The following is a 144,179-nucleotide window of genomic DNA, read 5'->3' on the forward strand; positions in this document are numbered from 1 at the left end:
TGTTGTTTTAACTGTCACTGTTGATTTCTCCACTGGCGTAAAAGCCCCATGACAAATTCATGCACTACAACTATTTTCTCACGTCACTGGATTCTCATAAACATGTACATTTGCCAAATAATGGGAAATACATGCTTGTTTTTTCGTTCTCTTTGCTTTATGGAACCCTGCTCAGGATACCAAGTTAGGTAGCATATACGGAAACCAAACAGCGTGCAAAAGAATTAACATTCTAATTAAAATCTAATTAGACTTTGATTTGCCAGATAATTATACTCGTGTGTCGCTGTTCTCTGGACTATTCAGATTTGATGAGGTGTGTTAGTGGTAATTACCTCACTGATATGGAGTTGTGTGACAGCGCAGTTTTAACACTGAGGCAAAACAAAAGAAAATAGATTTAGTTCCTTTGTATCATCCATGCTTCAGTCGAAGCTGTGGTCTGAGTAATTGCCTTTTACCCCTAATAAGGTGAGATTACTTCCTGAGAGCAGAGCAAAATAAGAGCTTCAAGCATTTAAATGCAGTTCTAGAGGCAGAGGTGGATATCAGTGTTGTTGTTAACATTGTCTGTAGTCAGTTTTCAATATTCAGTGTTCAGATTCTCAAAAATGTGCAAGTACGTTACGCCCATACATGACAGCTCTCCAGTGAAATACCTGAAATTCATATATGAAGTTTATTAAGATTTAATAATATTGTTGAGCAATTAGATTCATTATTGGAGACGATGGATTCTTGACCATATCTATGGTTGACAGCCCTGTCTGATACCTAATGTGTTTTAGTGCAATAGCCAGACATTTGCCTGAAAGTATAAATTATTTTTATGGTAATATTCAGATTATAAACACACAATACTTTAAATTTTACTTTTGATAGTGTCTACAGCTGTGTACGGCGCTCCAGGCAGGGTGCACAGTGCATAATGAGCTGTAAACTCATCCAATTAGAAACTTGATAATAAACTTTAAAAATACTGGGATGTCACATTCCCAGATTCATCTTGAGACCATCTTTGGCTCATAACTGTCTCCTGCACTTTTAGAGGAGTGATGTGCAGGAGGAGGCCAAGTTCACTGCCAAAGCAGGCAAGCAGGCCGAAGTGAGGACTCTAGTCACAAGAATTTAATAACTTCAGGCAAAATTTAAAGACTTGCAGCCTGACTTTGACTTAAAAACGAATGTGTCCTGACTTCACCTGGACTTTAGCCTTTTGGCGCAGAATGTTTAAAATGAAGTTGTAAAACTAAAAATGTAGCAAATCTTATTTTTTCTGCCAATACAGTCGAATCAGTCTCATGACAACCAGTCATGGTGTAGGAAAGCTTTTTGTGCAGACAAAAGGCTCAGCTGAAAAATGACAATTGCTTGTCATTTTATCACAGGAAAAACATCTCCAGATAAATATAGACTTCTTTACATGGATTTCAGTGCTGGTACCAGCTGCTGCCACCATCTTATTTGCTGTGTATGGTTAGACAGTGACATGCGTTGTAAAACCAGCAAACAAATACGCCTACATGAATTACAGAACTTGCAATAAATATATAAAACCCTTTAACTCTACCTTTATTGAGAACATGTGTCGCAGCATGTGCAGGTAAACCAGGTAAAGCTCAACAACAGCTGTGCCTGTCAGTGTTTTAACTAATTCCATAGCCTGAAGTCACATCTTCTACCAGCTACACATACCTTGTTCAAACAACAGGCACAAGGGATCAGATAAGAGCAAACCTGGAATTTCCAGTATGTCGTGGAAAATACCACTCCAGGAAAGGTGTCATTAACATTTATTATAACCTGAGGTGGTGTTAGTCAGATACACGGGACTTACGAAACAGAATTACTCATCTAGAATCAGTAGATACAACTGTGAGAACATTTGCATCATCCGTCTTGGCATTCCCTTGAAGATTTTTGGTTTTAGAATGGCCACATGTTCATATTGCATTTGGTTAAATGGTGCTGTGGAGCCCAGTGGGTGGAGCATGGCAGCGATAAGATGATGAAGGCTTCAGTCTTATGCATACAGGTCCGTGGTACACTGCCAGGTTTGGAGGTTCAGCTCCCTGTGTAGCTCAATGAGTAGAGAAATGCATTAAGTCTGCCAGGTTTAGGGATTTAAATCACACAATGAGCCATCCATGCTGAAGATGGAAGCACCTGCACTTTCCATAGTGTGCCTGGAATAAAAAGGCAAATTTAATTGAATGTCACACAGAAAATTCGCCATTGATCTTGTGCTCTCACATATCATATAATATAGAAGTTATTTTGTGTACCATGGCGAAAATATGTGTTTCTAATTAGAATATCAGCAGTGAAAATGTACATCAAGCCAAAATTGATCAATTGCTCCATATCACTGCAAGGAACTGCCAGTAACCATATTCACGATACGCTTAATACTATGTAACCAGTCACTTTTTAGGGATGTTTTCTCAACAGTTTTTGTGTGCTGGGGTCTGTTTCTGCTGCGTGTTATTGAAGGAGCACAGGCCAAAGTTATTCTTGGGTGCGTATGAGGGTCATAACCCTCTTTTCTGATGTGTTATGAAAGCTTAAAAAGAAGGACGCATGAAACACAAACTGGATGAGAAAGGAAACACAAAGAGGCTTACACAAACACATCACACCCTCCAAAAAATATTTATAAGGAATACTGCACTTCAGAACTTTTGCTTATGCAACATCTTTTCTGAAACATCTCTGATTTCACAGAGCTCACATCTGCAGCCTCTTCCTGTGCTCATTGTGCCAGCAGACTTTTCTGTTTCCTCCAGAGTGAATCTCTCTGTATTGGGAAAAGACTTTTGGATGCTATGTTTGCCACGTGTGTTGTTCATACTGTTTGAATGAAGTGTGTCATGCCAAGCTGTTATCAGTGGTTCATCTGGAGGCTCTCAACCTGGATGTCAAAAGAATATTTAGGGAACTTGTGAAACTATGAGGAAAAGAGGAGATACCTATTCCTATGGCTGTACAGCTTGTGTGGTTCCTCCAAAATGTAACCAATCATAATAGCTTGAAAAATGGGAAATGGACATCTTCTTTTAATGACAAAAGCCTGATTTTTGTGTTAGTCTGCAGGCCAGAACTTAACAAGAACCTTGTGGTTCTACAGGCAACACAAATACTAAAGTGTTTCATTTGCCAAAGGCATCAATATACTTGAACCAAATTGATAGAAATATAACATAATTCTTTTGTCAGTGCATAGAGATAAAATTGGAGCAAAATGTTGTGTACAACTTAGCAAAAAATGGAATGTCAGCCAGAACTGTTATCGAATAGTTCATCAACATGTATGCCCACTAGAAAGCAAACCCTTCATTGCAGAGACCCCTTTTATATCTGCACAGTCTGAAGGAAACTACCTATGGCATGTAGCATCTGACTGCAGCTCTGACTTGTGTAAACATTGTTAACGTAACGTTATTAAGTAGTCTTGTACAAAAGATGATACAGATGTTGTTGTTGGGTGTGTGCACTGGGACCTCCAGCTCTGCTGAAGTGCAGCAGCTGGATTCACCTCGGTCATGCGCACTGGATTGGAAACAGATGAGGCCTTTAAGTGCTATCGGTACGATTTGCGTGAAACAAGTTTAAAAGATACATGACTATACTTGATGTGCAACTTATACACAAATATCAATCTTCATATCAAACTTTTAGAGCACTACATTAATCTGGTGTCAGTTATTACAAAAGTACTAAAAGATACAAAATCTAACCCCATAAAATGTTGCAATAGATTAAATTACCTTGACTTATATGAAATGCAATGCAACGATTTAACCATCAGCTCCATTGATTCACCAAAATATTTCTTGCAAATGCGGTACTCCTGTTTAAATTCAACTACAAAACCGCTATTAAAAACCTTTACTCCCTTTTCACTGTTTCTACCACTTAATAACGTATTAAGCTGCACACTTAATGAAAATCTCCTCTTCATTTGAGGTTACTTTTAAATGCAGTCACATTCAGCCCTTATGTCAGTGCATTTATAAAACAAAACATAAACCATCAGCATTATGACTCATATCCCAGTCATTTTATAACCGTTTACAACCGCGATAAAAGTAGCGCTCAGAAGTACGAGCTTTCTAGCTGCACTTGAATGCATCCAAACTTTTCTCCGTGTATGTGCCTTAACGCGGTGAAGTTTACTGTTAGCAGTGATTTCAGTTATCTTCGAAACAGTCAGGGTGAGCTCAGGTGGCGGGTCGGTTTTATTGAGGATGTGAGTCAAGAAGATGAAGAAACTTCACAGCTGGTGACGTCGCGCAGTGATTTCCTTTATTTCGCAGGTCCCTTCGTTAACTTGGTTGTTTTGGAGGAACTTTGACATGTAGCTGCTCACTCTGAGGGCATGTGCACGTCGTCTTCAGCTGAAACTGCTTAAACGTTATTTATTGTTGTTTTTCAACACGAGACTCGACCCTTCTTTGAGTTTTTCGAGGTCAAAATGTTGGAGAAGTTGTCACGTTACTTCACCGCGGTGAGTGAACTTTTTCACGGAAAGAGTCGGTGGACTTCGGCGGCGGTTGCTGTGATCTTCCTGGGGCTGTTTGCTTCGTCCTGCCTGGCAGAGGAAGCGTCCTGTCACGGAGCCTACGACCTATACTTTGTTTTAGACAAGTAAGTAGGAAGAGAGCATGTCAGCCTTTGTTTCAGACCGCTGTTTATGACGCTAACCGTGGAGATAATGATGTGACCGCTGAGCTGAAGTTTCTTTGATGCTGGAGGGAGAGGAGAGGGGATGGGAGCTGGGAGCTGGGGCTGAGGTGGGGGTGGGGGTTGTCGCAGGTGTGACACAGTTTTCTGTGACCTGGTTTGGAGTTTATTGCATTTTAATGGCTGCCACCAAAAATGGTGACTCCGCTGTATTAGGTTGGGTAACAGATGTGACCAAAAATATGTGGACGCTCTGTCTCATGTGGCAGCCATGTGTAATGAAGGGAAATGTGAGCACTGCAGTGCACCCAGAAGACAGTGATGGCAGTTGTTTGCGGAAGGCCCTTTCCTGTTATATAACCAGAACACAAAGCTAGGCCCGTTAAGAAATGGTTTGCTAATCTGGTGTGGAACTTAAATTGACCTCAGTCCCATCCAGCACCTTTGGGATGAGCTGGAACTGTGAGGCAGAGCCCATCACCCAACGTCAGTGCTGGCTGGATGGGAGCAGATCTCTGCAGCCAGGTTCAAAGTCTTGTGGAAAACAACCTGAAACCAGAAGAGTGGAGGTGGATTTGGATGCCCCTGGATTTGGAATAACATGTTGGCAGTATCATTCTGCTGCCCACATGCTTTTTCCTTATTGCAGTGATAGTAGGAACTCATGCCCTGAACACTTCACCTGTCAATATTTGGTCACCTCTCACATCACAGAGGTGCTCATCGTGAGAAGGCAGCTGGGAGCTCCACTTTGCTTCAGTGGAGCTGCTGAGAGCCCGTCAACATACTGTGGTTGTACTGGGCAGCTGCCAGTGGCAAACGTTTTACTGAAAAGAGCAAAGCACTGAGTTTGCATGTGTAGCCCATTTGCTAGTTGAAGTTACTGTGCACTTTACTGCTGACCAGTTAGGTGTGATTTATTAAGACATTTGCAAAAATACACACAATTTACAAATCATAAAGGATGGATGCAACACACTAACAGTTATATACACAAAGGCAACCCACAAAACAATAAAAAAGCAATGAATAGCATGAAACACAGCATAGCAAAATATAATGTAGTACAAACACAGTCAGCTTAGTTCTGTAATGGTTCCACCACAGTGTTCTAGGTTTATGAATAACCAGGCACCCACTGCTTTCAGTTGATTTCATTTTGTGAAAGTCATGTTATCATTGCGTTGTAATTCAGTACAGATCTTTTAAATCTATCTGCAGCTACAGCAGCTTTGGCTAAACAAAGACAGACATTTTTTTTTTCATCTTTTATGAAGATGCATTACCAAACTCAGTTAAAGTTTTGATGTTTTTGATGATTTCTGGCGATTAGTTTGAACCAGTTCCTGCCTGGAAAGTTGAAAAAAAATATTCAGAAGTTTGACATTACAGCATGCTTTTGAAAACAGTCAGCAGTGATGTCAAATGTATGTAGTGTGTTGACTATGACTTGAAAGAAACACCTGTACAGGCCTTCAAATTTCAAACTATTTGAAACTGGTCAAGATGAACCTGGAGAGTCGCGTGATGTTCACTGGTTACTTTGGAGGAAGAGACGACTCTGACAAACATCAAGGAACCACAGAAGTGTAACCATGACCACACTTCCCCAAACAATAACCATGTAGTTTTATCCAGCTAAGGTTAACCCATGCTGCCTTTAAGGAACATACCCCACAGTGTCATGAGTGTCTATATGTTGTTTCCCTTTCATGAGACATGCTGCCAGTGTTGGTAGTGACCATGACAAAGGAAGAATGGAGGTTTGGCATCTGCCTCACAATAAAAACAGAAATGCTTCCTACTTTAAAATACTTTTTGTGATCTGAAGGCTCCATCATTTCTACACTCACAGAGATCTGTCTAATAGGATCAACTGGCAGGAATTTCACCACTGTCACGTTAACTTATGACCGTTTTTGAGTCTTTGAATGTCACCAGAAAGAAGACCTTAAACGTCTTCGAGAAGTCCTTGAAAGTTGTGTGTTAATCGCGCAAGCTAGCAAGAATGTACCACTTCCTGTGTCTCTAATGCACTCAAAGCTCTGCGTCAGACATCAAATGCACAAATGCTCCACGGCCACATTCAGTCAGTTCAGCAAACCTTTGCAGTGCTGCAGTAGCGTCATGCAAAAAGCGCTCCAATATATTATGGGGAGTTTACGGCTTTGACAACAACTGTTTTTAATCCTGTCCTCCCCCGGCTTGGACATGGGCCATTACTCAGGGCTGTTGAGTTGAAACACTGCTCCCCTGACCCATTTTCAAACAACCCCACCCTCATCTAAATTGCAGTATTAGAGGCTGATGGCTGAGATTATTGGCACAAGTTTCACCAAGTGCATAGATCTTAGTTTGCTCTGCATTTTGTATATCTTTGCAGGTTGGGGATCTGTTTGATTTACACATGCACATGAATGTTTCTGAAATATGAAAGCTTAGTCTGCAGTGATTGCACAGTGTCAGATAGTTGCATGTCTCTTTGCAGGAAGTTTACTTTGTTCCTGCAGATAAACTGTTAGATTTCCTGATGGGACTGATGGGATGCAGCAGTTTGTTGCAGCAACCCGCAACGTTTCTGGACAAAGAAATATCTATTTTCGTGTTCTAATGCCATGTGATGATGTTTCAGTGTGGAGCCAGTTTATGAAAGCTTTTCTGTTTCCTAAACACTCAGGTCGCTCTTTCCAAGGAAACATCCTGTGAAGTGCTGCCTTTAGTGTAACTAAACCTTTTTATTCAGGGAGTTTCAGTGAGAGCCAAGCTCACACTGTGACACACATTCACACCTGGAAGATGACCAGTACATCTCCAGTCTGATGTGGCTTTATTCCAGGGCACCTCAGTGGTGGTAATGAGGGAGGGTCTCTTGCACTTTTCACACCCAGATTGATCCTGCCGGTCCAAGGGTCTCACTGGCAGCTGATCTGTCACAGTAGTATCTTTTATACTGGAATTCTACATTTTCTTGAAAGTCAGCTGAGAAACTGGTATAGATCAAATAATCAGATGGAATTCAGCACGAGGCGATGTTGACAAACCCCAATATTGTTATATCTGTTATACTATTGTTGACTTTGGAAACATGTTCAGAAGAATTATTATACTCTGATTGATCAGACAAAGCAGTTAGTAAAATCAGTGAAGTTCTTCAGATAAGTTAAAAAAACAGAAACCCTAGAAAGCCTCAGTTGATCACCTGCACCATCAACATGACAAAGATGTGTGTGAAGTGTAACTACTTCACATGACATGTAACCACAGTAAACCACTGCTAATTACCTGCTGACACTCCAAATCGTCAAAGTGCAGAGGAACTTTACCTCTCCCTCAGAGTCGTCTCTTCCCTCCTCTGTGTGACCTTGTCTTTGGGCAGCAGGGAGGAGAAAGAGGTGGCATGAAAGATGAGCCTCCTAATGGTCAAACTCTTCTGTTTTATGTTCTTCGCACATACATTGAATTGTAATTATTGGTTTAATTACCTCTTTGTCGTTACATCAAGGGCACATTTTACACACCACGTTCATTGTGGTGAGATTGACTTATCGAGGGGTGAGAAGGGCCAAGGGCTACAGGTTGACACCCACCTAACATTGGTTTGTCCTTGGTCACAGCCAGAAATTTATGCATCTTTTTCGACAATGACCAAGTCTTAATCAGTTTAAATGAGACGGTGGTGGAAGAAGTCACCAGTGCTTTTACTTGAGTAAAGATGGCAGTGCCTCAAAGGAAAACCTGCCATCTCCAGTTTCATAGGAGAGGAAGGAAAGATGAATTGAAGGAAGAACACATGGAAGGACAGAACAAAGGAAGACAAACACACAAAAAGGGACAAAGGAAAGTTATAAAGACAAATGAATGAAGGAAAGGAACCAAGCCTCACAATCTGAGCACCTGTGTGTTTATTAATGAATCCTTTCTACTGGATGCCCAATGGAGTCTTTCTTGGTCTTTTCTCTTTGACCTATTTGGGATGCCTTATATTAGATTTAGTACATAGAAGTGCAGATATTTAATCTGATGTGTTGCTGCGTGTGTTGTTCAGTTTTTTTCTATGTTACACATTTCCTGTTCATCCTTTGTCTTCTCTTCCAGCCCGTGGCTGCTATTGCACACTTGGCCATCATTTTTCCTTGTCTTCTTAATGAGCTTGGCGGGGTCAGCAGCCACCGCTAATGTTGGCCTGTAATCCCCTCAAGAACTTAACACGTGTTACTGAACTGTACAAATGAGCTTTGATTGACTTGAATTTCTTAAACCTGTGCTAGAAGTACTGTACTTAAGTACCTTCACCTCTGTCTAATGAACTCCTGTTCATTAGATCTAGTTATTTTGGTGATTTTTCCACCTTTGTTATGGGAGATAAATTTTAACTGTACCAGCCAGCTAGATTTGTAGAAAGACAAAGCTCCTGTGAACATTTGAGGATTGTAACAGCTGAAGTGGCTGCTATAGAACACAGACTTATCAGCACAATTATCCAGCATGTGGCTGGTGTTAATGTCCAACTGTGGTTGTGGTACAAAGCACAAATACAGTACAGTATTTTACTCCCCAGCACACAATCTGCTGCCACTGACGAGCTGCAAAGTGACTGTTGTTTTCTTGTTTCAGGTCTGGAAGTGTCTCTGCTGACTGGTTCGAGATTTACTCCTTTGTGAAGAACCTTACTGACAGATTTGTGAGGTCAGTACAAAGTCTCCAGTGTCAGTATCATACATTTTGTTTGGACTCTCCTAAAAAGTATAGTTATATAATTACATTATATAAGTGAACATGAAGTGAAATTCAGCTCCCCAGACTTAGACTTGCAGATACTGCATGGAGCAAACGCAAGCAATGATTCAATGGCGATAGCAGCATGGAGCGATACCCAAATAAATGTAATAAAGCAATAAATATAAGAAGGAATGTTTTTCCGGACAGAGTATTCACCATTTCTTAAAAATGATATCCACACTGACAGGATTATTTGGGCAAGTAGTACAGTAGTTTTGACAAAATGCCTTTATTTCACATTCGTTGGCTGTTTTATTCGGTAAATGTCCACAATGACAGAGCGTACGATGTTAGCCGCAGCCTGTTGCACAGATTTAAGGCGCTTCCCACCTGTTTTACAAACTATCAAAATTGCAAAATCAATGACATCCTCTTTGCACATAATTCATTAAAAAGACGAAACCAGAGAAACCGGCTTGAAACGTTCAGCTTGCATAACGTTTGAGTCAAACGGCGCCTGCCAGCACAGTACAGACGGTAGCGACCCAGCCAGAATGAAGTGGTTGGTTGAAGAAAATAGCAAAGGCACCAGGTGGGAGTGGGTGGCAGAGAGGAGCAGTCTTCTGGGCTGTGAGAATGGCCATTTGCACCGGGGGGGTCCGGCTCCACACATATCCCCTGCTTCCACCACAGAACGGCTGACAGGCAGACAATGTACAGTAAAGCAAAAGAACACTGGAAGGCGACGAGGACAATCTGCTAAACAATGCTCGCTCACCAAGAGCTCTTCTGTTCCGCCATGTGGAGCAAACTGGACTATTTCACCAAACCCCCCCCACCACCACCACCCTCTGAAGAAAAAAAATCCCACCACCACCCTCCGATATGTCCTTGGCATCGCTGCCGCTTTATCTGTAGTCTTTCTTAGAAACAGAAAATATCTCAACACTGCTTAAGAGGTAATATACACAATCATGAGCTCCACTCAAAGCTTAAAGTTCGACGTTAAGTCGCCACCCACGATTTGTCATCAGTGACTTGAGCGTGGTTAGTTTTTAGTCCACATATGACTCTGAAACTTGCAGACAGGATGTGGATGTATACGGCTGCTACCGCTCCCTGCCAAATCTGGCCGTGTGGCTTAAAGATTGTGCTATGTTTGCGGGGGAGGATCGCGACTGGGCCATGTGTCATGTGGGTGAGAAATATCAGCACCTCTCCTTATGCTCCGAAGGCTTTGGATCTCTGAAGGAAACACTTGTGCGCTTAATTATCTGAAGTTTAACTCGCTCTGTGGGATGGCATCCGTGTGCTTTGTGTTTGTAACTGAAGTGGGAAGTAACTGAGTACATTTACTTAAGTATTTCCATTTTGGGAGACTACATTTTCCCCTCTATGTTTCTATTGCATTGTACTATTTTCTCACATTTGTAAGATGTCTGGAGTTACTGGTCACTTAAACACTCAGGTGCGACTTTTTCTCTCCGTACATCAATTGTGACACCAGAGCTGTTTTTTCTGTTTCAGTTTCAAAATGCGCAAACCTCACCGTGTAGAAGTGGTTGGTATTCTTCTTCTTCTGTGTGTAAGATAACAGGAAGCTCGAACAGTGCATCACTTCTTCACCGTAGCGGGAGACGTACGCTCGTACACTGACTTTCTTGCCTCGTGCAAATGTTAGTTATATTGTTGCAGCAGGTTTATCACATCGCGTGTTATAGACTGACAAAGAAAGTAATGAGTATTTAATATGTTTTGGCTACTAAATCTGTTTTACAAAGTTAGTGTCCGCACTGGAATTTCATTCATCCGTAGAGGAGCATTTACTCCATCCAGCCCACAATTGCAAATTACTAATTTGCTTTAAAGAGTTTTAGATTCCTGAGGAAACCTCTGGAGGAGACAGACATGAGCTCTGTTGGTAACAGAGTAGACTGACATGACAAGAGGAGATTTCCAATGAGGAGAAGCAGGATTACAATATCTGGGAGACCGACTGTAAGCTTACATGAAGAATTAAAAAAAAAAAAAAAAAAAAATCTAATTCCAACTTTTTGAGTGCTGATCGAGACGTGTCAGTAGCACAGAGTACTGAAAAGTATGATTAGTTCAGCTTGTGCTGCTCCTTCACTTGTTTCTCAGTCATTTAGATTTAATTTAGAATTCTGCTCATTTCAGTCTGTATCTGAAATGAGCACCGGTGTTGTCCAGCTGCTTTGTGTAGGAACAATTAAAGGCATGTATTTAAGAAGTTTTGTTAAATTAAAAAAAAACAAAACACTATTTTTTACCCTTTTCTTTATTTTGTAGTATCCAGCTCTGGGTATTGTATGCCTACCTTTGACTTCTTTTACTTCTAATACTTTAATGCATTTATAATTACTGATGCTTTGCTTTTACAGCAAAGTCACTGGACTTTTTCCGTTATCAGATAATTTTTCCTTTGTGGTGTTACAGCTCTTACTTGCGTAAATTTGACTGGTTTGTAACTGTTTTTGCACTATTCTCAACACGAGGAGGTGAAGTCTTCAAGTTGAACACTTTCCTCATCTCTGTGTGATTTAGTTTTCACAAATTTTGGCTGGATATTAACTCGGAAACCAGCTGTGTTTACAAAACAATCTGTTGATATTCCTGAGACAGCGACAGGGACACTGAATGTGAACAGCACAGGTTGTGCAGAGGAGACTCAGTGTCCAGTATCAGTTCACACCCTTTTAAAGTCACAGGTACAGATTATATATTTGTGTAACAGGATCTGTGTGTGTTTATGTGTGACTCAACACCACAACATGTTTCCTGTCTGTGAATTGATTAATCACTTCCTTCAGTCCCACAGAAGCTGCTTTAAGTCACACACTAATATTAGTTGACATTCAGAGAGGCCCTTCTGTTTGCTTCATTATTTATGCTTCTTTCAGTCTCCTTAACTGAACCAAGCTCATGGGAAAGCTTTATATAAAACTGTCAATCACGCTGACTCATTTATAGCCATTCTGAGTATTTTTCATGTCATGCTGTGTGGGTGGTTGATAAAGAGGAGCAAGAACGGAAGTGATGATTTTATGCAACAGGGAAGGAGAAAACCCTGTTGCAGTATCGTAGCATGTGTCTAAGCTCATGGCCGGTCACTGGCTCATGAGCTACTTTGAAAAAAAAAAAATAAAATAAATAAATAAATATATATATATATATATATATATATTTCTGATTCCTAATTTTTGATTTTTGTTTTCTCCTCAGCCCCAGAATGAGAGTCTCATTCATCGTTTTCTCAGCCAAAGCAACGGTCCTGCTGCCCCTGACTGGAGACAGGTACAGGACCCTGAGACACTCTGTGGAGCAGATTCATGACACTGTTGTCTTGTGTCTGGATTTTTATCTTGTGCCGGTTGAACAATTCTCAGCAGCAATCTTGAAGAACAGCGCTCTGTTCATGCTGACTGTACCTCAGAAGTTTTAAGAAGTCTCATGGTCTAAAAATGTCTTTATATGTCATATTGAATTATGTCAGTAAAGGAAATGACGATTATATATATACACACACACACACACACACACACACACACACACACACACATATATATATATATATATATATATATATGCATCTATATATATAGATGAGACCACATTTACATTATACTGTAGATTTTACTTTGTTGTAGTTACTCGAAAGCATTTAGGTGACATCATTCGGTTGAGGTTAGGGGTTCAATTCCCACTGGGCCTCTAAATGCCTAAAAAGACTCTGAGACATTCTGTATAAATAGTGTCTTCTGTATTACAAGAACAGCTTGTTAACGTCTCCTTTTAGACCCTGTGGTTATCTACACAACCATAACTGCAGATTTCCACTACACCATGTGGAAACTGAACAGTAGTAAATTATTATTATTATTTCTAGTGGTCGTATAGAAACATTCACCCATGGTGTAGAAAAATAAGCATGCCTGGAATTATGATGTGACTCAGTGCAGTCGAGCACATGTGGATCAACCATGTATGTTCTGTGTGTTTTAAGATACGAGATAGAGGAGGGTCTGAAGCGCTTGCGGGACGTGAAACCAGCAGGTGAAACATATATGCATGAGGGAATAAAGCAGGTCAGTTCACTCTCACATAGATCCATTTACAGCTCAGCAGCTTTTTACAAACATTCAGATTGTCATGAAATTGAGATCTGATGAAACGTTTGTCATTCGCTTTGAACCTGAAGGCCTCAGCTCAGATACAGACGCAAAAGACCAAATCATCGAGCATCATCTTGGCTCTGACAGACGGGAAACTTGAGGTTTACGTTCACGAGCTCACAGTGAAAGAGGTGAGGGTCTCATTGTGTTTGTTTGAGTGTCAAAATGTTGAATTTCTGCTGTCAACACAATCATGTGACACTTCAGTTTTACTTCAGTTTGATTTGACTGCAAATATAAATTCAAAGGACAAATGTAATTTTTTCTATTATTTCTTCTTTTATTTAATTAGTGAAATATTTATTCATGTCTTGTTTCCTGAATGGGATTTGGTGGCTTGATTTCCTGCATACATTCAGTGTTTTTACGTTCAACATGTTGCACTTCATCTACACACTTGTTTGATCTGCAGGCCGATGAGGCGAGGAAATATGGTGCTCGTGTTTACTGTGTGGGTATCAAGGACTTTGACGAGCAGCAGGTAAGAGAGCTTTAGTCTTAATCTGCCTCAGTGAAACACCAGTGAAGTCTGTCACTGAATGTGTACTGAACGATTACATTTTATAACAAGAGACACCATGTTGGAAAGGTGTCAAGAAATTTAAACACATGTATTGTGGGTGCTGTTACCTGCACGGAAAATCCATCTCTTAAAGTGATATTCCACCTAACAATCAAACAGTTAATCCCGTGTGGATTTAGAAGATGTCCAAGGAAGTTTGTAGGTTGCTCTGTAAGAGATATCAGAAGCCTTGGTCATCTTGAATCCACGTCAGTAGCTCTGGATTAAAAAGACTAATTCTCATAGAAGTAAAACATCAATGAATTAAAAACTCCTGCAGCATCACATGTTCATTTACATGTTCAGTGTGCCCCAAATAGTCATTTGTCAAAATAAAATAAATAGTGTTGCTTTGAGAACAGCAATATCTGTGTATTTGGATATCTTCTTTTTTTTAGTTTTAGTTTCCCATTAGCTACAGTGATTATTATTATTATTATTATTATTATTATTATTATTATTTAAAGGAATTCTTTGGCTTTATTGGAAAGTAAATTGTAAAATGTGCTTTAACCATTTGGCTACTGGGCCACTCTATGGTTAGTGGTTGTATTTGTATTGTATTTCACTGTCAGAGCCAATGACACAGTGATAAATAGTGAATGCAGTAAGTAAAAACAAAATCTAAACTAAAACACAGTATTTCATCAATGGGGTAAAAACAAATGACAGTTAGTGAGGTAAGTTACTTGCATCGCACAGACAAATACCTAATAAACTGAAACAAAATTAAACAGTGGGTGGGTCCTTTGGAAAAAAAAAATATTAGTGTAGTCTGTCATATAGTTTTGCTTTCAGTGCATTTAGATCAGTTAATGATATGAGGAGTGCACTCTGTAAATGACTCTTCTACAACCCTGATTCCAAAAAAGCTGGGCCACTGTGTAAAACATAAGTAAAACAGTGTGATGATTCGCTAATCCTTTTTGACATATAATCAACTGAAAAAGACAATATAATTAATGTTTAACCTCATCATTGATTTTTGTAAATATATGGGACTGGGATAGTTGTGGAATGCTCCAAGAACAGCTGTTTGGAACATTCCACAGGTAAACAGGCTGATTGGTAACAGGTGATAGTATCATGATTGGGAATGAAAGGGGCATCCTGGAAAGGCTCAGTTTCACCACTTTGTGAACACATGATTGTATAAAGGATGTTACTACATGGGCTCAGGAACACTTTGTAAATCTGTTGTCTGTGAACACAGTTCATTAGCAAATGATCACATTCTGTTTTTATTCATGTTTCACACGGTGTCTTTTTTGCAATCGAGGTTGCAAAAAGATGGTTTGAGCCTCGGAAGTTCTGAATAAGAAGCTAGATGAGTGATGTTTTAAGTGTCAGCACATCTTAATCAGACAATTCTTCACACGTTTTCTGACAAAAATCACAATCTTGCTTTATCTCCAGCACACATTTGGAGTGTAGTTTCTGTCTTGATATTATTTACGCGAGGACAGGCCAGCAGAGTCATTTAACCAAGAATCTGTTCAACACTGACGTCCAGGGGAGTGTGACTACTAAAGCTTACCGTGAGCATTTTCACTGCATGCTTTTTTGAATAGACATTGTAGATTAAGGACATCATTTACGCTGGCTGGTAAATCTGAACGACCACAGAAAAATCTGATCCCAGCTTTATTTATTATTTGTCTCCACATCAGATCATCTTCACTCCAGCTTCTGTGCTCGTTGCACAAAATGATGTCAGACCGTCTGAGCTGCAGCGAAGTCACAATCTTTCCGTCTTATGTCAGTGGTGTCTGTAGTTTTTCTGCCTCTCCTCCAGCATGGTGGCCTGTCTCTTGTAACCATTGGTAACCACCCTGTGATGAGCTCTTATCAAGTCAAAAACAAAAGGCAATATTGCTCCCAGTTTGTGCTGCAATGATTTTTTTTTTTTATGGTTGAGCAAAGTGTTTGCCACAGTCATGCCATCTGCTATGTCTCCTCCTGCCCATGATATGAAAGGAAAGACAGTGCTCAGTCATAAAGAGGAAAACAGAAAAAGAAGAAAGCAGCATTAAATCAGCCGTACTCCTTGTTTACTCAACTCCTTTATGATACCAACAGCTTGCTGTTATTGCGGACACCAAGGACCAAGTGTTTCCTGTCAAAGATGGCTTCCACGCACTCAAAGGCATTGTCAATTCTGTAAGTTTGCCTCCTCTGTGCTGGCATGTGAGTGTGTGTGTGCGTGTGTGTTGTTGGACTTTCAGTAGGCTCAGGTTCGTGTTTGATGCGTGAGATGAATAAGTGGAATTCATGCACAAAACTGCTGTTAATTCAAAGGTTTTTTCCTTGTTTAAGAAAGATTGAAGGAGGTAGCATGGTACAGATTGTTGGTAAATTTGTGAAATCAGGTGGATAAATTGGCAAAATTGTTTCCTGCCTTGCCTTCATTGAAGTTTGTCACAAATTAGAGCAAACCTCAGTGAACTTCCTGCTAAGCTGCATGGAAAATGTCTGTGGAAATAACTGCTCGCTGCAGCCCTCAGTCCGTAGACAGAGAAGGAAATGTCTTAGCCACTCTGTAGCAAATTAGACGCTGTAATGGGAGCAGCTTGACAGTTAGTCACTGTCCATATGACATCCTCTTCACAGTGTTTTCATTGTGCTGAGTGGCAAAAGTCTGCAAGTCTAACACAATTAGTGCCTTTTATTTTTTATTATCGGTGCGAAATATAGAATTAAAGCCTGCAAAGCGCATCAAACTCATCTTGTCAGTGCAATGCTGTAATCAGTGAATAGCTGTCAGAGTATAAGAGTCCCTTAAACAGTGTTTATATGAAGTTTCCCATGCAGCCTCCTCATCCTCTGCCAGCCAATTAGTGATACTTTCCATTTGCTGCAGCTTTTAGGCTAAATGCTGTCAGCCAAGGCGGGGGTTTGTATGGCAACATTCTTACATGAATGTGAGCCCGGAGCTCACTGACCTGACTGGACTTACATCTGCGTCGGAGCCGACAGGGCCAGCAGTGTTTAGAGAAAGAGCAGAGGTAGACATGTAGACGTGCAGCTGGAAGGGCACAAAAGCCAAAGGGTGTGTCTTGTTTCTGTTGTGTGATGCAAAGTACACCAACTGGGACTGATTATGTTGCTTCTTAACATGACTGTCAAGTAAAGGAAGGTGTAAAACTGCGGCTCTCAATCTGTTGTCTCACAAAATGTGAAAGTGGAACGATGCCTGGGTGCAAACAATAATGTGCAGAATGGCTTGGACGCCAAATATGCCTTTCAAATCTCTCTTCCTCTGATTTATCGTAAATCATTTAAATAAATTATCACTGATTAAAACACGAGTGTAAATTTATGCAATGTCATTTTTGAAAATTTACTGACCCCTAGATGTCATCTAGGGTGCTCTGAATTGAGTCAAAGTGATGCATCTTTCATTTATTTTGCAGTAAAATAATAAAAGGTTATTCAAAGCAAATGCAGCCGCGATTCATTCAAAACAGGTGTAATAGTTGTTGGATCAGTATAAAGTATGACTAACCCTGAAAAATGAAGAAGGAAAGAATGACTACAATATTATCTCCTCTAATGAGCCTGTGAACCCAGCTTGTAATAATTAACATTGAAATGCGCTTAAAGTCTCTGAAAGAGTGGGTTTGATTATTGATGATTGGAAGAAATCAAGCTTCTAACGTGTTTGTGCTGAAGAAAGAAAATCTTTTATCCAGAGAAAAGCATTCGCACAGCCTTGTTTGTACGCTCATTCTTCACTTTAAACTCATCTATATATTTTTATACTACAACACTTTCTAGAATGTTTTAAAGCCCCCACAAGAAAGTCCAGCAGAACAACAGAAAAGCTCATCCCCTCGGTCCTCGGAGGCGCCGAGCCCAGTGACGCTTCCAGCATCCAAATGAAACGCTGAGCATTCTTCTCTGATTAGTAATACTGGATTCCTGACTAGTTGGCCTCCTCGCTCCTCTGTTGGATTTTGAGGATTTGAGATCATCTGTGCAGCCTTTTGCTGCAGGATCCACGCTGCTTCTGTGACCAGCATGACAAAACTCACAGAAACAGCTCGGCAAAGTTGGGTTTCTGCACCATTAGGCCATTTTTTTTCTCTTTTCTTTTCTTTTTTTTTTTTTTTTTAACTACACTGGACCTTTGTTGTCCCAGCTGCGGGTGTTTTGGGAAAACCCTATTTGCAATGTAGCCACATCGTTAGTGTTAACTTCCTTTTGCCACTGAATACATTCAGCTGAGCTTAGCTAACCCTGTACAGTGTTGCACTCTAATGTTGTAACGCACTGCTGTTAAATAATGACGAACAGAAATGCCCTCATGAACCCTTTCACCTAATTATTCCCACAAAATGAGTAAACCGGCCTTATCCTCTCAGAAACCCCTCCACTTAGAACACTGGCTGAGATATTTGGATGACTTTGGATATTTGGACGACTGCCTTCTTTTCCCCCTGCAGCCTGTAAATAATATTTGTCACAAGATCCCATAGAAATGAATTGCTGCTGTTTGAGTTCAGGCATTCAAAGCTTATATTTTAATATCTCCAAAACACTGAGGATCCAGCTTGTACATCTTCCAAACCCCAACAAATCACTTCATTTACCAGCATTTCTTAAAACAGTTCTGTGTTTTGTGGTATTTGAGCATAGATGCTACTTTTCCAAAGGGCATTTTGGAGCACAAGTGTTCACATTTCTACAATTAATGGGAAAACAATGTTATTCCTCGGGTCTCTCTATCATTTTAAGCAATCTTTGTTTTTGTTTTTTTTTCCTTTTTTCTCGGGCACTGCCAGGGAAGTAATTAGATGGGGAAAATAGTGGCACAGAGGAACAGCAGCAGATCCTTTTCCTCCCAGCTGTCATCTACAACCCTCTCCCCTTTAACGATTCCATATCAAACCATCGTATTTAATAAGGCCGCTGTAAACACTTCCTCTTCCTCTCCTCAGATTGAAGTTTCACTCAACATCAAATGAAAGGTTCAAGTGTCCTATATTGCAGTTAATATGCTTCTTTTTACCGACTGTGTACTGGGATTTGCATAGTTTGTCCTTTGTTGATTTATTGAATCATAGCGGATAGTGCAGCTCCGTGACAGTAGGCTCACACAGGCCTCTTTATATGATAATGCAGGATCCCGGAGGTTTTTAATAGAACTGAGAAATGTAATAGTCTTGCATAATTTTCCCATAAAGGCTGACACAGCTGCTGTTTCTCCCTCCTGTTCTCCTCGCCGCTGATATTCAGCGCTCTCCTTTAGCCGCCAGGGCCCGATCAGGAGTGAGACATTTCTCAGGTGTTGCACCCTAATCTGTTTTCTAAACTTGACAGAGCCGATAACGGCCAGGACTTGATGTATTTATTCTTGGCCCTCAAGCGATAATGTACTCATTTCATTTTTTTTCTAATCCTCCAGATATTAAAGCGATCATGCACAGAGATCCTGAGTGTGGAGCCCTCCAGTGTCTGTGTGAACGGTGAGTGGACCCTCCTGCTGCAGGCAGATTCATTCTCTGCTGGAATCCTTCTTTTTACTGCTTGCTTGCTGAATTTATGACATCTTTCCAAGAGGAGTTGGAAAGATGTCTCAGTGTCAAGCAATGGAGAGGTAGCAAGTCTGCTTAGAGACAAGGGGCTGATCAGTGTGGGTCATTGAAACTCACCTGACTGAACTTTGGCCATCACAGGACACTCAAACTCCCTGCAGAACCTCAGAAAACGTGAATAATTTCAGACTTTGGTTGGTTTGCAACCTTTTTGGCTTGTGCCATCACTTGACCTGAAAAGCTGAAACATGAGTTATGAGCATTGAACGGGTGAACTTATCCCTCTCAGACTTTTTTACTTGAAGGGATTTTAGAGGCCTAAAGACATTAAAGTACCCAGAATTTCACAAAAAGCAAAAGTCAGAAAATCTAAACATTTTGTGCAGCAGCAATGGGGGGGTTTCGACCCCCAGGTTTAGAGCCATTGGTGTAAATTACATGTCCAAATATATCATAAAACTGCAACTATGAAAAGAGACTCTTTCAAGTGAGTCTTGATCTGGTTTGGTCCAGATCTGATAAAATAAGCATAAAATACAGTGGTTAGTACATGATTTCTTCCATATTCATCTAATTTTCCTTACTTACTGGCAGTATAATGCAACTTTCCTGAACAGTGGGTGATAAAAGGTTAATGTATGGAGGCCATTTGGAACTAGTCTGTACAGTCTTGTTTGCAGAAGCCCTAAAACTCCAGATAAATAGAAGAAGAAACTGTCTAACTACATGTAGCTTCCTCCTTCCAGTCTTATCTCCCATTTGTTTACATTCCACAGAGTCCTTTAACATCGTCCTCAGAGGGAACGGCTTCACTCTGGGCCGCAGCAACGAAGGCGTCGTCTGCAGCTTCATAGTGGACCAGCAAACCTTCAGTAAGTGGTGGAGTTGTAACTGTAGTGTGTACTTTGCATTCAGCCTCAAACTGCAGCTTCTGCATTTAGCACAGCTGATATTTTCTAATCACTATGAACACAAAAAAAAGCCAAATGTTGAGTCGCATAATAATTCCTGTCTGGCCCTCGCTGATATGTGCTCGCTAAATCGCTATCTCAAAGCACGAATGCAGTATCACAAATTGAACTAGCCAAGCTGGAATTTGTGGGTGTTGTTTTGACAATAAACAAGTCAGGCGAGGTGAGTGTTAGCATGCAGGACAGCAAGAGGCACTAAAGAAATAAAAATGGGCAAATTATTTGTGGAGATGCCTAATTTTAGTCAAAACCCGGGAGCCATGTTGTGTTTTTGTAAAAGCAGGAGATTTGTTAATACAACGATGAATCATTTACATTGTATACAATATCTGTTCAACACTGCTGTCACTTTATCACGTACGAGCAGAGATTTGACTGGATGATAAACTGCTGCGTCAGCTGAATTCAGACCATAAGTTTATGATTTTTGTGCCAGTCAATTTAGTGAAAGACCCACATCTTCCACTGTGCCACACATTACTTACACTACAGTTCACCTGCAGTCATGAAGGGCTTCACAAACACACCTGATGTGATTGATTCAGCTTTTTCTGAGGCTTTCAACCACATTCACACCCGAACCTTCACACACAAGCATTAGCTTTTAGCCATTTGTTGCATCACAGCGGTAAATGCAGCGAATCTGAACCCTTTCCACACACACAGCTCAAAAAATGCTTCTGCATCGAAGCCCTCAACACTGTCTGACAGGACTGAGTCTGAGCTGACCGACAGAAACAAAAATCAGACAGAGGACAGATATCCATCATTGTCTGATGCACACTGACTGTCGGCATCATATATGTGTGATTTAGCTCTCTGATTCTTATGACACATGAGAACAGGAAGAGAAACGTTGGGTCAGTGGAGTCGGACCTGCAGGTCGCGCTCTCTCTTCTCTCTGTCGCGTCCCATTGAAATGCCTGCGACCCTTTTCTTTTTTCTTTTACACCTTAAATGTGATCTTATTTTAATTTGGAGAAAAATGGGAAAAAAAATAAATAAATAACACATTAGCACATCAGCCTAATTTTGTTCATTTTTTAACTTCAATATTTATCTGTAAATGCACAACAACCATATAATATGATATAATAGACTCGCCAACTTGCTGACTTGCAGTAACACAGCCTCCACCTTCTGAATGTGTTGCACATGTTGATTTACATGAAGGAACTGTGAGGATTCATTGTGTTTTATTTCATTTCATGTCTGTTGTGCGGACGTCCGCACAAATCTTAGAACTCAACTCATCTTCTTATCCAGCTCGCTGCGACGTGAATTGATGGTGGGTGTTCACAGGAAGGACACGGCAAAACAAGCCCCTGTCCCGACAGATCTGTTATCTCATCGCTTATCTATATGATCTAAATGCAACAGAAGAAAGGGGGGTATGTAGGTCACTGTGCTCCTTATTTTGAGCTCACGGTCTGTTCTGTTGAGAAATCCATTTTCAGGAAGCAAACAGGATTTGGCACCGAAAGCCAATCTCTTCAAGCTCTTATTTGGCCGTGGGATCTGTGGGATCGACGACTGCCAATGACAACACTTCCCTCCTTGACAAGTTATTTTTGATTTTCAACATTTCAACTCGACCAAAACACTTGAGCATATTTTTTTTTCTTTTAAAAAAGAACTTCATCCGAATCAGGAAGTGGCCATTAGCAGATGTCTGCCTGTTAGTCCTTTCTCAGTTTAGGCAGTCTCACATTCGCCCACTTGGGGCTATTTATTCCCTTATTGGCTTTTGCATGTGTTCAGCCCAGACCTTTTTAACAGTGGGGCACCTTATAATTATGGACAGGCATCATGGCAACTATGGAACACACACCACATATGTGGAACAGATGCTACAGTCTTCCCCATCACCAGACCAGTTGGAACCCCGAGCAGACAAATAGGAAAGAAATATCAATAATCTGAACGACCTCCATGTCTGAAGATGGTTCAGGCTCCATCGGCGTGCTGATGAACACACACACACACACACACACACACACACACACACACACACACACACACACACACACACACACTATAATCCACTATGCGATGTCTTTCTTTGTCTTTTCTCTTGCAGCTCCAAGCAATAGAAGAGTGCAGAAATATTAAACATGCACCACAATACATGTTACTTTCCTGACTGCAAAATGAAGAAATTCAGTTTTCACTATAACTGATATGTAGTTTTGAAAGAAGTTCATATTATCCCTCTCATACGGAGGGCCAGAGAGGTCAAACAGAGCTCATACAGTTTGAGGATTGTTGGCTCGTTGTGCTCCGGATGTTAAAAGGCTCTTCCCCCCAAAAAACTGACAAAACTGGGTAGATGATGATCTTGGAATATGGCTCATAAAAACTTTTTTGACATAAAAAGATATTTAACATCTTTACTGCTGGGACTACAAATATGTGATGCCGAGTATCTCAGAACTGAACCCTTTTTATGTTGTTTTTGTAGCTCACAAATTGTTAATGAAAATAAAGCTAGATCATGTTTTTTGAAAATTGTTTAGTAAGCAGGTTTAATGCTGATGTCATTTACTGTATATTTGGCCTTTTCCTGATGCAGTGCTTATTGAGAACCAATTCTGACTGGAGAATCATGGGAAACGCCTGCATGTCCTTACCACTTTTGACCACGGGGCCACCTTTTTGCAAATGGTTATATAGGCTCATTTTACATAACAGCTAATTGCATGAAGATTAAGTCATATACAGACAAATAATACTGATGCACCCCAACAGCAACAAGGGTAAACATGACCTTTTATTGACTATGTTTTCTCTTCCTTTCTGTTTTTTTACAGACCATAAGCCAAGTACTGTGCGTAATGATTATATGCTGTGTCCTGCACCGAAGCTCTATGAAGTCGGACAGTAAGTAGCCTGTGAAATTTTTTATTATATTTTCTTTATTCCTTTAATCAAGTTAATTCAATTTCCCATTATCGTTTTTTCTATTTAAAACCCAGTATTGCAGTTTCTCCACCATTGAATATGAGGTTGTAAGGAGTCTGAGAAAATGTCATGATTATGTTTTTGTCATGGGTGTGGGAAGAAAGGGTGGGAAGACTCCCAAAATAGAGATTTTTCAGTTTTCATACAGAAATAAGACGTCAATGACATCAACGATATACCAGTCACAGTGAAAATACGACAGCAAATGTCCCAACTTTACTTGATTCCCCTTTAGCCGAAGAAATATTGCTCCTAAGTATGCATAAACAACAATGAAATTACTTTTTAAGCAAGTATTAGTCAGATAAAGGACTTGAGTTATGTGAGGCATGCTTGGAAAACAGCAATATTCTCATGAGTTTTCCAAAATAACTGATTTGTAGCTCATGTGAGGGCAGTGAGTCTGTAGATGTATTTAAGTTTTGATGTTGGCATGTTGACGCATGCCAACGTGTGAAGTTTTAATGACCGGCATCTCTGTGAAAACTTCTAGGAATCCGACATCTATAAATTGAGACTGAGTATGTTCTCCTACAAGTTACTATGTTGACATAGAGCAGTGAAGGAAAGGAAGCAGTGTTTTGTTTGGTAAAAGTCAGGTGTTTGATTCTCAGCTGCATCTCGAAATCAAGAAGCGTATCTCTGTAGAAATCGGAGGAATGAGTCACACATGTCTTCCTGTGAAGCCACACACACACACACACACACGCACACACACACACACACACACACACACACACACACACACACACACACACACACACACACACACACACACAGATACTTCCTCTCTCTTACTTTACCAACATAAGGACTCTTTCTAAACCATTTCCCCTTCCTCAGGCGTTGTGTTGTTCTCGTGCTGCTCTCCTCTGTGTTCAGTTTTAGAGTTCAGTTTTCTATGTCAGTCACCCGTATCGCTCTTATCTGCAGCGAAGTTGTTTCAATCCTCTTGGTGTCTCTTCGTCTTACACGCAGTCTTTATTTTTTCTGCTTCTTTTTTTTTTTACGTGCAAATAAACAACTCCTAAATCTATAAATCAGCTGTATGTTAAAACAGTAGATGAAGGGATGAAGAGTTTGGCGTCGCATAAAGACGCAGTAAACATTGTCGACGGAGCCTGACAGAAAAACACCCCATACATACAACCCAAAGATTTAAGTGAAAACAGTGTAAATATGGATTTATTCCCGGCTGCACAGCTATTGTTTGATTTTAACGTCATCTCTTATAATCCCAAACCATAACAGATGATCGCTAAGACATTCTAGATGGAACAACAGATTTTAATGTCCTCATGACTGCAATCCAATCAAAAATGTATGATTATGAGTGCCGCTGGCTCCTGAAGGTTTCCAGCTCTAAAACAGATTATGTATCATATGATAACAGCGACGCTGTAACTACTCCAAATCAATGTGAACCTCACCTCAGATAATCCCCTCATGTCCCCTCAACTTCCAAACTGCTCATGATAACATGTTTTTCTGCCAGAAGCTGACAGACGGTGCTGAAAGAGGAATATGAGTTTTTGAAGAGATATGAAACATGAACTTAGACCTGTGTGCATGTTTTCACATCTAGTTTTGAAACACACATGAAATAATGGCTTGAACAACAACAAATATATTACACTTACACAAAGACTCACATACATGTACGTACAAACAACCGTACACTTACACAGAAAAAAACACTTTTGCACCTATAGGAAGCAAGGCCAACATATTACAAGACCATCAGAATGACCCAAATAATCCACTGAGAGTAAATACTATATTTTGTTAAAAAATAAAAAAAAATACTTAGAGTAATGGCATCCTTGTTCTGTATAGTTGTCTAGGGCATACTCTCATATAATGTATATGTTAGGTGAAATCTATATAAGGAATCCACAAACACCAGAAACCACTGTAATGAACACAAGACACAAAATCTTTAGTGGATAAAACATGATATTTATTTAGGATTTATTTTGTTAATCTTATGACATTTTGTGCAAAAATCAGACTTGTGTCCCATTGGTGCCAGTCACTTTCGTATTTGGATGGAGATTTGCATCCAGATGAAAGTAATAAAGTCACAAATGTAAGATTGTGCAGCCTTGGTGGAGGGATGTACTCTCACGGTTCTTTCTTTTTCTCTACAGCAGGCCTGGTGTAAAAAAAAAAAAAAAAAAAAAGATTTGGTTCACTCCTTCTCCAGCTGCTAGCAAAACTTTATTTTACACTTTTTCCAGCTGGTGTCTCTTTCCCTAATATAGGAAATTCACACGATGCAATGGGATTGAAGTTGATTTTCCTCACTTATCAGTGTGAAGAAAAGGCAACATTTTAAATACAACTGGTCTTACAGTAGGAGCTGCTCCATCTATCCAGATTTTCTCCCTTGACGAGAAATCAGAGCAGAGCAAAGCAGAATCTCTTTTTACCAACTCACCACGGATGCAGTAAAAAGATGCACCTGAGCGACTACATCTGTAAACCACAGGCCTACAGCGCCTGCAACGACCTGATAGGACCTGAGCTGGTGCTGCTGCTACGTGCCCGCCATTTGCAAAAGGCCTGCTTAATTAACTCTTGGCTGCCGATGGTGACCCATTAAGTAGTTAGCTGGTACGGGTGGTGAGTAAACACATCTGCTGGAGGGGCTTTAAAAGGATGTGCGACAGATGCAGCCATTCCCTTTTCCACGCTCCCCATTTAAATAATTCACCATGCACTGACAATCCCTGCACCCAGGACCACCTGCATGGAACGGCAGAGCCTGGAAACTTCGTCTCCGTCCATCTGTCTGCTTCTGCTCCATCACCGCTCCCGGCACACAGGGTGCTCCGTTAACACGGCTCTACTCAGCCGAAGAAGAATCGCCTTTTCGTTGCACGTTCCTTTTCCCTGATTCCCTTTGTAACTATGTTTTGCTACACGCTACGCCTTCTCCTTAGTGAGCGCAGCTTGGATTGCCTGGGAACATATTTCAGATACAGCAGTCACCCAAGTTGGGGTGCTCAGCTGCAGCTTCCTCCAGCCCCATTGGGAACAAGGAGCAGGCGGCTCCACATCCAGCCTCGATGTCCAGGAAGCGCAGTGTCCTCAGTTGGTCACCGGGCTGTGTAGGAGCACTCACAGCGGAGGCATCATCTGTGCTGACAGCTGCAGCATCATGCTTGAAACACAGGCATCTGCTGACGTCCCCCCCCCATCCATCCCCCCCCCGGTATATCCCCATTAGGGGACCCAGCACACCCTGCTGGGGGCCGATCAAGAGGTTAAGTGGTTGCGCTCTTGCAGCAGCATGTCCTCACCTGGTGTTTTCACAATAACGGTGGAGAGCAAAAAATAACTGAGGGGGGACTTGACACCTACTTTACAAAGCAGGTACAGTAGCTAATGCTAACGCCTGTCAATAATTAAAACAGGCTGTCCCAGGGTTGGGACAACATCACTCCATCTGCTCCAGTGGGGACATAAAGATGTTTACGATAGAGCTGTCCTGTTGTTTGAATGTCCTTGTGGCACAGAGATAAGGAGCCTTTTCTTGGGGCTGGAAAACAAAAATAAGAAACAATCCGATCAGTAAAATTTTCTTTCTAGGGCTAAGAATCAATTTTAGTTGATAACTATCATAATATGACTCCTATTTTGTGACATTTCTCAATGGACAGGATCCAGCCTGTAAAACTGATGTTGGTAGTTTTGCTTGTTTGTTGATGACAGCTTTACTGTACGCAACGTTTTCTGCTTGTGAAAATGATGCGATGTCTACCTTTGACCTCTCATCACAGGTTGCACCTTTAATGTGGATATGAGGCCTAAGCTCTTTCAACCAAAAAGTGTTTCTCTTTTCTCAAGATTTTATCATCAGCCCACTCTGATCTGATCTTGCTTGAGTTGTGTCATCTTTGGCATCAAACATTTAATGTGATCATCTAATTTTTCTCCTTACATTATCACATTTTTCACATAAATAATTGTTTTTTCACAACAAAAATACTAAAGACTCAGTGTTCACTGTGATGAATAGCAGAACAGAAATGAATAGAAATAAATGGCTACCGGGATTGGGAAGAAAAATAAACCCAAAAATCAAAAACTTTACGCTATGTATTGTTATTTCTACAATGTTTAGATTTGTAATGAAGGAGTTGTGTCGTGCAGCGTGCTGGTCTTGTCCTTAAAGTTACAAGCTGCCATACCGGAAAACCGTCACTTCACTTTCATTTAGTAGCGCCAGTCAGTTTTTTAGAGTGCATGTCAGTGTTTCCAAATGGTGGATGTCTCACTCTGGAGCACAACTTCTCATCTGGTCCCCAGGCTTCACGAGGCGATCCCTCCCTTCAGTCGAGTTTCCTCCCCTCCGTCAGAACTTCTGCCACACAAGCTCGCGCAGAGTGATGACTCCTGGATGCTGAGCGACAGGCCTCGCATATGCTCTGCTGTGAATTATTCAGCCCGCTCAATTTTCACATCTTTAAGGGAAGTTTGAAAGCCATTAGCGTCACCATTGTCAGCCACTCCAGCTGTATTGCATCACCAAAGCTTAGTGTCACGGCGGGCTTATTTTGTGACAGATTACAGCGAGCCCAGGGACAAAGTTTTACCAACGTGGAGCTGGAGATCTGCAGCAGGAAGAAGCCTTCTGCCATTCAGCTGGTGTCCCTGGGAGCCTGTGTCACTTTCTACCCAAATTTTGACTGATCCCTGGGCCCCGTGACAATCTTCCCTCTCATCTCGCATTTATTCAAACATAGCCATCGACCCACCAAGCAGCTGCAGCTCTCTCCTCAGTGTCACTCACTGGCTTTCACTGTGGAAAAGTTCAATGACACTGCGCATTGTTTTCAATTATTCATCTAAAGTCACTCACTTTTTTTTTTTTTTTTTTTTTTAAATCTTTTTACCCCTTTTTGTTTCTTCTTTATTTTATGTTTGGCTTGGAGTAATGGCCATCACCAGGGTTTTGTAAAAAAAAAAAAAAAAAGCATAAATGCTTTGATGCGCCTTCACCAGATATGCACAGTGTTGTTTATAGGCCTTTACAGGAAAAAAAAAAAAAAACTGCAACAGTTTTCATTACCCATTATCTGTCTCTGTTTTTAAATCAATTAAGCAATGAATCCATTTGTGAATAAAATGTCAGGAGTTAATGAAAAACACAAAGCACAAGATGACATCGTGCTGTTTCCTGTTCTGTCTGACCAACAGTCCAAATCCAAAGATATTTAATTTACAGTGATGTAAAAAAGAGAAGACAAATCCTCACATTTGTGGAAACATTACATTTTTGGATTTTTTTTAATTGACAAATGACTTAAACAATGTGTTGATTAAGAAAAGTGCACTGTAACTGTAATACACAGAATAACCGCTTTAACAGATGTTGTCACCCGATTGCTCATCGTTCTTCTGCTAATATTCCTGGAAATGAGAGGGTAAAAATAAGGCGAGCATGTTTGACTTATGCCTCTGTGGCAGAGCAGATTCTGCCTACTCAACAGTAACTGGGTAAATTAGCAGTCAGTGTCTCAGGGAGGAAGAAAAAAGGCCTCGCTGACTATGGTTGGGTTGTGGTGCATTAAGGATGTCCAGCGATGTCAGGGGAGCGGGGGGCGTTTGTCAGTGTAACTCGCTTGGGAGCTTTCCTCCTTCACTCGCCGAGCTCCACACCTCCAGCTTGATTAACAACGTGCCCACCATTATCACGGATTGAGGGTGTCAGCTAAATTAGCCTCTCCCCTCACCCATTCAGCACAAGCACTTAGTTAACATACAAGGACCTGGAACAGCTTCGCTGAGCTGCAGAGGCGAGCAGTGTTTCACTAATCCACGATGGACACAAAGAAATGCTTTCTGATAGAAGCAAACTGGCGCACACTCAAAATCAGGAGTTTTCAAATCATTAAGAGTGCACAGTGTACAATCATGATTAAAAGGAGACAGGAGAAGGAACGTGGCTTCTCTGGTGCGCATGCCCAGTGATGGTTACAGCCCACTCTCCTCTAAACAGGTACCGTAGGTAGGATCAGGTGCATAAGTTTTAAACCAACCGAGTACCTGGGATAGAAATAGAGCACATAGAGCGGATCAAAGGAAAGTGTTTGACTCTTAAAAGTTTTTGTGAGTTCTTTGTCGCTTGACTGACTGTTGATTGTCTGACCTTGCTTCTGTTGTCTTGTGTGCTGGCTGTACAGTTGTCACATTCTGAATTTCTGTTAGTGCTTTAGGCTCCTGTGCCAGAATTGAACTAGAACAGACTTTGCTGTAAGTGCAGCAGACTGTTAGTGCTCATGGAGTAATCTGCAGTGTCACCTAAAAATCAAAACGCTGCCATTTCTCTGTAACTTCAAAACTGAATATTTATCCTCTACCCCTCTCTTACCGCTTTAAGTGAGCCTGTACTTTATGTGTATACTTCTGCTCAGCTAAACCATCCCTTACAAATATAGATAAATTGATCTTGGAGATCTTACTTAAATATGGAGGATCAGCATCACGTGTCAAATGAGAAAATATAACATAGATTAAACAAATAAAAAGCAGTAAAAAACAAGAGGGGCTATCAACAAGTTGAGTGTCGTGTCAAAGTGCATCTGGTTTTAAAGTTCCATGAATTGTGTTTTAAATATTTAGCGTGGGTAAATTAGAAAAGGTGCAAAGGAGTCAGTTCAGAAAATTTAGAATACAGTGCATAGTAATGGACACATGGCCTGGTTGCTCATCTGTTCTGAACCACAGGAGAATTGGTGGCCCAAGGCACTGCCTCAGGCAACATCCAAAGCAAAGCAAAGAGCTCTCTTGTTATTATTCCACAGCACCAGTTTTTATGCAGGCCTCCCCTGTACGCTACCACACACTCACAGCTGGCCCCTCACACACACAATGCCACTCTGCGTGCTTCTTTCTCTCTCCCCCTTTTTGTGTTGAAGGGAGGATTTCAGGCGTTTCACTCGTTCCATATCCTGAATTCTCATTAAACCTGCGGTAATTGGATTGGGCGTAATAGACATATGGAAATTGCGGTGCCGTTCATCATTAGGGTTTTAATTGCGCCCATTTTGGCTTCGCATTTTTTCTTCTAAATAAGTCATACGAGTTCACGAGCCTTGTTACCGCTAGTCAGGTTACTTCATCCACACACACTGACGGATGTGATAATGAGAGGATTTCCTCCCTCTGAGTCTGACCATTCAGTTTGTGCCCATTGTGTTCATTACTGAGCATCGTGCCACTGTGAGCGCTGGACTTGTGACTCCTTTTTAAACAGGATTTGCTTGTGAAATAATAGAATCAAGTATTGTATCACTGGAAGTCAATAAGGGGTGTTTTGTAGAGCCCTACTGATGATTTCCCTTTTGTAACTCTGGCAGTATGTGTAGGTGGTTTACTGTACCAACCAGTGTACCAACACTTCTATGTGGGAATCGAACAAACAACCCTTTGATTGGACAACCTGCTCTGCTTCCTTAGCCACATTTGCACCTTTTCTAGTCGAAAATACATACAAATGCTACATAGATGATATCAGCCTGCGGGTAGATCAGCTAATGCTTTCTAATGTTACGTTGGACACTTGGAGGACTCTTCAGCAGTGGTGTCCTCTCTGATGTCCATTTAGTTCACTTTGTATGCATCAGATATGGTCAATTGAACGTATGACTGTGACACTAAAAAAACTCCTTTCTTTGCAGGACAATGGATGTTCTTATCAGCCTAAACAATGGCAAGTCCTTCATCTCCAGCGCCTACACCATCACTGCCTCCACATGTGTGAGTCTGAATTACGTTCATGTTTGAAACCAAATGAAACCGTCTGAAACGATCTTCCCTGTATTTTTCACCTGTGCATGTTATATAACACACACTTCTGACATGAACTGAAGCTCTCCTCAACTTTCCCTCACGCCTCACTTTCATCTTTTGAGCCTGATTTCGTCAGTTCATTTTTCAGTTGGTGTTGCTCGTATTGTGGTTTGAGTACGTGCTTGTTGCAGATTTCCTGTCCTGATAAGCAGAACTCCCTCTGCCATGTTCATCATGTGTTACAGTTTTGTTTCTCCAGCAGTGCTCAGTTTTTCCCAAGTTTCTCTCTGTGGTTTTTGCACACAGCAATAGAAGCATGAGAATTTTTTTTGAGTGTTGTTTTTTTTAATAGTTTTTTTAATGATAATAAAACATATGTGATATGTCCCATTTTTGGGTCTAGTCAGCTTCCACTTCACATCCCTAAACTAAAAGCATGAGATTGCAGGGGTCTAGTTGTTTTATTTATTATTTATCTTCGTCTGCATTTCAGCTTTTCATTCTAAAAAAATTGTGATATTTGTCCACCAGTTAAAAGACACTTTGTTTGCTATCCAGAAGCAAAAAATAGCCACAATTTGATCACTGATATCCATTTTTTGAATGAATAAACTGATTAATGGCTGTCCTTTCCCCCTCTAGTCAGATGGTTTGGTGGTGGCCATCGTCTTCCTGGTGCTGCTGATCCTCTTAGCTCTGGCCCTCATGTGGTGGTTCTGGCCTCTTTGCTGCACAGTGGTGAGTGTTGCTACTCTGCTCAGAACCAACTCTGAACATATTTAACTTTGGGCAGCCAGAGCTGATGATTCATTCACTCTGGGTTTGCACGCAGACAACAACAGCAGGTTCTGTGCTGGCAAAACATGCCAAATAGCTCATATGCTCCCTGTTTACTGCTACCTTCTTTTAATCTGATGACAATAACATGACTTTGAATGTCTCATTTTAATAAAATCAGTTGCATTGAGAGCAAAAGTCAGGAGTGGGAACACTAAATATCTTCTGTGGATGACAGTTGTAGACATCCTGTAACCATAAATCTGTGATAACCAGCAGCTCAGTGCCAGGTTTAAGTGTGTGCGAGGCTGTGTGTATACAGCATGCTCACCATTGTTCACAGCCAGCTCTGAAGGGAAGTACTGTCGAACATCTGTTCAACCCCTTCACCTCTCATTTACCTCCTTGATCCGCGGTGGCTTAGCAACACCACAGAGGAAGAACCTCAAACAGGAAGTGAAAAACCCACATCCTGCAGAGCAGTGGCTGGTGGCTTCATGTGATCATACACACGATCAGAGAGGAGATGAAGTGAACAAACTGTGTTTTAAGCAAGACAACAGGTAGATTAGCAGGAGAAGAATGTGAGTGACAGATTGTGTGAAACTTAACGAAATCTCTGCTTGCACAAGACTAACAATAGGCCTACCTGGGGACTGAAATGATTAATAATAATCACAGAGATTGTTTATGGTTTAATCACAGTTGAATCTGTCATGGCCATGCTGCAGCTTAAAATGCTTACTTTGTTTTGGTAAACACTGAATTCTTCTTTTACTAATCCTGTCACTGACTGTTTCATGTAGCTACACTTTGGTTTGGCCCTTGGTGTGTTTTTCCTCTTACTCCTCTTATCATCATTATTATTACGAGTCTTATTGAAAAGCGCTCACCAATCAGAGAACACCGACAGCACCTTCTGGCATCCATACAAAACAGTCAAAGTTTAAGGTTGGAGAAAATAATGTCCTAACTTTTTACTCAAAAACAGATAATCTGCATCACTGGGACTGTGTGGGTGTGGTTTGATTTGATTGATTGCGCCAGAACAATAAGCAAACAACCCGCCAACTGTCATAACACTTTGTCCATTTGTTGTGAAACTCTCATTGGTCCACGCAGGTAAATGACATCATGTTTTTCCAACTAACCTCTGCCCACTTCAAAGCGGTGAGAAAAGCACAGAGGAAAGCAGCACATACAGACATGTCCCAGGTGAAATCACCAAAACTGTTGTAATTTCAGCAAAAACTTTGTGTTTGTGTAGGATCCCATTAGTTATTATAAGACACTGATAGAGAGAAGATGTTCTCAGGGCCCTTAAGTTCTAAAAAGACAGTAAGAACAGGCTGATGTTGGCTACACGTGTCATCAGCAGCCTTAATTGACCTTGATTGTATGAATGCAGGGAGGTGCCGTTGCTGTTTGACTAAACATGTTCTGCCTCACAAACAGTCATGGGTGCTGTGGTCCAGTGTTAAACTGGATCAGAACTGAAATCCTGGTAAGCTCTGGGGCTCAGAGCCGCTGTCAGTTGTTACATTTTATTCCTTCGTTAATTTAACTTTCAACAGCATTTTCATTTCGCCTGCTTTTCACTCATGCTCAGCCCTCTGCTCACAGTGCGTTCATTAGTGATGCATGACTCCATAGTCATACTTTACATTCTGTTAACTGTGGTTGTATTGGACTGTTTGAAATCTCTGAAGAGCAGAACCACTAGATTTATGGAGGTGCATGGATAAGAGTGCCGATAAGTATCGGTACCATTAAGCCGTATCAGTATTGATATTGATGACATCTCTATAATACCATCACTGGTCATGACGGATCTGAGGCCGAGTCATGGTTAATACCAAGTGCAAGTAAATGACAGTGTGCAGGAATCTTGGAAGGACAAAATATAAACTCTTGACTCATGCAGCTGCAAGTTCAGAGGCTCTGGTGATTAAAGAGAAATTCATTAGTAAGTGCAAATGTGTTTCTCTGAATGTGGAGGTTGGAAGGTTATTCATTAACTCCACAGATCGCCACATGTTACTGGTCCCATGTGAACGGGCTGTTTGTTCAGATGAAACTTGAGGCTGCATTTAATTAACGACTCTTGAATCTGCAATTCAATTCTGAGCTCTCCTTTATCGTTTCCCTTTGAACACCTTCATTGTACTTGATGGAAGGTATTTTTGTCTTTACTCTTTTAACTTTTCTTTAGTCCCCGATATTTATGTAAACTACTGTTATAAACTCCTCCTGCCCTCGTCCCCTTTGGAAAAACACTCTTGCCCACTTAACCATTTACAAAAATCCATAACAGATTATTGTTTGGGGCTATGAGAGAGGGGCTACAGATGGTGCACCCTGGTCCTTTTCTGTTTCTCTGCTTTTTTCTACTGAGATCTGATAAAGGCAAATTTACCCTCCACTACTGCCAACCACCCTCCCCACTGCACCTCCGCTCCTGCTCACCCGCACCGCCCCTTAAATGATAGACGTCACCTGGCTTTGTGGACCTGAAGGGAGCCCATCCAGGATGAGATGGAAGCATATTTTGGAAAACCAACAAAGGCATTAAAATGTAAACCCCCTGCAGCATGTCTGGCCGTGGACGTGTTTGTCTTGGTGGAGAGAGCTGCTGTTGCCTTCCATCGAGGGACGCGGCAGAAGAGGAGGGCCATGTGTGGCTTGTTAATATTTAAACCCCCAGTCTGCCAGGTTTCAGCAATCGGGATGAGGCCATGCACACATGCACACACACACACGCACACACACACGCACGCTCAACCTCTTTCCCACAATCCCTCTCTCTGTCTCTCTCCCACATGGACTGATGCCAGGAGAGAGGTCATACAAGCTGTGGAGTGGTAATTTCTTTGTTTATGATTTGTTTGGAAATTAAACTCAGAATGGCATAGCCTTTAGTTCAAATTACAGGATTCAGGATTAGAAATGCAGTTTTGAATTAACATCACCAGTTTAACCAAATTGCAAATGCTTCACTGCTAAATTGGATGCACTTTTGGACACATTTTCCACTCATTTGGTGCTTAATATGTTAATAATCTCTGATTATTTCATGTTATTTCATGTTAGAAGTTGTCAGCGTTGCTCTCCGATGCAGAACTTTTATCTTCTCTTGCTTCTTTTCCTCCTAGGAATCATTTTTCAACAAAACAGCTTCATTTGTCCATAGTTAAAAGCACAAATCATTTTTAAATGTCCAAATATGCTACCTGCCACTGATCCATCACGATAAGCCTCTCGAAACAGCTTGACACAACACGGTTTGAGCTTGAGGTTGGGAACGAACGGATTATCAAGTCCAGTTGGACAGTTAGGGAAACAGCCATATGGGGACGATGCCCTGAACGCCTCTGATTGGTCCCATTCCCCCCGGTGTCGTGGTTGCAGTGGCGAGCTGCTGGGCCTGATGTCAGGCGGCTAAGTATCCTGTGGTTTAGTTTTTAATTACGTCGCTGTGTGCTCCATTCACATCTGTCCATCAGGTAGCTGGGAAAGAGCAGCAGAGCCCTGTCATTTGTATAATGCTTTATTTATCCCACAATATGTCCAGAAAATCTGCTGCATAATTACTTAATAAAAAGAGATAATCCTGTCAACGTAAGGTGTGGCTGAAATGATGTTAATCAGCGTATGGAGAGGCTACCAGTGGACCTTTACTGGATTTGCTTACAGCCAGTTCTGTGTCAATGAGCAATTAATTAACCCTAATTGATTATTTTTCATTATTCTAATGGCAACAGTATGTGGAGGGTGTGATGGTATCCCTGAGCTTTAACGGTGAATGAAACAGCTGTTAGGATGTATGATATGCTATAATTACATTGCTCTTTTTTCCCTCCAAAACCAATTTAGCAAATGCATAACCAGCGATGACAGTGACGTATCTGTCTTTGATGAGTAATGGACAAAGGTCTGCCTTCCACTTTGCCGCACACCTCAAGTTGAGATATGTCCTCATTGTAATTATATGTACAGTATTCATAGGCGTCTACTGTACTGTGTGTGTAGTGCTAATGTCGGCTGTCGCCTAAGAAGAGGACCGTGAACTGAGGCCTTCTCTCAAACCAACACTGGGAAAGTCTGGGATGAAGAAGTTAACAGGAAGCTCCCATTCTGTTGGTGTCAGCTGATGGGCCTTTGAGCAGAATGCTAAACCTCATTATCGTTAAACATTGAATAACTGTTGTCAGTAAATGTGACAACAGTCCAAAACCTGAACATGATAAGTTTACGTGATATAAAAAAGGAGAAAGGAGCAAACAATCCTCACATTTTTAACATTTTTATCACATTTTTTCAAGTAATTTCAGCATGGGGCATCTTCGTAAGGTCACATAATCCTCACAATTTTCAAAAACCAGAAAGGACCTCTGTGTTTTGGGAGCTTCAGGCCTGCTCTCTGTAGTGACTATTTAAAGGAAGATGACTCACAAGTCCTCAGACCTGAATACGCAGAAGAATAAACTCCACCTTTCATGTGTGATCCCTCTCACAGATGGCGTGAGTGGCGGTGGTGTGTTCAGCAATCCTGCAGTAAAAAGTTGGACATCAGTATGTAAAGCGTCTGACTGACACCTGACAAATGTCACTGTCAGGCTGCTCTTTGCTTTGCGATGCACATCTGAAAAACCCAGCAGAGGCATCTTGTCGCTGAGTGGAATCACATTGTGGACAACCTGCTCCTCAGGTGCCATGTCATCCAGTGTTGTCATGAACAGTGCCGCTGGGCTGGTCACTCTGCTGTGGGAGAGGTTTGTCGCGGTTATGTGTGTGTGTTTTTTCTTTCTGTTCTGTTTTGTTTTTTTTTTGTGCATGTACACCGCCACTCATCTTCCACGCAGACGGGTCTTGGAGCTGAGCCCATGCCTCCTCCTCTGTATCTCATTGGAGCTAATTAACTCCTTAGGACTTTATGATTGGGAGGATTGCTTGGGAGCACTGAACCCCATCCAATTAATTAAGAGCTAAACGGGCAGCGGCGCTCGCCCCAAAGACTCCCCTGTCAACAAGTTGATTTTCAGCTTTTCTTTATTTTGCACGGGGGGCCCCTGATGTTGGTTTACAAGCAGAATCCTTGTAATCAGTAGTCAGCGGGGTGATGGGGTGCCAGTTGCAGTTACAAAGCAGCCTGGCAGCGGCAGCGTCTCCGCCGTGTGATGAGCTGAGGGACGTCTCTGTTTGACTCAGTCACCTGTCACGAATCACCTCCGTCAGCCTCGTCTGTGCTTGTCTTGACAAGGTTTGAGTCTGTGTTTGTGTGTGTTTGTGTACGTCCCGTGGTGGAAAGAGCTGACGCTCTTTTGCTTTTTCTGTTTATCCAGGTCATCAAAGACCCACCACCACCGCCTCCACCTTCCCGTCCTCCACCACCTGTGAGTACATCACTCAGTCCCAGAATGTTTAAATTGGTGATACCTTACAGCATTATCGATGAAAATTAAAAGGAGAGTCACAGAAGAAATACTGCACTTCATTATACCACATTGAAAATTACTCGGACCAGAATATCAACAAAAAACAAAAAAAAATTGCTTAAAGAGAATATTTCCACATTTTGGGAAAATGGTTTATTGGTCTTCTTTCCAAGAGTTTGATGAGAGCATTGATACCACTTCCCTGTCTTATCTCTCCAGTATGAGGCTTAAGTTAAGAGGTGGTTAGCCTAGCTTAGCATAAAGACTGCTAAAGATGTAACTCGCACTTGAACAGCGTGTCACTTTTTTTCTGTTCGATTAAACAAAAGATATTATGCACTAATAATTGAGCTTTAGAGCCAAATTAGACGTTGCTCCACGCTTTCAGCCTCAATGCTAAGCGAGGCTAATTGCCTCCTGGCCCAAGCGTCGCACATACTGCACAGAAAAGAGAATGTTGGAGATCTTCTCCCTTTCTGAAAGCGAATGATATATGACGTGAATATTCCCCAAAATGTTGAAGTATTTATTTAGAAACTTTTGAGAAGTTGCTGCTGGTATTACAGAAAATTTAAGCTGATTTGTTGTTTTTTAATGTTGAATAAGCCATTTCTGGAAAAGGATATCATAGAAATCTGACTCATATCTTTGTCATCACAATATGCACAAACAGTTTTTGGTCTTCAACAGGCACTTTCTGCAAGGCTGCAGTAATGTGCAGCTGATTAGAAGTATTGAAGGAAATAATTTGAGGAAATCTACTAATTATTCAGTTGATCAAACCTGAAGTTCATTCAACCATATAGAAAGGGTTAATGGCTATAGCACATGTAAGGATATAAATATCTCTTCCTTCCTTCCTTGACCAAATGACGGAAATGACTCTTTCCTGTTTAGAGGAAATGCACTTGAATAGTGATAAATGGTATTGAAAGAAAATGGAACAATAGCAAGTCCTGCACTACCTTCTTTTTGTCCATGCAGCAGCAGATAGATGCAGTTGTTTACAAGAAAAAGTTTGCATATGGCTCCAACTATAATAAACACATCTATACTGTTCATGAGTGTGAGTCCTTTAATTTCTCTGTGTTTTTAAGGAGCCAGAGCCGCTGCCCAAGAAGAAGTGGCCGACCGTGGATGCCTCCTACTACGGAGGAAGAGGAGCTGGAGGGATCAAACGTATGGAGGTCAGAGCCTAACTATCATCCCCCAACATATTGCTTTCAGGAGCATCAAACACTTTCATCACAATCACAACGTCACTTCACTTTTATCAGGTTTGACAAGAGGCTCTCTTTGAAGTTGTCTCGATGTGAAATGATTAGAGCAGCACATTTTAAAACAAAACAATATTGAGCACTAAAAATAACTGAAATCCTATAAAGATAAAATCCCAGACAGCAGGAAGTGACTCATTTGTGACAGCTGTTATGCTGTGAACCAGCATCATGTTTTGAGAAAACTGCTGACATGCAGTCTTCTCTCGAAAGCTACAAGTTTGTCGAGTTACACGAGCTGCAGGAGGAGGGACTGACTGACTGACTGACTGACTGACTGACTGACTGACTGACTGACTGACTGACTGACCGGCCGGGCCGCTGTCCTCATCAGTCCACTGATTCCTCCGACATGACAGGCCCTGCCATCTCGTCCTTGGCCGTCCGGCCCTGATTGGATCAAGTCATTGCCAGGATGAAGGATTGAGTGCTGCTGTCAACTTGACATATCCACCTCACCCACTTCTCCTCTCCACCTCCCCCTTTCTCAACTCCCAATCCTTGGCAGCCCCTTTGTTGTCCGCCTCCTCTGATGGGAATCCAGGTTTAAAGGCGAGCCCCCCATCTCCCCCCTCATTGTTGTACCCCCCACTGCTTCTCAGCCCCGAGGAAGTTAGTGGCATTGCAGGGATTTCCAAGCATCCCCAGGGAGCTCCTACCTCTTGACTTTTCCCCACGAGTGTTGGCGAGCTGCAAGCCCGGCTGTCCCGTCCCTCTCTTCTTCCTGTGGCAGGTTGATTCCCACCGACAGGCCCGTCTCCACTTCTGAAGCTTCCCCCCCTGCGGATTGAGAACAAGGTGCTTGTTAAGATCAACCTGCCCTCTCTTCTGCATCCACATTTAAGACGCCATGCTGAGAAAAGCACCTCCACCTCCACACTTTGCCACTGCCAATATTTCAAACGCGTATTGAGCCGGCTGAGGTGAGGACGTATCTTTTATTCATCGCAGCCCTCTCTTTTCTTGATGCGGCAGGCCAGGGATGGATCCCAGAGATGATTCTGAAAAGCTGTTCTATATTGTCACGGCTTAACCTACAGCTTGAAAACTGTGTCGCTAATTAATCACCTCTCCCCATTCATGTGACGGTGGATTTTTTATCTCCTCCTTGCAACAGATGTGATGAATTCAATTAAAAAGCAGGACAGCTTAACTAACACACAGGCCTGCATTCACACACTCACACAAACACACACAATAACACATTATACCACATGTAAATGTGCTTATTAATAAACACAAAAACAGGTTTTCAGGTCATTTCGTTCTCTTATGGATGTATAGTGATAGCAGTTGTCGAACTCCCTTCTTATTATCATCATGTTTTTTCTTCCCGGTCTAGTTAGATTAGTGGCTGGAGGTGTGTTAGGCCTCCCCCTGCCTCCTTACCGGCTGTTGTCAGGATTTAGTTTGTAAATATTACGACTGATTTTTAATTAAGGTTGCAGCTAATTATTATTTACATCTTTGATTCAATTTAAGAGCCAGAATAACAACTACTCAGTGTGTGAAATACTTGTATAATGTCTTCTGTGGCTTTGAAGGAGGTTTGTTGAGTCTGAGAAAACCACCTTCATGATGTCATAGTGATGTCATCAAGTTTTTCTTGGGCTTGGAGACAAATTTACAACAGCTCAGGTTGTGGAGTGTAAAGACATGGCTTGTCAGTAGGGGTCTAGTGAAAATACACTGTCAAGTTGCATTATGGGAACTGTAGGATCCTGTGTTTTTTGGGTTTCAGGTAATAAAAGTCAGTGCTTCAGTTTGTTTTTAAGCTTAATTGTCTTTTCAGGACTACCGTCAAAACTTTCAAGTGATGCACAGACCTTTGTACAATCAACCAATCAAGGACTTGGATAATAACTTCAGGACTAATGTAGTTTCTGTCAGTAATGAATGAAAACACCAGAAGGCGTTCTTTTGTCTTAAACTGGTGCTGTGTGTGGTTTTACCTGTCCAGGTACGCTGGGGTGAGAAGGGCTCAACAGAGGAGGGGGCCAGACTGGAGAAAGCCAAGAACGCCATAGTGTCCATACCAGAGGAGGATGCAGAGGAGCCAATGATCAAACGTCCCACCCCGAAGGCTGGCCCCACCTACCATCGAAACCAGAACAAGTGGTACACTCCCATCAAGGTGAGCTCTCGATCATGTTCCTGATACTGACGTGACTCAATGCGTTACGGCTTTTGTTCCTCTTCCTTTTAATTAACGATGTTTGTCATTTGGTTTATTATACAAGAAAATCATCTGAGGTGTGCATTCTACCTCTTGAAAGGTTTTAACAGCATCTCACGGTCTTCAGGACTCGACATTTCATGTCTTGTTTTTGTGTTTTCTTGATTTTGTTTTTCCGTCCACATACATTTTTTCTTGTAACTTCTGCAAATAAGGTGACCGAACAGATGAACTAAGCCCATTTTTATGTTTAATCAGGGTCGTCTCGATGCTCTGTGGGCTCTGCTGGGGCGGCAGTATGACAGAGTTTCCCTCATGCGACCAACATCTGCAGACAAGGTAAGTCAGTGAAAAGAACTTTAACATTCTCCAACTCTTGACACTTTTGTTCCCGGTGGAAGGTTTCTATGCAGGCAGGCCTAAAATACAAACCATACTCATGATGAAGAAAATGCACAGACACGCAAGATTGAATAAACAGTGATGTGTACGTGGGAGTTTATCTGTAGGGTGTGTGTGGGATACAGCAAATCGGCATCAGAGTGTTGTGTTGGGTTTTTAGGTGCACAAACCTACAGCCCGAAGGGAGTGAGTCAATGTCTCATCAGCACAGTTTATTGTATTCAGGGATATAAATAGAGAATTTCCTGCATCAGTCAGCAGTGAGCATGTGCCTCTTCTTTTTTTGACTGTTATTAAAGCCCAAATTCCCAGTATTACTTAATTTAAGCGTTTCTATCTTGAATCTTTTGAGTCACCACAGTCACAGTTAAGAGCTCATTCTTTTATTGCAGCATTGAATTAAAGCCATTGAGGTACAATAATCTGTCAGCAGAGGAAAGCTGCTGGCACGACTTCAGCATTGTGTTGTTGTTACCTAACTGGGCTGATGTGAGTTGCAGCTGCAAATGCTCACTGAAGGGAGCATGACAGGGACATCCTAATATGGTCACACTTTTCTCAACCTCCGTCAGAGCACAGGACGCATATCGTCTCCACAAACCAACACACTGACACCCGACACCCCTCGGGCGGTTAGGAGAGCACGCTGCTCACAAACCACCACCAAGTCAGAGTTAACCAGATGTTATGATATGTTCTTAGCTTTCTAAGGCAGCAGTCAATCCAACAAACCACCCCATCTGCTGTTGACACTGAGATATATGCCTAATCTCAAAATGAACAGCATAGATCAGAGTCAGTTTGCAGACCGGTGTAGAGCAATGGAGCATTTAGATTTCATTTCTTGATTTCAGATTTTGGGCACAGAAACAGGTTTTCATTGCCCTCTTTTTATGAAACCATCCCTACCTCCTTTGTACGGTGGAAACCCTCCACCCGTCCCACATTAATGCTGCACACAGCTCTTTCTTGAATGTTAAAAGGTAGAACAGCATTGGTTAATTTGCATATAGTCATATAAAAGAATAAATAGCATTTGAAGCTGAAGCTCTGTGAGTGGGCCCTGAGTTTTTTTTAATGGTTAAGAGAATGATGTCAGACAGCAAACGTCTTAAGTGGAATAAAGTTTGCTTCTCTGGAGAACATGGAACAAACTGAGCCGGTGGGCCAGCTGTGAGCCTGCCAGCGGCGACTCAGGGCGTCACAGTGTTGTGGAATATATAAAACACATCAGCGTCTTTTGACCTATCATCTGTATGTCCACATATCACCGTTAAAACTATGCTTTTGACATCTAGGTCACATATAATCATTGTTTGACAATCTTTTCAGTGACTTTGCTACACATGAAACAGCAGTTACATGTAACCTAAACGTCTTCTGTCCTACAAATCAGTGCAGGCCAGTCCTTACTGCCTGTTTTCTTTAGCAGTTGTGCATGCTGTCGAGGTATCTTTGTGCAAGAAATTACTCTGTAAGGACAAGAAGGACTCAAGTATGATGTGAGTTATGTCATTGGCATGATAAATTGTTGAGGATTTGTTAAATGGGCGGCTGCTGTTTGTGTTGTGTTATGAGGTTTAATGTTGAGGCCAGGGTTTTCATTAGATGACCAAACAGGCATATTTTCCTGCACTGCGCTCGTTGGACAGGCTGCTGTTTTCATGTTGAAATGACAACAATTCCCCTGCCCAATATTCATCCAACTGTCTGAGTTTTAAGCAGAAAAAGGCAGAATGTGGAAACATCATGGCTGCGGCCCCCACTGTGTAAAAGATGATAGATGTTACCTCACAAGAGGTCACCTCAGTTGCTCCGAGCAAACAGAGTAGAAAATAGAGAGTGAAGCCCACTGGTGAGTAAACCGCTTCTGTCAAAGCTCATAGGATAGAGGAGGACATGGAAGAAGGGCTGCCAGCGGAGTCCCCGGCACCGCTGGCTCACTTCATTCACATGCTGATCACTGCGCCAAACTCCACTTTAAGTCTTTGATCAAGAGTCTACGCAGCAGACACAGGAGAGAATCAAACAGGAGGCCACGAGGGCTGCATGTGTTTGAAGTTATGTCTTAACAGAGCGGTAGTCAACGGTTAATGGAAACTGGATATTGGTGAAAACAGAAATCATTTATTTTTAAGGCAGCTATGATGTTTTTAAATCCTGCACTGGCTCACGGTTTAATTCCTAGCGTCATGATGAGCAATACAATACTTTTATTTAAATGATTTCTCTACTTTCAAGAAGAGCACCTCTTTAGCATTTAAGACATTTTAGACATTTAATTTTGAAGCAGCTTTTTAACAACTGCATCAACGAGTTAACTCAAAGTCCACCAGTGGAAACTAGAACATTTACTTATGCTTATTCTCTATGAGAGTGCATTAGTGTGTAGGTTGACAAAACATTTCAGCTCAGTGTCCATTCAGTGGCTCTTCTGGAGCTGGAGTAGTTTTTACCTGGATCTATTCCCATAGTTCAATTCAATTCAATTCAATTCAATTTTATTTTTATAGTGCCAAATCACAACAGAAGTTGTCTCAGGACACTTTCCATGTAGAGCTGGTACAGACCAAGCTCTTTTATCTACAAAGAAACCAACAAGAACAACCAACAAGTCCACTTTTTACTGACAATTTTATTCATACAGTCTTTTCATAAATTTCAAAAATGTTATTGTTCCTTGTCTTCGTATAGAGTTCATGTTGAGTCGGTATCTGCTCCTGTTGGCCCTCTTCAGCCCTGTACGAGACCTGCGCAGGATACTGGGCTGAACAGATAAACTTGACTTGATCAAAGTGAGAGGAGTCTGAACTGTCCGGTGGGAGGTTAGGTGTAGATGGCAGAGCGGGCAGCGGTGGCGTGGAGAAGAGAGAGGAGAGGAGCAGCAGAGGGAGGGGAGGCAGCGAGGGAAAAGAGGAGGGAGGGCGGCAGTCTTTGATGGCGGACAGGAAACCTCCAGGGTCATGAATTTTTCAGCGAGCTGCATCCGCGGGGTTACAAGGACTCGTACAGGTGTAAGGAAGCAGGTTGTCGCAGACATCTGTTCAGCACGGGGACCCGGGTGTCCATGCCAAACCCTCACCCCCTTCACCTCCCCTTCTCCTTGCAGAGCTACCATCCTCACCCCTCTTCCCTCCCTCAGCAGCCTCCTTTCCTCACACCCCCACCAATACATCCCTCCCTCAGTGCTGCCGCCCGGAGCCAGACTGCTGGATTGTCAGCAGATGCAGAAGAGAGACAGAAAATGAGAGTGAAACAGTTTTTTTCTCTCTTTTTTTTTCTTTTTTTTGTGGTCTCACATTTAGCGCCGGAGGGCCTTCAACACCAAAGGTAGAGCGGGGGTGGACACAGCTGCAGTGCCGAACTTGCCCCAGGCACAAATAAAGAGATCTGATGTGGTTTGACTGTGTTGTCGGTGAGACAGGGGAGCCGGGGAGGCACTTCAGAGCCAACTTAGCACAGCAACATCTGCCGCCAAGTTTTGCCGGGGATCGACTGGGGACAGCAGGTAGAGGAAGAGAGGAAGGTGGCAGTGAGAGACAGGGAGGTTGGCCTTATTCTCGTGTTGACTAGGGCTCTTTTTGCAGAGACGGTGGTGTGCGTGCATTTTTATTTCTTTATTTTTTTCAGTAAAAAAATACCCCCCCCCCCCCAGGTATTGTTTTCTAAAAGCAGCTGTCCACAAAATGTCCAAACAAGGTATGCAATGAATGATGCATCACCATACATTAAACCCTCTGTGTCCACCTACGGAAAAAAGACACACAATAGTAGGCAAGCCAGAAATGGAGGACAGGCGCTAGAGTTCCTCTGAGTCTGCGTGGAGTTCCATTTGTTCCTCTTCTTCTCATCTGTTCCTCACCAGGGGGACGTGTGGGCTGATTATGCTGCAGTGTGTGGAGGTTAATGGAATTATCTGATGGACCTTTATACTACTGCTAGAGCATATTTGCCATTGAGTTAATCATATTTTTGCCAGGGGGGCGGCAAAAAAGTAGTAATGAGGTGATAAGTACTGATCATTCATAGCAAAACAACGCGTCCTCATACCTAAATGACTGAATAGGTCGACTGCCAATGATTCCCAAAACATTGTAATGGTATTTAGGATCACTGGAGAATACCAGCAGCTGGCATACCAGGCATTTGTCATGACATGGTTAACATTTTGAAACTGTTGCATTTTGGTGGGGCACCAAAACTACTTGGTTAGTTTTGGGAAAAGATCATAGTTTGGATTAAATTAAGTCAATGTTGACTTTTGGTTTCACAGTAGTCTCCTGGATTTGTTTAAACCATCCATCCATCCAGCCCACCTCCTCCATATGCGGACTTTCTTGCTGTTTATACTACGTAATCAGACTTCCAACCACAGCCACTAGAGGTCACCACCGAACAATAAACATAAAATATGGGTTGTAATAAATTACTTGCACAGACGATCTATACAGCCATGTTTCTGGTGAGGATGGGCTGGAGTAAAAACACAGAGTGAAAACAGAAGCATGTGTCTCCAGCAAGCATCTTGAATATAGTTCAAGATGTCAAAACATCTTCACAGCACAACCTCTGCAATCATCTAACCAAACAGATGTCTTGCCCCAGCTTGTCTCTATTGCATCTAACAGAAAAAGTGAGGCAGACTGGATTTAGAAATAAGACAGTAGAGATTCCCCCTAAAATGCCTCAAAGAAACCATACAGATGAAGAACACGTGAATGGTGGAGGCAGCCTCCCACTCCTCTGTGTCTCTTCTTCCTCCTCCCTTCTCTCAGCTGGTTTATCTTTCCTTCACCCTGCCAGTGCTCAGTGCCCTGGCTGCGACAGCGTCTTAATTTAACAGCCGTTGGTCACGTTGTCGACGGTGCTGTGGGAGCGTTTAATTAAGTGACTGTGAGCAGAGGGACTCCACCGACCTGCTCTGGAAGAGTCCTGTCAGATGGAGGGAGGAGAGAGAGAGAGAAAGGAATGGATGTAAAAGGGAGGTGTAAAAAAAAGGGGGGGGGGATGAGGCTGGCATAAGCCGAGGGCCACGGAGGGTAGAGGTGACAGTCTGCTTGCCTGGCATACCCTGGCATGGCACGGTGTGGCATGGCATGGCCGAGCTGCCCTTGGAGGTCACAGAAATACATGCTTGGGTTTATTTTCTCCTTCCTCAGCAGCCCGGCGTAGTGCCTGTCAGTTTCTCAGGGCTCAATTAGGATGCTGCAAGGTGCTGCGAGGTGACTGTTTGCATGGAAATAGAGCCAAGTGAAACATTAGACTGGAAATTGGACGAAGATATTTGCTTTTCATTTTCAGTATTTGACTGGCACGAAGGTGCTACATGTAGCATTTTAACATCAGTAACTCATCAGTAATTACCACATTCATTATGAGACATGATTATAATTGCTGTAAACAAACAAGACCATGTCTGAGAGGATTGGCAGCCTTTCTCTGGCCTCTACACAGCATTTTTACATTGTGTGCTGCCGGGTCACATTTTGTGGGAAATGTTCTTCCAGAGCAAATGGAGCTCAAGTTTCTTTCAGAGTTCCTCTCATTGACAGATGGTAGACGAGTGAACGGCTGATTGGGGGGGGGGGATTATTCCAATATGTTTATCGTCTTCAGAAAAGCTAGAGAGAAACGCTTTGATCTGAATATCGTTGTAATAGCAATTGAGAGGGATTATGTGAAATTTAGTCTTTTAGAAGCAATACTACAGGTTTTGTACCATTAAACTGATGTGTGTGAGTTACTCTCCATTTTTCCAAAGCAAGGTATAATTTCAGACTGATGTCCTCCCTTTGAGGCATCTCTTGATTTCTATTCATTCATTCGTTTAGATTTACAGATTACTAATCTGTCACCAAAGCAGTCGCGTTAATGGGTTGTCTAAATTATGTTGCCTTGAATGCATTTGTGAAGGTAGACCATATCGAAACACTTCCCTTCACTTCACTTTTATTTATTGTGGTCTGACTGTACTGAACACTGCAACACTGGTATTTACTTTGGAGAAATGCCAATAATACCAGAACTGTGAGATAGAACATGGTGTCGTCTGTCAATTGAAATTTCGCAAAGATATCCCATTTCAAAAGATGCTCAAATTATTCTACAGCAAAAGCAGAAACATATACCATTAACAATTACAAAGGTGATATAAATTGTAAATGATTGGGGCTTAAAAAGGGAACATTAAGTCCTTTTGAGAAGCAAAATTTCACTGATCTGTTGAAAGAGAAATATGCTGCGTGAGTAATTACAATATCACCAGCAGCAGACTAGATAAACCCAACTTTCTCCACCACTGAATCAGATTTAAGTACAGATTTAAATTGGACTTCAGCCATGCCATAGAATCAGCAGTAAACTGGCTGCCATACTGGTTGTACTGGTGTATCAGTATGTACTGGGCAGGCTGGCCACATGGAAAAGATCCAAGAGAGGAAATGGCTGCCTCACAGGAAATCGTGCCGGCTGCTTGTGGCCTGAGAGATACACAATGACCCATTTATTAGATAGGAGAGGTGATAGCTGTGATGGCCACAAAATCTTAGAGGACAGTGAGAATGGATGATGAACATTTTATGCTCTTCACAGCAGTTGGATTCATACAACAGACTGTTTATTCAGTCTCATACATACTGTAAAGGATGCATTTAGCAGCTTCTTTCTTTGCATCTTTTGTCACTTGATCTCAGCATGTAAAGTGGAGCAAACATTTGCTCGGCATTGTTCAAAAAAACGTAAACAGATGTACACATTCTCATCTTTTCACGCTTCCCGTTTGTTGCTTTTATCTTGTTGCATTACAATGCCACACTGAATATGGTGAGAACATCTTTCTTGAAGCTAATAAAAGCCGTCAAACTGTATTGTTCAGTGTTAAAATAAATGCCTGAGAAGAGCCAAGCGATGACACATCCTTGAAGGTTTTCGGGATTGCAGAAGGCCCACGTTTTGCTCTCTCCACAGCCGTTGAATGGAATAATTTGTTACCTAAACGTCTGAGAAGACAATATGCTAATGTGGCACCAAGATATGCCTAAAGAAAGAGTTGACAGCAGCACTAATGCAGAATAAACAGGGTAATGCATGCGGGAGGATTTCTACATGTTGACATCAGTCAGGATGTTTACCATCACACAAATAAATACCTCGTTGAAACAAATGTAACACTTAATTTCACAATAAAAGGCTTTAATCGAAGCTAAACAACCTGGCAAATGACATTAAGTTGAAACGAAGCCCTGGATCAGAGAGCATGAGATTTCCTAATTAACAGAGGTAATTGGAATTAAACCAGAGCGTCACAAATAATGAAGTGTTGGGAGAAGAGACGAGGCTTCGTTGGAAAAGGCTGGAGTTGACTCAGAAAAACAAAGCTGAAATCAAAATAACAATCAGATCAGTTACTCATGCTTGACATTTAACCCCCAACCGCCAACACCACGTTTATCTCCGTGCCGAAGGGGGAAGACATTTATTTAGTGTTTCTTAGCTTCTTTGTTGCGCTGCGTGTCGTATGTGGGAGACGGACAAACAGGACTGGTAGCTGGCCGCCACTGTAAAATACAACAGTTCTGGAAAGGCTGCAGGGGTTCGTCACTCCTTAAGATTTATCACTTAGTCAAGAGTTTTGAAGTTGAGAGTACATGAGTTTATCTCTGCCTTAAGTGCTTGAAGTATCTTTTCAGTTAAACAGTGTGGTCATTCGACCTCTGGATTTTCTGATGACATTTAAGATGTTAAATTGCTAATAACATAACCTACATCAAATTGTATAATCGAGCATAGTTTAGTCCTTAAAAAGACGTATCAACTCTGGGTATTTAGAAGCATGAATATACAGCAAAACCATTCATGTTCAGGCCTCATGCAGATATCTAACATTGTAAGAATGTAGCACAAAAATAATTTGTTTGAAAAAAACTGAATATTTTCTTTGCAGTGGTAATAATACAGTGTTTCGTGCTCAAGAAAGTATTTTTAAAAGTTGCTCATCAGTGCCATGAAACTGTTTTTATCTAAACTGTGTAAAAAACAAGAAGTTTAAAGTCATGTGTTGCAGTTTTTTTTCTTGTGCACTGCAAAACATAATGTTCTTAACTAATTTAGTCTACAGTATTTTTAAAATAACTCTTAAACAAGGCTCTATCTCCACTTTTGCTAATAAAAATAAAAACTCAAACATCAACTGTCATTTATCTCAATTTTTACTTGGGAGATATTTTACCCAAGTAAGATTCTTTTCTTGTCGAGATGAGACCAAAAGACTTCAGACGGATGTTTCTGTTGTGCGTTTTGTTTTGTTTTCTTCATTTGTCGCTAATAATCACACCTCAGAGCTCTTTATGCATTACATAGCACATAATACAGCAGCAGCCTTAGTGGTGGTGGTGGGCTGTGCGGGGTAGCGGCGAGCCCTGGGCCTCATTAGTCCTATCAGTGGACGGCCTTGTTAGCCCTAACAAGTAGCCAGCTGACAGCTCTATTCAGCCGCCGCTCCCCCACAAGAGAAGTGACAGCTTTAACTATGGCGGAGAGCGCCGCCGATTTATGAGCTGCGCCCGTGCTCTCTTAACCAGATTAGTTCTTTTTACATTAACCGAGGAAAAGTAGGGCAGATGTCTGTATGACTGGTTGTAAATTTGATAATGACCGCCATGTTAATCCCCCCTCTCCCTTCCCCTCCTCATCCGTGCTCCAGCACGGCAAGTCCAGGCTGGGACCTGGCTGGTAACAGGATTACCAATGAAGAGACCCTCCCTGTGTGTGTGTGTGTGTGTGTGTGTGTGTGTGTGTGTGTGTGTGTGTGTGTGTGTGTGTGTGTGTGTGTGTGTGTGTGTGTGTGTGTGTGTGTGTGTGTGTGTGTGTGTGTGTGTGTGTGTGTGCGCGTGCGTGTGTGTGCGCGCGCGTGCATGTGTGTCTTGGACCAGGAAGAAGGAAGCTAATTGTTGTTGGTGGCGGCTGGTTGGAGGAGTAAAGTGAAAAGTAATTTAATGTGGGAAAAAGAGAAATAAAGAAAAAATGATTAGTGGGACATCAAGACAAATCCCTGCTAGGTCTCCCCAAATTACTCAGAATCTGAGTCTTGGATTTGTGGCATCAAAGATCTTTTTTGCTTAAGAAAACCTCCTTCAACAACCATTTTAAACATTTTAATTTCACAGTGAATTCAAATCTATGTAACTTGAAATCTTCAGGTTTTGTGGAACAGCTATATTTTCATGAAAAGCCTCATTGAAACTGTATTTGTCAAACACATGCACAGAATGTCATTCAGAGATCTTCCACGTGTTATGTATCTGTACAAATACACACATATTTTCTGCAGCCCAGACTTTGAGGTCATTAAATGAGAGACAAATAAGAAAAAACAGATTTTTCTTCCCAAGGTTTTACCTTGTTTTTATATTACTATTATTATTATTATTACAGAGATGGATTTTGAACAATAAAAAAAACAACAACAAAGCAAAACAGTTTCTCAAGCAGCATGTCACCCAAAAAAGAAAAAAAAAAAATTAAACCACAACAAGCTGTTTGTTAGATATTTTAATATCCCTCCAGATTTAATGTCATTTGTCTTCATGTGAGACTCTGATCTCTCCTCGGTCAGTTTTGGATTAGCTCTTGTTTTTCTCTTCCTTTAAATCTCATTCTGCAGTCAAATCCACTTAGCACAGCCTCATACACTGGACTGCAAAAGTATTTTTTAACTCGGTCAAGTATTTTCCAGCATTGTTGTCCTTGGTGTTGTTTTTGGGACTGTCCAGCCCCCCTGTTGGAGGTCTCCTCTTTTCCTCTCCATTAGCTGATCGGTGTTGTTGTATTTGGGTGGCCGGGGCTGGTACCTGCACCCACTATCCTACCCCCTCACGCCCCCTCTGCCTGATACAATCTAAACTGATGTCCTGCCGGTGCCTTTTTTCCCAGAACCCCTCAGACTGGTTGGCGCGGTGGCGGTGTCGCCGTGTGCCGAGCCTTTTCTTCATCACCTATTAAAATCAAAGCCCGTCGTTTGGCGAGGACCGCTGGGATCTTGGCTTTAATTAAATTACATTATTGTTAACGTCAGCTTTGCCGAGGCCGGCGCTGTCGCGTGCACTTTGCCCTCCTCCTCCTCCTCCTCCTCCTCGGCTCACCTCCTGACAGACATATAGAGGAGGAAGGAGAAGGAGGCGGGGGGGGGAGGATCACACATACATGCAGTAATGTATTCTAATGCTCCCCTCCTCTCCTCCTATCCATTTGAATTTTTAAAAAGATGGAAGCGGGGAGTAATGTTATGTAGGGAATATGTTCACAGTGAATATTCAATTAGCCGGCTCGTATTTTGTACACATGAATGTAACGGTGTGACGGTGCCGGCTAATATGTAGTGAAGGGCCCTCGTATGAAGCTGCATGTTATATGATCTAAAATGTTTGCGTTTGATAACAGACGTACGTTATGAATAAACATGTAAACATGTGCCACTGAAGCTCAGATGGTAATTCTCATATTGAATCTACAACATGACAGTTTTGAAGTTTTTTTTGTTTTTTTCCAGACTTGTTTAATCCTCAGGCTTTACCGTTGTTGATGATGTTGTATTTGTTGTAGCTAGTTATTACCCTGTCAATGAGTCTCTGTAATTCTTCTGAACATAAGATTATCTTTTCTTGTAAAAATCTGATATCACTGGCAAAACACAGTCATGCAGGCTTACTGTGAATAATATATTTTTGATGTGTTTTGGTCAAAAATTGAACGGGAAACACCCTGAACATCTCGCCACTGAGCCCCTCTCCATTGTGAATCGAGCAGTGAAGTGTCACTAATGTGTCTCTATTCACTGGTTTGCAGTCTGGTCTTCATGACCGTCCCGCACTCACACACACACACACACGCATGCACCTCCTCCTCCCCCTCTATGCTCCTCTGTCCCTCTCCCTCTGCTGTTGTCCTGTTGCTGCACTAAAGATGAAGGAACTCCTACAGGTCACTGACCTTCTGAAAGGCGAATCAGTCTTTGAAGATCCATAAGTTCAGATGGCAGAAGGCCTGGTCTAAATGACTTTTGCATTACATTTGTAATTTGCATATTTTAACCATATTGATACATCAATGAATGCCAAATAAAACACGCAGTAGCCAAAGTAATACAACCAGTGCTGCAGGTCTCCATTATTATGTTTTATAGCTGGCAAAAGTCCAAATATATAATATGGAAAATAGAAAGCCCATGGAACTGTTGCCCAGGCCTAGATTACACCCAGTGGGAACCCCCACAGGTACCACACTCAAGGCACATGGACCAGGTACATTTCACACAGTCCAAAGACCAAGAGCACAGACCATTTTAGCTCAAACGTGGAAAATATGTGATCCATCTGTGAGATGTGGTAATCACGGTAAAAGAGTACAGAATCCTTGCAGAAAAGTGTCATTTCAGAATTGATGAGTAAAGCTGGAGATCAGAAAATGTCCCGACATATCTGCACTGATTGATATGTCAGTCACCCCAAGGTCCAACATGTCTTTGCTCTTAAAGCCCTTATTTTGAAGAAAGCTGTCAGATGTTAATATCTAATGAAAAGTGAAAGTCATCGCTAAATCAGTTCAGAGTGTTAGATATTGATATTATATCTGTTCAGACATGAGGAGTAATTGTCCAGAAATGACTTGTAACGCTGAGCTGACAGATGCTTCATATACCAGCATCCCATGTGTGGTTATTTATTTCATGTAATTTTTATTATTTTTTTTTTTCAATAGTCAGTCAGCCCGAGATGCTAATTATCCCTCTTTGGATCGGCCTCCAGTGACCATTTAAGTGAATTAGCCGCGTCCCCGTCACCGGCCGTGAAAGGGTCACTCCTGGTCCAATTACTGGCTCCACCTCGTTAACTCCTTCAACGCCAGGCCTTTGCCATTTTTTAAACATGAGCTTAATTATGCTAATGAGCTTGAGCATGCAAATGGGCCAAGGTCTTTCATCCTAAACTGTAGGCTCACCACCTATTTAAAGACATTTCAATTCGTGTTTGACGCTGATTAATTTTTTGCTCCTTGTGTTAAGTGACCTCAGCTGAGGAGAAAAAGCCTCAAAGAGACCTCCTTGCTTCCAGCCTGCTTTTGTCTGGACACGTGCTTCGCAGCAGATGCAAATGTGTGGATTTGCATGTATGTTATACTTGAGAAAAGGAATAAAAAATGCCAAACAGTTTTCCTGTAATGTCACTTGGCTGAAGAGACTCAAAATGTCATCTGTCCGACATTTATGCAATGTTGAAAGTGCGTCAGCAGCTGTGCGGTCACACAGTTGAATGGCGGTTTTATTTACTGAAAACAATCTTTATACAAGTCCTCACTGCATGCCCTGTGATTTAAACAGATGTCTTCTTTAAGGATGCTGCTGAAAGCTTTTTTTTTTCTGTCATTCCGGGGGTCGAATTTGTCATACATTCTCACAACTGGAGCCTGAGTATCCCATGAATAAATTACAGCGTTTCATAATTGATTGAGAGAAAAGATGCAGATGTGACAATAGTTGGCAAAACGGCGCAGCGGCTAATTGAAAACATTCTTGAAGGGGTTCCAGATGTGGTTGTCATTTCTTTTTTCCTACAGCAAAGTGCAGAATTAAGAATTCATCTCAATGAGACTTTGATTTGCTCGTCTCTCGGTCTCATTTGTCTCACGCCGTCCATGCCACCGTACACCATCTTGGAAGAAGACGCCAATTTTACCACCTATTTTATCAATATGTCGTTTATCATTATAATAGATGTATCTGATGTTAATGACGATAGTTTATAAAACAGCTTATTAACCTTAATGACAGTGTGATCTTTTACAATTGATAGGTTGTCTCACCTTCAATTATACTGAGTAATGATGATATAGATTTAATTAATGCTTAAGTGCTCTAATGGCTTTTTTCATGGCTGTACAGCAGCGCCAGTGCAGCTTCAGTGGGATCTTCCTTTACTGTTTGTTGTTTTTTCATATAACTGTTAGTCAGGACCCCAGTAGCAGATATCCATCCAGGGGCCGTCAGGAAACTTGGGCTTTACGGGGCACAGATCAGATGAAATGCAGGCGTAATGCTCTACACGCAGTTAAAATGCAAATTAAACAGAGAACAGAAATGCCAAACAACTGAAAACTGTATTAGGTGAATTAAACCAGAGCATACTGTGATGATCTACTTTCATCAGATAAAATCTTTAATTCATCTCAAAGCTGTGTTTGCTTATGAACTTCCCAAAAAGATAAAGCCGTCATAGAAATGTAGTAACAAAAAAAACAAAAAGAATCTGTGTTCCTGAGTCGTCCCTTTGCTGCTCTGCGCTCCGTCTGTCTATGTATCTGAAAGTGAGTGAACGCCTCTGTTGCGGCGTTCAATCCCACTGTTTGAGAGCACAGATGCACATTCAGTCCTGTGTTCTCTGCAGTCTTAATAGTGTTAACCCGTCAGCTGTCCCCAAACTGAGGACACAAGCGTCTCCAGTGTTTTCGCCACTAAGCCGGATTTTCACTCTTTCTCGCCGAGCAAGTAGCCAACACAACTTCCAGTGAAAACCATCCTCCTCCTCCTTTTCTCTCTCTGTCCTCTCCCGCTGAACGCTGCTGTCTTCAACAAAACCCACATGAAAGTATTTTGTCTCCAGATGAGAATCTTGTCCTTTCGTCCTTTGTGCCTTATTTTAAAAATGCAGTTGTTTTTTGTTTGTTTGATTGTTTTTTGGTCACAGAAAAAAAAAAAAAAAAAAAATTCAGATAGCAGGAGCAAAGACAAGCATCACATCAGAAGTCATTATTTAGTCAGGCGTAATTGTTTAAAACGCTCGCTGGTTTTGGCCTCACTGGGTTTCATCACCATTTGTTTCAACTGAAAGGACACCTGAAGCTCCTGGACTGCAGCTCAAACAGCATAATCACCAGACCTCTGCTTTCCTCTGTGTGTTTCCTGCACATTTTTTGGCTGTTAAATGTCGTAGATGTTCTGGATTCATGTTGAGGTTTTCTCCTTAAAGCTTCAATACTTTCTTTATACTTGCTAAAATGTGCCTGTTGATACTAAACCATGACAGTGACTTTCTGACGAGAGGCTTTAACCTGGCTGCTTGTGTTCAGACAGCATTGATCATTTAAGAATTTCTTCTGTTAAATAAAAAAACAAGTACTCGTATGTACTCGTATCGGCACAAGCATCAGAACAGCCTTACATATACATATTTTTTCAATTTGAATTATAATCTGCGTGTGTTCTTTTCTGCATCAGAAGTACATGTATACTTATGTACTTCTCAGCAGTCTGAGTGTCATCATTTGTTTCTTTACCTACTTTCTCATATCTCTTTTATTGCACAGTCACAACTTCCATCCTCGTCTCTTCACCGTCTAACCCCCCCTCTCTTTTCCCTGCCTGCCTGCCCCTCTCTCCTTCTCCTCTGCTGTACATCTTTTCTTTCCTTCTCTCTCACCGCCTTTGTCTGCTGTCTTCGTGTCTGACTTTGTCCTCCTCTGCGTCTTTCACACTCCCTCTCCGTCTCCATCCCTCTCTGTCCGTTCACATTGGGACGAGGGGCGCTGGGCGCCTCTGACAGTGCTCCTAATTAAGACGTAAAACTGTGGGCAGCAGGTTTCTGAAGGTTACACTGTCTATACCGCAGGAAGTGATAAAGAATGGAGTCACTGATGACATGTGACGTTTTCACCGGGGATGATGCAAACCACTGCTAATGAAGCCGGGGCTATGGAGGAGAAAGCGAAGGGGACAGGGGGCCTCTGTGTGTGTATGTGTAACATTTGCATGTGTGTTTGTGAGCGTGTGTGTGTGTGCGTGCAGGTTTTGCTCCAGAGGCCTTTGGGATTTCAGGGCAGAATATTTGAGTCAATTAGACAGATCGAGTACGTGAGAGTTGCTGCCCTGCACTTAGACTGATCTGATAGTCCTGCTGTCAACTGCTCATCGGAAGATCGCTCTTATGGTTGGGTGATAATTCAGGATAGTCATTGATTGACTTTCATTCATATCATGATGACGTGGTAAAACGTTCAGCAAATTTGCCAAAAAACGTTTTAAAAAGTTATCAGTGTATATGTGAAGAGTTAAGTCTGAATCAGTGCATTATATGGGATTTTTTGACATACTGTCATATATGTATGTTGATATTGTAAGAACAGACTCACCAGTATTGTGAATAGAGCTGGTTAGTCAGTCAAAGTCGAAAGTCGCTCATAAATGTTTGGTCAGAATCTTAAGCTTGTTTTTACTGTTTAGTCAAACTGATATTTCCTCATTTAAATTAGGAAACTTAAGGATACATCAAGGCAGTTTTCTTTCTTTAACGCTGATGCACTGAGCAGTTTGGTGTTTTTTGTCAAATGAAAGAACTGATTTTGACCTGACAAGGAGCCAAATGGGATGGAAACATTTGTTATTTTGATGAACGTCTTTGTGATTTGAAGTTAGTGTGCAGGAGTTCTTTTCATTCGTGTTAATTTACAATAGCCTACGTACTACATATTACATCTAAATTGAAAAAAAGAGAATGTTATTGGAAATGTTTTGGACACTGATGTCAATGATACTTGAGTTATGGCACAGATAACAAAATAATGGTATTTCACTTTAGTGTGAGTAGAGTACCTGAACTCTCTCTCTCTACAGAAGCAGTCTTGCAAGAAGTTTTCTAACTCAAAATAACACGAAATTGGCAAAGTTGCCACTTAAATCAGAAAATATGTGATTCAAGAATATGTGAGGAAGACCCGACAGAGCATTAAATGTCAGCTTACTGCACTCGAGTTATCAATACATGTTTCTACATACACATTACGAGTGATTAAGTATTGAGATTCCAGCCCTAAAAAAACTGTCAAAAATGTCAAAAACTGTCTGACTTCTACCTGTCCAGGTATTAAACTACTTGTCAATAATATCTTTAAACCTGGAAGGTTCACGATGTCATCACATTGATTGATCAGTCTTATGTAAGTGCTCTGTGAGAACAGAATTGCAAGACTTTGACCTCAAAATAATTTGTCAGTGATTCAGTTTCCTCTAGCAGACAACAAGCAAACATCTGGATTTACCACACACCTGCTGTCATTCTGTATTCTGTTTTAGTTTGTTTTTAAGGTATCATTTGTGAATTATTAATCGACCCAGAAAAGCATTTGTGCTTTACCCATTCATTCAGCTGTATGCCAACACGCTTCCATCCAGACGCTGCATTGGTGTCATATTCCATCACCGCTGCATGGAGTCTAGTCTGCTGGCTTGCAGTCAAGGCCGAAGCATCTGCAGTGACTGTATGAAACCTGTACGCTGTAAAATATAAAAGCTGAAGCACAAGTCAAGCTGCATTTTCCAACAGCCACGTGAATGAGAAATTGAACTGAAAAGCGAATGCATAAAACATGACAGCTGGCGTTTTCCTTCAAACGAAATAATCTTGACATGCTGTGTTGAAAAGCGCATAATAAAAGACTAGAGGATGAGGCATTGCTGATTAGCATGCATGTCACCCTAACAGTACAGCTTGACTCCCCAAAAAACTTGGAAACTTGCAACGAAATGCTCTCAGCCAGTTAACGTAACATCATATGTGGGTCCTCCTGGTGAAATGTCCTCTGAGACTTGCAGTATGCACATAGTAATGAATTACATGGCCACCAACCTCGCCATTAGGAAAACAGCAGTTATATTAGCCTTTTTAATGCTGTGCAGTAGAGAATGAAGGCGCTCCACGCTGGTGAATAATTACACTTAATACTGAGAGTTTGAGATGAGACTTCAGGCAACTGTGAATGTCTGTAGTTCCCAACATATGCAAATAAATTAGCATAATGCAGATCACACTCAGATTTGTTCTCATGGCTGCAGCAGAAGTAGAAACGAGTTTTGACCCACTGCAGAGCTTGAGAACCTGCTTAATTAAACAGTGCAATCAGTGTTACTGCTGGGATTTAAATCACGAAAAGAGCAGGGACAAAAACTTTTCACACGTGGAAGTTGACATTTGGAGATTTGCAGTCGCTAACTAGAGACTGACTGTTACATCAGACAATATTGGCTGAGTATCTATTATATGTTAATATAATAATAATAATAATAATGATATATGTTTCTCTTTGGCTGTACCTAAAGTGTGTTTTGTCATTGATTAATCCATTCATTTTTTTATGAATTAATATGTTGAATATGAACATAGTTGTTGATTCATTTACTGACAAGTGACTCCTTGGTAAATTGACCAATTGCTTCAGCACTGCAGCAGACATTTTGACATGTCATAGCAGGAAAAGCACAGATACTGTACAGTAAGTCTCAGAAGAAAAACAAGAAGATTAGTGGTATTTTGAAATGCCTCAAACAACCTACTGTACGTGTACAGTCTGTTTATCTGGCTGAGATCGAGTGACAGTGTGGATTTTGTCTCGTCTGTCAGGAGCAAAGGTGGAAGTAGCGCGGTGTTGTTTTTAGTGCCTCTCAGGGAGCGGGTCGACAGCTAAATGCAACAATATAACTACACTGAGGCAAATTCTCCTTCTTAACCAGGCTCTCCTGGATGTATCAAAACTATGTATTAATCACAAGAACTTGTAACATAGCTGCATCCCAAAATTTGCCTCCTTTTGCTGTACTCAAACACCTATCTGCACCCACCTCCTGCCCAGCGAGGCCATGAAATGCAGTCATTTGCTTCAAGCAGAAAAAATGTTTGTCTGTTGATTTCACATTTTTAAAGAGAGAAAAAGAAAATCAGACACATTGGAAAGTGTGAACAGATTAATTTGCGTATATTCGAAACTAGAAAGTCAAGGTGAGAAAGCCTCCATCACCTGAGAAATCACATGGCAGTTAATTGATGTGTTAAGTTGACACTGATCTGGAAAGGATCCGAGCTTGATTATTGACAGACAGGAATACTACTTCTCTCATCCAGGATCACTGTGAGTGAAGCTTTACACGAGGAGATATAAACAAAAAGCTTTTGTACTTTGATGGGAAATTTACATTTATGCTTGTTTTTGCACGCCAGGTCCTCAACTAACCTGTCATTTTGCAGGTGCTATAATTTACACAGTTCACTCCATAACAAGACACTCCATCCTCTCTGTGGTTTTACACTGTGCTGATTATCTGGAAATGCACTCAAAAAATGTAGTTATCTCACGTTCATCATGCATAAATAGTTTAGTGTAGCATTTGACTTTTTTACAGGATAGTAGCTGAACCGTAGAACGTAAACACTGTCAACTGGACTAAGGATAAGGGGGAGGATAAATGTGTGCAGTTGGACTTGTGGATGTCAGTGTACACGCAGTGCAGTTTTCTACCCATCGCATCTAAGCTGGTAAATCTCACCCTCAAACACGACTGCAGTGTTGCAGCTCGACAATCCTCACGAGTTCATTGGTGTGAGAATCTGAGCCCAATGTGAACTCTAGCCCAAATGTGACACACTGGCTCTGGCCATATGCAAGCTTTTCACCCCTCCTCCCTTCTCTCATACTGGTGTTGTGAGAACACGAGTCATGACTGTTGGCTGTGGCAACACTCTGACTCACATAACCCCTCACAAAAGATCGGGCCAAGCTCCTTCAGCCCAGGCCAAGCCAGGCCGTCTCTGCATAAGACTCTAATTGATTTGATGGACTTGTTCGCCGTTCACACCCCTTCCCCAAACAAACAGTCTGCCCAAGATTTGTCTCCATTGAGACAAAGAGGCAGCGCCCGCCCTCCCCTTGCAATGCAACACTCGGCGACCGCCCGAGAGGGCAGCGCCAGGCTGCCAAACTTGTTAATTTCACTGCTGGGCCTCGGGGAAGGTTTGAGCATGCTGTGCGACGATTCATCATACTGGAAATCAAGGCCCCCACCCCCATTTTTCTACCAACTCCCAGGTCAACCAGAGTTGACTCAAGTTCATAGTCACTCTTTTCACAATCGTAGCCAAGACTGTTCAGGACAGTCGTGAGAACGGTCCCTTAAAAAAGCAGATGTACCACAGAGGCACACAGCAGTTGTTTATATCTGGACTGATTGTGATGTAGCACACCCCGAGACCTCTGCTAAGTGTGCGGCACTCTGTGGACTTCTTAAAGTTATACTCCCTGATTTTGAAAGAAAAGGTCTACAAAAGTCCATGTAATACATCTGTTTGCCTTTCAACAGCATTTCAACAACTTTAGCTATTAAGCAAATTAGATAAATGTTGTTAAATTGTGCTTGTTGGAAAGGAGACATGCAGATACAGCTGGCATTTTTCCTTTCCAATGGCTTCTAGTTGTGTCAGACTTGGGCTGTTTTGCATGCATCATAGATTTTGGATGAAGTTTAGCTGCAGGGAGGGTGAGGGCCACTGCAAAACCTTCACCTTGAGCCTCTTGTGGTGGTCCATTGTGGCTTTTGAGATGTGTTAAGGATCATTATCCTGTTGTAGAAGCCATCTTTCTTTCATCTTCAGCTTTTATACAAACTGTGTAATGTTTCCTTCTACACTTTGCTGGTATACATGAATCCATTTGTCCCTATACCAGGGAAATGTTCCTCGTGCCCACTGGCTGCAGCACAAACCCAAAGCATGATCGATCCACCCTCATGCTTGACACCTCATGCTTGACACTTGGAGAGATGTTCTTATCATGAAATTCTGCACCCCTTTTTCTCCAAACATACCTTTGCTCATTGTGGCCAAAAAGTTCTGTTTTAACTTCATCAGACTTGTTCTGAAAAAGCATCAGGCTTGTTCAGATGTTCCTTTGTAAACTTCTGACGCTGAATGTTGTGATGAGGACAGGTTTTGCACCACCACTCCAGAGTCTGCTAAACTTCATGAAGGTCTTTTACAGTCAAATGAGGGGGGTTTAATTTGCCTTTCTAGCAATCCTACCAGCAATTCTCTCTGAAAGTTTTCTTGGTCTTCCAGACCTCAACTTGACCTCCACCATTCCTGTTAACTGCTATTCCTTAATTACATTACAAACTACCTGAAAACTCGTTGCAATCTTTTTACAGCCTTCTCCTGCTTTGTGGGTGTCAATTATTGTGATTTTCAGAATACTAGGCAGCAGCTTAGAGGACTGTTGGGATAACGTTTGAGGAGCGAAAGTATCCATACTGGTTTGAAATTTGTATCACCTGAACAATCACTGTCGAGCTAATTAAGGTTGGATACCTTGGTAAAAGTTGTCTCTTGGGGTGGCCAAACTTTTTAATGCTACTATATGGTAAACTTCATGAGTTCCAGAAAAGATTCTTGTGGTCATAAAGGATCATAATAGTCACCCTCTGTGTTCTTGCATGCTTAATGCAGTTGAGTATGGAGGAATGATGAAGCCCCAAGATTTATTGCAAAAACAATGTATTACAACAAAAGTGCATTATTCTCTAGACATACAGACCCTGATGAGATTGAAACTGAACACCTGTGTGCCTTAACTGTTGATGTGCACTTCTGAAAAGCTTTTAAGAAGCTCACAAGGAAAGCTGATTCTTCCCAGAGAAGTATTTACTTGCCGTATTCGATTTGTTGGTTTGTTTTAATCAAAACTAAAGAGCTCCAGTCTGTTCATTTGTTTTCCGTTCTTTCCGTCCTGTGATTCTTTGTGTTATTTCCTCTTTAGTGAGACTTTAGGAAAGCTGAGAGGAAGACGGCATGATGGAAACACACTGAAGTGGAAAAGTTTTTAATGCAGGATTGTCTCTGATGCCAGCAGGGACATGTGTGGTTAAAGAAACAGAGATCAGGCCTTATTCAGCTCCCCTGATAATTTGTCAGAATGGCTTCTGGTGCAGAACTCAAAAAGAATGAACATTAATCAGCAGCTCTGTGCAGAGTTTAACCTCTTTTGCCTCCTTGTTTTGTCGCTGCAGTTGCACATAGACTGTACACTTGAGTCCTCCACACTCTCAGCAACGAGCTGGTGGACAAGAAACGTAGCAGCTAAAGAGTCCAACGTCCAATGGACGTCTGGATGTCTGAGTTGGCAATTGTTGGCTAACATGTTAGCCATAGCAGCTTAATAATAACTGTCTTCCTCCAAGTGGTCAAAATTGCACTGTAATGCAGCTCTATAGTTCTTCATAATCACTACTACTTGGAATTAAAAGAAAAGGTTGTAATTAGCAACGTTAAGAATATAAAATATGGTGTCCTCGATTCTTACAGTATTTATCTTGTGCATTATGCAAATATGAGTGGGTAGTCATACTAGGATGCATGCATAAATAACTATTATTTAATCAAGGAAATATGCACAAAGAGATGACAAACCAACATACTGTAGCTCAGTCACATATATGGTTAAAAAACGTACACAAATGGCATGACAAACGATCACAGACGTCTTTGAATATGTTCGAAATGAAATATTGAACATCACCCAGTACAACAGGACACACAAAATCCTCTATGAATCATTCCACTTACACGGTGCAAAATTCTCAAAGGCAGTCTCATTATAAAGTTATTACGGACATTTCTCAAAAATCGATATACAGGATATAGCAAATATTTACAAAATCACATACCGTAAACAATGATCAACACTTATGTTCAAAGCAATTATATGTTTCAATTATGTGTTTTATATGTTTGAAACAAAAACTCATTTTTTACAGCGTCGTCATTATTTTTTAACAACATGTTTATGAAATGATTGTGTGTGTGTGTGTGTGTGTGTGTGTGTGTGTGCGCGCGCCCATGTATTACATTGTGGGGAGACACAGTCACATGTGGGGACAAAATACAGGTCCCCACAATTTAAATTATTACATTTTAGGGTAAAGACTGACGATAGGGTTACGGGTTAGGTAAGGTTAGGGTAGGTTTAGGGTTAGGAATAGGCAAATTGTGGTTATGGTTAGGGTTAGGGTAAGTCTCCAGGAAATGAATGTCTATGTAGTGTCCCCACAAGTGATGAAAACCCCCTTGTGTGTGTGTGTGTGTGTGTGTGTGTGTGTGTGTGTGTGTGTGTGTGTGTGTGTGTGTGTGTGTGTGTGTGTGTGTGTGTGTGTGTGTGGTAAAATGCCTCTTGTTGGTCCACCTAGTGTGTGTTGCTGCTAATGTCTTCACTGCTCAGGTCACATTAACCCAGTTCTCACAGTTTGTAGCCCATGTTTAAAAAACACACACACACACACACACACACACACACACACACACACACACACACACACACACACAACACCTCCCTGTAGTCAGCGTGGCTTCAGGCTCCTTCACGCTGTTATATTTCCAGCATCGCTGGCCGATGATCACATTATTTACTGCTTGTATTAACATGCGGCTTGATAAGCATATTTTCCTCAGTAGAGCTAACAAGATGCTTTATCACCGAGCCTTTCCACCCGGCGTAGCAGGCCACCGCCGCTCACTTGTATTTCCACCCTGTTAGTTTACAGCCTCGTAAATAACAACTTTTCTCCTGTTGAGATTTAAAGCTGGAGATTTTGCTGTAAAATCAGATTTAACTTTGAACATGAAGACAGATTTTGGTGGTGATTTATGAACCCGGAGCCTTTATTATAAATCAGCGATGAGCTCTGCTAAATAAGCAGAACACCTTTGAAATATATAGCACAACAACACGGAGTAAATATTCAAAATACTTCTAAAAAAAATCATCAACAAGTAGCTGTCAAATATATATGTCATTAGGTCATAAAACTATTTGTTTTGTTTTAAAGTTTGTGTTTCTTTTAGCTGTTAATAGATTTTTTTTTCAGACAAGGTACAAAGGTATAATTTTTTCAAAAGACTGAAATTTCAATTGTGGGTCAAAACACTTAATATAATTAAGGAATTCTGCACATTAAATAAGAGTAAAGAATAAATAAGATCTTAAGATGACTTTTTTACTCATCATGTGTAATTTTAAAGATTGTTCACACTGATACCAAAAGATCAATAAAACTGAGGAGATGTTAACACCTCACGTCACATCTACACAAGATTAAACAGGTTATTGCAATTATGGACAAAATAATAAAGAGGAAAACCTTAAATACCCCAAATAACACAGGCTAATTTATGAAACAATTTAAAAACAACTTGAAGTAACTTTTCTGTCCGTCAGAGCCGAACACTAATAAGGCAGCTACAGATGTTCATGTACTGGCAAAGATAAAATAAGCCAAAATTGTCTGAGAAACTAATAATAACTAATTCATCACCCATAACGCAATTATCTCTTTTGTGTCTTTGATTAGACACGATTTTCCATTAATTCTTTTGTTTTACCTTTTTTATAATTGTAGTTAATCATGTCAACTGCAAGGAAGAGTTGCAGTTTTGGCAGTTCACGTCGGCACGTCATTAGCTGCAAATCTGCATCTTTAATTTGTTGATTAACTCTTAAAAGAAAAACAAGGGCTGTGATCTTTTTCTAGCTAATTGCGTCTGAAGGATCAATGATTCAGTAATGATACAAATATGAGATGTTGCTTTTTTAGATTTGGGGTACAGAAAATCTTTTTTTGTGTGTGTGTATTTATTTAAAGAATCGCTTGGAAAAAATATGAATATTCATTGCAAATCAAATCCGAAGGAACAATTAAAAATTTAACAGAATTACACCCATGAAAGAGAAACGCATACAAATCATCTTCATCTTCTGCTTTTTTTCTTGCACTTGCTCCAGATTCATTTCAGGTCATGGTTGACCCAGACCAGCCTTCCTTTTCACCTCTCGACCGGGCGCAACGCCAAACCCATTTCCTCCTGCATTAGTCTCATCAGGGACTTTAATATGTGCCACCCTGTGGGAGGGTAGCCTCCCTGGCACGTGCACAACACACACACACACACACACACACACACACACACACACACACACACACACACACACACACACACACACCGCCCCATCTTGACAGCTCACTCCAATTACTGGCCCTCCCTGTCGCATGGCCTGCATCTCTGCTAAGAGCAGATCACATGTGACCCCGTCCAGCATGCCGCTGGTGGAGGGGGAAGAGGGGGAATCATGCAGGGAACAGGATTAATAACACGCACCCGCTCACACATTTACACACATTAAAGGGACACTTTCCAAAAATTGAGGCCAATCAAAGAGTTTCTTTCCAAAATGAGATCTTGAGCACTTGAAAATATATCTGCCTACTCTGACAAACACGACTGGCATCGAAGTGAAGCACATTGCTGGTAATGAGTCATCCTAAAACCTTTGTTTACAAATAGGTTTTTGAAGATTGAATCATCTGTGTTTTTGAAATATTGACAGATGAATTTAAGGCAACAAAGTTTAGACCAAATAGATAATCAGCATATTTATTTTTTGGAAAAAAAAATGTTTTAAGATTAAAAATAGACAGGAATGATTAATATTATAGGCTTTCTGATTGAAGATGCAGGCGGCAAATGCTGCTGCTATTAAAGGGCCTGTGTTAAAAACAGTCCACTGTAGTAGCAGGTCAGACAGTTTAATCGGAGCAACATTAGTTGCATTAGCTGAAACAATGCTGGAGTAATGACTTAAACCAGAGAAGCAGCTCAATTACACTGAAAAATTCTACTGATTCATGAAGTGTTTTGAAGTCCTTGTCACATCAGAAATGTGACAGGAAAGCAAATACCTGAAATTTACTGCTGAGTCTTTGATATTTAATTTATTATAAGTTCAGAAAACAAGCTTTGATTGTCAGACACATTGACTGTCAGTCTACATAATAGCAAACACTGATACACCTTGACCAACGACTCAGTACTAGCCCCTTGATATTATATAGTGTTTTCATTTTTCACCCCTTTAGCATATCCTTTGTTGCTGTTTATGTACACTTCTAGGATTAAAAAAAATGCTACTTTACTAATAGTGTGCAGCAAAAGTAAACTGATTATACCTTTAGACACAATTCTGAAATTCTAATGTTTTCTGCAGCATTGAGAAAGATTTTGGTAACAACAACTGTCTGCACATGTAACTGCTTTCACCACAGGAAGAGGCCTTAGTGTGAGCTAATGTCTCAATGCATGACAGTTTTGTATGTTGCACCTGGTCAGAAAAGAGGATGTTGGCCATCTTATATGCATATTTAAAGGTGCTTCTTCATCCATCCTCTGCACCTCTTGTACTGTCTGCAGAAAGGGAATTATTTGCTGTAGGGGATAAATTCTTGTCTGTGTCCGTGAGCAAGACACTGACATCATGTTGATACGTATTTTATCATCAGTGGTGTGGCATATTGTACTCATCTAAAAGCCCTGAGGTTTAAGTCACCGCGAAGTTCATTCCATTTAGCATAAACCAGACAAATTTTATGGTCAAGTATTAACAGGCAAATATTACACAGACTTTATTAAGCCAAATTCAAGAGCTGGTTGGTGATCGGGTCGTGGCCTGGAGACACGATGTGAGCTTATGTTTTGAGTGCAGTTCTGAGTGTTTGTGGCGTCTCTTCTGGCCTCTCTGGGAGGACGGTTGTGGCGATGACACGTAATTTAAAAGTACAGATGAGCCTACCGGCTCTCTGCGGACGCTGATACATTGTGGCACTTAGAAGGAAATTAACAAATGGCCCCCTGTGTATTTTTGGTTTGTGTTTGGAATCCATGTTTAGAAGGGTTGCACATGTTGTCTGAGCGTGTTGTACGGAAGATCTGAGTTTTTGGGACACTGAACAGCTGTGTGTCCACTGCAGAACAGGCTTCTTTTCCTTTTTTCTTTTGTGGAATTCGGGTTCTATCACAGTTTGTATGATTTGAACCACAATGTGCTATAACTTAGTATCTTACTTGTGTCATCTTTTGAGGTTCAAATGCTTTTTTATTGTATTGTCTAATGCCAAATAGCGCCTGAAAAACTTTTATCTATATAGTGCTGTTTTGATGGTTTGCAGAATTAAAAATGTCACACTACGATTTTTCCAATCTGCCCACCTATCTGCTTTTCCTCTCAGCTCTGAAGGCCATTTACATTTTTAGAAACCACACAGTTGGCTGAAAAAGGCTCAAACTTAAGGTACAGTGACCCTCCAGAAGTATATAAACTTTCAGCAAAAGAACATAGAGCTCCAAACAGGTTTTCAGCGCGCCACTTAAAGCTGTGACTAGTTCTTCCTACAAGCATCTGCTTAGCACTACTAGCTAAAAAAGAGACTGCACACAGGAGTGTTTTTTGTCAATGCTTTACACAACAAATGTTAAGATCTGCAGCATGTGGGCATCACGTGGGAAACGGAGGGAATGATTTGGGTGACAAAAAAAAGTCTAAATGTAAGTCTGTCACCTCACAGATCGTAAAACAGGCTATCAGCTGGCTCACACGTTGTACAAAAGTACCATTGTACCAGGAGAAGGTGCAGTCTTTAAGCTGGCTCTTCTTTGACAGACACAGTGTCTCAGTCAGTCCATTAGCTGTAAACCCAGTTGTCTGGCTGGAGTGGGTTGACTTGGACGAGGCCTGTCTAACTCACTTCAGCACAAGCCCAAGAACAATCTCTCCTCTGTCTGATCCTCCTGGCACCTCTCCATGTCGATCCTCCCACGATCTCCCTCTCTTATGATTATTTTATCATTTTAAATTCTTTATGCCGCATTGCCGTGGCATCGTCCCCGCTAGAGCAGAGCGGCACGTTGGCCATACAGTACATTCACACTACAGTTATTTGGACGGCGCTCCGGTGTGGCTCTGTCCCGGTCCCTCGGTTGGATTCTGCTCGTCCATTAGTGCCATCTGTGCCTTCCTGCGCCGTCTGTGAGAGCCCCGTCGACGCCAAAACGATTGGCATTTCTCTGGAACAACCAGAGGGACGGTGCCCAGAGCTTTTAGCTGCCAATGATGTGCACTTACTCTGACAAAACCAGAGAGGGGGGAGCGTGGAAGCAAGCAGGAGGCCCCGGCAGGAAACAGCTGCACCTACAGTAATGCAGTCGCCATGTTCAAGCTTCAGGAGAAACCACTTATCCATGCAACAAAAGACAGCTGATTCCGAGTCAAGAGTGGTTTCATTTTAGACATTTAGCTGACAGTATTATGCACAATGACTGAGAGATGAGACAACAGGTACAGGTTGACAGGCATTGCAGCAGAGTGGCCTCGTAGGCTTTCAGTTGGAAGATATGAACCGCCATGATAGCGAGCATGGGCCTCAGCTAAAGTGCCTTTGAGCAACATTCTGAAGCCCTTAAAGCTCCAAGATGTTTTTATATAACTGAAGTGACCTTTAAGTAACAAACTGAAAGCGAACTTCCCCACAGAAGCAGAATTCATCTCTGATACCCCTTTTTGCATGAGATTAGCTCGGGTTCTTCACTGGTTCTGCTCAGGATTGTTGGAACCTTGCTGCTGTCTAGCAAACCAGCCAGCAGTTTAAAGCAGAACCACTGAAGTCAAGAATCCATCATCAACTGAGGGCACAATGCACAAGATGGCGGATCACATTGATTACCTGCAAATTTTAGTTTCTAAAAATAAAAATAAGCATCCACACCATCCTCTCTTTCCAACATGTAGAATGTGAGACGCCCACTGATATCATTGTAGTTTATACTTTGGCTCGACAAAAATCTGTTTTTTTGGTCCCAGCTGCGAACCAAATTTTCATATTCCGAATCAGTTTATATTTGGTTGAAATGCTCCAAATGGCTCAAATTTAGGTGCTCTTACTGGAACAGAACCTGTTCCATGTTGGTGGAAAAGGGGCAAAATATGCAGTTGATACGTACTTGCAGTATTTGGTGTGCCCATAGTAGTTTGTAAAGCTAGTAAGTGCGTCATGAAAACATTTTTAGGAGGTGTTGTAAGACTGTTCAGAAGTCAAGTGACCATCCTGATCCTCCTTAACTCCCATTGTGCAACAGTCAACAACTTGCTGTCACCAATAAGATGCTGCCGAGGCCTGACTATATGGCTAACAGATTTATCCTGTTCTCTGGCACCCTGCTCTTGCTGCACCTAGGATATACACTGGACAGTCAGATCAGATATTTCTAGGTTTAGATTTTAGGCTGTCAGCTAATGCTGTTAGGCAGATCAGTTTACAAATTAAAAACAAAAACTTCAGCTATCTTAGCCTACAGTTCAGACTGGTAGGAACAAACCAGAAGAGAAGTTGCAACAAAGTTACATGGACTGAAGTCTGATCAGTATTGTTTCCAAATGGCAGTGTAAACCTAGCATGATGGTTCAGACCAAAGACCTTGACCTTTTTCTTCACCATCAGTTTATTTTTTTTCTCCACTCAGTAAGATATTCTCCTGTCTGCAGGACATGGGAGCCAGCGATGCTCTGACAGTCTGCAGACCATATGCTGCTGCCTGCTAGCATAACTTTTTACTGCAAGCTGTCGCTCACTTCCTCTCTGCTCCCTGGGTCAGTCAAGTAGCCATCAGAGCCCGATTGCCAATCAACCACCGCTTATTGCACACTCAAACTATTGGAGGCAGTGTTGCTGTTTTAAAGGCTGAATATGTACATAAATACTGAATGGTGCCAGAGGTTGGATTTTATATCATCTCAAGATTTGGTGGTAAATCTTTGTTATTGCTTCTCACTCAGAGTGAGGGTTACTGCTGTGTCTGAATCACATTATGAATTTGTAGTACACAATGATCTATCATAGCATGATGCATGAAAAGGCAGCTGCAGTGCACAGCTGAACTCAGTGACCACTTCATTAGGAAAACCCAGTTAAAAATCAACTTTTCTGGCTCCACCCATCATTAAAAACGGCTTAAGTTGTAAGTCACTTTTTCCCTTAAGTTTAGGCAAATTTTAAACCACGTGTTGTGCCAAGCATCACACTAATTGTGTCTGCAGCACCAATTTAAACTGAAGAACTCAAAGGTGTCACTGGACACCGGATCTGTCAGTCTTTTTTACCTGTTAGTTAATAGACATTGCTAGATTTAACTGATTGAATTAAATTAAATTAAATTAATTTGAATTAATTAAAGTGAGGTATCATAAGATACCCTTTATGGTCTTAGTATGTACACATCTGTGTGTGCTGTTAGTCTGGGGTGGTTTTTCATGGTTTCTTCTCGACCGCATCATCAGAATGACTTAAATCTGCTGCATGCAATGATATTTAGGAGAATAGTTTGCTTCCAAATTTGTTTCCCACAGTTTGTGTTTGTCACTTTCCTGTTTCAACACCACAATGTGCTTGTGCACAAAGCCAGCTCCATAAAGAGATGGTTTTCCAGTTTGTTGTGGAGAAACTTCACTGGGCTGCGCAGAGCCATGACCTCAACCCCATCCAACATCTTTTGGATGAAATGGAAAGCCAACTGTTCACCAGACTTTATCACCCAACATCAGCATTGGGCCTCACTTGTGTGTGAATAAGAGTAAATTCCTGCTGCCAGGTTCCAAAACCACATAGAAAGTCTGAAACAGGAAGAGTGGAGGCTGTAATAACAGCAGATTAATGCCTTTGGTTTGAGAAGAAGATGCTCAACTATGACAAATGGGTGTAGTGTTTTTGAGTGTTGTCCATATACTTTCATTTGTGTTACAGCCTCATGCACTGCTGTATACATAAGAACATGGAGGCATTTTTAACGCGGATATTAAGCATAGATGGAAACTCTTTCCTGATTTGGAAAGGGAACACAGTTTCATCCTGAAGACATCACTTCTTTTCCAGCCTCTTCCAGGATAAACTTCACAGTTGTGAAAGGAGTAACTATTTTTTAAAATGTTGTCCTCCCATGTACCTTATGTGCTTGTATAATCTTTATTCATCTCTTTACAATGAGAAGAAATGCCCGAGTTGTCAGCGAGCGTCATGTATTTGGCCGAGTCTCAGGTGGCTCTGATTTCCCAGCAGGCCAGATGGCAGCGCTGTGTGGGCAGTGTGTGTGTGGACGAGGGGCTGTGAGAAGAGGGCCAGCAGCCTCGTGGAGGGAGGATTGCTCACACCCTGGCTCTCTCCTCTGTCCCCGTGCAGCTGTGCTTCTCCCTCCAACTTGAACTTTTAATTTGTTCAATATGTGGCAGAGGACACAGAGTAAAACAGAACACATGTCTGGTGGCTGAGGCTCGACAGGCAGGGACAGTTCACACTTCTTTCTTCTTCTTTTTTTTTGAGTTCCTGTGCTTAGGGTGGATGGTACCAGCAGGGATCAGTTTAGGGTTATCATTTTTAAATAATTCAGGCACATTTCAAAAGAACAGTTTAAGTTAAACCCTGGATTAGTAGAACTCGGTCTAAGAGCTAAAAGTTAAATCACAATAATTACGATGTAGTCCAGGATGAATGAGCTCCAGATGGAAATGATCACTGACAAAAACCCAGACATAGGACCATTGCTGCTACCTCCTGCAGGAGTACATTTAGATTAAAAAAAGGTGGTGGTGAACCAGTGCCGTGGTAGCTGAAAGGTTATGGCTCATCACCACATAGCTGCATAGCCCCAGCAACTGCCGGCCTTTGTTGCTTATCACTCCCCTCTCTCTCACCCATTTCCTATCTTCCCCTGTCTCTACTATTCAATAAAGGCTAAAAAAAGAAAAGAAAAGAAAAGCTTTCTTGCTTTGCTTCTATTATGACATATGGGAAGCAGAAACGCTGTACAGTATGGGAAGAGAGGGAACGGGATGATATGTAACACCATGGTACGAGTCTTAGCCCCGTTTTCTCCAGGAAGTTGCTCATTTTGTTCCACCCATCTCAAAAATGGAGCCATTTTCAAAGTGCAATGATCCCAGCTATTGGTTTAAAGTTGAACAGAGCTCGGGACATTGGAACACATCCTTAATAACTTAGATTTTTCCAGAATCAACATCATATCTTTAGATTTGAGATCTTGTTTTTGGTTGTGTGTTTCCACAAAGTTGAACACAAAGGAGTTCACTGCTTCATCCATAGAATTTCAATTTAATATTTATTCGTACTGAATGCGATGAAAGATTTTAGTCAGGTTTTTTCTAAAATGCAAAGAAAGACCGGTGCAAACAGGTCTGACAGACCAGAACATTCATTGTGATCCCTGAAGCCTGATGAGAAACCACAACTTGTCCCAAACCTTTTCAGGTGGAGACGGAGCCACAGTAAATACAGTAGGTAGTTCATGCAGTGAAAAGTAGATCATCTTAACAGCTATATGAGTACTTTGCTCTATGAATTTGCTGTTCAACTCATTAACATTTTGTCAGAACACACTAGTGTTGGAATAATGTGATGAGAGTTGCCGTCGTCCTGTTGCTGTTGGATTAAGTAAGCCCTAGATTAACTAAGCTACTGTATAGGCCGCAAAGCTCTAATGTGGAAAAAAGTCTCTGTTCTGGTAATAAAATCTTTCAAAGCCTGTAGCTTATCACTGCAAAATAAGCATCTTGCAACTGGATTACAACTCTCATGCTTGCAAGTGTTTTCACACTACAGTCCAGATGGGAGATTCGTTCTGTAACCTAAATGGATGCCGTCTTTCGTGCATCGTTTTTGTCTTTGATATTGTAAACGGGACAAACTATACAATCAATTAATACGACAATCCCGTACAAACATTTGGAAGGGAGCTCACTCGCCATCAGCTGTGTTTATTTCCTGTTATTTGTCACCCAAAAATTGTTGCGGAGACTTGTTTCGAACTGGTTCTGAGCCGGCGTCATGAAGAGACAAACACATGGCAAGTTAATTTTTCATTTGTAGTTCTGTTTAGTTTACAGATTATAGAAGATTATTTTCTAAATTATAGAGAAAAGGAAAGGAAGAAACAGACATGGGTGTAACTTCTAGCGCTTGACTCACGCTCTGGAATGGATCCTACCAGACTACAAAATGACCTACAAGTTATATAAATGTGTTGATGTTCTGATTTTAAGGTGAACTGACAGTTTGGGCACCCTCCACCACAGACCTGCTGCACTGAAAACCCTCAGATTCAGAACCTGCTTACAATGAATGAATTCAAAAACATGACTAATGTTGACTTTCCATTTCGACGTGTCCTGTTGCGACCTACACTTGGTCCAGCTCACTAAAAGCTTTTCCTGCACAGAACAAACATTTCAAACGCTTCAAATTTCACCTTCAACCGTATCCATGTCAATAATAGAGACATTGTTCATGCGAGGTCATTTCTTGGATAACTGAATGATTGCATATTATGAAAACCTTTGAGCTAGCCAGCTTCTCCTGTGCTTGTATGACATCTTTTGAAGAGTTTACACAACCTTCCAGCCTTTGTTGACTGAAGTGATTTTTCCAAAGTTCCACCTTGAGGTCAGGAAATGGGAAAGCGGAACTGTAGACCTTAAACATCCCCTTTCTTGGACGTTAGACAGCAGGGCAGACATTGTCAACTGCCCAAAAGGCTATGTAGAATAATCAAATGAAATTCTGTGTAATGCAGCTAAGGAGCCAAATAGTAACAAGTTGTTCACTTTATCTTGCTGTAGGTCTTAAAGCCCCACCCTGCAACGCTCATGCAGAATGTCTTACACTAAGAGCTCAAAGCACATAAAACGAGTTTGTTCTGAGTTGCTGCTGCGCGTTCTCTGAATCTCGCCGTCTCGTGCAGCCGAGCTCCTCAGAGAGTTGCGGCTCTGGGGGACTCAAGCTGCTCAGGGTGCGAAACACTGCGAGAGATGAGAATCAGAATCAAACACATACAGTCACACTCTCTCCACTTTACTTTTGGAGCCCTGCCTCAAGTTACAAGCCAACAGTCCAAGTGACAAACATGTTGTCTGAGGACTGGGCAAATGTGGACCTCTGCAGCTCCTGTCAACACGCAGCGAGGGCCCGCTAACAAGACTTCAGTGTAGGTGGCTAAAACTCGGGTTAGATAGTGAAGTATTCAACATGTAGAGCTGAGGCTGGGACTTGGGAGGATTATTTCAGATGCTGAGATTATTGACTACACAAGGCAACAGAATTTGGAATAAACTGTGCAAGAATCCTGTCATTCTTGGCAGCATTTTAGCTCTTTGTTCTTTCTAAAAATGTTTTTATTAGTGTTGCAATGGGCACCCAATGAATTGATGAGAAAATTCATCAACGGCTTTAAAAATTGATTAATCATTTTAAGCAGTTCATCAAATATAATGCCAAGCATTACTACAGTATTTAACAGCTTCATCAAATACAGCTCATCAAATACTGAACTCTTATTTCGACAAAATAAGGTGACACTTTTAAGATACAGTGGAGATTACTTCATATTCTGACATTTAACAGAGTGGAAAATAGTGAAAAATCAAAATAAAAGTCAAAACGTTGTTTGACAATAAAGATAATCATTAGAATCTGTGACCTTCTTGTGTGTGTTGGACCTCTCAGGTGTTGTCAGCAGTGGATGTTGTTGTTATCAGTTAAACCATTCGATATATTCTCATTTATTTGAGTAGAAAGTCAGTCGAGTGTCTGTAATGAACCTTATTAATCACAGTCTTCATTTGGAAGTCAACGCCTCAGTCTGACCCCTCCGCCTCACCCCCTCCTCTTGTCTCTTCACCTCTCCATCTCTCCACCTGACTCATCCACCCGTCTATCTGCAGTCACGCTCCCGTCCGTCTGATGAGATTTCACTGACATTTCATGCTGACATATTCAGACTATTGTTCTGCCGCTCCGGGTGGCACAGGTGGGCCTCCATCTCTCCAACATGGCCCAGTTACAAGGCGGCGCTCCCTGCCAAGTCAGGCCCCGCTCATCCGGGAACAGGGGAGCTGGAATGGGTTTGACCGTATTGTGCTGCACCTGCTTCACCCTCGCACCAGATCCCCCTGCTTCGCCTGCCATTCTGCCGCCGCAGAGAGCACTTCTTCCCTCACCGAGCCCCCGCGCCGTAAAACCCGTAAAATCCACTGAACTTAGCCGCTCTGATGGCCGCGGCCAAAACAGCATCTGATGTGCCTTATTTGTTGACTGTGTGAGATTAGTTGTAGAGGGTACACGTCGAGGGGCTTACCATGCAGAGATGGAGTGAAGCCCCCACCCCTCCACCAAACACCCACCAGCCCTGCCAAATAATGAGAAATGGAGGATTCTGCAGCTTGTCTAAAGCCCTCGTCACAGTCGGTCCGTGCACACTTCTGCTCCGGAGCCAGACTGTAGTGCAGATACTGTAAGAGCTCCCACACCAGAGGAGCTGGCTGCTGACGCCTGCCTTCACCCTGCAGCTCAGGAGCAAACGTCTCGGCCATTCCTGTCCATAATACCTCAATGGGAGGCAGCCACCTGGACGGTGTCAGGCTTGCATGTGCAAGAATGTGCCTTGGTTTTTCTCAAACAGAGAAAGAAAGAGACTGTGTGGACGTTTTAATGCAGGCTCAGTTCAGCCCATGAATCAGGTCTTTTAATATCAAATTCGGTGCTAATTCAGAACTTTCCACTCACACGTTTTCTGGTCACACCTCTGAAACTGAAACCAAAATTGAAATCCAAATTTCCATTTTTTCCCGTCAACACCAATGCAACACGGGCTGTGATCAATGAAAGACATTTTCAGTCGAGTGATAATTGTCACTTTCTTTGACAAACCAGCCGCTCTATTATGATTCTCCCTCTGCAGATGAGCGCGGTCATGCAGAAGGATCTCATAAAGGACGGTCTCTGTAGTGTGAGGTCACAGTTTTTTCGAGCTGTGGAAGCCATCTTTGGATTGTGTTATTTTGGATACTAGAATCCTGATCCTTTCTCTCATCCTGGCTCACGGTAATAGTGTCTTACTTTCTCTGTCTCAAGTCTCTGTCAGGCACACATACACTTGAAGCCGGGTAGAAATTCAGTTATGTGTGGCCAAGAAAATGTGGGTCTCCAGCAGAACTGTGGCTCTGTTCACCTGGACCCTGCAGGGTGTCTGACAGGTTCACACTGTCAGCCAGAAGGTCCTGATCTCAAAGCTGAGTGGAGGCTTTTCACTTTGGAGTTTTTGGCCATGATTTGGTGTCTTTCTTTCACATCAAAGGTTCAGTTCACCCAAATTACAAGCAAACACCAGCTCTCTCATCACTTGTGATTTTAAACTTTTTAGGAGCTACTTTCTAACCAAGGAACTGTCGTAGTAAGAAGTTTTCAGTGAGGTCTGTCACAGCATTTTTTCAGCTCTTTGAGTAGCATAAAGAAGTTACCTTCACTGCAAGTGAGATTTTTTTTCTGTTTTCTATGGAAGCCATCCTGTAGGGATACTGCTGCTGTTGCTGTGTGAGCAGGGTGCTGATGCTGCTCAATAAATATTTATGGAAGTAGTCAAAGGAAGCAGAGGACACATCTCCCAACAAGGACCATTGAACAAAGTATAGATAACTACCTTTAGGATGTCAGAATGAGGTTACAGTGAGCACACTGTAAACAGTGACAGAGCTACAGAGAGTCGGAGCTGTGTGCGAGCGTGAGGTTGGAGGCCTGCTGGCTGCTGGGGATTCGCTGTGCGAGAGCTCCCTCTTGGTGCCAGTCGGCCTACTGTTGGTGAACAGACTGCTGCTGCTGCACTGAGAGGCTCAGACAGCTGCCTGGACACACACACACACACACACACACACACAGAAATACACATGTTGGGTGAGAGCACGCACAGGGAGGCTAAAGTGAGATGTCTTTTTCGGTCAGTATTGTCAGAAAGGTGGTGAGAGAACAGTAATGCCTGCTGCTGGTTCACCGGTCGATGCTTTGATCTGATTGTATCGAGATCAATTTTGTGCTGACTGGACTGCTGATTGATTTTATTTGTCCTGAAATAATACTGTCATGAATTGATCTGTGTTCTCTATATGTTTTATATATGTTATTTCTGTATGACCTCTTCTTATTATTGCACTGCGTTGATTCAGTATTACAGTCTTTGTTTTTTATTTGTTTTTACATGTTTCCTTGGATCAGGAGACATAATTGATACATATACATGCTCTTTTCTTATTTTTACTTTTACCTTTATGTTGTCTTAATTATTACAGACAGTTTTATTTTTACAATTTCAATTGAAATGTCTTTAATCAAGGAGTCAATTATCAAATCATGGTGACTGTTTTTATGTAAATTCTATGATGAGGAAATAATTAGAAATGTTAATTAGAAGTATTGCCAAATATCTAAAAAAGGTCTTAATTACATTACTGCAATAAAGTATGACGTGGTTGTTATTTATGAAAGTTGTAATAATCTGTGTGTGTGTGTGTGTGTGTGTGTGTGTGTGTGTGTGTGTGTGTGTGTGTGTCTTTCAGGGTCGGTGTATTAATTTCAACCGTGTGCAGCATCAGTAGACAAGAAGGAAGACTGTGTGAAAAACAACATGTGCTGATCGTTGTGGACAAGAGAAGAATTTCAGGTTTTGTTTTTTTTTTGTTTTGTTTTTTTTGTTTTGTTTTTTGTTTTTGTTTTTTTGAAGATCTGTAATCCTGCAGCTCAAACCACTATCTGTTCACTCCGCTCTACTCTGTGCACAAGTTTCCCTCCTGGTTCTCTGCTCTTAGACCTTGGACACACACAGGGTGAAATGTTAATATTAGCTCTTATTCATTAAGTTATTTACTGCCTTTTTCTATTTTCAATTATTTTTTTTAATTGCGAAAAAAGAAGTCGAGCAAAAGCAGCGGGCGCCCCAGAACTTAGCACTCAGAGTTGCTTAGCTTTTTGTGCGCACCAAGGGCTTAACATATTCTGACCATATTGTGCCTTCTGTGGAAAACCTAATTTCATGGACACAGACAGAAGCTATCTTTAAAAAAAAAAAAAAAAAAAAACATGGAGAAAGGGGCTGTTTGCCTTTGGCGTAGAAGTCGGAATAATCCCAGTGGGCCTCACAAGTGCAGAAGTCCGTTGCCTTTTGGCAATGTCTCATCACGAATCCTCTCCAACTTCAGCAGCGCTGCGTGCCTGGCGGCTGCCCTTTGACTGGCTGATCTTGTCATTTTAACACTGAGAAGTGCACACGCATGACAAATTGTAGACAGGATGCCCCAAGGTATTGGAAGGCACCAAGACTTTGCCTTTATTTATTTATTTTTTTAAAGACACCTTCCTTTCATTATGCACTCGGGACAAGGAAATTAATAGAGCGTTATTCGACCGCAGGACAGCCTCCTGACCAGGGTGATCTCCAGCTAGGTTTGAGGGATTGATGCCTTTAAGACCTTGACATGGCGCTTGGTGTTTTTTGCCCCTGTTTTCAGCACAGTCTGCTCTCTGCTCAGCAAGGCGTAGCACATCACAGCCCATAAACAGGCCTATCAGTTTAGACTTTTAAGATATAGATACAGCTGCCTCGACACTCCTCTGCCCACCGTCTCAATCCTCCGAGGGCTCCCGGCCGCGTCACAACTCACTAGTTCTCTCAGCACCAGAATATCAAAGTTTAATTAAAATAATTAAAGGCAACAGCAAGCAGCAGCCTGTGAAGACTTGGCTGTCTCCTTTTTATGCCTTTTGACATTGAATGACCTATTACTGCGTTATTCACAGGAAAAAAAGAGGACACCACGCCACGGTGACGATGCGCCACGTCCAAAACGTAAACCCAAAGCAACGGATGCGATGGACGGATAAGTATTGTTCATTTCCAGAAATTATGTCCCCCCACCACCCCCAACTCCCTCAGCCCAAAAAGCAGGGGATGTATATTTATATATAGGGTGGATTTCTCAAGCGCGCTGTCATGATGCCAATCCCAAATGATGTTAGTGTGAGCAGAAACACTGTGGGGGAGGAAAGGGGGCAGCAGCTGAAGAAAAAGGCTCGAATGATCCAGTCACTTCGGATACCGTACTTCAGATGCAAAATGGATATTCGAGTCGAAACCTGACAAAGCGCGCCGGCTTTGACGGGAAGCGGTATAGACAATGACCAGTGGCTGGGTCAGTGGGATGTCTCTGTGCAAGCAGGGAAGCTTATCAAATGACACTAAAAATAAGTTCAACAACCATCAAGTTCGAGGGGGAATGGGTGAGCGGCTCACATTCGGTGGGCACGAGAGCGCGCAAGACGGCCGGCGCGCAGCACGCCAGTCTAATTATTCCTTTGTTTCCTCTGCATCCCGATCAGAGGGACATAAATAATTCCAAATCTAATCCTCGGGGTGTGCTGGTATTTATGTCCGATTTAAACACTTTTAGCCTCTTGCATAATTTTGCACGCTGACATTTAATAGGCTCATCAGCCTCTTTCTGGTTGGATGGTGAACGAGGAAATTTTAGCACTTCGAACTTGTCTTTTTTATGTCCCAACCAAGAGCGCAGGAATGCTATTAACCCAAACTAATGAGATATTTACATAGCAGTCACAACACGGGTCGCCCTGCTAACAACACGCCACACGTCCTCTCTGCGTCCTCAGACATCATCACACACCGTGGTGATCATTTTTAAAATCTGTTGTTGTTGATAAAAAAGAGAATTGTTGGATTTCTTTGTGCCTTCTTGTAAATTGATGTCTTTGAAGAAAAAAAAAGTATTTTTGTATTTCTGCACTTGTTAAATGAGGTTGTTTTAATGTCAGTTAAACACCAAAGTAAAGAAGATAAAGTGTTGACATTTTTCTATTTTAAGGCATTTGTTCACTTCAGCTTCATCACTTCAGATGCAACTTAAGCTTTAAAAATAGTAGATCACCACGATTGCTGATGTATCTCCATTTCATTTTTGTCAACATGTTTTTCAAATTTTGGATTTAATTTGATTTGCATGTCTACCTTCAGCTTAGTACATTATTAACAGCTCATTTAAGGTGCAATAATTGTAATTTATCATTTTATTATCTTTAAGTTGTACAGTTTTTGTCTTTCTTGCTGCCTTTTTCATACTCCCGTCCAGGTTCAGGTCACACAAGCTGCACATATGTGTGTGAGTTGCAACCAAAATACCAAACACATCTATTTTGCCGAGCTTTTACGAGTTTTACACTGTTTTTATATGCAGTCATCAGACAGTTCCTGGTATTGTGTTAACACTGCAGTCTATTGTGTCAAATATACAGTCAATGAAAAGCAAACGGTGTTGTGGTTTTTTCTCTTTTTAACACGCGTGTGTGCTCGTAGGGGTGGACATGCTAAAGGCGATCTTTAATTGGGCCCTTGCAGATTTATAGGGCCCGACAGGGAACGTGATTATACAGAGTGTGTGTGGACAGAGGAATGGACAGTGTGCAGCCTCTCCCCCTGTGAAGTCAGTCACCGGAGGCACCACGCACACACACACACACACACACACACACGCACACACACACGCACACACACACACACTGAATCCCTCCAAGGTCTTCAACGCCCCCAAAATGAGGTTTTGCATTTAGTAAAAATATGCACTTGTACACCTTCTGCTTTATCCACGTTTGCATGCTGTGACAAGATACCAGCTGAGGTGTGTGTGTGCGCATGTGTGTGTGGGTCAGTGTGTGTATACATGCCATAACCCCTCCTCTTTGCTGGAAGTGAGAGGGAAAGTGATGCTTCCTTGTTTGAGCTTCAGATGTCAGAACGGTCCCTCTCTTTCTTTGGCTAAACTCTCTCCTCTGATGAAGGTTGTTTTACGAGTTTCACCTCATTTCTGCCACTAAAGGTCTAAAGTCTCCTCTTATGTAGTCCAGACACACAGTTGGGTCATAAAATATTGTCATGTGTAGACACAGACTGGAAAGCATGACTCCTTTTTTCCGTACCTTCCATCACTAAACAGAAACACGACTTTCTACTAAAGCCAATTTCTCAGTAAACTTGAGAGAAATACAAAGTGCTCAATCAGTTTCACATTTGATTATAAGCCAGGCAACTTTAAAGTTGTAAAAAAAAAAAAAAAAACTGACTCCAGTAAATTTCTTGAGGTATTCAGACATGTTATTGCTACAAGTGGCTAAAGCCAATTAGTTTAACTTCATGTATTTCCCATATAGGGGAAAAGGTGTTTCAATGCAGCAGTACTGCATTATAAAAATACCTGTTTTAAAGTGTGCTTAAAAATATCAAAAGTAAAATTCTCATGAGTAGCCATTGCCTTATAGAGTGCTGTAAATACTGTAGCTAGTTTTTGATGCATTTAGATGCAAGGAGCATTTTAATGTTGCAGCTTCATGAGTTGACTTTCAATCTGACCAAATATATCAATACTTAAAAATAAGTATTGAGTAGTAGTATTGAGTAGTAGTATAAGTATGCCAACTTTTCTCAAAAGGTCACCACCTCTAAATACACCAAAGCAAAATTTTCATCTACACACAAACATCCATACAGGCACACTGAGAGGATACAATTAACAAGACCAAAATTGTGACGAACAATTAACTGTTTTAAGTAAAACATCAAATACACATGACAAACCTTTGGCTTATTTGTTCAAGACTTTCTACCTTTTCTCATCACGTATCTTCACATTATTACAGACTTGTTGAAGTTTGAAGATGAGACTGTTTAACTTCAAAAATCAGCAGTTTTTCTGGAAACTGTCGCAGCCACCTCTGCGTACTTTCTGACACTGCCCAGACTAAACAATCAATGAATCAGAGAAATGACAAACATCAAAAGGTAATAAAAACATTGTTATTTGCAGGCTGACTGCAGACACGCATGCATGGACTCTATCTGTCTGGATGAGCAGTAAAGAAATGAAGAAACGTGTTGTTCACTGTCTTTTAGTTTACTGAAGTCTTGATTACAAACATTTCACTCAGCTGCATAAAACCAAAAAGAAACCCAGTAAAACCAGTGACTCAGTGTGTACTCAAGCTTTCCAAAGCTTTAACTGCTGGTTCTGTACGACGGGACTAAACACATCCTCCATGTGTCATCCTGATCCACAGACACTATGGCTCCACACTAACTGAATCATCACCATAAGCTGATTACTGCTCAGCTGACCAGTTCACACAGCTTTTAGAACAGCAAAACCAGCCACTGCAGACATCACAGACCAAGTGTTGAAAATCCCACAGTTTCATAAACTGCTTTATCAAAATATCTGCTTATTTGCTCCATTTACAGATGTGCTTATGATTAGCAGCAAACAGCTGGTTGCAGAGAACATCTGAGTTTTGCATTCGTCCTGCAACATTTTATTACCAGTGAATACTTAAAGGTCTATGTGATGACTTCATTTCCTTGTAACAGATAAACTCCTACAGGATTCAAATATCAATATTTAAACAAATTAATGGAGAAATAAATTGATAAATAAACCCTGAATGAAATAAATCCGTAACAGAATGCTTAAGTAAATAAATCAAGAAATGTCTGTAATTAATCTGGATACACTTTATGTGTGAATTGTATTTTAATGTAAAAAAAAAAAGCTTTTTGCAGAAGAGACAAATCTGGCATTTAAACACGATTTAAACCCACAACCTCAGTGTCACAAAATCTGTTTCTGAAGAAGCAGAGTCTTCATGCAGAGACTAATCAGATCTGAAGTTCAGAGGAGACCATCAGCATGTATACATTATTACATTATCTTCATCATTGCACTCATTCCTTAGATTTATCAGTAGATCAGCGAGTGTGAACGTTTTTCTTTTTGAGTTTGTGAAATGAAATCCTGCTTCAGTCTGATCTTTCTCTCTCTGGTTGTTCTGTCAGAGCAGGAAAATGTGGGAGAAGGCCCAGAATAGACAAAGAGTATCTAAGGCACACTTGATGAGTGCATTCACACAGCAGGGACAAACAAAAATCCTCTGAAACAAAAGCCATAAAGTGAGTGAACAGTCGGCGAAAAAGAACTGCGCAAAAAAAACCTAAGAGAAGGTAAAAAGGACTCATGCATCCTCAAAAAGTTACTCAGTCAACCTTAAAATTAGAACAAACTTTCAATGTCGGTAATAAGGATTTTTCCCCAGTCTACAAACACTATTTGTGACAAATTTGTTCTTTAATGAAGAGCCGTGATCTCACAGTGGAGCCTGCTCATATACTGTACCACGCTGCCATTCAAGCTTATACATCATGTGGTATGTAAACGGGCTCAGTGCATAGCAACACACTGCCATACTTGAACAAACAAAATAGTTTGGAGATGAAAAGACATCTGAAATGAGAATAAAGCGTCTGAATTACCCAAAAGATGTTGTCTATTTAAAGAGGCTTACGTGCTGCAAATATTCTGTATTTCGGCAAGATGGAAATTCACAAATATGATACAAAAGAGAAACACGAATACAAGGACAGAAATTCATTTTCAAGCAAATTTTTAGGGCTGGAGTTGATGAAATTGACATCCTCTCGCTCGTTAGGCATCAATTTTTGGATTTAAACAAGATTTTTTGTAATTTTGAGAAGAAATAGTTCCTATCATATCAGCTGATCCCAAGTCTAACATGCTGATTGGAATAAAAGTGGCGCATGAGGACAGCAGCATCCGAAGGTCTTTGCATTCTTCTATTTTTATATTAACACTCGCAGCCAAGAAAACACAGAGCAAACTCCTAAATCCATCCTGAGCTGTGCCACAAGGTTCTGTTTTCGCAATTTGATGGAGGGGGCTTAACTGCCATAAAATTTCAACCTCCACTTCCCCTGATAAAGTTTCTCTGGCAGGCAGGAACAGACTTAAGCAGCTGTTGCCCCCCGAAAGCCCGTCTGGCTTCCCAGGTTATCCCGATTTGCACAGTTGTCTCTGAAATTTGGGTAACTGTGGGATCAAATGCTGCAACTCTGTACGGCCGCTAACCTTTCAAAGCCTGAGCCCCGACCCCGTTGGATCCAGAGGGCAGCCCATCCGCCCTAAGAACAGCTTGTTAGAGTTGACACTTGATTTTATGCATTGTATTTCTGAGAGCATTACAACTAAATCCCCTTCTCAGGCGATATGGAGGGCTGCTGTTCAGTGACGGCTGTGGAAAATGCAGGTGGGGGGATTAGAAGAGCTTGACGGTTCGGGATTTCAGAGCTTTATGTTGATGCTCTTTTCTGTGAGCTCCCTGTGAATTTTAAAGCCCAATATACTATATATGCTGATAAAGATTTAGGACTCCTGTAAGATGATTAGACTGTATGTCAGTGATGGTGTACAGTTATTTCAAGAGAGCAGCAAGGAAGCAGGAACCCACGGATGTATATGTAATATAAATCCAATCATATTACAAGCAGGACTTGGGCAGTGGTGTGCACTGCAGTAAAAATGTGATCATAGTGAACCACAAGCAATAACATTTGTCTCTCTAAAAGCTTTAACCCCAACTAGAAAACAGACAGGTAACCGAGTGCATTCACTGAAGTTAATGCAGTGTTTGAAGTGAATGCAATTCTTGGGTATCACTGCTCACTACAGTTAAGGGATGAAAACATGTAGAAATGCAAAACTATACCCATCAAATCCATCTCAAATTTGTCAGATTAAGATTTTACATACGAAACATGTCATTAGCCGCTAAAGTATGATGCACTGTGACGGATTTGACTACCCAACAATAGTGCTGAGTACTGGGATGCACACAACATCAAAACATGTCGTCAAACATGTGGTCATATCTGGACTTTTCTATGATCGGACAGTTCTTATCAAAATTTTGCTTGTGTTACGCAAAATTAACATCTGAGAAGTTTGGATTCTTATGTTAAATGACAGAAAGGGTTTATAGAAAATCAGGTGTCTTATCAAAAAGCATCAGCTGGAATCAAATCAAATCAATCAAAAAGAGCCCACAGCGCTATCCATCAGTCTATTCAGCAGTTAAAAGGAGAAAAATGTAACGTGGAGGAGAAAATGAATCCTCTCAGTGTATTTATAAGCAGTGTTAACGCTGAAAGACAAACGCCACTTGAGCAGCTTTTGATTTGGCCATTGGAAGAAGTAAAAGGCGACCTCAGAAGTCATGAGTCGTAGAAGAAGGTCATCTTTGATAAGCGCGTCAGGGAGCGACTGTGGAGCAAAGCCAGCAGGTCAACGGTCTGCTTACTTCTTCCACGAGAAAAGAACACAGCAAACATCTAGTTTTAAACTAAAAATAATTTCCTTGGAAGTGCTTGAATGTTGTGCTACTGTCTGAATGTGCTCTTACATGAACAGATGGTCGGCACATGCACAACGCTGCAGATGCCATTTTTTGCCCTTTATTTCCTTCTCTCACCTATTGCGACACAGAAATATAAATAACTGTTAGTGCAGCAACCTGCTTTTGCACCTAAACCTGGGCTGCGCTCAGAGATGCTCCTGCTAGGTATGAAATAATGATGGCACAATATGTGTGTTGGAGCTCCACGGGGGCATATGTTGAGTCAGACGGACGAGTGAGATCACCTGTCTGGCTGGAGGGGTCGGCGGGCCGTCTGGAGCCTGCTAATGATAAACCTCCAACATACTGACTGTCAGCTCACGGCAGGCCTTCTACGAGCAGCAGATGCAGGCAGGCAGCCGCGGTCGCTTCTGCTCCGCGTCTGAACCCATATTGACCCGGCGCGGCGGCTGACGGAAGGCCCTCTGAGCCAATCGCGTGGGGGCCTTGTGAGCCCGTGCCGGCCCGGTGGGGGTGGAGCCGTGGCGGGGCCGGGTCGAGTCACCTTGCCAGCAGCGCTCTGTGTCGCGCTTTAATGAAGGCAGAGGGAAACTTTGGCTGGAGGTGTTTGTATGCGATCATGTCACATTTCCAAAGAGGCTCGGGCAGAGGAGGCAGCAGATCGCTTCTGACTTCTCCAGCAGATGTTTGGAAATGGTGCTAATGTTGAGCATCATGTCTGTGGGTGAATGAGCAGTGAGAAAGTCTGATGCTAATGACAGCCGAGTTCACTTGGGTGCTTTTAAGAGAAATGTATGCATAAATATGTCTTAATGTATGGCCAGTTTTATGGGGGTGTTACTGTAATCACCATAGTAGCTACAGTATAGCAGTGATGAATTCTTTTTGATTTAAGCAAAACTAAAGTTATCTTCTAAGTAAAATTTGATTTATTTATCATAGCCTACTTTCCAAATAAATTCTAGAGCATATCAGCTTATTTGGTCTTTGTTCACTGCTGCTTTGGGTGTCAGAACATGCATGTGTGCAGGAAGGAAGGAAGCAGAGCTAACGTTTAAAACAATCAACGTAAAATCAAAGTTATATCAGTTATGTCACATTCATCTCTCCACAGCAGCTAACGGCTGAAGCACCTGATCAGAAGAAAAGGCTTTGAGTTCAGCAAAACTGGAGCTTTCAACTTGGTATGTAGAGAACTGTAGAGAACAAGTACTGATTAGCAACAAGCAAGGTGAACAGCCACCTGAGGGGCCCCTCGGGTGGCCCCACGTTTACTTAGTGGGAATTTGTTTGTTGGAATTTGATATAAATGACATTTATCTGGGATCAATGCATCACTAAATCACAATTTAAAATGAAATGACGGGACCTCGTGGCAGGTTTTGTACCTAAATTTTGCCACTGGAGCGCTGATGTGTCGTTAAACGTTTGAAGAGCTGCATCAGCTGTGTGTGCAGGCCTGAACTCCTTTAGGCTGTGATTTAAAAAGTGCTGCTCCGTCATTCATTTGAATGGGTCAAGTGTGATGAGATCGCTGTCTCTGTCTTTCATCACGCAAAAAAGTTGAACGTGCCTCAAGTTTCCCTGCAACATGACGTCATCTGGAAAGGCACCGCAATGATCAATCAAATACATGCAAACACACATAGAAGATTACTTTCTGCTGTTTATCTCGCAGTCATTGGGACAAAAGATAAGACAGTGTTGTAAAATCCTGTCTTACAAATCACTGTGCTGTGCTTTGTACATTGAGCTCCACTTTGCTTCATGCTACCATGCAGCTTGCATACTGACTGTGTGTCAGCGGGTTTGTCCTTTAAAGACACTAATGTCCACCGTTCCTTGCTGTCTACTGCTCCGGCCTACCAAAGCAGAGTAATCTGTCCACGTAGTCTCCGTTTTGAAGACCAGTGTGTTCAGTGAGCTACTGGATTTCTTCCCTCATTGAATAAAGTAATCTCATTGCACATAATCCCTTATTAACTTCCCAAACGTGCTATGATCTGAGAAGGTTCCTGAAAAGGCTTTTAGAACTGTGCTTCACGAATGCAGTTGAAATGCATTCAGTTTATTTCATGTTCCTGTCTTGAGTACTGAATCTGAAACCAGAAAAGTCAGTCCTTAACTTTGTGATGCGTCTTACCTCTTAACCTTCATTAAAAGAGGCCATTTTAAACTGTGGAGCTGTAGAAACACATTCATTTGAAGTTAATTGATTATGAATATAAAATGTTTCTGGCCAAGAATTTCCCATTGCTAATAAACACTGGCGTGTTGGGGCTTGGGGCCTGTTGTCCTGCCCGTCTCCGTCTCCAGCTTCTCCCTGTGGAGCTTCTTCTTGGAGCGTCCACTCCCAGCGCCAGTCCCTAATCTAGCTCAGACGGCAGGAGGGCCGACAGATCCGAAACGCTGTTTACAACCTCAGCTGCCGCGCTCGCTGGGCCGAACAAACACAGCCCTCCCACACGCCCGGTGCCACTTCTCTCCATGGCTGGCATCGTTTAACATTACGATATTTTCCTGGTGTTTGCCCACGGATGATGAGGCTCTCATTGCTATGCCTGTGCCAGATGAATCATAAACCTATACCATATGCCATCGCAATTTGCTGATGGGCCCAAGCTGTTTTGGTGGATATAAAATCCAGGGATTATGGAGGCTTGATCCTCAGTGAATGAAGGGAGAGAAGGACAGGGAGACAGAGAGAGTGAAGGGGGGAAAGGTGGAGGGCGATGCTCTCACTCTGCTGTGCTGCTGGTCTGCAGGTCAGTGACTGTGGAGAGGAAGAAGGCAGGGCTGCTGATTGACACCTCCCAAACTGTCTAATCTACCAAAGGCTGTGAGGTATTAGCTCAACCTGCTGGTTTGTGAAGGCAAACAAACCATTTCATGTGCACACAGACAACAACATGTTTGTCACCTTGTCCCCAGTGTCATATGGTGGTAATTGAAGTAGCTGTCAAAAACAAAGGGACAAAAGCCTTGAGGGAATTACTGTTGTTGTTATTCTCCTCTCAGAAATCGAGAGTATTACATGCGGGCCAATCATCATTGTTGTTCGTGCTGAAGCTCTTATTTTAGATAAAGCATGTTTATTGACAAAAGGTGAGGAATTCCTTAATGCAGGGAGATCATTTTGATTGTTAACCCAAAACAGGAATTAAAAGCTTAGTTTGAATTCGTGAGGGTGAATGTTTTTGTTTTTCATCTCAGAATACCTGAAATCACTCAAAAATATCTGCTTTCAGCAAGAGGTGCATGGTTCCCATACGCTGCTATGGCATGTGTTGTTGTAGAAGGTCCTCATAATGTTGCTTTGAAGCGTGCATACATGTACACGTACACATGTTTATGTGTTGACCGAATGTAATCGCACTAAGCAAGTTGTACTCACCAAATTCATATCACCTCTGAAACTGCACCAAATCGCCAGATTTTAACAGGAAATCTGGTGAAACTTGTGACAGGAAGCTGAAAATCTAAGTTTGGTCTTGGACTTCACATGTGATCAAACTGGGCAGTAAACAGGAAGTGAGGCGTGGCATGACAGGAAGTGAGGGAACTCGTGAGGGGCCTAAATAGAACTTGTACAAATTACATATCACTGTTTTTCATATGAGGCATTTCTTCAGATGTTCGCAGCATTAGCTCCAAAGCTGCCCCTTGAAGGACATGAGTTTGTCTAATGGTTTATATCACTACATCACTATTTTATTTTTCATCATTACTAATTTTTTTTCAAAGGTGTTAGCCCGTGTTTGTAGATTGTTATACTTTCTTTCTCTGTAACCGTAAAAGCTTCCAACATTTGAACATTTGGAAAAGGTTGTAAGGGGACCTTGAGTTTTTGTGTGTTAATACAACGAAAACAGACCTGTTTAACTGCTGTGCTAGTAAAAAACAAACAATACAAAACAAAAAAAAACTAATGATGAAAAACAAACCCTCTGATATTAGAAAATATGAATAATAGATTTAGCTGATGTTGAGTGCTTGTCTGTTCGCAGGCCTGTCAATCAATACTGAAGTGACCACAGGTTGAGTTTGTTTTGTCTCTTGATTTTTTGGTAGAGGCAGTCAGCTGGTGGATGTACTTGTAGTGTGTCTGACTTTCATGTTACCGCGTTTGTGTGGATGAACGATTGATCTTTAAATTAAGTTTGATTGAGCGTTCACACTCATATTTGCATAGAGCAGATCAAACATTCAGCAGGCCAGCAGGAAACAATAAACCCACTGTTTACACTGGACATTCATCCTGGTGGGAAAGGTCAAAAACAAATCGATAAACAAGTAAAGAGGCTTAATTCATTTTCAGGTTTTGATTAATATCAATATTTGGCTTATGGACTAACTCCATGTCACGCTACTGATGGTGGATGAGGCTTAAGGATTATGTGTTGCAGCAACATCTGAGCAGCTTTAATAGAAAAACGCTCACACTCCAACTTTCTGTTTAACTTTACTGCACTTTCTAAAGGTCACCTGAACTTAAACCTTTGATACTTTTTAAAGGTTTAATGTCTAATTTCTTAAGTAATTGCACGGTAGACTTAGGAGCAGCAGTGACGAGAGACTGTGCTAACCACCATAACTCAAACTAACAGCATGTATCAGCGATTACCTCGTACTTTTTAATTGAGTGGGTTCAGAGAAGCTCTAACTTCCAAGTTTTACGAGTCTGGGGTCTTTAAATGGCTCAGCCACAGTAATTCGATAATCATTTTCATTTGGTAGAATGCTGGCGATCAATCTGATGGATGACTTCATCAATCCTTATAACGCCGTCATATAGGCCGCAGAGTCTAAGTGTAAGTTGAGAGGCCATGAATCGTCCCTTTATGAATCACATTCCAACTAAAACTTGATTAGTGAGCTATTGCAGCAGGGAAATACAGCCGCACTTGATATTCATTAAGATAAGGTGTTACTGCCAGCGTTACACGGTTTGTGACAATAAATTTCCCATTTGCATGAAAATGGGCTCAGAAATTTAAATGGCAAAAATACAGTCTAGCTCATTGTAGCACAGTTTGGCAGTGAGGAGTGAAATCATTTATTCATGAGGCTGGCAGGATGGTGGGTGCTACCATCTGAAGTGTGTGGAGAAGAGTGCTGATACTAAATTTCACTGTTTTGCAGTATGCGTCATGTCTTTCAAACGTATAGATGAATCAATCAAATTTCACATTTAAATCGACATTTCAGCCGCTTTACTCGTCTTAAAATCCGCAGAAAGTGCCTTAAATCAAACATGTCAAGGTCGAATTCCCAATCAACAGCTTAACAATCGACCAATAGAACGCGAGTTTCACAGCCAATAATGCTCAAACAAATCACGCTGTTGATCCCAGACTGATCACGTACAACACATACATGATAATTCCCTGGCTGCCTCCTCCTCTAACCCCACTGGCCTGCCTTTGTTTTGCTTCAGCTCTGTCTCTGTGTGTTCAAACAGTCGGTCAGTGAATCATATTTGTACCATCCTATTAATAATTGAGATTATCCTCGTGATTATCCTGTTTTGCAGAAGAGCTTCCCAGACCACCAGATTATGAGGAAATAGTTACAGAGGACTTATTTGTGTATTTGTAAACATAGGTAAATATTAAAAAATGGGATTTCAGACTAAAAATAAAGATCAGAATCCATGTTTTTGGTTCCATTTTTGTATTTTTCCTACAGACTGGCGCAAGAACTCCTTTGTACAAGTGAGAGAAATTTAAATGTGAATTGAGAAAAATAAGGAAGACATGCTGATTCATTAAGACCCAAGATATCCCACTTCCACACCTCATCCAAAAATGTAACTTGACAGGTGTGCATGAAAAAACATTAGCAGTCACTAAAATGACGTTTTCTTGTCATTAAACACATTTCCAGAAGCCACTGACACCCACTGCTAGATGAGGAGTATATAACTCATCTCATGTGTTTCAGTATGGAGCAGGAGCCAGGGGCCAGTTAGCTTAGCTACAGCAAAAGTAAATTCAGCTTTCAGAACGGAAAGCATCTTGTTTAATACGGGATCAGTTTAACATTTTGGTAAATGCATGTATTTGCTTTCTGTCTTAGAGTGACATGAGAAAATTGATGTTTGTGTGTTAAATACAAAGCTGGAGAACATGGTCATAGCCTAGCTTAGCATAAAAGACTGGAAGCAGGCAGAAACAGCTAGCCTGTCACTTATCTTATTTGTAGTGCATTGGGTACTGAATGTAATAAATGTAATGTAATATTAGCATCTCTTGTCATAGTTCAAGAAAAAACAGACTGAATTCAGGGTACATTGACGTGGACACGCAGACTGAGAACCCGCTCAGCACGAGGAGTGGTGTTTTTATGGATCATGCTTTATTTATTCTACAAAAATGAAATGTTTATAATATATTTACAGTAATAACCTGGTTATGCAAATTACAATAGGAACACTAAACCAACAGTAACATGCAACCAACCAGCTGACAGTATCATAGTGTAAAGCACAGTACCATGTATGTATTTTACAGTAATCAACTGTTGTTGTAGATTACAGTAGGTACGCTGTAGAATAACAGTTTCATGCCGGCAACTGTAGCTGCCAGTAGTTTACTGTAATTTAACAGGGAGTGTACACAAGCATTAATATAGCAAGGCTAATTTTCATTTCAGGGAAAGTTAGTCGACCATTTCTCAGTGACACAACAGCTGGACACAGTGACTTAGCTCCTCGATGTAACTCACCTGAAACCACAAAGGCACTTTCACATTTCTCTTTCTGTGTGCTGTATGACCTAAAAAAAAACAAGCTAATTATTAAGTGAGCCAAGATGTTGGAGAGATATCTGAATTTACTTAGATGTTAGATGAGATCCATGATGACCAAAATCTCCAACAGATTTATTTCTGTGAAAGAACAGCCAGTTCCTGTTTGACCTGTCCTGCGCTAATAGGCAACAAATATACCTTTACTGTATAACCATCCACCAACCAGCTGCTGCAGTCACAGTGACTGAATACTTTCCTCTGCCTGTATATTACAGTCTTGTTCTCCACCTCATTGACTTGCTCTTCTATCAAATCCTTTTCGGACAATCGGCTGGGACAGCCTCGATCATCTCATGTGCCTGGATGGATGAAAGGGAATGACATTAAGATAAAGCAAGAGTGGCCCCTGGGGGTCTGTATGGCTCTGCGGTGAAGAAATCCATCTCCAGTACTAGATTCCCTTGACATCTTCTCACCTGAGGAAGCCCCTGGGCGCGGGTTGACCTCACCCACAACCCACCGCTGGTTTCACCATCAAACCATCACTCCCTCATCTCTGCTGGGAAGAAACACCGTCACTGATATGAAGCCTTCACTCCTGTCCCCTTGTTCGATCTGACACCAGCAGTATCACTGTCTCCTCTAATTATTGTGGAGAAGTTAAACAACTGTGAATATTAGAATAGATTTACTTTTGCCAATTTTGCAGACCAAAAGCAGCAAATGTGAAATGGAAATGGTACTTGTTATCGTCACCATGTGTAACATGGCACCTGACTGATAAGTTTACTCAGTTGCCTAAACATAAGGATTAGTTGTTCAGCCACCTCATAGCAGGAAATTAACACCATTAAATTCTTTATTGTGCAGTAGATTTTAAAATAGGGTGTTTGAGATTGTGAGGAGCCGTGCTTTGCCTCAAGGTACTTACTTGTAATTATGGTTCTGCAGAGAAATGTCGACACAGAGGAGGGTTTTCAGGGTAACAGTAGGTGCCAGGGGCTTGCAGAGGAGTCAATGTGCACACTTTTGAAATCAGGGCAGTGCATCCTGTGGCCCAGTGTCAGATGGGGTAATTGATTGACCCAACTTTGTATCAGGAGGCTGGTTCAAAACCGGCTTCAGCAACTGCTCGTGTTTTCTTCCACGCAGCTCAAAGAAGCATGTTGATGCCTTCAGCCTGCAGCAACTGTGACCTGGAACCAGATAAAACAGATATATGTCTGGAGTTTCTCAACATGTTCAGCAGATTATTTTTTATTTCAAACACAGTCAGTACTTGAGTTCCACTCCACTTTGGCTCCATGTAGAGTGTAACGCAGTGTTGTGCATTTACTGAATCTGTCTAACATACGTCCTTTACCAAACGGGATTCTAGCCCATCGTATCAGTGAGAAATCTAAGGTCTTGACTGCATTAAGAAGCTGTCTGGCCTCAGAGAGGTTAGCCAGTGCTGTATAGAGATCAGAGGTGTCTCTTGAAGTATTATCTAACAACAACTAAATGTACTGAGAACACATATGCATTTTCATTTGTACTGTATGCACTCTATAATCCTCTATATCTTATTTGTCTGGAGATATTGTTGTAATCTCCAATAGCGTGACCAAACTTATGTGACCCCCAAACTTACACCCGGGGATCATTGGCTGTCAGGTCACTGATGTTGTCATGAGGGCCAAATGAAAATCTGTTGGGGAATCTGCTGACATATTACACAGCTTAACACGGCGCACTTCTTAAGGCAGGGAGTGGTGATCGGAAGTCACGCGAGGGTGGCTCTGCAGCTTATCCTGTTTCTAGTGTATTCGTAATACTGTAATGCATGGGAAACATACAGAAATTGTCTCCCCGTATGAGATGAGATTAAAACGTAGAATAGAACATGTCTTTTCTGCATGAAACTGGAGAGGACCAACTCGTCACTTGCAGGCACAAGCTCTCTGACTTCCTGTCTGCGGCACTCAGGCATTAAATTAAATAAACAGCTGGCTTCTCTTTGAGCAAACATCATTTAAACCAGAGTTTAAACAAAGTTTTTTTGTTGGGGACTCTTTTCAGCGGCGGATTAATACACATCTGTGAGTATTTGAGGCAGCAGGACAGTGTATGTGATTGAGTCAAAATAAACTACAGTGGCCACGTTCATAATGAATGAAGCTGTCAGCCAGTGCAACAGTGTGGCTCACTGATGCCTTTTTAATAGTTTCTGGACAACAATGGAGCTCTGTGGCACAGAGGACAAAGACATATCAGGCTTTGCATACACAGGCAGGATCAGTTTATTAGTTTTGGTCTTTTCATTGGATTTGTTACACCAATAGAGAAATTCACCTTTTTTATCCTTTATTTATGACACAATATCACCTACAATATACTGTGTACCGATGCTGTTAGCTAAAACATGTAATGAAGTAATGGCCCTTAAAAGCACGTCTTCATGTCAGTGCATCAGTCACATCTCTTGTTCACAAAATTACAGGAAGCCTCAGGGAGAGATGAGATTAGATTAGAACTTTCTCTCTATCAGTCAAATGTTACGACGGTTCAATTATACAGAAATTCACTCATAAATACGTAGAAGTTATACACAAAATCATGTGTTCTGTGTGCATACTTAGATTAGTTCAGTGTACATGTAGATAATTAAGTACATAAACATGAAATGAAATGCCAAACTGAAACACCTGAAGCTGTTGTAGGATGATTCCTCAGTCATCTTGTGTCTTTAAGGCCGTGCACATTAATTACAAACCTCACTCGGAGGCTCTGTAACACACCCAGTATTAACACAGCATGTCATTAATAAGGAAGGGAGAGTGACATGTGAAGGTCTCACATTGTGACTAATTGAAAAGGCATCAATCATCCGGGGCCATTTTACTTGCCTCAGCACCTGCTACTGTATGGAGGAGGTCACACTTTGAACAGGATCAAGACAACTTAATCTAGATAAATTAACAGCGCAGTCTGTGCCAGGAGGAGGCCTGCCATGTTCCTGAGCTCATCCTGCTCCTTCATACAGAGATTCATCCCGTGGGATCAGGTCCACATTGCTTCTTGTACAGTGGTTTCTTTATTCCTGCCCCTTGTTTTAGTCAAAGGAAATTAACCAGTTTCATAACACATGTTCCCAAATGGAGGTTTTGAATATTTCAAAGAGCGCAGACACTCTGCTGAAGTTACATGAAGTGAGATTTGAAATAGACTTCTCAGCTTCAAAATCACACAAGTCTTATCTGCTCCTGTAAAAAATACTCCATTATGGTTATTTCCTGTAAAGGGATGAAGTGGACAAGCTTTTATCCATCCATCATCAAAGGTTTTTAGAAGTCAATGTCCTCATCATTTTTCATCCACAGTGCTGTGTGACTGCTCATTTAAGACCTTTTGAACTGTATCACAGGCACGAAACTCTCAAGTTCAAATCCTCCATATCAGAAATTAGCAACTGCTTTGGAAAGACTATGAAGGAAACATCCAGTCAGCACTTGATTTTCAGTGTGCTCCAGATCAGAACCAGAACAACATCATGCTGTCGTTGTTATGAGCAGATATTGCATTGCAAGAGTTGATATTGTAGGGACGGTGGATGAAATATGTTACAGTACAGTAAGTACATTTAGCCTGGACATTTTGTGGTTTGGGCATGCCAATGAAAAAAGTAATCATGGTAACATTACGTTTGTCTCATCTATTTGCTTTTGAAAAATAATATACATAAACACATAAACATCATTTCTAGGAGGGTTGTGTCATTGCATGAATGGTTTCAGATTAGAGAAGAGAATTTCCAGTGCAGTGGGGAAAAATACTACATATAGTAAATATAGCTGTTGGTTCATGTAGGAACCTAACGGTACTTTTACATCTTGAAGTCCTCACTTTTAATTTGGATCTATCTTCTGTGTTATCGGCCTGCTTTCTATTGCCTTATAGCAGCTTAAGGACTGGGATATGAAATAAGGTGACAATAATGGTTTGTTTTACACAGCATTTATATTCAAAGCAATTTACATGAACAGTGAACTCAAGGATTAGAATGTGTGTTACAGATCAACAACATTGCGTGCAACCAATTAAAGTGTAATCAGGAATGTATGTAAGCCCCTTTGACCCTGGAAGCATCATGTAATATGGAGAGGTTGTGGGAAAGGAAATCAGAGCGATAGCACCACAATAGACGGGATGGAGGATCATCAATAACCCACCGCTCTGAGCTCACTTCTGTTTTCTTTTCTACACTTGTCATGTATATTTCATCCTCATGTCCCTGCGGCTCAGGCCCGGTCACTACTGAGCAGCGCTCCACAGAGGCTGTGGCTAAACAGATGTTTGGAATGGCAGATGAACACAACTTAGGCCTCACATATGCTGCACAATCAAGAGTTGGGAGTGATTTATTCATACCAGTGAATAATGTAAACACTTTTTTAGTGAGCAGGGTCTGGTTCGAGTGTGTGTGACTCAAGACAAACTGATGTTAGTGTCAAAGGAAATATCAATCATGTTTCACTGTGAGGTTAACAATGGATGACTGTGCAGATGCAGGCAACAGCAGTCTCCTCTCAGCCATTGAAGTTTAATCTTTTCAGCGCACGCTTTCTAACCTTCTGACAGCGCCAAAGTCGAAAAAGCTAAAGTTGAGTCCGTCCAAGTCAGAACAGGGTTGAGATCCAGACAAGAGCTGAGTCCACATTGTGGTTGAGTCCAGTCAAGACAGAGAGCGAAAACGACAGTACCCATTTAATGTTCTTCGGACAGTTTCACTGGTGTTCAGAGGGAGAGTCAGCTGTGGTAGACCCTCACTGGCCTCTTTATTAGGAACAGTTTACTGCAGTCCGATACAACAGATCTGCCACATATTCCACATTTTATTAAAATGTTACAATGCTTTTGTTGACATTGTCAGAGAGGTGTTAATTTACCTGTATGTTTATTACTAAGGTAGCTAGTGGTGGTGTTGCTCTATAATGATATTTTACTGTATCCTTCCCTCCTCATATTCACAGAGTGGACAAAACTGAGTATCATTTCAATAACTCAGTACAGGTGTTTGGATCTAGAAAAGTTTGAAATGGGACAGGAACAGTAACCAACCTGAATTTGCCTTAGCGATGCATTTATGTGTGATTACAGCTGAGAAACATTGCTCCTCTGTGGGTAACTGAGAACTGACGGCAGAACAGCCTCTCCAGTCTGCTGAAAGAGCAGCCAGCGGCACAGGGCGGCCAGGAAAGGCCAAAAACAACTAGATTTGGTCAAGATGACACAGGTGAGACCGCTGGCCCACAAGTGAAGGCTGCAACCTCACCGTCTATAGACTGAGCCAAGATATTTAGAATAAAAACACCTCAATACGTCCAGACTGGAGCAAAGCAGCCCTGCTTTGAAAATGTTTTTGAAAAATCTAAAACGAGCCACCATTGCAAAGTGCTGGCCTGACCATTTAGTGTTCAGTGCCTAAAGACCATAGACAGGTGGACAGTAGGAGCCAGCGTCCCCCACAAAGGATTATATAGTCTTTTTGTTTATTCCCCAAACTGTGTTATTTTACATTGTTACCTTACATCAAGTGAAGCACTTTCACCAGTTTAACTAATTTGTCAACCATAGAAAATATAATGACTTATCAGACAAAAAATGAGTAACGTTTTGGGCGTCATCCAAATATATTGTGTAACAACTTTGGAAAAGATTGGATGAAACGTGTGGGAGTGGTGATTAATGTGAATGGCATCTGAAATCTCAGATGTGATCTTTGAAGCTTATCAAGCTGACAAACACCCTGAAAACACTGTCAAAGTCAAAAGAGGAAGCATTACTGCTCATGTGGCTGAGGTCAGCCGTGCTGAATGGAGATCAACATGCTTGGAAAATTGCTTGGTTGAAACTCCCTGTTTCACATATGCCCGTGTATCAATAGCATAGAGATCAGCACAGAGGGAGTTAATTTTCTGCCAGCATCTAGTTAGGAAGATTATGATGGTGAATGGTGAATTAGATATCTAAAATGACCAGTGTGATTGTAATGACAGCTCTCTGTAAGAATCATTTCATCTGCCTACATTACTTTGGATGACGTGATTAATGAAGCACAGCGTCCTTCACATTTCTCCTCCGCTCTGCCTCTCATCTCCAGATATACTGATCTGCTGACATTTACTTAAGTTTGGGCTAATGTATTAATTCCAAAGATAATTATTCAATATACTTTTGTCACTGTTGATACAGCTCAGCGTCACCCTGCGAGCTCTGCTCTGAGAGGCTCTATATGACTTTGCCAGATGGGAAAGGGGTCCAGCAGAGATCTTGTTCTTTGAAGAAGGCCATATGGGAGAAGCAGCATGCAGAGATAACCAGACGTCAGACAAATGGTTCTCCAGCACAGATACACACATTGTCTCACTGATATGGCTCTGACATACTGGGCAGTTGATTAGCTACTTTGCATGCAAAATACACATATGCTAAACTATAGATTTGATATTATGCAGTCAAGTTATGCAGTTAGATAAGAAATAACAGTTACCATAGATGGAGTCACTGTGTGGGTTCCACATCTGGATTGTACCACCGTCAGTGAATTACCACAATTCTGATTGGCTTGCAGGTGTCCATTACTTTCTTGTAATAGAGAGTATAACCACGAGTTTGTTCTGTTTATTTCCCATCTAAATAAATGTGCCTTTAGGTAATAACTGCAACAATGCTGCTTCAGTGGTTTCGTTAAAGGACCTCCATCCCTCGCTCGTCTCTCTCTCTCTCACACACACATGCTAGTTTTGCTTTGTTATGTGTGAAGACAAAGTCAGAAACGGGTGAAGAGCGTCACTAAAATGTATTTTAATTTAGATAGAAGCATTTATGTACATTCACAATTGAATTTCATTCTTCAGAATCACGAGCTGCTCCAGCAAAAATAGACGTGGTTCATAAAGACAGCAGGGAAAGAAATGAGCTGTGTCTAAGATGCTCCAGACATGGACCCAGTGGACACAGACAGACAGACACACACACACACACACACACACACACACACATACGTTTGAGGACCTATCCCAACATAACCATCTTCACTACTTGCCAAACCCTAACGTTAACCCCAGTCTTCATCCTAAAATGTAATGATTTGTATTATGGGGACCTGCATCTTGTCCCCACAAGTAAGGCGAGTCCCCACAATGTGACTGTGTAAACTGATTTATGTCCAAGCAACATGAGTAATACATGGGCACACACTGCACACACACTGCACACACACACACACTGGCAGGTTGTCTCTGACAGCCGTGATGGGGCCCATAATGCAAATTGGTAGTATGCTGCGTACATTAGCCATAAGCTACCTAGCTAGCTAGATGGATGGATCCTTTTCTGTAAAACACCTGCTCGGCCATAGGGTGTGCAAGTTGCACTGTAGCTCCATGGATAGCACTTATGCTTGGTGGGCCAACAAATGCACCCATAGATCAAAAACATACTTATTAACAGTTAGCTTTCAAAAGATCTGCAGAGACGTCTGCAGGTTGGCAAATGCTGCTAGCTTACCAGCCTTACACTGTGCTGTTTTCCAGCAGCATTTACACTGAGTTTGTAAGTGTTTAATGAGTGAAAGGGAACAGTGTAGATCTTTAACAAAATAGCACCTCTATGAAAATGCTATATTTATATTTGCAGCACATTTGTATCAGCCCCAAGAAAGTTCCCCCTCAGGGCTCAGCTATTGAGAGAGAATCTGGTAATTGTATTGTTGAGACACTATAATCTGAAATTTCCTCAGTTTATTTTTAGTTAATAATTCATGTTAATTTTCCTCCATATTTATATATGTCTTTAAAAGCGATGCAGGACAGATTATTCAATGTAAATGTATGAATGGCAGTGTGAATGACGACTTCACACCAGTTTTGTCAGATGGGAATGGGAGGGTCCTGCTGGAAGTGAGAGAAACTTCTACGCATGGAAAAGCAACTTCAGGTCAATTTCTCAGAGATCATTGAAGTCACTGAGCCATGGGGTCATCTGTCAAATAACACACTCCACCTTTCAGCATGTTGGATTGCCAAAACATCTGTTTGAGCTCAGCTCCTCCTGAGCTGCTCAAATAGGATCCATATGCCACCGACTTTTCTTTACATTCTTTTTTTATGTCTTGTAATTGTCAGCAGTATGGCACATCCCCCAAGGAGCTGTAACGCAACAGGTGTGGGAGTGTGTGGGACGTCTCTGAGAAATAACTTGGCAGAGGTCTCTGTTTCCCTTCAAAGTGAGATGAGATAGCATTGTGAAAGCTGAAAGACTCCAGGAACCTGAAACTCCCACTGAGAATTAAACAGCTGATGAGGTGAAAAGGAAACCTCAAGTGTTTCCTGAAGAAACATAATCTTTTTTATATCTGGTCTATGATATGGTGTAATGGGGCATGAATCATTAACTGACTGTGACCAGATGTTTGGTGATGTATGGCTGTATCTTATTCTCTTCCTCTGGGCTCATAATTCTATCAAACAGATAAGCAGAGTGTCATTAAAGGCACCCAAAGGAGTTTTGATTGTAATCAAATATATATATTTTTTTTACATTCAATGTTTCTCCCCAAATCAAATTTTGTGTGAAGGCCTACCAAACATGTTCAGTGTGCTGTGAATGCTACCTCATAAAACATATCTTCATCTTCTTCTCTTTTAGTGCAGAAAACAGTGTTTTAATGCCACCAATTGTCTGTATGTGGAATCAAATGAAAGGGAGGGATTTCCCACTGATGCTCTCTTTCATTTGACAGAGCTGTCTCTCCTTTTCCTTGTGTCTCTGTCCCTCTGTTCCCTGTGTGTTTTGTCTGTCTCTCCCTGTCTGTGGTGGGGGTCCTTCAGCAGCTCACACCCAGCAGGTTGGCTCCTCCTGCCACCGCCTCCTCATCTCCCGATCACACCTGACGCTTATCTGCCAATCAAGACCCACAAGCTCAGCTGTATTTAAGCCCCGGTTTCCCACTCAGTATTGGTCAAATTGTCCCTTATGCAACGAGTCAGCTGATTTGATGCACAGGTAAGAATATGCTAAATGTCTTAACCTTGATACGCTCACATATTACTTGCTAAATAAGCCATATTGTCATAATAAATGAAGATTAAAATGTGTAGGTAAAAACTCAGACAGTGACTAAGAAGACTCTTCCAACAATCGCCATAGAGTCTGTATCCGTGTGCTTGTTCTGATAGAAGATGAGGTACAAACAATATACAGTAGGATCATCCAAACGCATACAAATCAGCTGTATACTGTATGCACTTGCAGCTTGAAATGAGTAAACAAAATATTCAAAAGTATTTTTGACTTAAAATGGTTTATTGAAGTATTACAGAGATTGTACAACAAATTTAAAACTACTGAAATGGTGTTTTGAGAATAAACTGGAGACTCTTGGTGTCGACCCACTCAACTCAAAGTACTGAATAGGAACGAGACTCAGGCCATTTCTGTTTACTGACACTTGAATTCAGCTTGTACTCCTGTCAGGAGTGATGTTTAGTGTCTGTTTAATGGAGTCATCTTAAGTGTCAAACTCTGGAAGTGACAATGTTGTTGTGACCATAAGAAGTTCATATAAGCCAGAAGTGCTGGAAAATGTAAGCTTTAATAAGCATATGTGTAGGTGTCCTTTCAGCATTTATTCTGAATCTTCCTATTTTTTACCTATTATGACTTCCTAGTTATCCACATCCATAACGGATAGATGTAAAGAATAGTCAAAGGTTTGATTTTGTAGCAGGAAATGTGTATGTATGTGGATTTGACGTACAGTTTCAGATTTCTGTGACATTGTTAGCTGATTTAATTATTTCTGTGTACACAGTTTTTGTATGTTGTTAAGATGGGCACCACTTGTGTCAGACGTTGTCTTTGACCATCTGCTTTTTACTGTACACCACGTGGTCAAGATTAACTCCAAGGAATTTAAAGGGCTGCATTTAGACTCAAGATCTAAACACACTTGAACTGCACTGACATGAGGTCTAGAATGCCATCAGACACGGTAACAATCACGCAAGCCAAAGCAGAGAGGTTAAGGGCAGCAGGAACCACCAGAACAGCTGAAAGACCTGGACGTCCCTGACCCAGACGAAGATGCAGCATCAGGAAAGCCTCTTTGTGCTTCCAACAAAGACTCTGAACATCATTTCCTGCTTGCGTGTCAGCCTCTCACCATACAGCACAAAAAGAAAACAGCAGGAGTGGGATAAACCCTGGAGAGGAGCACATCACAGCGGCGCGCTTGTCACCCACCCAGAGAAGACGACATCACAGCAGTGCACACATCACTGGGGTTGTGTGTCCGAGGCCATCTTGCAGATGTCTTTGTTGTGTCCTCTCTCTCCGGGCAGAGCTGGCCACTGTGTGTGTGTGATAGATACTAGGAGACACGGGGAGGCCGCCTGTGATATTTCAGCAGCTGTTTCCTTTATGCAGCTGCACCGCCGCAGACAGGACACTTCAAATCATGCTCATCGCTGCCACCACTGTGTCTGTGTGGCAGTCCAAAGGGATCTAGTGCCCGATGTTGCGGTGAGACACAACAGAGGGTTGAGGGGCACCCTACATCTATCACTGTGGATATTATCAGCACAGAGGAAACACAGGTCTACTGTGCAGGTCATGTGTATGTGTGTGTGAAGAGTGTGGCAGTAGCTGTGGTGACATGGATGCTGTTATTCTGCACATATCTCTAAGTCGCATCAAAAATGCCTGATGAAACCACCTCAGTGGGAATAAGCTGACCCACTCGGGCAGAAATGTTATTTTGTCTGACAGAGGTGGGATAAAAACGGAATAATTAGCTCAAAGGTTTGTTTTAATTCCCCCCTTTGTTTTGCTTTCAGCTTTTAAATCATCTACTTTTCCTGTGCAGTCTGGCTCATCTCAGCCAAATGACATTTGCTTATTCATGAGAAATTGTGAATCGCAGGAGATGCTTTTTGGGTGGTAGTTAATAACTGTAAAAGTGTTTTAGAATATAAAACCTTCAAGGCATCCTGTACTCATGATTTTTTTTTTTTTTTTTTTTTCCAAAAGTTTGCCCAGGGTGGAGGGCAGAGCCTTTCTGTCTAATTACTGCTGAAACCAAAAAGACTGTCATTTGCTCCAAAAGCTTAAAACAAGCAATGGTTAAAAACAGACTTTCATTGCTAATCTCTGTAAAAGTAGTTCTAAAGGTCCACTCACTAGTTGTTTGTTTGTTTGTTTGTTTGTTTGTTTTTTGTACAGTAAAAGCTACTGGCTTATATGCCAACAGATTCATCTCCATGACCATTTAGAAAAGTCTGTTCATGGATGAACACCATGTGATATGGTTGAGGTGTGATTAAAAGCCAGTGACTGGAAACTGAGTTGGGTAGTTTCATCAAATCTATCAAATTGTGTAAATATAATTTCTTATCATGCAAGTGCAGCCACTTTCAGGTCAGGGGAACTGACTCCCATTGGATCTGTCCATGTTAGTGAAATTACATGTGATTACAGTGTTAGGAAAAAAATGACATCAATTTATATTGAGAGTTAATATTTTATGTTTACTTTGAGGCAGTAGCTCAAGGTATGATAATAATAGACTGATTCTAGATGGATATTTTCCTTATGGTGTTATTTTTGATAGCTGAAAATTAGAAAGTCACTGTCAGCCACCTCTGGGTCCTCCTGCATGGCAGCAACCATGCAGAATTATTTGGATTAAAAAATATAAACTGTGTAAAATATTTCTGTAATTGTGTGTAAAATTACATTCCATCAGCAGACTTATTCATTTATTGTTTTAATTTCTTTTGATGAATGCTGATTAATTAGCTTGTCCACAAGCTCAGACGAATGTATGAAACAGTGAATCTTTATATGACAACAATAAAACTGGAGCAGGGTCAAAACTGTGGCTTCTCTATGAAACACTGGCATCAGCGGCAGCCTTCAAAAACGCATACCAGTCGAATCCCAGTGTCAAGTTCTGCGGGCTACAATGAGACAACTGTCTTTTATTTCCTCATTTATTTTTCATTTAAAGCTGGAACCACATTGTTGTGCCCATGAAAAATACAGATTTCACCCTTGTCCAGTCGGGGTAAAAAGATCCAATGAGGCAGAAAGACACATCAACAGGGAGGAGAGGGCAAAAGAGGAGAGAGGGGAAAAATCGCACAGTGTGTCCTTTGAGTCGGTGTCACCCTGCTGGGTGGAGTTTGACATTCAGACCATGCGACAAGGCTCGACCCAGGGTGGACGGCCCCCCTGCAATATTAACTCTCATTTGGAGAGCAGCTGTGGCTATGAGCATGAAACATTGAAGGAAACAGCTGCCATGGATCCAGTGCCATCGCACCACCTCTCGCACTGTCTATTAAAGCGCCCTCCCCACTGTTCCCTTAAGCCTGCATGGAAAAGCACACAAACTGGCTCTTATTCCTCATGTAATTTCCCCTCTGACTGCAGTCTCTGGGCGACTTAGCCTGTCTGTATGAGGCTCCAATGGCCTGGGAGATGTCACCAACATCTGGACAAGGAAAAGTGCTTTCAAGGCTTCTCTGTCCTGCTATTCAGTAGTTTGTGTGGCTTTGGAGGCAGTCAAGGAAATCACACAGAGAGTGTTCTTTACAGAACAAATAAAAGAGGAACAGTATGGACAGTGGTGTGTTTTGAGACGCTGCTGAAACAGTAAACTGGAAGGAAGGGAGGAAGCAAAATTATACTGTTTGCTGTTAAGATTTAAAGTGTCAACAACTCCAATGAAGACCAAAACCAGCAATTCATTTACCTGACTGACAGGTGTTGTGTGTTTACTCAGTCATTCCAATTATTCCTGTTTAGTCTAAATTTCAGAAACCAAATGAAAAAGCCACACGGTGGCATGCAGTTGCTCAACGTGCTGAGTGACATTTAGCTGACATAGAGACTCTGCAGGTATCAAACAGCCACAGAGCTGTTTAAGAAGCAACTACACTGGACCTGTTCAATGCAGAGAAGAAATATGTTGTCCAGTACAATTAAGGGTTTGTGGAAGCCAATACTTCACTTATCAGACTTAAGGAAAATAATAATAATAATAAATGAAGAAATAAAGGCAGCCTTCTTGCACAATGGCTCTAGTTTGAACAGATTTTATTTCCATTGTCAGCCAAGTCTTCACTGAGAGTACGGCACATTTAAGGTCCAGTCAGGATAAACTTTGACAGATGACTTGAAATTGCGATGCTTTAACTGACAAAAGTATACATTTCAAGCCACAGTGACGAGGCGCTCCTCAAACTCTGCAAAGTTCTCTTATTTATTCAGAGCAACCTTGAAATGCATCATCTCTCAGACCGATCAGCTTCTGACCCCAAATGTAAAAATCCCTCTTGAACTGGCAGTGGGTTGAATTCATTCCAGCATTTGATGAGAGCAAGGAAATTAGATATATATTCATGAAAATGTTCTTCTTTTAAAGATCAAATACATGCAGAATGAGGACAACTGCTGTGCTTTTGTACAGGTGTTGAACCGGGTGAGATCTGGTGATATTGAAGGCCACAGCTTGATCCGCATCATTGTCATATTCATCAAACTGCTCCATGAGCCGTCCTGTACAGAGGCATCTGCATTTGTTCTCTTTCTCCACTCATTTGTTCAGGTTTTCCCTTTAATTTCTCACCTGTCTGTGCGATGATATTCAGCGTGTGCCGCTGTAAACACTGATTCTCCCTGATGTTGCATTCAGGTGCCTCTCGCTCCTAACCCATCATCATCCTCCACCCTGCAGTGTTGTAGCTATCACCACCCGCCTGCCTGCTCTTCCTGAATCACTCTGAACGCTACAGCGACTCTCCTTCCATTTTACAATCACACGTTCGTAAGACAAGCTGTATCTTAAAAGACCCTTGCCTTGTAAAAGAGCTCCTCAGAGACACATGCTAATTTACTTTAGCCCCGGGAGGGGTGTGCGGGAGTTGAGAGCATTAAAGGTTGTCGGTGACTCCTAGTGACAGGCTGAAAGTAAGTGTGCAGGCGTCTGAACCTTCAGCTCCACTGGGGCCCTGGCCCCCTGGTGTTCTCCTAGTAGCTGTACAAGCTCCTGTCATCCTTACAGTGTGTCAATGACTGATTCAAAGGCAAATAGTTTTGAATAATTGATCAGTCAGGTCACTGTGACTGTGGATTATAACCATGTGAACATTCACTCCATCTGTGTGTTTATCTGAAATGAAAAACAATATCTGAAAAGGTGAAAACATGCACAACAAGATGTCTGAATAAAGAATCCTCCTGCAGAGCTCACGCTGCCATCCACGATGTAAATGAGGCCCTGACTCATCGCCAGCAACGTGGACAATTAAGCTGTTATTAATTATTCAAGAGTGGAAATAATTGATCAGCGAGCTTGAAGTGGCTGTGGATTGTAATGGCATGGGCAGTGCCACTTTCATGGGGGACAATTAGCAACAGGGGTAATTACACTTACAGCCAATTTGTAATACCAGTGCCTCTTAATGCCACATGTGTACTCTGGTGTGGGCATGCAGTATCATGTTCCTTTTTTCCAGGTTAAAGGGAGCTGTGGTGATTGCTCTGCATTTATGAAACAAATGTAGTTTCATTGAACAGCTTCCGTGTATAAACGCTGTATATGTAATTACATACAAATGTGAATCAGCTGATAACATAAACATGTGACCTCATCACTTGTCTGATTTAATCATCACTGCGTCAAATTATTCATTGATGACTTTTTTTGTTCGGCCCTCTGATTCGACACTCTTCATCTTAAAGGAGTACTACTCACATGTGAAAACAACAGTATGTCTTCTGTTGCTCTGCAGGTCTGAGAAAATCACCTTGATGATGTCATTATGATGTCAGCAAGGTGATCTGAGCTTTTTGCTGCTACAAATTTATAACAGAGGGCTGCGTTACAAACTGGGATGAATGGTTTGAAAGATATGGGAAGTTAATTAAGCGCAGAAGTCTAGGATACCACCAAGTTGCATGATGGGAAATGTAATGGGAAACAAAAAAAAATCTTATTTGAGAGGCGTGATAGAACGCCTTCCTTTTCTTTGAGGACCTTATGTGTTTGCCTGATTTAATTAAAATACAAGAGCAATGTTTTTCTCTTTAAATTGTTATGAACACGCAGAAGCTCTCTGGAGGTGGACAGACTGTTTGTTTACCAGTTACTCTGTCTCGCATGATAACAGGAGGCCACAGGAATACTTCATTACTGTATATTCAAAACACTCCTTTGCACTAAAGCATTAGCTAATGCTATAATGTTAATGTGTGTACTTTGTCTTAAACAAACTACTGTAGAGCCACGCAGTGAGTTGGCTGAGCGTGAATGCAGACAATAATTTCCCTCCACTGCCTGCTGTCATGATTGGACCCATCAGTTATATTTCCATATTGATTGGTCACCTTGTTGAAATGTCTCAGAAATTACCAATTAGTACCTCATTTCCACTTGCCACAATGGTAACATCGAATGATGAACTGAATCAGAAGAATCTCCTCATAATGTGTCAGTGCTGAGAGAGTGATTAATGAAAATGCATGGCCTGTTCAGGAATTCACTACAGTCAGAAAAGGACTGAAACGCTGAAATATAGTCCAACACTCTGGGAGAATTTTCAAGAAAAATCTTATTTTTCTGAGCTGAGCTACTGAGTAAAAAAAATCAGGTGCACAGATGGTTTAAAAGAAGCTGCTTTTGTGTTTTCCCCTGTTTAAAGTCGCTGGCAGTTTGCCAGTATGAAACAGAAGAATGGACAGACATAACTGGACACAGACTGGTACTAAATAATTCTTTACCTTGGAGCTGAAGCAGGTATCACTGAGAAACACACAGAGCGAGATTAATGAAAAAATATAGAATATATATGATCATTTATGCTGTTGATTTTAAAATCTCCTTGGTACTGACCTGTTGTTGATGTTGTTAACATTTAGCAGATCACTGCAAGGATGACTGCCTTGCATGGCCTCTTGTTTCATGGTGGTATAGTAGTGATAAAGGTCAGTAACACCAGGCTGCATGTGGTGATCCTGATGTGGTTTTGAGCTCTTTTGAGCTTTGGCTCCTGCAGACTGTAGATAATTAGAGATAATGTTGGGTTCACCACAAGGTGTACATACTACAGAGCAAAAGCACAAGTTGTCATATTTTGTACAGTATTTTAAGCTCATTGTAAGTTCCTAAAATGATGCAGTACATGCACAACGAGACATCTTGTAGATAGAACATAGAAGTATTCTTCATTTGTAGTCACCTTAAGAAGTTGAATTAAAATATGTAAGGTTCCTCCCACAGTGTTTAACTAACAGAAGTGATGCAGAAGCACCTAAGCACTAAGCACAAAAACGTGAGGCAAAATCCAACCAGTTGAAGTGCTAATGCACTGCGTGTATAGATTTAATGGATCGCTAATCAAATATCCTATTGTGCAGCACATGCAATTGAACGTTTGACTCTTTTGAGATGTCACGGTCGCGCAGAAAGAGAAGTTACTGAGAAAAATGCAGGATGCACCAAAATAAACACTGCAGAGCTGGTTAACTTCACGTGAAACCACAACCAGTCTCATTCCTTCCCACTTTACTGTCACTGTCTAATGCACGCTCTTTCTCCCTCTACCCCTCTCTCTCTCATTGCTCTCATGATTCATTTCCAATGTGCCCTTTGCAATTAAACCCTGGGGTTCCTCACTTAAGACAGACAGGCCAGGGGAGGCGGGTGTCAGCCGAGACCATCAGTCATGCATGGACGCCGCAGTGTGGCTCAGTGGATGTGATAAAAAACCAAAGCACTGCACTGCAAACAACTGCTGGCTGCCACACACACACACACACACACACACACACACACACACACACATACGGACACACAGACATGTATGCAGACAGAGAGAGAGAGAGAGAGAGAGAGAGAGAGAGAGAGAGAGAGAGAGAGAGAGAGATACACAAACAGTCCACTATCAAAGAAATAGCACAACACCCAATTTCTTCTGTAAATTGTTTCCTTTTCAATTCCTTCCTTTTCACATGGCGTTCCTGTCTCTCTTGTCACTGTCTTCTCTATTTCCCCTCCCCTCTCTCTCTCTCTCTGCCACTCTCTGCTATCTCTCATTGACGTTTTAGCACATTAATTGACTCATTATACCGATTCATACTCGGGGAGGGGGAAGGGGCCATTGATTAACGAAGGCAGATGCCGAGTCTCTGTAGAGGAGCTCGGGATCACTGTCGTTTGTCCCATATGTTTACATGACTTATTAGAACAGCTAGAGACTGCTGAGTGGAAGAAAGAGGAACATAAAAATACCCTCACAGTCAAAGGATGGAAATTATCCTTGTGCATTTGTTTACCAACTACCTCAGTTCTGATGATAAATTGTTCATGGAGTCATTTAACAATCAATGTCAAACACTCTCTCGTTCAAATCTCCCAAATGTGAGGATTTGCTTATGTCAGTGTATATTGAATATTGTTTTGTTTTTTGATGGTGGGTTGAATAAAACAGGCAGCACTAGTAGAGTGCTCAACATGTTTTACTGGGTTAGCGTTAGAGTTAGGGCTGGGTTAGGGTAGGGTTACCCTTTGTTATTCACTATCACATAAATGTGTAAGTCAACCTGGTATTAATGCCGGTACTTCAGCAATTTACTGTATCCAGTAAACATCTGGCAGGTGTGTGTAAAGCAATGTAGAGTATAATGCAATGTGTTTCATAGACTGTATTGAATACACTTATTTTAAGTGCATACATGCATTTTCCATGTGCTTAGTCACTGAGTTTAAGGGTATTTTGCTAATTTAGCATGCCAGCTTGTTTTGCAGCTAGCATTCATGTGCTAATTAGAGCTATTTGCACCTTCGTGAAGGCGTGATTAACCACGCCCCCCGTCGACAGATGGTTCATTTCCGGTGAAGTTCCCCGTAAACTTGCCGTAAATCGCCGAAAATCAACGAACTTCGTGGGAATTTATGGGTCGAAAATGTGGTTTTTCATGCAGTGAAAGCCACGGAAAAAACAGCTGTTTGCCAGCTGTTGTAATATTATATTAATCCCTTTTTATATAACATACATCCCATACAACTAGCCATCCGTTCAGCTAGTCTATATGTGTATTTCTTTTTGTATTAATGTTATTTATTAGCCACATTAGCCATTTTCAGCAGAAGACCATTCATTCTCTATTGCTGCCCACACCTCTGATCCCACCAATCAGAGTTCTGTAGGTGGGATTAATCAAGAATATTTTATCAAAGGAAAAATTGCCCCAATGTTGGTGAGATAGACACAGCTGTATTGGTCTACCACAGTTTGACATCAACTAGAACAACTCGTCACTCGCTAACTTGCTAACAACCTCTCCCAACAGGGAAAGGCTAGCGTGAAACAGTGTCAGAATAAATGATGACCAGAAAACAAAATGGTGATTCAGTCCGTTTATCAGGCTAACTCTCTCCAGTGCATCTTTAGTTTTTTAATACTTAAAAAGTAGGTTAGACAAGCAATAACGTGTGCATCTCAACATATTGCATAAAATTAAAACCTGAAACGCAGGAGTTCTGTGCATGACTGCATGGGTCCTTCTCCCACCCCTTATCTTCCACCCCCTCTCCGTGTCTCTCTCTATGTGATGTTAGCATAAGATTTTTAGGCCATATCTTCAACCCCATTGTTCCAAGGCGACAGCTCAACATTTAACTGCCCTGACATGTCCAGTTAGCTACAAGCCCAAAGTTTACCTGACACAGGGTGGCCTACTTATTGTCTCTCGCCCCTTTTCTTCTTCTACAGCCCCACCCATCGAATCTACCAACATCACCACCACTCAGTCTCCTCAGCCCCCCATTCCTCCTCCTCCTCCTCCTCCTCCACCCTCCTCATCCCATTTGAGAGAATTAGGAGGGAATCAATCATTTGTCTGGGCCTACATGTTGTTACAGCCGGCCTTGCTTCACGGCCAGGGCAACTATCTTCTATCTCCAGGCGGACAGGATGGGGTGGAACGGGCAGTTTGGGAGGGGGGGATATCATGAGGCGAGACCAGGAATTCAAAGTGACGCAGGTTGGAGCTCTGGTGGCCGTTGAGTTTCTCTGACAAACTGACTGCAGCACCCCCAGGCTCTTTTTGCCTCTCCCTTCCTCTCTATCTGTCCGTCTCACTTCTCTGATGTACCCTCCGCCACGCCACACTGTTCTGTCATTCAGTGAGACGGGAGGCCACCACCATCATTATCGTAGCGCCCAATGGGAGGCTCTGGGAAATGCACAGTCTGTCTCCCCGATCTGCGGGATGCTCTGGAAAACGCAACCTGCTCTGTGTACACGAGTGCTGTGTAAGCACTTATCAGTCTGGATCAGAGCGCTTGTTTTAAAGGAGAAGAGGGTGCAATTGCAGTAAAAGTTGAGGTGGGACAAAGAGAAGGAGGTGTATATGCTGAGGTTATGAGCATCCTGAGAGTGATGACCAACTTCAGTGGATCCAACAAACTCACCTGGAGTGTTTCAATGTCTTTTCACTCATTGTTTTGGCTTTCTGCCCTGAATCGTCATTGTTTTGGTTCACCCTCACCATCTCTCATCTGGCTCATTTCCAGATGCAGCAGGCAGCTCTTTCAGCAAAAAAATAACAGACTGAAAACGACCTGCGTAGGAGTTTAAGTCAGTGGAGAGCAAAATAGAACCAAAAGGAGAGTGATTATTTCATTAACATTCATCAAGTGGACACAAACACAATTCAAAATTAATTTTAATGCTTCTCCATGTCTGCTAGATGTTTGTTAACAACTACACTTTTCCCCCAAGTGGCCAAAAAAAACAGGTAATGCAGGTTTAAGAAGTCAAAATGAGAGAAAAGAAATACATATTCTGCGTTTGAATAAATCAAAGCCAAAGGGACTGACAGAATGAGCTTGTCTTTGGTTGTAGAGATGTGTTTTCATTAGAAATGAATGGCTTTGTAGCTGAACGGTACCTGAAAGAATACTTGTCATGTGTAAATGCTGAGATCCAACACAGCTTGCTTTCTCTAGCATTTTCCGTTTGATGGATGCTTTTATCCAGGGCAGCTTACAACTGAAGTGTTTTCTTTCTGTAATTCTTGTTTTTAGTCTGCTATTTCATTTTTCTATCAGTAATTCTATAATCTCTTTATTGCTGTCTTGACAGCTGGATGACTAAACACATTTTGAAGAAAACAGTGGGTCTAGAAGGAGTTGACCTGGTGACCTGGTTAATGGGTGGAGACACATCTCAAGTGAGTCACATAGTATGATAGACACAAGCCAATCAAGAGCTCATACAGCAGATAAGAAGCACGGTATGTCACCCAGCACAGACACAAACGCACTGTGGGCCTGATAAATTCAAATGAAAATGTGCCCAGTTGCACCAGAGGGAGCTGAAGGTGCCTGTAAATCTGTGTTTGTAATGACGTCATTAGCTCTCAGCTGTTTAAATAGTTGATTAAGGCCCGTGCAGCTTGCACACCGACCCCTGACACCCACAACATCTGTTTTGTTTGTGTGGGCTGAAAAGCAGTTGCTCTCACACTGCGCAATATGTGCCTTCATAGCAAGGTGACATTAGCTCTGAGAACAACATACCCACTCCGATTAGCAGCACAGTGGAGCAACTGCAGAGGTCTGACTTCTTAATGCAGCGTTGCTCAACTGCTGCTGCACTCTGGCTCTGTGCCTGAGAGAGAGTTTGAGACAACATATACATATTTCAGTTTTGTTGATGCATATTGTGTCTATGGCAGAATATTCAGGAATGAATACATTTTTGTATCAGCAGTAATTCATAATAGATAAAAAAATGACTATAAACTTAGATTTGCCAAAAGAAAACGCCGTCATGCAGAACAAAATGACCGTCATCACTATAGTGATGTCATGAAGTTTTATTGAAATCCTGCATTAAAGATAGAATTTAAAGACACATTGAAAGATGTGGGTACTTACCAAACAGATAGGGTGCAATTAAAATATGAGGAGCCTTTCTAATCTAAAAAAAAAAAAAGAAGCTATGTAATACATGTCGAGGATAAATGCGTGAAGAGACACAATGCAGCCGCTGCTGCTGTTTCTGAAAAGTCGCTGTAGGACATATGTTAGATTTCAGCTTGTCTGCTGACAAGCTAACATTAGCATGTGCTAATATGTTTGTTTGTTTTGGAGCATTATCTCCCACAGAGTCATCACCCCCTCCACCCTTTTGCTTTAACTAGACTTGCAGATGGTGACCCACTCTAATAATAGTCACTTAAATAGGACATGACTTTCAGATGCACACATATGTTTGGTTCCTGCTCTCTCTCTCTCTCTCTCTCCTTGTCTCTATCTGTCTGTTTGTCTCTCTCTCTCTTTGGTCCACTTGTTTTGTATCTCACTTTATGCGTTGCAGCGCTCACCGCTCGAGGATCTTCCTCACTTGTCTAACGCTCTGACGAACGACCTGTTCATGCAGAGCAGCCATGGTGCTGATGCCAGGCATGAAATGAAACGTTCTCTTTATCAACTTGGCATGTCAAAGGTGGGGGGTGCTGGCGGTGAGGAGGTGGGGTAGACACATTCACTGAGGACAAGAGAGTGAGTGCAGAGAGGGGTCAACGCACGGCCTGCTAGCCATGAACCTGGTCAGAGAAGTCACTTAACAATGCATATGCACACATACTACGTGTGCTCACATGCATCCTCATGACTGTAAACACTGCAACACACACTCACACTGTTGCTTCAGCCACATGTTGTGCTGACTGACACTGAAGCTTCTTTATGGCCATATAAGGGAGAGCCCCTGCCATGTAAGCATAATATTATTAATGGGGTCATGTGTCTCTGAACCTTACTGGAAGTCTTTTAAAAATTGTTCCTTAAGTGGTGCAAAATTTCAAAACTAGCGAATCTTAGTTGATCTGAGCTGACTGATCAGAAGAGATCGTATTAAGGACCTCCTGTATGTTGTTTCATATTTGATGCATGATGATGCTGCAGATTTATATCAGCTGTGAGCTAAATAAGAATGTGTTGAAAAAGTAATGTGCAAATCATAATCAAATTAATGGAATGGTTGATTGGCAGGATATTATTTACAGTTTTACTGATCATGTACTTGTTTAAAGTCATTTCTCAAATTGAAAATTCCAGATATTTGTAGGTTCAAGATTTTCCAACATGAAGGTTTGATTTTTCTTTGTCTCATGTCATTAAGAACTGACTCCCTTTGGATTCTTTAACAAAAGAACTTTTGTTCAGACAAAAAGAGTGGCCAGAGGACCACTGGGAGCTCTGGGAACATGTGATGGGTATTTTTCCTCATTCATAGACACTGTAGGCTAAACAATTTATTGATTAAGCAGGAGAACTCGTTAGATTTACCATGAGTTACAGCCCTACTAAAAAGCTTAAAGCTGACCCTTACTTCAGTCCAAGCCAATACGGTTGGCTTTACAGATTTATAAAGGAACAGGATCATCCCCTTTAGATCATTCTTACTTTACACTTTAAGAATACAGATCTGATCAAAACAAAACGGACTGATGAATAAGACAAGAGTCTCCTTAAATAACTCCCTGAAAAGGTACAGGGTTACAGAAACTCATGGAGGTAAATCAAGATTAAGTGATTTGCTGTAAAGGTGTTGCAATCTGAGCAGCTTTTCTAATTTCCTTGAAGTCTTTTATTTTCTAGAGTGCGACGCAATACAAACTAGAGATCCAGCCCAGTGTGGACAGTGGTACACAAACACTGCTTCTTGTCCTCAATCCAATAATTGTTCCATTTTCTTTTGTGAGTGGTGGCTGCTGCTACAGACTGCTAAAAGCAGCTTATAGGTGGGGGATGCTTCAAATTCATCCTCTTTAAGTTTTTTAGCTTATGGAAAAAAAGCATGACACGGATCTTACATATGTCAGGGATTATAATGTATGCTGGACTAACAGCACGCATGGTTGCAGAACTGGGTGCAATGATCCCTGAGTTGTGACAGAGCCCTTTTCATTTCACTGATTAGATTTGACTGGTGGGACTAGGATGGTGTAATACTGACTCCAGCCAAAAGAGGGCTCTCTCAACCTCCGGAGGCCTTTGGAGGGGGGTTGCAATTGCATAGAGGGGCCATGTGAGCAAGTGAGAGTGTGATTTCTGAGAGGGTTTATTGGTTGGAAAATCTGAGTGGATGGATCAAATACACAAAGCTGAGGAAATGTTGAGGGAGAGAAAATGATGCAGAGAAGAGGAGAACATGCATGTCTGCACAAGCCCTGCTTAGCATATTGGTTACCGGTGAGGCTTACTGTGAGCACAGCACATAACTGCTCCAATGGAGCTGCTCATTGGCTCACTATAAAACTCTGTGTTGTACTATGCAGCTCCCAGGTGTGATGTGTTTAACTGTGCCGGAAAAAGAGCATTTTGTGTTCTCTGGATAAGTAAACCTGAGGAAAAGCGATGTTTGTGCATGCTACCGTGTTGGAAGAATTTCCACCTCAACAACCACAAAAGTCACCTGTAGTAAAACCTGGCACCACAAGTGGAAAAGTCATTGAAACTGAACGTCCACACCAGCCGTTTGTGATAAATTGACCATTCAGCAGAGACCATCATGGAGGTCAACGACTGCCACCATGAGAGCAGTCTGGGTGTTTTAACAGCTCCACTGTGGGCGACACCGATCTGACACACCTCACATCCCTCTCTATTGGAATAACGTGGGGGTGGTGTGACAGAACATGTTTCCCCCGCTGATATCTTGTTCCCCCGTCAGCACCGTCCGACAGTCATAGTTGCCGCTCCAGGGAGAGCATGGCTTTATAATTGTAACCACATCCAATTAAATTTCCAATTCAGCCCCCTATTAATCAGGCCAGTGATCAGAGAGGCAGACGCTACAGAGCATTTCCTGCAGGGACCTGTGAAGGGAGCTGTGTTAGATTCACAACAAGAGGATCATTTCTGAGGGGAATGTTTTTCTGCCTCTCAGCGTTTTGGCTTTAACTACGGGGGGATGTTACGTAGTTCTGTGCCACAAAAGGTAACTAACCATTATTTGAAGGCTATATCCTGTTTTAAAACTCCCTACTTTGGAGAAATATTATCTCTCTCTTCTCCCTCCTATTTACCTGAAGTTGGTTTTACAGGAACATTTCCTTGTTGTGCAGCAGCTTTGATTGTATTTTTTTCATAAAGAATTGCTAAAATGTTTTTGAAAATAAGTTAGATTTGATTCAAGTTTCTTAATGTGGCTATTTACTAGCTACTGTGGGTTGCCTGCAGCAGCTCCAACAGAAAAAAGAGGATCAAAATGTCACTCAGAGCCGCAGAACGCAATGTACAACTTTTTTCACAGTGTGTGAAGAGACGATCACAGGATGAGTAAACTGGACTCCATGTATGAAATTGATTGAGTGATCCTCTATTTGTGTGGCCTCAGTTTTTGGGGCATGATGAAAGAGTGCCCCAGTAATGCAGAATGCAGTAAAACTACAGAATGTCTACAGCCACATCTGTCCTGTACATCATATCAGTGAAATTCTGTCTGCCCATTACATAAATCACACACCCATATGCAACCCAAAGTATTGGGGTGTGACAACTGAGATAATATTGGGACGCTGTAATAATAATAATCCATCTAATGGATCAGGCAGATCTAATCCACACATAGTTAGAGTTGAGCTGGCGGCTGCTAAATCCACACATGCAGCTGCCTGACAAACAATAACAGAAATGGAAGTCGCTGTGGTGAGCTACCTTTTTTGTAATCCCCATGATGAGTTCAAGTGTAAGAGAAAGCGCTTTTTGTTGTAGGACAAAGCGTAATCTACATGACAGTGGGGGTTGCTACAAGTCAGTGTCAGTCATCTCTGACAGACTCTGAACCAGCTTAAATGTAAAGCACCTTATAGCAGCATTTATCACCTCAACCAAAGAGGTTTTACTTTCACCCCAACACATTTTCATCACATTTAGATGCTGAAATTCACTGAAGTTTAAATGAATATCAGCTTTTACTTCCAATTATGAAATTGACTCTCCTTTCACAGGCAAACACAGTACACGAGGTGGGCTGTAGAAGGTCCATTCATCTTTTTTAGATTTTGATAGCAAAGGTGTCAGAAAACAGAGTGATTCTATGCTTCAAGCCAAGTTTAAAATTACTTTTGCACGTAATTTTAAGCAAGCTGACAAGATCAATAAATAAAGGAAATCTGAACTAATTAAGCCAGAGGAGTTAACAGACACTATCTGTCCTTGAAGCTCAACTTAGATGAGTGTGTAGGTGTGTGAGTGCGCATATATATGATTCTTAGTGAACTTAAACTCGGCAGTCGGAGGACAAGGCATCAGCCAAAGGTGTGGGTGCGTTCACACAACTGCCACTAAAAAGAACCTGGTGACAGTGCGATCAGAAGCTGCAGAGGCCAACTGGGCTGACTCATAAGTCCATTGTCACTCAGCATGTGAGACATGGATAAGCCCTCAGCCAGAACAATGGACTGGGCCCCCTGTAAAGGCATCTGACATGCTTAGCTCAGATTAGTGTGTAAAATATAGGTTATCCTCTGATTTAGGTGGCAAATGCACTGCGTAGAAATGTGTCGATTTGACTAAGTGCCATTGTTTTAAAGCCTCTTCCATAATAATGCTGTCGAAAATGCTGATTGTTTGTTTATTTGTTTGTTTGATGAACAATATGCAAATAGCTGTGGGAAAGCGTCGGTCCAAACATCATAAACTACATTCAAAAAATAAATACAAGTTTAGTCACCTAATGCATGATATAAATGAACTACAAAACATTAACATTTGTTCTATGAATCATCAGCAGGTCAAAGGTCAGAGAAATCGAAAATGCTTTAACAATCGACTCAGGCAGAGCTGATAGAAAAGAAAAACATTTTAGAATAATCTGAATGGAAAATGGTTCCAACTCAGTGGGAACAGGATGGATTAAAGATCAATGTAAAGTAAAGCGACTGGGCACATTAATAATTTAATTTAAAGCATTAATTGCTCAATAACTCAGTAACTGTACATATAATATTAGGCCAGGACAGAAGCTCTATTGTTTTACAACCCGTTGCTTTTAATTCACACATTTGCATTTGTGATAGGGGGTAATTAGGATCTATTTATTATTCACACAATCCCTCATAAAAGGCTAATGAGCATTTGTTTTGACGACAGTAAAAATGCAAGAGAAAACGATTTATATTTGTTAGCACTCACAGGTCATTATGCTGTAGCCATTTGTCAGGGGCGTAGCATCCCCTGCTTGATCTGAGTTGGGAAGAGAGCTCACTCATTCACTCCTCCTCTCAGGATGGACTGATCTGCTCAGCAATGTGTCTTCCCACCAGGGGTCCATCTGTAATTCTAAGAGGCCTAGGGTTTATTTGTTTTTACTGTTGTATGATTTCACACCTCACTTCCAGCCCAGCAGTGCTGTTTCAAATCATTTCTTCATAATTGTCTTTGTTGTTCTTAATGTTGTTTTTGGACAGTTTGTTTTTTGAATTCATTGGATTTTTTTTTAATGATCTACCTTTCATATATATAATTATTTTCTGATGTTTATGTTTGATTTGTTCTGCCTTTTGTGTTTCCATTGATACTGTGAATTTAAATTGCCACTGATTTTTATTACTGTTTGTGTGCAATGTCAGAAAGACTAGGGCCTACATTTTGGAATTTAAAGGGACCGATGGTGGAGCTAAAGTGGGTTGAGCAAGTTGAGACCGTGATTGGCTGAGAGAAGTGTCAGTTAAACAAACTTGCTCCTTGACTTGCAAAGTTCTTAAACTTTAATGATTTTAAAGTTAAAAAATATTTTAAAATTTTGCTACAGGACACTTTTAAGCAAGTATTGATGGTTACACCTTGCTCCCATATTGTCAGTTAATGGGGGTAAAAGAGTCTTAATTTGGGGAAAGATGTTGAGGCTCAGGTGGAGTGAGGAAGCAGGAACTGTCATAGGATGAGACACCTGTCAGTTAAACAGACACCTCCAAAACAAGTATTGTTTTTTACTGGATTGTTTAAAATTGCTATTAAGGCCTGTCAATAAATTAAATTAGCCATTAAGAAATATAAAATTCTAAAAAAAATAAAATAAAATAAAAAAATACTGTACTGTATATTGACTTTGTACTTAGAGGAAGTGGGAGTCCTCACGGGACATAGATACAGAAGTCCCACCCCCCATGCTAGCTAACGCTGTTGTGTTAGCTGAAATTTTCTGGAAGCTCCAGCCAGACAAAAACCTGAGCATGATGGGAAACCTTCAAGAGGTAAGACAAGAAGAAACAATGATATTATGAAGCTAACATTATGGCTGCTTTTGTGTCTGGCTTCACAAATTACTTCTTTAGCAACTTTTTACTAATTTATCTAGGTTTCACAGAGAAGCTAACCTCAATATTTAGCTACTTGGCTAAAGCTAACTAAGCTTCAGACCAGCAAGACTAGCCTGTTACCTCGGTAACACAGCTAGTTAACCTTCCAGCATGCTAGCATGAATACCATGGCTACAGTATGTAGGAACAGAATAATGGAATTGCCATTTATTCTTTTTAAATGTTTTATTTATTTCTTTAAGTTTTGGCAATCCAGGTTAACTTGTACAGCTAACTCTGAAATACTGGGTTTGCTCTGTATATCGCCTGGTCTGTGCCTGGAAATGTTCATATTTATAAACTCCCCTCTGGTAGCTACATCGTGATAATGGAAAATATAGTTATAGTTGTAAAGTTTAGTTAGTAAATGACCCAATATTTTTTGTTTGTTTTTTAAATTTTGGTACAACAAGGCACAATATAAAATGTGAAAATACTACTCTAAGAAGTACCTACAGTGCTGTCAACAGTACGAGAGGATATGATACAAGAGTACAAGATATGGGACTAGGCAACATTTATCCAATGGATAAATACAGCTTCACATTATTATACTGAATCCTAATTGTCTTGTTTATGATGATAAAACCCACTGAGTGCATAGAATAGCTTTATAATAACCAGCAGGGGTAGTTGATGGACATCGATGGTTTGTGCCACTGCTCTGAGGAGGCGGCTTTTCTTTATTTTCAATATGTTCAGTGTTCAGCTGGTGGGAATGATGAGTGACGTATGGGGTGATTAACTTTGATTAACTGAAACATTTGGGAATTGTTAACGCTAGGTATGGGGGCGATTACCTCATTTGTATTTTCTTTTAACAGGTAAGATTAGTGTCCTCAATCAGGTTTGTTTTACTTAAGTTCTGATTTGCCAGCAAGGTAGCCATGATCCTGTGTTGATTGAAGGACATCTTTTTGTTATATTTGTTTAATTACTCTGGCTCCACGCAAAGCCCTTTCCACAGCTCTCCAATTGTGTCATTTTGTATTTGATATATAAGTTTGTTAACCTGTGATCGTTGTCCTCTAAACTATAAATGTCTGTAAATGCCTGATTAAACCAGTGTTATGTTGCCTCCCTTTGTCCTAATGTCTTCTGGGTTGTAACAAGGGGAAATATCAAAAAGCTCTCCCCTTCATGCAGAGCTGAGACATTAATGGCGCAAAGGTGAGAGGGTTGGTGAACTCGCATGTCTTCACTCTCCCAGAAGCCTGCTGGCCTTCACCTGTTCCCTGTCCTCCTATCCTCCATCGAGTTTTCCCCCCTGCCCCTCAACAGACGTCTTATCAAACGTGACTGATTGCTGTAATCTGGACTGGAGCCATTAAGCAAATTACCTGAATCATTGCGAGGATTAGTCTCATTAACACATGATTAGCATCAAATTAAAATAATGAGTGTTTAACTTGTGATGTCTTCCAGTTGTTGGAACAGCTTGATCAGCCACGCCAGGCTGACAGAGGGGGCAGCCCTCCATGTCAGGGATCCTGAGGTGACGGAGGCCGACCATGGTGCAGGGGTGGACTATCCAGTGCCTGGATCCAATGTCTCATCTGGCCTAATGGTTGACCAACCCAAAGTAAGTGTCCCCTACAAGGTTTTTTATGAGGAAAATGTTAAGGTACTGCATTTGGCTGAGACATGAGGGGGCCACAGGGGTTTGGCTACAATTTTCAAGGTCAAGTTAAAAGGGAAGCCACAATCTGCACTTGTTATGGCAGCATGGAACGGATCACAATTTTCAATTATGTATATACTTGGTTGCCAGTTTATTAGGTACACCTAGCTAAAACTAATGCAGTCTAACACAACGGTCCTGAAATAAATTCTACCTTCATGACAGTTATAACGTCCAGTTGTTGTTGAAACTGGCTAGACTTGTCTGTGGTGCTGTTGAATTGTATTGTGTTATACTGACTGGTGTTTCTATCAATTTGTCCACACAAGTAATATCAGGGAACAAGAACACCTCTATCTACATGGTTTTCCAAGTGGAAAAAACAGGGTTTTGCTTGTCACTTGTCTCAGCGACTTCTTTGCCAACTCACTCGTCAGTGTCACTAGATAAATCTTAATTTATGATGGGACTGTGTGGGAACTTAGATAAAAGCAAAAGAGTACCCAGTGTACTGTAGTGGTATACTGCAGCTAAAGGCTGCTGATGAAAAGGATATGCATTACAAATGAAAGATGGTTGGGAGAAAGCTGGGAGTTGTGATTGTGGAAAAATGTGTTGCTAAGTACTTCCTGTATCCTAAATGAATAAAATCCCAAACCAGACACACAGAAGCAAATAAGTAAACAAGTAAATTGAAAACATGCGTTTATTAAATGTGATTGGAATCACTTACCTGCATGCTCTGACCTGCTGGGATCACTGTGCCTCAATAGCATGACAAGTTAAAGACAAACAATCAAAGCTCTGTGTGTACATCACCTTGAAAGTGGCCTGCAGTGCAGCACCTTGAACATTCTCACAGATGTCAGTCAAGACACTCTGTGTCCCCAGAAAATACCCTTTAGTGAGCGTCTTCAGGAAGAAGGCAAAGAAATGATTTTTGGGCTGTTTTTATAGTGCAAATTTGCCTTAGTCATTGTTTTTGTGGCTTTTCAAAAAATCCTTGGGGAGCCTTTGGGTTATAAACTCAAAAACTAATTCTCTCCTTCATGATCTTGTAAAATGAGCATGAAAAGCAGGGATGCTGAAGTGTTTAGACAGTTACGTGTCACAACACTTGAATGCAACTTCAAGCTGGAGTTACTGCACTTTCACCTTTTTTACGTTGTCAAATATGTGTGTGTAATATTTAACAGAATTCTCTCCTTTTTAAAATATAATTGTACATTTTTTGGCACTACTCTTAAAATTCACTTTGCTGAAATTGTAGTTTTTGTATGAGTTTCTGCCAACTTTTTTATCAGAAGAAATCATACTTTATTCACAATGTAATTCATACATTAAGCTATGGTGGAATATACTAGCCCTGCGATCGGCTGGCGACCGGTCCAGGGTGTACCCTGCCTCCCGCCCATTGACAGCCGAGATAGGCTCCGGCCCCCCCGTGACCCGAAAGGGATAAGCGGCATAGAAAATGGATGGATGGATGGATGGAATATACTATAACTTTATATACTATATATTTTTTATCCTATTTGCTCTATTCTTAACTCTCTCTGGTTTGTCATACTTCTGGCTTCTTCCTGCTGAAATGATTTGTCATTGGGAAGAATGGTGTTTAATTTAAACCTGCATATTTAATGAAATAATGGAATATACTGTATGTAAACTGCAGTAATCTAAGAGAAGTTTCTAGGCCACAAAGTGTGAAAAAAAAAAAAAAAAGTCGAGCTTGATGTCCATTTATAACCCAACTTGTTCAGTGTGGATAACAGGATTGGATGATGCTTTCTACTGTTTTCTCAAATCCCAGACTCTGCAGACATTCAGTAACATCTGTCAAACCATAATTAATCAACATTCGCAGATGTTGCTTTCCTGCAACCTGTTGACATTTCCACAAAAAGCCCTCGCAACAGAGAACATCTGAATACACGAATAAATAGTAAAATGCTGCATTATCATCATCCTCACAATCCACATCAACCCCCCACCCCCCCTTCACCTCACGAAGTGAAGATGAACAAATGGCTCGAAGCAGGCAGGGAGTGAAGTGCACCTTCTGCTTTTATCTCAACAGGAGATTTAATTTAATACCACAAATGCATATTTAGTAACCGCTAAGTGTAGTTAAAAACTATAATGCTAACCTGCTGCTTGGAGATTATGGACCCCGAATGACATTATGTTTTATCAGAGGGGTGGGGGAGCGTGGATGTCAAGTGCTCGCCCAGCAGCACAATTTAATATCGTACACAGAGAGTACAATTCCTTTTTGCACTAATGAAAACAATAGCAGCACTAAACACTCCAGCCTACATTTAATTTAATCTTTGAGGGATTATCTTCCTCGGCTAATGTCACAGTGTAAGACGGCCTGTGAATATTAAATACATTTCCTCTGCAGATGCTCCGACAACATCAGCAGGATAATGTCAACAGATTTTTTTCTGAGTTTCTTCATATGGGTGGAATTACTTCATGAAACATTTATAGGGAAGCGTTTGCCTTTGCTGAGTTCTCCATTATGTTTGAATGTCATGACACAAAGGGGGTGGGGTTTGAGGGTAAAATTTGTGTTAATGGCCTTGTGTTCCTTTGGCTTTGGCTAAATTAAAGGGCTTAGCAAATCCATCTTAACCGTGACTGTACTGCGAGGGCTCGAAGGGACGAGAAACTCACTGCAGCATTGCACAGACTATTAGAAACAGGGTCAGTCAGGAGGTCTGATTCAGTGTGCAGTATCAACTAATTAGATCAGATTCATGTTTCCTTTGAAGAACTTTAACATTAATTATTTATTGAAACTAATTTGAACCTATGTGGTGTTACTTATAACCAGCTCTGATAGAAGTTCAAATATCTGTTTTCTTTTTCAGTTGTTTGTTCTCAAAATCACTGTAAATAAACACAAACTGTGGTGTCATTAGAAAATTAAAGTTAAATATCACTTTAAGCAATATTAAACATGCCCCCCAATTACACTTACCTTTTACCCAGAGTTTTGTAAATATGGATTACCAAACAGGCCGACCAGGCTCAGGACCAGAGCCTGGGTGCAAAGTCACTGCAAATGCAAAATGTCCCTCTGAAAAAACTGAAGAAATAGTTAAACATTCACTTTGAGCTGAGAAGAAGAAGAAGAAAAAGAAGAAGAAGCCATTACAGCAACTCAAAGGGAGTGATTATCCCCAAGGTTTTCTGTTCGATGTGTACAGCTAAAGTTTAGGTTCAGTCTTGACATCATGTGATAGAGGCTGCTGAAAAAAACATCATGAACATCCTCAGCAGTGTGGTCAGCTGACCACCAAACATGGCGGTATGGCCTTTAAGGTGTCCCCTCCCTGAGACCCTTCATTTTCTAATCCGCCTGTGTTTGTAAGTTGTGCCTTGTTAGAAAGCAGTCTGGGATGTGAAGCTGTTTCATCTTCAGGCAACAGTCGTGCTGCTGGTATACTTTCGAAAACTCAGCAGCCAGCTGGAGTTTTAGAGTGTAAGTCAGCCTTGAAATGGCGTTTGTTATTTGTTGAAGTCACTGATAAAGTAGACAAACTTAACAGCCACCGCCAAAACGCACTAGCATTTGGTTAGTTGCCGACGATAATTTCCCCACATTGTTGCTACTTTATGTCTGTCTGAGCCCATCTGTGATCTCTGTAGCAGCGAACAGTATTTCTCACTGAGTGCACTGTTGTGTTTGGCGAACTGTTTTCCTCTGCAAGTGAATGAAAAGTCATCCTGAGGACATAGCGACACTGCCTAATTGCAGTTGATTAATAAAATACTAGCACGGGCAGCAGTTGGCAACTCCATTATTATGTTTCTCAAACAGATTAATTGCACTGAACAATATGAGCCTGCCACCAGCGATAGCGAGACTTTGGATACAAAGGCAGTCATCAAGACTGAGCCTGGCTCACATTAGTCATTTTAAATAGCTCACTCAGTGATTACTCTCATGTACGTTTTCAGTCTGAGGCACAGGGATGTGGTGGCGTGAGCTAACAGATGCTCAAACTAATAAAAGAAATACAAGTTATTGAACTTTACTACCATCCAAAAAACATTTACATCAGTAAAATCCAGTCGCAGTCAGAGCAGTCAGTGTGAAAACAATCAGTATCTGTTTGTTGATCACAATGTTAGACCCAAATGCACATACACACACGCACAATACCTGTGTAGTTTGAGCTGGAGGCTCAGGCTCTGTTAATGAACTTAAGCTGAGGGGAAAGGGGCTCCCTTCTTCACGACAGCAAATAGCCAAGGGCAATCGCCGATAACTAATGTGTGGAATATTGCAATTAGCATGGCAAAGTACTTACAGGGATCAAATTAAAAAATTCATTAACGTGCGTACTTAATTAAGAAACACTTTTCGGTTTACATGATAAATTATGACACCTATTAAATCTTCCACTACAAGCTGTAATGGCCTTCTTTGCTCCTGGGTATAGACAGCATTTCCTTTCAGGTTCAAGGTACTCTCCAAGGACCCGAAGTATTTATTAAAGAGTTTTATTAGGAATAATGTTTCCCCTGCAAGGGATACGGGAGCTGCCATTTTAGGGAAGTTGTGCGGGGGGTTTTGTTTTGTTTTTTTCCCCTTTTGCTGCTGTTGCACCTCCTCTCTTCCCAGACACCTTGTCTGAACATGTCACACTTAATTGAAACAAGATTGGAAAAAGAGTCGAGTGTCCTGTTAAAGGGAAATTAAAATAATGAATTAAGGGGAGTTACAGTAGATGAGAATTGAAAAAGTTATGTTCAACATGTAACTATCATACAAGTCCTACAGCACTTTTCACTGCAAGCTTGTGGAGCTACTTTTGTTGTTTGCTGAAAGTTTTTGAGTCTTTCAGCCATTAGTTGTAATCATGCTCAGACATGTTTAAGCTTAACAGATTTAAAAGGGTAGCATTTACTTTTTCCAAGTGCTAAACTACTGTGCTGCAGAACGTCAGTTCACACCCAGAGCACACACTGGAAGTAGTCAAGGTGCAGGAGGCTGAAGTGATTCATTTGTTGTTTTTCTGAAGAATGGGTGCATGTCAGCAATGGGAGATGGGGCCGGTGGCACACCTTGTTGAGATGATGCACACCAACCTGCAGTAATGTGTGTCAAAAACCACCACCAAACCACCATTTGTGGGCTGAGAGTATTGTAAGGAGAGTAGAGTTGCATTAGTTTGAATTAGTTTTAAGTGTTTCGAGTAAAAATGAATGGATCTGAAATAAGTATGATAGTGGTTTGGCTCATGGAAACGTTGCCAGTGTTGATGAACGCTTAAGAACTTTATAGTTGTAGGAGCTGCCTGAAGGAACCTTTCTGCTGTTACACATTCTTGCTTACTTTCATCAGCTGCAGCTTTTGATAGCCTTTATTCATCCATGTAACATCAACTAAGCATTTCATGTGCCTTTTAATGTCACAGTCTTACAGCTGAAAATAAACAAACCACGACCATCCATTAGTCTATCTAGTGGTCACATCCTAACGAAGATGAACGTGCATCGGCATCAGCTCACAGCTATGAACTGAACCTCTGCTATTTTTGATCTTAGACAGACACAGCACATCCAGTGGAGCAGCTGTTCTCTGTTTAACCTTTTATATTTACACATCAGATAAATTAACTATACTGCAGGGACACATACAGGAATCCAGAGGAGTGGATTATACCCACAACCCAAATAGCGCTTGTCATCTGCAGACGTTTGTTAATCAGTGGTTTGGCTGTAGGCTGCAGTATTCTCAAAGTGAAATCACTGCGTCTTTATGCAGACTCACACAGATAAAGCTGTGAGAAGACGCCAGCTGATAAGCACACGATGTGTGTTGGAGTTTGGTCTTGTAGTGGAGGCACTGCTGCGTTCGGAGGCGACTGTTCAACTCCCCGAGCGGGGAAGCCCTGCAGCCTTAATCATCTCATTTATATACCAAGGATGATTCCATACACCAGTAAACATTAAACTGATCATCTCAAACAAGCAAGTAAATAAATCTCATTTGCAGAACGGCCCTCCACAGATGAACCTGTTGGTACACTACAGAATACAAGGAAATTATATCAATGCAGGCGCCCGCAGTGGCCTTAATGTGCCAGTGTTTCCTCATAACAGCCAAGAAGCTCTTGACAGGAGGTCTCTTGAACTTTGATTGGCTCAAGTGGCCATCCTAGACGTCCTCTTCATTTTGGTAATTTGAGAGTATCCAAAATGGCCCCTGCGCCAGGGTGCATACAGATGGTGCATTTGCCATGGCATAAATTCATTCACAACATAAATTATATTTTTAAAATCCCATTTTTGCATTTATCTTTCCTAAGTATTGCTTTATTTAATATTGCACAGTTCAACTTCTCTGAAGGTAACATTTCAGTCTCATAGCATGGATGGATTAAAGTGAAGTGGGCTTACAGGGATGCAAAGCTAGTGTCTGTGTTTAAGGTGACTGTGATTGACATGTCTGTTAGAAAGTCATAGTCATTGTGTGTTTTTCCCTACATGACATGGGTTCACAGTTTATAATGGAGGGCAGAAGGCCTGCATTCAAGGAATCTGAATTTGAGTGACTCTGCTTTTAGAAAATATAATCTGCATCACAGGTTTTCTTTGGTGATTTCCTAGCTCTTCATATTATTTAAAATTTTAAGTACTATGGCATATTACCACAGAACATGATGGTGAGGGACACAGTAGAGGGTGGGAGGGTGCACTGGTAGGTAGAAGGGAGATCCTTACTGTATGTTGTTTCATAATCAGGGCTGGGTACCCAACTTTTACGGCACTGACCAAATTGCTTCGATCTTATCAAGTATCAAATAATGCATCGTCATTCAGTTCCAAATTTCCATATCTAAGGAGTAAATCTGATCAGCCTCAGTGAGCGAATAAGCATGCAACATGTGTGAACCAAGATCTGATGTTGATTTAATGTTACTAATGTAATGTTATGTACTAATGTAATGTCTCAGAGGCATGCAGCCTCAGTTTTGCTGTATTTGCATGCAAGAAAAGTGCGCAGAGTACAAACAGTTTCTCCAGCTGCTCGCAGGCTCCCTCCTTTGAAGTGACTAACTGCACAATAATGTGCAATGTAATTTCCTTTTTATTAAAATGGATTTTATAACATTGGAATTGAAAAGTATCCTGCAGGAACTGGTATTTAAGTCAAATTATTAGCACTGGTATCAGGGCAGGGTATCTGAATGATACTCATAATCCACGCGTGTCTCATGGAGGTGTGTTCGTGCCATTCCTTGTAACTTTTGACACTTGAAAAAACAAATGAATTGTTTTTTCAACTATCCCTTCATGGCAATCATGACTGAAGCAAATACTTTGAATCTCTACTTATAGCTTGTGATTTTTCAGTGGTTTCATCTGCAGCTTTTAAACAATGTGACAAAATGAGTAAACTGCAGTTCATGGACGCTTGTGGAGACAATTAAGATCTTGGTTGTTGAAATGCAGTATTGGACAGACAGAGAGTTCAGGGTTCAAGAGTTCCCTTCTGCTGCTGCTTCTTGGCTGTTCTTACTGCATATCAGCGATGATTATTTCAGCATTACATGGCTTTGCTACCTCTTTCTTCATCGGCCCTTTGGGTAAATAATTGCCAGAGCGTGTGACAAAATGGCCGGTGGACAAGTCATGAGTGTGCAAGTCTGCGGTTAATTTGAAGCCCTGGCTCACTTCTGTTAGATTATTTCTAAACAAGTGTCCAGAGCCATGTGCCATGACTAAATTATTAACTGTGTATTTCATAATGTTACTGACAATATGTTAACGTGTTTTTTCGCCTCCCCCCGCCGTGAACAGATGGGTCCTTTTACTTTATTTTCCACATCAAGTATGATTATTTCTTTGTGCCAAAAGCCACCTGCCGTTCCTTGGTCTCTGTTCTAATTATTTATGTTGGTAACACACAGCAGGACTTGTTATCAGTTGGATGGTATCTTAATAAAGGAAGGCACATCAACATATTGACATCATGTTCAAGGGGAAAATTTATCATCATGCAAAAGCGGGCAGAGGGGGGTACCAGAGCGGATCAGGCCATGTGCCAACACCTCCAAATCTGACCTCCTTTTGTTCCCCGACTCCTGAGTTCTCTCTCCAGCACACATCTGAGGAACCATGTGATGATAATTAGGTGAAAGCCCATTAAAAAGTCAAATAAGAGAGAATACATTATCATTGAGGGACCAGGACCTGATGATTTTCAGTTGTGTGTGACAGAAAAGGACAAAGGCATCCAACTGCTGCTTGGAGAAGACAAAAAGTCACTACCTATTTGTGGCATATAAAGGGTGTGAGCACACTTGAGACTGATTCTTTTGTCCACAATGGAAAAACTGTGTTGTATTCTTGAATTGAATTCTTGAACAATTACCTGTCGTTAGAGACCTACAGCTTGTAAACAAGTATCATGTGAACTCAGAAATGGCTCGTTTACTGGACAGAGTTCCAGTAAATTTTCATACCAACAAGACTTTATAGACAGGTAGCAGGCAAAGCAAAGTCACGTCTTTTAACGAGCTGATCCAAAAACAATTCATATGCCTGTTTTCTCTTCTGCTGCCTCGTAGCCCAGACAGCTGCTCAGCTGATAATGAAAATAGAGGGTTCCTCTCAACATAAGAGTGAGACAAGAAAAGAAAATATCTTGTCTGAGGTTTAAATCTCCTCCATGACACTTTTGATGTCCTCTCTGTTGATACTAATGACTTTCCTGTTTGTACTCTGTGACTTTGTCATTTCTTTCCAGTCCAAAGACATGCTGATTATAAAATACGTTACTAGATCATGCTTCAACTGATGGAAAAAAAAAAAAAAAGAGTTTTAAGTTGCTTTTGTTATAAATGATCTCTTAACTTGGCCAAATACACTGAATGAAAAGAAGAAACACTGCAGAGAAAAAAAATCCTCCTCCTCCAATGCTTCTTAGGACACAAGGGAAACAGTATGTCAGCAATGCCCCACCATCAGCAGTTCCCCACAGAGCAAAAGATTGGAGATTGAGTCAAATATGGCAAATAAAAGTAGTAATTAAGTTAAGTATTAATGGCATTTCAAAGCATCCTGTCGTGGGGATGGGTCACTCTTAATCGGAGCTCCACTGTTCTAAAATGTAGAACACTTACAATTAAACATACTCAATACTTTAATCCCTGAGAGCTAAAATGAATACACCATAATTACAATTTCACATGTACAGCTCTGCTTGTTTCTAATGTGACTGGAAATGGGTTCAAAAATATGTCATTGATGACGGCTGGTGCATTACAATTACAGATTCCTCTTTCCTTTCAAAGCTTTTCTATCCATCCCGGGCCAAACACAAAAGCCTCCGTATTACCCCACGAGGACAGTAAGCCATTGTAGCACTCCCATTACGAAGCCAGATTTAAAAGGGTTACAAAACCTTTATCTACCCATTTAAGAACATATATGGGCTCACTGTATCCACAAGAGTGCAGTGAGGAAAAGCCATTGTGGAGCTCAGACAATGCACTGACCATAAATCTGTAATAGCCTTTAGGATTAAAGAATATGCTCTCTGAGTTTAATTACATATTGCTTCTGAGAGGTTTACCCCACTGGGATGGAGAGGCACACTGCCGCTCCTGATGACTGCAGATGAGGGACAGACGGCCAGAAAATTAACAGAAGGATTTATTTAATCTCAACTAGTGAAAGTTTTTGTGTGTTAATGCATCCACATTCACTGCTATGTGGGCAGAGTTAGGGTAAGAACAGGCCAACTTACAGTATATATTATAAAGACAGACATACGGCACACACACATCTGTGCATGCACACACACATATACAACACATGATGTAAGACCCGCCTTCTCTCACTACAGTATACTCACTTATTTCCTCTTCCTGTTATTAGAGCAGGATTTTCATAGGAATAATTGTCCAGTAGCAGTAACATAACAGTGATTAAACCATAATCTGGGTCATAAAAGTTTTAATATTTGTTGTGTAAAACACTTATGCTGCAGTTTTACTGTGCACTACAAGCATTCAAACATTTTTTGACACTACTGGCTCATAATTGATAGGAACCACAGAGAAGCTGCTCACTGTGTCACAGTGTGACACTGGCTTCAAGGTCTTTTGTGAAGGTTTTGTATTTTTAAATGACAGAAGTAATGACACCAGTCACAATTTGACTGGCGTCCACTGGTGCCCTCCTGGTGTCATTTCGTATTAGAAAACAAAACAATAAAGTGCATTAAACTCCTGGGCACTGCCAGAATAGTACACTGTAGGGCACACTGAAGGTGTATCTGATATTACTGAAAGGTAAGGCAAAGACTTCACAGAACCTCTCCCAAAATGCAAAACATTTATAAAAAATACTGTACATCATCATAAGAGTGGGTGATATAGTTTAATAACAGCATGACCATTCTTGGTAATTTGACAAATGTTGTTTATTATCCTACAGCATTACAACATGACAGATAGACCAAAAGCTTAGGCCTAGTGCTCTTTTACCATGAACAGCACATTTTCTACACTCATGTGTTACGGACCACACCAAGAATGATAACAATAATGATAACGATGTGAGCATCGACGCTAATGAACAACAGTGCCGCCAAGCATGCTCTACGTCCTCCAGCTGTAACAGAAGCTTAAGAAAACGGACAAATTTCTTCCTAATTCCATATGAGTCAGCAACAATTTGATTGTGTCCCGGCAATTGTTAGAGCATCAGTAAGGACAGAATGAACTTCAGAGAACCTGTCAGCACCAAAGACTGTTCAGCAGTATGGATCAGGTCAAATTGTTTTCAGTGTGTAGCCTAATATAACGTTATATACCACAATAGCCATGTCTTCACATCTCTGTTAATAATAACAAAACACTGACCACTAATTCCAAGCTTGAGCCCAATTTCATCCCATTTGATCTTCTTGACAGCATCATTAGAAAAACTGTTTTATGAAACAGGGCAACATTTTTTTTTAACATCAGAGATGAGTCTCTCTCTAATGTCACGTGCTACGTCGAACACGACCCCTTGTGAATACAGATGGATTGTTTCTCTCATTATATATATATATATATATAGTTATTGTTATAGTTCTTGGTGTGGATGGCCCTTTAGTGTGCACCATCAACTAGTCTACTATGGTGCACAGGGAGTGATGTTACATGTTTGTTGAGGGCTGTTGTTCATGAGCAGTGATAGAACAGAATCCCATGAAGTATAAATTATGTTAATATTACAAGATGGAAAAAAAAAACAAAGAAAACATGGCTGCACGGTGGCGCAGCAGGTAGTGCGCGTGCCTCACAGCAAGAAGATCGCAGGTTCGATTCCCAGGTCGGGCCTTTCTGTGTGAAGTTTGCATGTTCTTCCCGTGCATGCGTGGGTTCTCTCCGGGCACTTTGGCTTCCTCCCACAGACCAAAAACATGCTCATTAGGTTGATTGGTGACTCTAAATTGCCCCTAGGTGTGAGTGTGAGTGTGAATGGTGTTTGTATGTGCCCTGCGATCGGCTGGCGACCGGTCCAGGGTGTACCTCGCCTCTCGCCCGTTGACCCCGAAAGGGATAAGCAGCATAGAAAATGGATGGATGGAAAAAAAACATACAGTAATACAATGAGAACAAAAAATTGTCACTTTGTGTTGTCAAACAACTCCATGAAATTAATTTGGCAAAGAGCAGCACAAAGTCCTGTATGCATTATTATGCTGAGTTAATTTTCCACTCCCCGACAGTTTTTAGAGAAAAGCATCAAAAGCCCTCAGATCAGAGGTGAATCACTGTTTGCTTGGCTCTTGCAAATCGGTGATCGATAGCTATGTGTGAATTGTTAAAAGATGCAATCCAAGAGTTCCCCGGTAAGAGGATGATAAGAGGCAAAATATCAAGCAGACTAAAGATCTGATTTTGTTGGGGATGGGTAGCCACAACCTACAGCCATTTAGAGCAGACAGGGGCTGGTGGAACGGAGGACTCAAGAAAGAGAGATGGAAGAGCACCAGAACAGCAGCCAGAAACACATCCAAACCACAACCATTCCTTTCTATTCCTGGTTTTTCCACTGCAAATCAGTGCACAAACAACTTGAACAGCAGTTTTTTACAGGCATCCATTTGGAAGAAAAGAATCCTGTCCGGCACACGGTATCCTGTCATTTCCTGTGTCACTTCTCACTTATGCTTTAGTGAGAAAATGTAGCTTGGAGACCAGGCAGACTCAATGGGGAGTGCTTGTGGTGAAAGATCTTGTAATGTGTGACCCCTGTCACTGATCAGTCATATCGTGAGCAAACCATCCATCCATCCATCCATCCATCCATCCATCCATCCATCCATCCATCCATCCATCCATCCATCCATCAATTTTCTATACCGCCTAACCCTTTTGGGGTTGCAGGGGGGCTGGAGCCTATCCCAGCTGTCGAGAGAGGCGGGTACACCCTGGACCGGTCGCCAGTCGATCGCAGGGCGTGAGCAAACCACAACATCCAAAATTCCTGAATACAGAAAGCGATCTGGTGACTTTGAAAGCCATGTCGTGTGACCAAGACTTTCTGGCAACATCGTCTGTTATTTCTTCCTTTGTATGCTTTGATCAGGTAACATTCAGCATTGTAGCAGGTGAATACTGTGTCTCTTCCGCTGAGCCTGTTTGGAGGCGACAGGTTGTGTTGAGGCGGACCATATGTTTCCTCTGCTCTAAAGGGACTGTGCAGTGCTGAATGTAGGTTAGCATCTGCTTCATAAATGTAATATTTGTATGAACTTTCTAAAACTCCCATTGTGCTGCAGAGAAGACACCTGAGTAGATGTAGGTGATTTGTATGAGTGTGGATCACAAGCGTTTTTTACTAAGTGTGTTCAGAGCTTGAGTCTTCAGGTTAGACGATACTACCTGCAATGTCACGGGGAGGAATTCATTAAAACCCTGTGAGCACTTGTTTGATTTATAGCAGGTCTTGGATGCCTTCCTTTGAATTATAAAGTCTTGCAATTAACAGATTGAAAGGACATTTAACCCCGTGTTCAGGGTGTGCCGCGAATTACAATGAATTTAGCAGAAGTTTAGTAGCATGAAAGTTTAAAACAACCAGAAATGCTTAGCCGGTAGAAGCAGAGAAGTTCCCCACAGTACTGTAGGACAGTAGGACAATAATTCAATAAGTTATGGAAATGACTTCTATTGAGTACACTCCTTTGAAGAATATTAGGGAGATTATTACGCTGGTTTAATTAGTATGCAAATGCATTTCTTTATGATCACTTTCCTTCTTTTTTCATTATATTTCATCTCTCTATTTATCCTTCAAGAAAGAGAAAGACTCAGTTCACTTTGACTTGTGTTAAAGCGCTAATTTATTGCTCTGTAATTAATTTCAAATACATTACCCATTAATCAGACACATCTGTACAATTATGTGCACAATTTTTTTTCCCCCCATTGGCTGAACTTACCTGTCCATTCTGCAGTCACACCCATTTACCATGAAAGACATTTAATTTGACAACTCCGCGGAGGTCAAACAAGCATTTGAGGTGATATAAAACGTTTTTTTAGTGCACATATAGTACTTCCCAGAGTTCTTGAAATCAATTATAATCACTCACTTGCTTGTCTTTAGCAATTTGGGAATTTAAAAAGGCAGACACAGCAGACTAATCCAGTAGTTCTCAAACTGGGATTCAAGAGACTTGTCAGAGGTCAGGCAAGATCATTTACCTCAGTGAGTGAGTCATGTACGACTAATGAAATGTATACAGTGTACAATATATAGTGTACAGTGTACCATACATAAGAGATTGAAAGCCACTAGTGCAGTTCCCAGTTAACCACCAGCAGTGACACCTGCAGAAGCGAGTGCAGAAAGCTGTTCACCAGAGGGTCTCATCACGTTGCAGCTATGAGGCTTAACAGAGAGATCAGTCAGACCTTAATCTCTCCATAGCTGTCCATGCATGCCTTCCTCTGCACCTCTGTTCTTATTCAGATAATGTTTAATATCCCCTAATCCACGGCCCTGGCTGTGGTCTGAATTAATGTAAGCCCATAGACTTCTCAGCTAAATGAAACAAGACCCTATTGTTGTCACAACAACGTATACGTATATATTACAACAAGCAGGAGGGGTGTTGATTAAATCGCCCCTTCCTGTGCAATGCTATCAATGCTTTGTTTTTTAAATCATGGCAGACTAATAAGAGCCCACAGAGCATCCAAGCCTGCAATGAACAAGATCACATTGTGGCAGATCACCTGCACTAACCTTCTGTCGAATTACAATGCCTGTGATGTACTGTGACTGCTTCAATCAAAGCAGCAGATTTGAATATCCACAAGACTTTCCAGTAACAGCCTCCGTGTGAGATTTATGCCCTCATTGAGAAAATTACATTCACTCCCTGTCCTCACTGTTTGGCATCCATTACAGTTCATTATTATCTTCTGAAGCTGTACGGCTCTGTAATAAAAACAGAAAAAAAGAAAAGTGGAAGTTTGTGCCTAGATTGAGGCATAAATTGTCCCGTCCCTGCTGTTGCAAAACACTTGGCCGTATCTAATTATTTTCTTTCTCCTCCTTGGTCTGCCTTTTTGTAAGCCTAGGCATACTTTTTGACCAAAGTTGTGCATCCTGGCTTCATATTGGACTTCTGTTTAGCCATGCCAGTAGTGTGGACAAGAAATGGCAGCTCCGGTCAGTTCATCAGCCTATTGGTCCAAAACTGTGATCCAGAGTGAAACATTTTGACAACTTCCTGGTTGGTTGCCATGAAATTTGGTTTAAACATTCATGGGCCGGCTTTTTGACTTTTATTTACGGCATGCTAACTTTAGCATGCTAAAATGCTAATTGTTAGCATATTAACGTTGTAACTGAAGAATACACATACAGTACAATAAACTTGCTAATCTTTACAGATGTCAATATATTTTGCCAGAATGGAAAGAGGATGCCTGAAAGACAGGGAGAGTAAATCAAGGCCCAGTCCCACAAAGCATGTTTGACGCAGTATTTAGTATTAACCCAAGTCTGGAATAATTCCCATATTTAAAGTTGTACTAAGTCACAATACACAGTCTTAGTCCTTTTCCAAGAAAATGGACTGATAACAAATACAGTGTCATTTGGACAGATGCTTATATTAAGCTACTGTTTCCTGTCCCCTTTAAAGAAATAAATACCGGAGGAGAAGATTGCAGGGAAGTCTTACTTGTGATAGTCTTAACTGTAATGTTCAGAGGTGGATGATTGCCAAACCAGTAGATTTCCTTCTTGTCCATGCCACTTCTCTTCTTCTGCACTGTGTGAATTCAAATAAACAGAATACAAAAATATGTGTCAGTTAACTTTCACACCCCCAAACACAGAAGACAACTCACTCAACTCAGAATTGACAACACATCTCACTTATGTACCTGTGTGCCAGTACTGGGCCTCCACAAATATTTCCTCTCCTACCTCTGTGTGAGGCAGATGTAAACATCTGTCTGAGGTGAACAGTGTGAATCACTCATCTCTCTCCACCATGTATAAACAGGTGGTCTGGTTTGCCCTTTGGAACAATCAGAAGAGTATGTTTTACATTTGTAGTTTATCTTTTTCATCAAGTCCTCAAGCGCATGATGTTGTGACATTTCAAGGTAAACACAAGTACAGTTTGCTTTTTCTCCCGTGGTATGCTGGTTGTTTCAGAAGTTATCTTGGGCGTAGAGGGACGCTAAAACAAATGTTTGGAGATGACAGTGGTAGCAGGTAGGCTAACAGCTGGGACAGCCATGGGAGCAGGTGATGTAGGGGCTTGAGCAAGGTCTAATACTCTCAACACACACACACACACACACACACACACACACACACACACACACACACACACACACACACACACACACACACACACACACACACAGCACCACCACCACCTCCAACATGCTCAGTGAGCAGTCTTCATAAGTAATCTTCCAGCAATCTGCCTCTCCCTCCACTCTCTTATTAATTACTTTTATGGCCAAAATCAAACATCTGTCATACGAGAATATACAAATTAATTATGCAGCTTCTCCCCATCAAGATCCATATAACATTGTTTGTCAGAGCCTCACTGGCTTCAGAGGCAGAGGTAGCCAAAGAGGAAGCAAGATCTTCTGTTTTGTCTCTTAATTTCTTCAAAAAGATCTGAAGCGAATCAAAAGAGAATTTATTGTTGTTTCAGTAAATCTTTTTATATTCACTGATAGATTTGAAAAGATTCAAGAGATTGACTCAGAGAGCTCATTATGGTTCTAACATTTTTAACCTTTGCTTATTCAGGGGAACTCAACTGAGCATACTTGCTCTTGCACAGAAACAATTTACTTTGTCTTTTACTATGTTTGAGAGCACAATGGATAATTTTTGTTTAATTCAACCCAGATCCTAGCTTTTTTTATTTTTTTTATTGTTCTCCTACTGAAACCAGATGCATAGAACTTGGTGTAATGTAGATTAAAGACTAAAACTCTGTGTGAACAAATGCAGGAATTTGCATACACATTGCTCATCAGATGCTTCGTCAAATTCACAAAGCTGCACGTATGCATGGTTCTGTTCTGTAAGTCTCAGCTTGATTTCCTCTCCAACAGAGATGAATGCAAACAGGCTCTTGATCAATTGGTTTGCATGTGAATAGACAGTCTATGTCTGTTCAACCAATTTCCAGAAGAAAAGCAAAAGATAAGTGTCATTTCTCTGAGTCGCACTTCCACTTGCAAGCATCCTCATCACGTGTGATGGGCAAACATCACAGCTGGGGTATTTTTAGTTGGAGTGCAAATGTAACCTAAAATATCAGGGCCGAGTTTTTTTGTTTGTTTTTTTTGGTACAATCCTGTACATCCCTGGTTTTAGACCAAGTCTCCTGCTAAATGACTGTGAATGCAGAGAAAGATGATCTTCGAGGACCATGGGCCCACTGACAGAAGACAGCTGTCTGCCCATCCTCCAGATCGGCTCTGAGGTGTCCTGGGACTCTGCCTGCTCGCAGGTCAGGACTCCAGAGGGGAGGCACCATTTGGTACCAGTTACCGAGCGGCAGGGGGGCGCCGGTGCCTTCCTCCCTCCTTTCAGTCAAGGTAACGCCGGCCACGTGAACCCAGGCAGTTCCTGGCAGGCTGGCTGGCTGGCACGAGCAGGAGCTACCCATCATGCCACAGTGGTGAAGGGCCCGGTGACCTTGAGACAGGCCAGACTCCCCCCCCTCGCTGTGCTGCAGACTGCTTATGAGAGGATGGATGGAGGCACATTTTGTACGGCTTGTGACTGAACGAAAAGTGCTGCATGAGTGAGACTCACTGAGATGCATTTTGAGCTTGTCTTTATTATGGGAAGGCTGACCGAGCACACAGTAAAATTGTTGGTGTGCTGGAAAAGCTTTTTATTAACAACACTCACCTTTAACAGTTCACACAGTTCGGGTGCATTTATACCAGGCATGGTTGAAGATGTTGGTTTGAACTCTGGAGCATTTCCTCCTTATGTTCAGTCTTACAGTCGTTACATATTTAGAATAATGTCGCTAAAAAACAAGCACCAATGTGGCTGAAAATGGTGACTCAGTTCCTGTCAGGCCTAAGTGCTCTGTGGAAGGCATCTGAACATTGTGCAATTGAGCAGCAGGAAACTACGCCAAAAAGCAAGCGTGTCTTAATATGTCTACAAAAATTCTGAATATTCATAGTGGTTGTTCATTGGTTTTCTCATATATTTCTAACAGGATAAAATATTAGAAAAGTTAATACTGGCCATGAGAAATAGTATAAAATCGCCTACTCAAATTGGAGATTTATCAGTGACTTATGTACAACTAAGGGGCAAAAAGACGACAGTTGGCTTTCCATTGTCTACTTACACACCCAGCAGACACTGAACTGCATAAACATCCAATTGAACTTTTCTTTCCTTCTACCTGATGACTGTCCAATAGTCGCTTACAGTTCTTTTATCCCTGATTTGGTCTCCACCAACTGCTGACAAAAATATCTGGCTCATTAGTGGCTAGATGTTCAATTTTCCTCACCAGCTTGACATGAACTATGTCTGAGCCGTTATCATTCAGTCACCTTGTCTGCCTGTGGTTTTATGTGAGGCATCGTCGGGAACCATCAGACTCAACCACACAGTTTATTTGCAGCCAGAGAACCAAGATTTCACACACACACACACACACACACACACACACACACACACACACAAACACTTTAGAATGTAACTGCTTTAAAACAACCAGAAAATAATGTTGTATGTTTCTAGTTCGCTACTTTGTTCTTGCTAACGCCACCCCTTCTCTTCATTCATTCTCTAACTCTCTGAACCACTGCTCTCTCTCTCTCTCTCTCTCTCTCTCTCTCTCTCTCTCTCTCTCGCTCTCTCTCTCTCTCTCTCCCTATCCCTCGCTCACTCCCTCATTGAGACGGGGAGGAAGGGCCAACTTTGGATGGTGTGTTTACAAACATTAACTGCATAGTATGCCTTTAAGTAAAGGTTTAGTGGTAGTAAAATAACACCATCCTCCTCCCCCAAGCTCAAATCTTCCAAGCTAACACTTTCGTCACTCTCCATGCTGAGACTGTCAGCAAACTGTGTGAGTGTGTGTGTGTGTGTGTGTGTGTGTGTGTGTGTGTGTGTGTGTGTGTGTGTCTCCAAAAGTGATGAAAACCTAAAGTGAGTGTGTGCATGTATTTGTGCCCACGTATTACTGATGTTGTGGGGAACAAATTCATTCATTTCCATAGACAGAGCAGAGTCTTGATGTAAAGGTCTGCAGAGGACACTCTGTCACCTTAGTGTGGATTTAAAGCACTAATATTTCAATTCAGTTTCAGTAGTTTATTGAAGAGTCACGGTTAAGGAAAGCTGTCTTAAATTGCCTTAAATTGCCCTTTCTGTATTGTTTTTACTTAAGTTTACTTTTGGGCCACCAAAAATATACCTTTTTTGTTGGCTTGTGCTTACATGCAAGTGGTTCCCACCTCGACTGTGACAGCCCACCACAGTTTAATTTGTGTCACCAGTTTCATAATGAACACAATTATTGTTACACTTCTCATTCTAACATAAAGACATAAGAAACATTAAAATCTGTCTCGTTGACCATGTTGTTTTGTGGATGGGACTTTTTTCTTTTTTTTTTTGTTACTGCTGTCACCATTCATATCCAATGTGTTTATGATTAAATTGGTCACAAGAACACAATGTTCTTTATAGATCGAGTCTCTTAATTTTGCTGTCAAAGTGCACCAGATTTTAATTTTTTGCCTGGGTAGCAAGTCGTGGGACCACTAGAGGGTCTGAGGTCCATCCACCACAGTCTCACAAAATCCCAAGGGACACACTGAAGCCCTGAAGGTTGCCTGAAGACTTACTCCCTCCCGCTGTGAACTATGTTAATTTCCAAAGCAGATATATTACTGGATGATATGAAAATAATAAATCTGGCAATGCATCTTCAAGAAGCCCCTGATTAAAAAAAAAAAAAGAAAGAAAGAAATCCCCTCAAATACTGTACATGGAGTCCTACGATACTTTTGCATCTGTGAAAATCCCCCTGATGAATTCCTTCATCTTTAAAGTCATCTGTTTGTACACATGTAAGTACATACCTGCTATTAGTATGGTAATCTTAGCGCACGAGCCTTTTGTCTTTGTCATCAACAAGTAAACAAAACTTACCAATCCAAACAATTTATGACTGTTAAGCGTGTCAGCATATATTATGACAAACAACACATGCTCCATTATGCCAGCTGGTGTAATGATGTGGTAATGCCGGACTCATTAACTTCTGCACACAGTTTATGGTGGCCTTTTATGACAGAATTAATTGATTCACACATGCATTAAAACAAAAATAACTGGAATGAAAATGCAGTTGGATGCTGGCCTCTAATCTGTCATAAACACTTCTGGTGGTAAAGCAGGGTGACATTATTCATGTAAATGAGTGGTCATATACGCAATAAACAACTCCAAACAAGCCATCAGTTTGAAAGCTAGCTTTGGATTTCTCACAGAGCACACACCACAGTGAAAAATCTGCATCTCTAACAGCTATTAATAACTATAGGCATGTTTTAAAAATTGTATTTTTTTCCAAGTTTCACGAATCCTACAAGTATATTTTTCTTCTCACAGAATATTATTGTTAGTGGTGACATTTTTACTTTGCAGCTCAGCCCTTTGTTGTTAAACCATGAATGCTGATTAAATCTTTATTCATTATTTGTTCAAACAAGCCATTAAATGGAAAGATTAATTTGTAATCACACACCTTCTAGACGGCTGGATTAGACACCACAGACTGTGGTCAGTGCCGCAGATCTTACAGCCTTAATAACTTTACAACAGTTTCTCTACAAATGCTTCATTACCTGAACAAGAAATAAAGCAATTAAATGATGTTTGAAAGCCAAATTTGGAGACTCAAATTGGACACATGCTTGGATTCAGAACCTTCACTTTGCTTCAATAAGTTTCCCATTCAACTTTTCCCCAGAGGTTTTTTCTTGTCAGGATGGAAAAGCCTCTAAAACTCAAGTGGGACAGTCAAGGTGCATTAAAAGTCCCAACAAAAGGTTTTTCTTCGAATGTACCACAGCACATTTTTCATCTACATCAGATCTAATAGCTTCTCTGTCAATGGGTTTGTCGAATGCAACCTCCGAGCTGATTCAGTACAAGAATAGCACCATTTTGTTTGATGTCTTCATCATGGTCAGGAAGCAGTTTAGATCTCTTTTTCTTGGAACGGCCCAATACGGAGCCTCTAAGGAAGAAAGGGATTTTCCTCCAGCATATGTGACAGTGAAAGTCTGACATTTAATCAAAGATAGAGCTTGCATCTAGCTTGAAAAAATGAGAAAGGGCTCAAGCTTTTGCCCCAGATGACTCCCCACCCAGCCATTACCAACAATTTAAGCCATATGTTTAAGAATTTCCCTTGAATCTCCGAGATGAAATGAAGAAAGGATTTTGCTGGGAGATAATTTTCTGTGCCTCGGCTGTGACGAAGGTCACATCAAATCAGTCCTAGCGTTCCATATTGAGGAAATGATTTTTATCTCTTAGGCTGGACTTAAAGGTAATTGTATACAAGCTGTGCTCGCTTCAAACCTGTAATGAATTCTTAATCCAAATCTCATTGTTATGAACTGTGCAATTACTTAGCCAGGGATAAATAATCCATTTTTTGAAGCTGGACACATACTATACTGGTTTTAGTAAAGTAAACTCAATCAGTGGATTATGTACTTTTGCTGCAATGTTTCTCTCTCACCGGTCCAATGTGTTTTTACAGAAGGTGACGTGTTCAGGGACACCCTCTTGCTTTGTGTAACACAAGAAATATGACCAAGAAAATCATTATTCACACATGATTCTGCCAACTGAAAGAAAGTTTTTCTTGTCTTTGATACAGTCAACATAAAACTCTTGTGTGTTGTCTCGAACAGTGTTGGCACAGAATTCATTTCTCTGGGAACAGCATTATTATTATTTTTTTTTTTTTGTCAAAAAACAAAAGAAAAACTGAGGCCATGAGCTCCTCGCTTTTTCTGAAGCTTTCAACTGATTTTATGGTCTTAATTAGTGGATTGCTTATTAGTCATGAGATGGCTCACTTATCATCATGTGTATGGTACTTTATAATGACATAGTCATAATATATATAATCTCCATCTGTTGATGAAGATTGTGAGATGTGGTTGAGAGTTGGGAAAACAAATAATGAGAACACCTTTTTTCTAACAATTTTTTAATTATTTCTTAGGGCAAGAATAATTCCTAAATAGTCTGCTAATCCCATGCTCAAACTCACTTCAGTTTTAACGTCTTTGTGTCACCAATCCTTCGATTAATTTGTTCTTTTAAGTAGGACAAAAGGCTTTTTCAAATTTTTGGGACAAATGTGGAGACTTGTGGAGCAGATGGAGAAGTTCTTTTTGATTTCCCTCTCAAGGTAAAACATTGCACGAAAATGCTTTCTTGCCGTAGCTAAGATTACAAGGAGCCTCGGTCAGCGCGACTCAACAGCCGCTCAAGATTTCATGTCTGGGGCAATCCCCGTCACAGCTTGTATCACCTCACCGACAGATGTCAGCGAAATCAGCGACAGCCGATCATGCTGATCCCCCCCGTAATCATGTGCGATGATCCTGCCGTGACACGGAGCTGTGGGAAATATGTCCGTCAATACCATCGCCCCAGGCAGATGCACCAGCATACTCCTGCCCATGCCTACCACCTGCCCCCCCGATCCCTCCTTCCTTCACCCTCCTCCTCCCTCCTCCTTGCTCCTTCCTTCCTCCTTTTCTCTTGATCTCTCCATTAAGCCTCTTCCCTCCTGGCTACTGTATGTTTAACTGCTTATACGTTTGTCGTTGACCCTTTTGACCCACGTTTCTCCTGGAGATCGTAACAGCATGAATGACATGGAGGCTTTGTGAGACGCAGACCTATAATGCACACATTGTAACATGAGGTAAAATCTGTGAGGAGAGCAGCATTGTTGGTATGTTTTTGCTGACCTTGTGTTTTTGGCCAGGTCATGCATGTCATAATGCTCACAGAGGGCTGGACAGCTGCTGTCCCTGACCAGCCCTTCCTCCCCATGGCCAGAGTTGCAGCTCCGTGAAAAAGGCCACCACACAAACACCGTCTCCCTGAAACAGAATGTGGCATATGCTCAACTCAGGAAGCGACATCAAACATTCTTGCAGAGCTCAGCTCTATGTGGCTTCTCTGCGTGAAGACCCTGCAAGGCAAAAGGTTTCCAAACAATTTGATGTTTTCATTTTTAAACCTTGCAGTGAAAAGAAGAGGACAAAAAAAATGGGGGTGCTTTGCATATTCACACATGCCGCAGGCTAGCATAGTTGCTGCTGGTAGCCTCTGTGTTTCCAGAAAAACCTTGACAAAGGTCACAAACAATTTGCCGGATCCCGTTATTAAGAGAGCTTTAAAAAAAAAGAGAGAACGAAAGGAAAAACAGCACTGATGATCACTTTG

At 41.4% G+C, this 144,179-nt stretch overlaps 1 protein-coding gene across 1 annotated transcript; it reads left to right on the forward strand.

The window, feature by feature from the left end:
• The first annotated feature begins 4,125 nt into the window (after positions 1 to 4,125).
• On the forward strand, positions 4,126 to 77,730 carry antxr2a (ANTXR cell adhesion molecule 2a). Its single transcript, XM_070965050.1, has 17 exons — positions 4,126 to 4,647; positions 9,298 to 9,369; positions 12,646 to 12,717; positions 13,427 to 13,508; positions 13,622 to 13,726; positions 14,008 to 14,076; positions 16,237 to 16,317; positions 19,565 to 19,625; positions 20,471 to 20,566; positions 23,476 to 23,545; positions 31,315 to 31,393; positions 32,069 to 32,164; positions 37,546 to 37,596; positions 38,736 to 38,825; positions 40,876 to 41,049; positions 41,350 to 41,430; positions 77,626 to 77,730. The coding sequence occupies exons 1-17, from the start codon at positions 4,475 to 4,477 to the stop codon at positions 77,662 to 77,664; spliced, it is 1,491 nt and encodes a 496-aa protein (XP_070821151.1). The 5' UTR covers positions 4,126 to 4,474; the 3' UTR covers positions 77,665 to 77,730.
• Positions 77,731 to 144,179: the final 66,449 nt, after the last annotated feature.

This window comes from Chaetodon trifascialis, chromosome 6 (assembly GCF_039877785.1).
Source record: "Chaetodon trifascialis isolate fChaTrf1 chromosome 6, fChaTrf1.hap1, whole genome shotgun sequence".
Classification (NCBI taxonomy): Eukaryota; Metazoa; Chordata; class Actinopteri; order Chaetodontiformes; family Chaetodontidae; genus Chaetodon; species Chaetodon trifascialis.

Excerpts from the sequence above, each read along its gene's own strand:
- antxr2a (XM_070965050.1), top strand. The coding sequence starts at position 4,475 with ATGTTGGAGAAGTTGTCACGTTACTTCACCGCGGTGAGTGAACTTTTT. Across the intron at positions 13,509-13,621 it reads TGCATGAGGGAATAAAGCAG|GCCTCAGCTCAGATACAGAC; the intron begins GTCAGTTCACTC and ends TTGAACCTGAAG. Across the intron at positions 20,567-23,475 it reads AGTGGACCAGCAAACCTTCA|ACCATAAGCCAAGTACTGTG; the intron begins GTAAGTGGTGGA and ends GTTTTTTTACAG.